Here is a 144,179-nt window from a genome sequence, read left to right as displayed (position 1 = left end):
GTCGGCATTGTGCCTTTTGTATTAAATTCGGATGCGATTTCTGTGTAACATCTTCAATAAGAATGTCCAAGGGATACAGTAAACCTGATGTGAAGCATCGGTATCTAAAACTGGACTCACAGGGGAGGTTCAAATCATAGAGAGTTAGAGTGTCAGTCGTCTTTTACTTAAGTCGGCATTGTGCCCTTTGTATTAAATTCTGATGCAATTACTGTGTTTCATCCAATAAGAAGGTCCAAGGGATACAGTAAACCTGAAGTGAAGCATCGGAACCTAAAACTGGACCCACAGGTGAGGTTCAAATCATAGAAAGTGAGAGTGACAGTCCTCTTGTACCTAAGTCGGCATTGTGAATCTTTTATTAAATTCGTATCCGATTTCTGTGTTTCATCGTCAATAAGATGGTCCAAGGGATACAGTAAACCTGTAGTGAAGCATCGGAATATAAATCTGGACTTACAGGAGCGGTTCAAATCGTAGAGAGTTAGAATGTCAGTCCTCTTTTACTTAAGTCGGCATTATGCCTTTTGTATTAAATTCGGAAGCAATTTCTGTGTTTCATCGTCAAGAAGAAGGTCCAAGGGATACAGTAAACCTGGAGTGAAGCATCGGAATCTAAAACTGGACTCACAAGAGAGGTTCAAATCATAGAAAGTTAGAATGGCAGTCCTCTTGTACTTAAGTCGGCATTGTGCCTTTTGTATTAAATTCGGATGCAATATCTGTGTTTCATCGTCAATAAGAAGGTCCAAGGGGTACAGTAAACCTGAAGTGAAGCATCGGAATCTAAAACTGGACTAACAGGAGAGGTTCAAATCATAGAGAGTTAGAGTGTCAGTCCTCATTTACTTAAGTCGGCATTGTGCATTTTGTATTAAATTCGGATGCAATTTCTGTGTTTCATCGTCAATAAGAAGGTCCAAGGGATACAGTAAAACTGAAGTGAAGCAACGGAATCTTGAACTGGACTCACAGGAGAGGTTCAAATTATAGAGAGTTAGAGTGTCAGTCCTCTTTTACTTAAGTCGGCATTGTGCCTTTTGTATTAAATTCGGATGCAATTTCTGTGCTTCATCGTCAATAAGAAGGTCCAAGGGATACAGTAAACCGGTAGTGTAGCATCGGAATATAAATCTGGACTTACAGGAGAGGTTCAAATCATAGAGAGTTAGAGTGTCAGTCCTGTTTTACTTAAGTCGGCATTGTGCCTTTTGTATTAAATTCGGATGCAATTTCTGTGTTTCATCGTCAATAAGAAGGTCCAAGGGATACAGTAAACCTGAAGTGAAGCATCGGAATCTAAAACTGGACTCACTGGAGAGGTTCAAATCATAGAAAGTTAGAGTGTCAGTCCTCTTGTACCTAAGTCGGCATTGTGAATTTTTTATTAAATTCGTATCCGATTTCTGTGTTTCATCGTCAATAAGATGGGCCAAGGGATACCGTAAACCTGTAGTGAAGCATCGGAAATTAAATCCTGACTTACAGGAGAGGTTCAAATCATAGAGAGTTAGAATGTCAGTCCTCTTTTACTTAAGTCGGCATTATGCCTTTTGTATTAAATTCGGATGCGATTTCTGTGTAACATCGTCAATAAGAATGTCCAAGGGATACAGTAAACCTGAAGTGAAGCATCGGAATCTAAAACTGGACTCACAGGGAAGGTTCAAATCATAGAGAGTTAGAGTGTCAGTCGTCTTTTACTTAAGTCGGCATTGTGCCCTTTGTATTAAATTCAGATGCAATTACTGTGTTTCATCCAATAAGAAGGTCCAAGGGACACAGTAAACCTGAAGTGAAGCATAGGAATCTAAAGCTGGACTCACTGGAGCCGTTCAAATAATAGAACGTTAGAGTGTCAGTACTCTAGCACTTATGTCGGCATTGTGCCTTTTGTATTAAATTCGGATGCAATTTCTGTGTTTCATCATCAATAAGAAGGTCCAAGGGCTACAGTACACATGAAGTGAAGCATCAGAATCTAAAACTGGACTCACAGGAGAGGTTCTACTCATAGAGAGATAGAGTGTCAGTCCTCTTTTACTTAAGTCGGCATTGTGCCCTTTGTATTAAATTCAGATGCAATTTCTGTGTTTCATCGTCAATAAGAAGGTCCAAGGGATACATTAAACCTGAAGTGAAGCATCGGAATCCAAAACTGGACTCACGGGAGAGGTTCAAATCATAGAGAGATAGAGTGTCAGTCCTCTTTTACTTAAGTCGGCATTGTGCCTTTTGTATTAAATTCGGATGCAATATCTGTGTTTCATCGTCAATAAGAAGGTCCAAGGGGTACAGTAAACCTGAAGTGAAGCATCGGAATCTAAAACTGGACTCACAGGAGAGGTTCAAATCATAGAGAGTTAGAGTGTCAGTCCTCATTTACTTAAGTCGGCATTGTGCATTTTGTATTAAATTCGGATGCAATTTCTGTGTTTCATCGTCAATAAGAAGGTCCAAGGGATACAGTAAAACTGAAGTGAAGCATCGGAATCTTGAACTGGACTCACAGGAGAGGTTCAAATCATAGAGAGTTAGAGTGTCAGTCCTCTTTTACTTAAGTCGGCATTGTGCCTTTTGTATTAAATTCGGATGTAATTTCTGTGTTTCATCGTCAATAAGAAGGTACAAGGGATACAGTAAACCGGTAGTGTAGCATCGGAATATAAATCTGGACTTACAGGAGAGGTTCAAATCATAGAGAGTTAGAATGTCAGTCCTCTTTTACTTAAGTCGGCTTTATGCCTTTTGTATTAAATTCGGATGCAATTTCTGTGTTTCATCGTCAATAAGAAGGTCCAAGGGATACAGTAAACCTGGAGTGAAGCATCGGAATCTAAAACTGGACTCACAGGAGAGGTTCAAATTACAGAAAGTTAGAATGGCAGTCCTCTTGTACTTAAGTCGGCATTGTGCCTTTAGTATTAAATTCGGATGCAATTTCTGTGTTTCATCGTCAATAAGAACGTCCAAGGGATACAGTAAACCTAAAATGAAGCATCGGAATCTAAAACTGGACTCACAGGAGAGTTTCAAATCATAGGGAGTTAGAGTGTCAGTCCTTTTTTACTTAAGTCGGCATTGTGCCTTTTGTATTAAATTCAGATGTAATTTCTGTGCTTCATCGTCAATACGAATGTCCAAGGGATACAGAAAACCTGAAGTGAAGCATCGGAATCTAAAACTGGACTCACAGGAGAGGTTCAAATCATAGCGAGTTAGAGTGTCAGTCCTCTTTTACTTAAGTCGGCATTGTGCCTTTTGTATTAAATTCGGATGCAATTTCTGTGTTTCATCGTCAATAAGAATGTCCAAGGGATACAGTAAACCTGAAGTGAAGCATCGGAATCCAAAACTGGACTCACAGGAGAGGTTCAAATCATAGAGAGATAGAGTGTCAGTCCTCCTTTACTTAAGTCGGCATTGTGCCTTTTGTATTAAATTAGGATGCAATATCTGTCTTTCATCGTCAATAAGAAGGTCCAAGGGGTACAGTAAACCTGAAGTGAAGCATCGGAATATAAAACTGGACTCACAGGAGAGGTTCAAATCATAGAGAGTTAGAGTGTCAGTCCTCATTTACTTAAGTCGGCATTGTGCATTTTGTATTAAATTCGGATGCAATTTCTGTGTTTCATCACCAATAAGAAGGTCCAAGGGATACAGTAAAATTGAAGTGAAGCATCGGAATCTAGAACTGGACTCACAGGAGAGGTTCAAATCATAGAGAGTTAGAGTGTCACTCCTCTTTTACTTAAGTCGGCATTGTGCCTTTTGTATTAAATTCGGATGCAATTTCTGTGTTTCATCGTCAATAAGAAGGTCCAAGGGATACAGTAAACCTATAGTGAAGCATCGGAATCTAAAACTGGACTCACAGGAGAGGTTCAAATCATAGACTGTTAGAGTGTCAGTCCTCTTTTACTTAAGCCGGCATTGTGCCTTTTGTATTAAATTCAGATACAATTTCTGAGTTTCATCGTCAATAAGAAGGTCCAAGGGAGACAGTAAACCTGAAGTGAAGCATCGGAATCTAAAACTGGACTCACAGGAGAGGTTCAAATCACAGCGAGTTAGAGTGTCAGTCCTCTTTTATTTAAGTCGGCATTGTGCCTTTTGTATTAAATTCGGATGCGATTTCTGTGTATCATCGTCAATAAGAATGTCCAAGGGATACAGTAAACCTGAAGTGAAGTATCGGAATCTAAAACTGGACTCACAGGAGAGGTTCAAATCATGGAGAGTTGGAGTGTCAATCCTCTTTTACTTATTTCAACATTGTGCCTTTTGTATTAAATTCGGATGCAATTTCTGTGTTTCATCGTCAATAAGAAAGTCAAAGGGAAACAGTAAACCTGAAGTGAAGCAGCGGAATCTAAAACTGGACTCACAGGAGAGGTTCAAATCATGGAGAGTTAGAGTGTCAGTCCTCTTTTACTTAAGTTAACATTGTGCCTTTTGTATTTAATTCGGATGCAATTTCTGTGTTTCATCGTCAATAAGAAGGTCAAAGGGATACAGTAAACCTGAAGTGAAGCATAGGAATCTAAAGCTGGACTCACTGGAGAGGTTCAAATCATAGAACGTTAGAGTGTCAGTCATCTAGCACATAAGTCGGCATTGTGCCTTTTGTATTAAATTCGGATGCAATTTCTGTGTTTCATCATCAATAAGAAGGTCCAAGGGATACAGAAAACCTGAAGTGAAGCATCGGAATCTAAAACTGGACGCACAGGGGAGGCTCAAATCATAGAGAGTTAGAGTGTCAGTCCTCTTTTACTTAAGTCGGCATTGTGCCCTTTGTATTAAATTCAGATGCCATTTCTGTGTTTCATTGTCAATAAGAAGGTCCAAGGGATACAGTAAACCTGAAGTGAAGCATCGGAATCTAAAACTGGGCTCACAGGAGAGGTTCAAATCATAGGGAGATAGAGTGTCAGTCCTCTTTTACTAAAGTCGGCATTTTGCTTTTTGAATTAAATTCGGATGCAATTTCTGTGTTTCATCGTCAATAAGAAGGTCCAAGGGATGCAGTAAACCTATACTTAAGCATCGGAATCTAAAACTCGACTCACAGCAGAGGTTAAAATCACAGAGAGTTAGGGAGTCAGTCCTCTTTTACTTAAGTGGGCATTGTGCCTTTTGTATTAAATTCGGATGCAATTTCTGTGTTCCATCGTCAATAAGAAGGTCCAAGGGATACAGTAAACTTAAAGTAAAGCTTCGGAATCTAAAACTGGACTCACAGGAGAGCTTCAAATAATTGAGAGTTAGAGTGTCAGTCCTCTTGTACTTAAGTCGGCATTGTGCCTTTTGTATTAAATTCGGATGCAATTTCTGTGTTCCATCGTCAATAAGAAGGTCCAAGGGATACAGTAAACTTAAAGTAAAGCTTCGGAATCTAAAACTGGACTCACAGGAGAGCTTCAAATAATTGAGAGTTAGAGTGTCAGTCCTCTTTTACTTAAGTAGGCATTGTGCCTTTTGTATTAAATTCAGATGCAATTTCTGTGTTTCATCGTCAATTAGAATGTCCAAGGGATACAGTAAACCTGAAGTGAAGCATCGGAATCTAAAACTGGACTCACAGGAGAGGTTCAAATCATAGAGAGATAGAATGTCAGTCTTCTTTTACTTAAGTCGGCATTGTGCCTTTTGAATTAAATTCGGATGCAATTTCTGTGTTTCATCGTCAATAAGAATCTCCAAGGGATACAGTAAACCTGAAGTGAAGCATCGGAATCTAAAACTGGACTCGCAGGAGAGGTTCAAATCACAGAAAGTTAGAGTGTCAGTCCTCTTGTACTTAAGTCGTCATTGTGCCTTTTGTATTAAATTCGGATGCAATTTCTGTGCTTCACCGTCAATAAGAAGGTCCAAGGGATACAGTAAACCTATAGGGAAGCATCGGAATCTAAAACTGTTCTCACAGGTGAGTTTCAAATCATAGAGAGTTAGAGTGTCAGTCCTTTTTTACTTAAGTCGGCATTGTGCCTTTTGTATTAAATTCAGTTACAATTTCTGTGTTTCATCGTCAATAAGAATGTCCAAGGGAGACAGTAAACCTGAAGTGAAGCATCGGAATCTAAAACTGGAATCACAGGAGAGGTTCAAATCATAGCGAGTTAGAGTGTCAGTCCTCTTGTACTTAAGTCGGCATTGTGCCAATTGTATTAAATCCGAATGCTATTTCTGTGTATCATCGTCAATAACAATGTCCAAGGGATACAGTAAACCTGAAGTGAAGCATCGGAATCTAAAACTGGACTCACAGGAGAGGTTCAAATCATAAAGAGATAGAATGTCAGTCTTCTTTTACTTAAGTCGGCATTGTTCCTTTTGTATTAAATTCGGATGCAATTTCTGTGTTTCATCGTCAATAAGAATCTCCAAGGGATACAGTAAACCTGAAATGAAGCATCGGAATCTAAAAATGGACTCACAGGAGAGGTTCAAATCACAGAAAGTTAGAGTGTCAGTCCTCTTGTACTTAGGTCGGCATTGTGCCTTTTGTATTAAATTCGGATGCAATTTCTGTGTTTCATCGTCAATAAGAAGGTCCAAGGGATACAGTAAACCTAAAGGGAAGCATCGGAATCTAAAACTGGATTCACAGGTGAGTTTCAAATCATAGAGAGTTAGAGTGTCAGTCGTTTTTTACTTAAGTCGGCATTGTGCCTTTTGTATTAAATTCAGATGCAATTTCCGTGCTTCATCGTCAATAAGAATGTCCAAGGGATACAGTAAACCTAAAGTGAAGCATTGGAATCTAAAACTGGACTCACAGGAGAGGTTCAAATCATACCGAGTTAGAGTGTCAGTCCTCTCTCACTTATGTCGGCATTGTGCCTTTTGTATTAAATTCGGATGCAATTTCTGTGTTTCATCGTCAATAAGAAGGTCCAAGGGATACAGGAAACCTGAAGCATCGGAATCTATAACTGGACTCACAGTAGAAGTATAAATCATAGAAAGTTGAGTGTCAGTCCTCTTGTACTTAAGTCGGCATTGTGCCTTTTGTATTAAATTCGGATGCAATTTCTGTGTTTCATCGTCAATAAGAAGGTCCAGCGGATACAGTAAACCTATAGTGAGGCATCGGCATCTAAAACTGGACTCACAGGAAAGGTTCAAATCATAGACTGTTAGAGTGTCAGTCCTCTTTTACTTAAGCCGGCATTGTGCCTTTTGTATTAAATTCAGATACAATTTCTGTGTTTCATCGTCAATAAGAAGGTCCAAGGGAGACAGTAAGCCTGAAGTGAAGCATCGGAATCTAAAACTGGACTCACAGGAGAGGTTCAAGTCATAGCGAGTTAGAGTGGCAGTCCTCTTTTACTTAAGTCGGCATTGTGCCTTTTGTATTAAATTCGGATGCGATTTCTGTGTATCATCGTCAATAAGAATGTCCAAGGGATACAGTAAACCTGAAGTGAAGCATCGGAATCTATAACTGGACTCACAGGAGAGGTTCAAATCATGGAGAGTTAGAGTGTCAGTCCTCTTTTACTTAAGTCAACATTGTGCCTTTCGTATTAAATTCGGATGCAATTTCTGTGTTTCATCGTCAATAAGAAGGTCAAAGGGGACCAGTAAACCTGAAGTGAAGCATAGGAATCTAAAGCTGGACTCACTGGAGAGGTTCAAATCATAGAACGTTAGAGTGTCAGTCCTCTAGCACTTAAGTCGGCATTGTGCCTTTTGTATTAAATTCGGATGCATTTTTTTGTGTTTCATCATCAATAAGAAGGTCCAAGGGATACAGCAAACTGAAGTGAAGCATCGGAATCTAAAACTTGACTCACAGGAGTGGTTCAAATCATAGAGAGTTAGAGTGTCAGTCCTCTTTTACATAAGTCGGCATTGTGCCCTTTCTATTAAATTCAGATGCAATATCTGTGTTTCATTGTCAATAAGAAGGTCCAAGGGATACAGTAAACATGAAGTGAAGCATCGGAATCTAAAACTGGGCTCACAGGAGAGGTTCAAATCATGGGGAGATAGAGTGTCAGTCCTCTTTTACTTAAGTCGGCATTTTGCTTTTAGAACTAAATTCGGATGCAATTTCTGTGTTTCATCGTCAATAAGAAGGTCCAAGGGATACAGTAAACCTATAGTTAAGCATCGGAATCTAAAACTCGACTCACAGCAGAGGTTCAAATCATAGAGAGTTAGGGTGTCAGTCCTCTTTTACTTACGTGGGCATTGTGCCTTTTGTATTAAATTCGGATGCAATTTCTGTTTTTCATAATCAATAAGTAGGTCCAAGGGATACAAATAACCTAAAGTAAAGCTTCGGAATCCAAGACTGGACTCACAGGAGAGGTTCAAATCATAGAGAGTTAGAGTGTCAGTCCTCTTGTACTTAAGTCGGCATTGTGCCTTTTGAATTAAATTCGAATGCAATTTCTGTGTTTCATCGCCAATAAGACGGTCCAAGGGATACAATAAACCTATAGTTAAGCATCGGAATCTAAAACTGGACTCACAGGAGAGGTTCAAATCATAGAGAGTTAGAGTTTCAGTCCTCTTGTACTTAAGTCGGCATTGTGCCTTTTGCATTAAATGCGGATGCAATTACTGTGTTTGATCGTCTATAAGAAGGTCCACGGGATACAGTAAACCTAAAGGGAAGCATCGGAATCTAAAACTGGACTCACAGGTGAGTTTCAAATCATAGAGAGTTAGAGTGTCAGTCCTTTTCTACTTAAGTCGGCATTGTGCCTTTTGTATTAAATTCAGATGCAATTTCTGTGCTTCATCGTCAATAAGAATGTCCAAGGGATACAGTAAACCTGAAGTGAAGCATTGGAATCTACAACTGGACTCACAGGGGAGGTTCAAATCATAGCGAGTTAGAGTGTCAGTCCTCTTTTACTTAAGTCGGCATTGTGCCTTTTGTATTACATTCGGATGCAATTTCTGTGTTTCATCGTCAATAAGAAGGTCCATGGGATACAGTAAACCTGAAGTGAAGCATTAGAATCTAAAACTTTACTCACTGGAGAGGTTCAAATCATAGAGAGTTAGAGTGTCAGACCTCTTTTACTTAAGTCAACATTGTGCCTTTTGTATTAAATTCGGATGCAATTTCTGTGATTCATCGTCAATAAGAATCTCCAAGGGATACAGTAAACCTGAAGTGAAGCATCGGAATCTAAAACTGGACTCACAGGAGAGGTTCAAATCACAGAAAGTTAGAGTGTCAGTCCTCTTGTACTTCAGTCGGCATTGTGCCTTTTGTATTAAATTCGGATGCAATTTCTGTGTTTCATCTGCAATAAGAAGGTCAAAGGGATACAGTAAACCTGAAGTGAAGCATAGGAATCTAGAGCTGGACTCACTGGAGAGGTTCAAATTATAGAGGGTTAGAGTGTCAGTCCTCTTTTACTTAAGTCGGCATTGAGCCTTTTGTATTAAATTCTAATGCAATTTCTGTGTTTCATCGTCAATAAGAAGGTCCAAGGGATACCGGAAACCTGAAGCATCGGAATCTATAACTGGACTCACAGTAGAAGTTTAAATCATAGAAAGTTGAGTGTCAGTCCTCTTGTACTTAAGTCGGCATTGTGCCTTTTGTATTTAATTCGGATGCAATTTCTGTGTTTCATCGTCAATAAGAAGGTCCAAGGGATACAGTAAACCTATAGTGAAGCATCGGAATCTAAAACTGGACTCACTGGAGAGGTTCAAATCATAGAACGTTAGAGTGTCAGTCTTCTTCTATTTAAGTCGGCACTGTGCCTTTTTTGTATTAAATTCGGATGCAATTTCTGTGTTTCATCGTCAATAAGAAGGTCAAAGGGATACAGTAAACCTGAAGTGAAGCATAGGAATCTAAAGCTGGACTCACTGTAGAGATTCAAATCATAGAGGGTTAGAGTGTCAGTCCTCTTTTACTTAAGTCAGCATTGTGCCTTTTGTATTAAATTCGGATGCAATTTCTGTGCTTCATCGTCAATAAGAAGGTCCAAGGGATACAGTAAAACTATAGTGAAGCATCGGAATCTAAAACTCGTCTCACAGGAGAGGTTCAAATCATAGACAGTTAGAGTGTCAGTCCTCTTTTACTTAAGCCGGCATTGTGCCTTTTGTATTAAATTCAGATACAATTTCTGTGTTTCATCGTCAATCAGAAGGTCCAAGGGAGACAGTAAACCTGAAGTGAACCATCGGAATCTTAAACTGGACTCGCAGGAGAGGTTCAAATCATAGCGAGTTAGAGTGTCAGTCCTCTTTTACGTAAGTCGGCATTGTGCCTTTTGTATTAAATTCGGATGCGATTTCTGTGTTTCATCGTCAATAAGAATGTCCAAGGGATACTGTAAACCTGAAGTGAAGCATCGGAATCTAAAACTGGACTCACAGGAGAGGTTCAAATCATGGAGAGTTAGAGTGTCAGTCCTCTTTTACTTAAGTCAACATTGTGCCTCATGTATTAAATTCGGATGCAATTTCTGTGTTTCATCGTCAATAAGAAGGTCAAAGGGATACAGTAAACCTGAAGCATTGGAATCTAAAACTGGACTGACAGGAGAGGTTTAAATCATAGAAAGTTAGAGTGTCAGTCCTCTTGTACTTAAGTCGGCATTGTGCCTTTTGTATTATATTCGGATGCAATTTCTGTGTTTCATCGTCAATAAGAAGCTCCAAGGGATATAGTAATCCTATAGTGAAGCATTGGAATCTACAACTGGATTCACAGGGGAGGTTCAAATCATAGCGAGTTAGAGTGTCAGTCCTCTTTTACTTAAGTCGGCATTGTGCCTTTTGTATTAAATTCGGATGCAATTTCTGTGTTTCATCGTCAATAAGAAGGTCCAAGGGATACAGTAAACCTGAAGTGAAGCATTAGAATCTAAAACTGGACTCACTGGAGAGGTTCAAATCATAGAGAGTTAGAGTGTCAGACCTCTTTTACTTAAGTCAACATTGTGCCTTTTGTATTAAATTCGGATGCAATTTCTGTGTTTCATCGTCAATAAGAATCTCCAAGGGATACAGTAAACCTGAAGTGAAGCATCGGAATCTAAAACTGGACTCACAGGAGAGGTTCAAATCACAGAAAGTTAGAGTGTCAGTCCTCTTGTACTTCAGTCGGCATTGTGCCTTTTGTATTAAATTCGGATGCAATTTCTGTGTTTCATCGGCAATAAGAAGGTCAAAGGGATACAGTAAACCTGAAGTGAAGCATAGGAATCTAGAGCTGGACTCACTGGAGAGGTTCAAATTATAGAGGGTTAGAGTGTCAGTCCTCTTTTACTTAAGTCGGCATTGAGCCTTTTGTATTAAATTCTAATGCAATTTCTGTGTTTCATCGTCAATAAGAAGGTCCAAGGGATACAGGAAACCTGAAGCATCGGAATCTATAACTGGACTCACGGTAGAAGTTTAAATCATAGAAAGTTGAGTGTCAGTCCTCTTGTACTTAAGTCGGCATTGTGCCTTTTGTATTTAATTCGGATGCAATTTCTGTGTTTCATCGTCAATAAGAAGGTCCAAGGGATACAGTAAACCTATAGTGAAGCATCGGAATCTAAAACTGGACTCACAGGAGAGGTTCAAATCATAGACAGTTAGAGTGTCAGTCCTCTTTTACTTAAGCCGGCATTGTGCCTTTTGTATTAAATTCAGATACCACTTCTGTGTTTCATCGTCAATAAGAAGGTCCAAGGGTGACAGTAAACCTGAAGTGAAGCATCGGAATCTGAAACTGGACTCACAGGAGAAGTTCAAACCATAGCGAGTTAGAGTGTCAGTCCTCTTTTACTGAAGTCGGCATAGTGCCTTTTGTATTAAATTCGGATGTGATTTCTGTGTATCATCGTCAATAAGAATGACCAAGGGATACAGTGAACCTGAAGTGAAGCACCGGAATCTAAAACTGGACTCACAGGAGAGGTTCAAATCATGGAGAGTTAGAGTGTCAGTCCTCTTTTACTTAATTCAACATTGTGCCTTTTGTATTAAATTCGGATGCAATTTCTGTGTTTCATCGTCAATAAGAAAGTCAAAAGGATACAGTAAACCTGAAGTGAAGCATAGGACTCTAAAGCTGGACTCACTGGAGAGGTTCAAATCATAGAACGTTAGAGTGTCAGTCCTCTAGCACTTAAGTCGGCATTGTGCCTATTGTATTAAATTCGGATGCAATTTCTGTGTTTCATCATCAATAAATAGGTCCAAGGGATACAGAGAACCTCAAGTGAAGCATCGGAATCTAAAAGTGGACTCACAGGAGAGGTTCAAATCATAGAGAGTTAGAGTGTCAGACCTCTTTTACTTAAGTCGGCATTGTGCCCTTTGTATTAAATTCAGATGCCATATCTGTGTTTCATTGTCAATAAGAAGGTCCAAGGGATACAGTAAACCTGAAGTGAAGCATCGGAATCTAAAACTGGGCTCACAGGAGAGGTTCAAATCATAGGGAGATAGAGTGTCAGTCCTTTTTACTTAAGTCGGCATTGTGCCTTTTGTATTAAATTCGGATGCAATTTCTGTGTTCCATCGTCAATACGAAGGTCCAAGCTATACAGTAAACCTAAGGTAAAGCTTCGGTATCTAATACTGGACACACAGGAGAGGTTCAAATCATAGAGGGTTAGAGTGTCAGTCCTCTTTTACTTAAGTAGCCATTGTGCCTTCTATATTAAAATCAGATGCAATTTCTGTATTTCATCGTCGATAAGAAGGTCCATGGGATACAGTAAACCTGAAGTGAAGCATCAGAATCTAAAACTGGACTCACAGGAGAGGTTCAAATCATAGAGAGATAGAATGTCAGTCTTCTTCTATTTAAGTCGGCACTGTGCCTTTTTTGTATTAAATTCGGATGCAATTTCTGTGTTTCATCGTCAATAAGAAGGTCAAAGGGATACAGTAAACCTGAAGTGAAGCATAGGAATCTAAAGCTGGACTCACTGTAGAGGTTCAAATCATAGAGGGTTAGAGTGTCAGTCCTCTTTTACTTAAGTCGGCATTGTGCCTTTTGTATTAAATTCGGATGCAATTTCTGTGTTTCATCGTGAATAAGAAGGTCCAAGTGATACAGTAAACCTGAAGCATCGGAATCTATAACTGGACTAACAGGAGAGGTTTAAATCATAGAAAGTTAGAGTGTCAGTCCTCTTGTACTTAAGTCGGCATTGTGCCTTTTGTATTAAACTCGCATGCAATTTCTGTGCTTCATCGTCAATAAGAAGGTCCAAGGGATACAGTAAAACTATAGTGAAGCATCGGAATCTAAAACTCGTCTCACAGGACAGGTTCAAATCATAGACAGTTAGAGTGTCAGTCCTCTTTTACTTAAGCCGGCATTGTGCCTTTTGTATTAAATTCAGATACAATTTCTGTGTTTCATCGTCAATCAGAAGGTCCAAGGGAGACAGTGAACCTGAAGTGAACCATCGGAATCTTAAACTGGACTCGCAGGAGAGGTTCAAATCATAGCGAGTTAGAGTGTCAGTCCTCTTTTACTTAAGTCGGCATTGTGCCTTTTGTATTAAATTCGGATGCGATTTCTGTGTTTCATCGTCAATAAGAATGTCCAAGGGATACAGTAAACCTGAAGTGAAGCATCGGAATCTAAAACTGGACTCACAGGAGAGGTTCAAATCATGGAGAGTTAGAGTGTCAGTCCTTTTTTACTTAAGTCGGCATTGTGCCTCATGTATTAAATTCGGATGCACTTTCTGTGTTTCATCGTCAATAAGAAGGTCCAAGGGATATAGTAAACCTATAGTGAAGCATTGGAATCTAAAACTGGACTCACAGGAGAGGTTCAAATCATAGACAGTTAGAGTATCAGTCCACTTTTACTTAAGTCGGCATTGTGCTTTTTGTATTAAATTCAGATACAATTTCTGTGTTTCATCGTCAATAACAAGGTCCAAGTGAGACAGTAATCCTGACGTGAAGCATCGGAATCTAGAACTGGACTCACAGGAGAGGTTCAAAACATAGAGAGTTAGAGTGTCAGTCCTCTTGTTCTTAAGTCGGCATTGTGCTTTTTGAATTAAATTCGGATGCAATTTCAGTGTTTCATCGTCAATAAGAAGGTCCAAGGGATACAGTAAACCTATAGGTTTGCATCGGAATCTAAAACTCGACTCACAGGAGAGGTTCAAATCATAGAGAGTTAGAGTGTCAGTCCTCTTTTACTTAAGTAGGCATTGTGCCTTTTGTATTACATTCGGATGCAATTTCTGTGTTTCATCGTCAATAAGAAGGTCCAAAGGATACAGAAAACCTAAATTAAAGCTTCGGAATCTAAGACTGGACTCACAGGAGAAGTTCAAATCATGGAGAGTTAGAGTGTCAGTACTCTTGTACCTAAGTCGGCATTGTGCCTTTTGAATTAAATTTGGATGCAATTTCTGTGTTTCATCGTCAATAAGAATGTCCAAGGGATACAGTAAACCTATAGTTAAGCATCGGAATCTAAAACTGGACTCACAGAAGGGGTTCAAATCATAGAGAGTTATAGTGTCAGTCCTCTTGTACTTAAGTCGGCATTGTGCCTTTTGTATTAAATTCGGATGCAATTTCTGTGTTTCATCGTCAATAAGAAGGTCCAAGGGATACAGTAAACCTATAGTTAAGCATCGGAATCTAAAACTGGACTCACAGAAGGGGTTCAAATCATAGAGAGTTATAGTGTCAATCCTCTTGTACTTAAGTCGGCATTGTGCCTTTTGTATTAAATTCGGATGCAATTTCTGTGTTCCTTCGTCAATAAGAAGGTCCAAGCTATACAGTAAACCTAAGATAAAGCTTCGGAATCTAAAACTGGACACACAGGAGAGGTTCAAATCATAGAGAGTTAGAGTGTCAGTCCTCTTTTACTTAAGTAGGCATTGTGCCATTTGTATTAAATTCAGAGCAATTTCTGTATTTCATCGTCGATAAGAAGGTCCAATGGATACAGTAAACCTGAAGGGAAGCATCGGAATGTAAAACTGGACTCACAGGAGAGGTTTAAATCATAGAGAGATAGAATGTCAGTCTTCTTTTACTTAAGTCGGCATTGTGCCTTTTGTATTAATTTCGGATGCAATTTCTGTGTTTCATCGTCAATAAGAATGTCCAAGGGATACTGTAAACCTGAAGTGAAGCATCGGAATCTAAAACTGGACTCACAGTAGAGGTTCAAGTCACAGAAAGTTAGAGTGTCAGTCCTCTTGTATTTAAGTCGGCATTGTGCCTTTTGAATTAAATTCAGATGCAATTTCTGTGCTTCATCGTCAATAAGAATGTCCAAGGGATACAGTAAACCTGAAGTGAAGCATCGGAATCTAAAACTGGACTCACAGGAGAGGTTCAAATCATAGCGAGTTAGAGTGTCAGTCCTCTTTTACTTAAGTCGGCATTGTGCCTTTTGTATTAAATTCGGATGCAATTTCTGTGTTTCGTCGTCAATAAGAAGGTTCAAGGGATACAGTAAACCTATAGTGAAGCATCGGAATCTAAAACTAGACTCACAGGAGAGATTCAAATCATAGACAGTTAGAGTGTCAGTCCTCTTTTACTTAAGTCGGCATTGTGCTTTTTGTATTAAATTCAGATACAATTTCTGTGTTTCATCGTCAATAACAAGGTCCAAGTGAGATAGTAAACCTGACGTGAAGCATCGGAATCTAAAACTGGACTCACAGGAGAGGTTCAAATCACAGAAAGTTAGAGTGTCAGTCCTCTTGTACTTAATTAGGCATTGTGCCTTTTGTATTAAATTCGGATGCAATTTCTGTGTTTCATCGTCAATAAGAGGGTCCAAGGGATACAGTAAACCCAAAGAGAAGCATCGGAATCTAAAACTGGACTCACAGGTGAGTTTCAAAACATAGAGAGTTAGAGTGTCAGTCATTTTTTACTTAAGTCAGCATTGTGCCTTTTGTATTAAATTCAGATGCAAGTTCTGTGCTTCATCGTCAATAAGAATGTCCAAGGGATACAGTAAACCTGAAGTGAAGCATCGGAATCTAAAACTGGACTCACAGGAGAGGTTCAAATCATTGACAGTTAGAGTGTCAGTCCTCTTTTACTTAAGCCGGCATTGTGCCTTTTGTATTAAATTCAGATACAATTTCTGTGTTACATCGTCAATAAGAAGGTCCAAGGGAGACAGTAAACCTGAAGTGAAGAATCGGAATCTAAAACTGGACTCACAGGAGAGGTTCAAATCATAGCGAGTTAGAGTGTCAATCCTCTTTTACTTAAGTCGGCATTGTGCCTTTTGTATTAAATTCGGATGCGATTTCTGTGTTTCTTCGTCAATAAGAATGTCCAAGGGATACAGTAAAACTGTAGTGTAGCATCGGAATCAAAAACTGGACTCACAGGAGAGGTTCAAATCATGGAGAGTTAGAGTGTCAGTCCTCTTTTACTTGAGTCAACATTGTGCCTTTTGTATTAAATTCGAATGCAATTCCTGTGTTTCATCATTAATAAGAAGGTCCAGGAGATACAGAAAACCTGAAGTGAAGCATCGGAATCTAAAACTAAACTCACAGGAGAGGTTCAAATCATAGAGAGTTAGAGTGTCAGTCCTCTTGTACTTAAGTCGGCATTGTGCCTTTTGAATTAAATTCGGATGCAATTTCTGTGTTTCATCGTCAATAAGAAGGTCCACGGGATACAGTAAACCTATAGTTAAGCATCGGAATCTAAAACTGGACTCACAGGAGGGGTTCAAATCATAGAGAGTTGTAGAGTCAGTCCTCTTGTACTTAAGTCGGCATTGTGCCTTTTGTACTACATTCGGATGCAATTTCTGTGTTCCATCGTCAATAAGAAGGACCAAGCTATACAGTAAACCTAAGATAAAGCTTCGGAATCTAAAACTTGACACACAGGAAAGGTTCAAATCATAGAGAGTTAGAGTGTCAGTCCTCTTTTACTTAAGTAGGCATTGTGCCATATGTATTAAATTCAGATGCAATTTCTGTATTTCATCGTCGATAAGAAGGTCCTAGGGATACAGTAAACCTGAAGTGAAGCATCGGAATCTAAAACTGGACTCACAGGAGAGGTTCAAATCATAGAGAGTTAGAGTGTCAGTCCTCCTTTACTTAAGTCAACATTGTGTCTTTTGCATTAAATTCGGATGCAATTTCTGTGTTTCATCATCAATAAGAAGGTCCAAGGGCTACAGTAAACCTGAAGTGAAGCATCGGAATCTAAAACTGGACTTACAGGAGAGGTTCAAATCATAGAGAGTTAGAGTGTCAGTCCTCTTGTACTTAAGTCGGCATTGTGCCTTTTGTATTAAATTCGGATGCAATTTCTGTGTTTCATCGTCAATAAGAAGGTCCAAGGGATACAGTAAACCTATAGTGAAGCATCGGAATCTAAAACTGGACTCACACGAGAGATTCAAATCATAGACAGTTAGAGTATCAGTCCTCTTTTACTTAAGTCGGCGTTGTGCTTTTTGTATCAAATTCAGATACAATATCTGTGTTTCATCGTCAAAAACAAGGTCCAAGGGATACAGTAAACCTAAAGAGAAGCATCGGAATCTAAAACTGGACTCACAGGTGAGTTTCAAAACATAGAGAGTTAGAGTGTCAGTCCTGTTTTACTTAAGTCGGCATTGTGCCTTTTGTATTAAATTCAGATGCAATTTCTGTGCTTAATCGTCAATAAGAATGTCCAAGAGATACAGTAAACCTGAAGGGAAGCATCGGAATCTAAAACTGTACTCACAGGAGAGGTTCAATTCATAGACAGTTAGAGTGTCAGTCCTCTTTTACTTAAGTCAACATTGTGTCTTTTGTATTAAATTCGGATGCAATTTCTGTGTTTCATCGTCAATAAGAAGGTCCAAGGGATACAGTAAACCTAAAGAGAAGCATCGGAATCTAAAACTGGACTCACAGGTGAGTTTCAAAACATAGAGAGTTAGAGTGTCAGTCCTGTTTTACTTAAGTCGGCATTGTGCCTTTTGTATTAAATTCAGATACAATTTCTGTGTTTCATCGTCAATAAGAAGGTCCAAGGGAGGCAATAAACCTGAAGTGAAGCATCGGAATCTAAAACTGGACTCACACGAGAGGTTCAAATCATAGCGAGTTAGAGTGTCAGTCCTCTTTTACTTAAGTCAGCATTGTGGCTTTTGTATTAAATTCGGATGCAATTTCTGTGTTTCATCGTCAATAAGAATGTCCAAGGGATACAGTAAACCTGAAGTGAAGCATCGGAATCCAAAACTGGACTCACAGGAGAGGTTCAAATCACAGAAAGTTAGAGTGTCAGTCCTCTTGTACTTAATTAGGCATTGTGCCTTTTGTATTAAATTCGGATGCAATTTCTGTGTTTCATCGTCAATAAGAATGTCCAAGGTATACAGTAAACCTCAGGAGAAGCCTCGGAACCTAAAACTGGACTCACAGGTGAGTTTCAAAACATAGAGAGTTAGAGTGTCAGTCCTCTTTTACTTAAGTCGGCATTGTGCCCTTTGTATTAAATTCAGATGCAATTTCTGTGTTTCATCGTCAATAAGAAGGTCCAACGGATACAGTAAACCTGAAGTGAAGCATCGGAATCCAAAACTGTACTCACAGGAGAGGTTCAAATCATAGAGATTTAAAGTGTCAGTCCTCATTTACTTAAGTCGAAATTGTGCATTTCGTATTAAATTCGGATGCAATTTCTGTGTTTCATCGTCAATAAAAAGGTCCAAGGGATACAGTAAACCTGAAGTGAAGCATCGGAATCTAGAACTGGACTCACAGGAGAGGTTCAAATCATAGGGAGTTAGAGTGTCAGTCCTCTTGTACTTAAGTCGGCATTGTGCCTTTTGTATTAAATTCGGATGCAATTTCTGTGTTTCATCGTCAATAAGAAGGACCAAGGGATACAGTAAACCTATAGTTAAGCATCGGAATCTAAAACTGGACTCACAGGAGAGATTCAAATCATAGAGAGTTAGAGTGTCAGTCCTCTTTTACTTAACTCGGCATTGTGCCTTTTGTATAAAATTCGGATGCGATTTCTGTGTTCCATCGTCAATAAGAAGGTACAAGGGATACAGTAAACTTAAAGTAAAGCTTCGGAATCTAAAACTGGACCCACAGGAGAGGTTCAAATAATTGAGAGTTAGAGTGTCAGTCCTTTTTACTTAAGTAGGCATTGTGCCTTTTGTATTAAATTCAGATGCAATTTCTGTGTTTCATCGTCAATAAGAATGTCCAAGGGATACAATAAGCCTGAAGTGAAGCATCGGAATCTACAACTGGACTCACAGGAGAGGTTCAAATCATAGAGAGAGAGAATGTCAGTCTTATTTTACTTAAGTCGGCATTGTGCCTCTTGTATTAAATTCGGATGCAATTTCTGTGTTTCATCGTCAATAAGAATGTCCAAGGGATACAGTAAACCTGAAGTGAAGCATCGGAATATAAACTGGACTCACAGGAGAGGTTCAAATCACAGAAAGTTAGAGTGTCAGTCCTCTTGTACTTAATTCGGCATTGTGCCTTTTGTATTAAATTCGGATGCAATTTCTGTGTTTCATCGTCAATAAGAAGGTCCAAGGGATACAGTAAACCTAAAGAGAGGCATCGGAATCTAAAACTGGACTCACAGATGAGTTTCAAAGCATAGAGAGTTAGAGTGTTAGTCCTTTTTTACTTAAGTCGGCATTGTGCCTTTTGTATTAAATTCAGTTGCAATTCCTGTGCTTCATCGTCAATAAGAATGTCCGAGGGATACAGTAAACCTGAAGTGAAGCATCGGAATCTAAAACTGGACTCACAGGAGAGGTTCATTACATAGCGCGTTAGAGTGTCAGTCCTCTTTTACTTAAGTCGGTATTGTGCCTTTTGTATTAAATTCGGATGCAATTTCTGTGTTTTATCGTCAATAAGAACGTCCAAGGGATACAGTAAACCTGAAGTGAAGCAAAGGAATCTAAAGCTGGACTCACTGGAGAGGTTCAAATCATAGAGGGTTAGAGTGTCAGTCCTCTAGCACTTAAGTCGGCATTGTGCCTTTTGTATTAAATTCGGATGCAATTTCTGTGTTTCATCATCAATAAGAAGGTCCAAGGGATACAGTAAACCTGAAGCATCGGAATCTAAAACTGGACTCACAGGAGAGGTTTAAATCATAGAAAGTTAGAGTGTCAGTCCTCTTGTACTTAAGTCGGCATTGTGACTTTTGTATTAAATTCGGATGCAATTCTGTGTTTCATCGTCAATAAGATGGTCCAGGGGATTTAGTAAACCTATAGTGTAGCATCGGAATCTAAAACTGGACTCACAGGAGAGGTTCAAATCATTGACAGTTAGAGTGTCAGTCCTCATTTACTTACGTCGGCATTGTGCCTTTTGTATTAAATTCAGATACAATTTCTGTGTTTCATCGTCAATAAGAAGGTCCAAGGGAGACAGAAAACCTGAAGTGAAGCATCGGAATCTAAAACTGGACTCACAGGAGGGGTTCAAATCATAGCGAGTTCGAGTGTCAGTCCTCTTTTACTTAAGTCGGCATTGTGCCTTTTGTATTAAATTCGGATGCGATTTCTGTGTTTCATTGTCAATAAGAATGTCCAAGGGATACAGTAAACCTGAAGTGAAGCATCGGAATCTAAAACTGGACTCACAGGAGAGGTTCAAATCATAGAGAGTTAGAGTGTCAGTCCCCTTTTACTTAAGTCAACATTGTGCCTTTTGTATTAAATTCGGATGCAATTTCTGTGTTTCATCGTCAATAAGAAGGTCAAAGGGATACAGTAAACCTGAAGTGAGGCATAGGATTGTAAAGCTGGACTCAATGGAGAGGTTCAAATCATAGAACGTTAGAGTGTCAGTCCTCTAGCACTGAAGTCGGCATTGTGCCTTTTGTATTAAATTCGGATGCAATTTCTGTGTTTCATCATCAATCAGAAGGTCCAAGGGATTCAAAAAACCTGAAGTGAAGCATCGGAATCAAAAACTGGATTCACAGGAGAGGTTCAAATCATAGAGAGTTAGAGTGTCAGTCCTCTTTTACTTAAGTCGGCATTGTGCCCTTTGTATTAAATTCAGATGCAATTTCTGTGTTTCATTGTCAATAAGAAGGTCCAAGGGATACAGTAAACCTGAAGTGAAGCATCGGAATCTAAAACTGGACCCACAGGAGAGGTTCTAATCATAGAGTGTGAGTCCTCTTTTACTTAAGTCGTCATTGTGCCTTTTGTATTAAATTCGGATGCAATTTCTGTGTTTCATCGTCAATAAGAAGGTCCAAGGAATACAGTAAACCTAAAGTGAAGCATCGGAATCTAGAACTTGACTCACAGGAGAGGTTCAAATCATAGAGTTAGAGTGTCAGTCCTATTTTACTTAAGTCGGCGTTGTGCCTTTTGTATTAAATACGGATGCAATTTCTGTGTTTCATCGTCAATAAGAAGGTCCAAGGGATACAGTAATCCTGAAGTGAAGCATCGGAATCTAGAACTGGACTCACAGGAGAGGTTCAAATCATAGAGTTAGAGTGTCAGTCCTCTTTTACTTAAGTCGGCATTGTGCCTTTTGTATTAAATTCGGATGCAATTTCTGTGTTCCATCGTGAATAAGAAGGTCCAAGGGATACAGTAAACTTAAAGTAAAGCTTCGGAATCTAAAACTGGACTCACAGGAGAGGTTCAAATAATTGAGTGTTAGAGTGTCAGTCCTCTTTTACTTAAGTAGGCATTGTGACTTTTGTATTAAATTCAGATGCAATTCCTGTGCTTCATCGTCAATAAGAATGTCCAAGGGATACAGTAAACCTGAAGTGAAGCATCGGAATCTCAAACTGGACTCACAGGAGAGGTTCATTTCATAGCGCGTTAGAGTGTCAGTCCTCTTTTACTTAAGTCGGTATTGTGCCTTTTGTATTAAATTCGGATGCAATTTCTGTGTTTTATCGTCAATAAGAACGTCCAAGGGATACAGTAAACCTGAAGTGAAGCATAGGAATCTAAAGCTGGACTCACTGGAGAGGTTCAAATCATAGAGGGTTAGAGTGTAGGTCCTCTAGCACTTAAGTCGGCATTGTGCCTTTTGTATTAAATTCGGATGCAATTTCTGTGTTTCATCATCAATAAGAAGGTCCAAGAGATACAGTAAACCTGAAGTGAAGCATCGGAATCTAATACTGGACTCACAGGAGAAGTTCAAATCATAGAGAGTTAGAGTGTCAGTCCTCTTTTACTTAAGTCGACATTGTGCCCTTTGTATTAAATTCAGAGGCAATTTCTGTGTTTCATCATCAATAAGAAGGTCCAAGAGATACAGTAAACCTGAAGTGAAGCATCGGAATCTAATACTGGACTCACAGGAGAAGTTCAAATCATAGAGAGTTAGAGTGTCAGTCCTCTTTTACTTAAGTCGGCATTGTGCCCTTTGTATTAAATTCAGATGCAATTACTGTGTTTCATCGTCAATAAGAAGGTCCAAGGGATACAGTAAACCTGGAGTGAAGCATCGGAATCTAAAACTGAACTCACAGGAGAGGGTCAATTCATAGCGAGTTAGAGTGTCAGTCCACTTTTACTTAAGTCGGTATTGTGCCTTTTGTATTAAATTCGGATGCAATTTCTGTGTTTTATCGTCAATAAGAACGTCCAAGGGATACAGTAAACCTGAAGTGAAGCATAGGAATCTAAAGCTGGACTCACTGGAGAGGTTCAAATCATAGAGGGTTGGAGTGTAGGTCCTCTAGCACTTAAGTCCGCATTGTGCCTTTTGTATTAATTTCGGATGCAATTTCTATGTTTCATCATCAATAAGAAGGTCCAAGAGATACAGTAAACCTGAAGTGAAGCATCGGAATCTAATACTGGACTCACATTAGAAGTTCAAATCATAGAGAGTTAGATGGTCAGTCCTCTTTTACTTAAGTCGGCATTGTGCCCTTTGTATTAAATTCAGATGCAATTTCTGTGTTTCATCGTCAATAAGAAGGTCCAAGGGATACAGTAAACCTGAAGTGAAGCATCGGAATCTAGAACTGGACTCTCAGGAGAGGTTCAAATCATAGAGAGTTAGACTGTCAGTCCTCTTTTACTTAAGTCGGCATTGTGCCTTTTGTATTAAATTCGGATGCAATTTCTGTGTTTCATTGTCAATAAGAAAGTCCAAGGGATACAGTAAACCTGAAGCATCGGAATCTAAAACTGGACTCACAGGAGAGGTTTAAATCATAGAAAGTTAGAGTGTCAGTCCTCTTGTACTTAAGTCGGCATTGTGACTTTTGTATTAAATTCGGATGCAATTCTGTGTTTCATCGTCAATAAGATGGTCCAGGGGATTTAGTAAACCTATAGTGTAGCATCGGAATCTAAAACTGGACTCACAGGAGAGGTTCAAATCATAGACAGTTAGAGTGTCAGTCCTCAATTACTTATGTCGGCATTGTGCCTTTTGTATTAAATTCAGATACAATTTCTGTGTTTCATCGTCAATAAGAAGGTCCAAGGGAGACAGAAAACCTGAAGTGAAGCATCGGAATCTAAAACTGGACTCACAGGAGGGGTTCAAATCATAGCGAGTTAGAGTGTCAGTCCTCTTTTACTTAAGACGGCATTGTGCCTTTTGTATTAAATTCGGATGCGATTTCTGTGTTTCATTGTCAATAAGAATGTCCAAGGGATACAGTAAACCTGAAGTGAAGCATCGGAATCTAAAACTGGACTCACAGGAGAGGTTCAAATCATAGAGAGTTAGAGTGTCAGTCCTCTTTTACTTAAGTCAACATTGTGCCTTTTGTATTAAATTCGGATGCAGTTTCTGTGTTTCATCGTCAATAAGAAGGTCAAAGGGATACAGTAAACCTGAAGTGAGGCATAGGATTGTAAAGCTGGACTCAATGGAGAGGTTCAAATCATAGAACGTTAGAGTGTCAGTCCTCTAGCACTGAAGTCGGCATTGTGCCTTTTGTATTAAATTCGGATGCAATTTCTGTGTTTCATCATCAATAAGAAGGTCCAAGGGATACATAAAACCTGAAGTGAAGCATCGGAATCAAAAACTGGATTCACAGGAGAGGTTCAAATCATAGAGAGTTAGAGTGTCAGTCCTCTTTTACTTAAGTCGGCATTGTGCCCTTTGTATTAAATTCTGATGCAATTTCTGTGTTTCATTGTCAATAAGAAGGTCCAAGGGATACAGTAAACCTGAAGTGAAGCATCGGAATCTAAAATTGGACTCACAGGAGAGGTTCTAATCATAGAGTGTGAGTCCTCTTTTACTTAAGTCGTCATTGTGCCTTTTGTATTAAATTCGGATGCAATTTCTGTGTTTCATCGTCAATAAGAAGGTCCAAGGAAAACAGTAAACCTAAAGTGAAGCATCGGAATCTAGAACTGGACTCACAGGAGAGGTTCAAAACATAGAGTTAGAGTGTCAGTCCTACTTTTCTTAAGTCGGCGTTGTGCCTTTTGTATTAAATACGGATGCAATTTCTGTGTTTCATCGTCAATAAGAAGGTCCAAGGGATACAGTAATCCTGAAGTGAAGCATCGGAATCTAGAACTGGACTCACAGGAGAGGTTCAAATCATAGAGTGTTAGAGTGTCAGTCCTCTTTTACTTAAGTCGGCATTGTGGCTTTTGTATTAAATTCGGATGCAATTCTGTGTTTCATTGTCAATAAGAAGGTCCAAGGGATAGAGTAAACCTGAAGCATCGGAATCTGAAACTGGACTCACAGGAGAGGTTTAAATCATAGACAGTTAGAGTAACAGTCTTCTTTTACTTAAGTCGCCATTGTGACTTTTGTATTAAATTCGGATGCAATTTCTGTGTTTCATCGTCAATAAGAAGGTCCAAGGGATACAGTAAACGTATAGTGAAGCATCGGAATCTAAAACTGGACTCACAGGAGAGGTTCAAATCATAGTCAGTTAGAGTGTCAGTCCTCTTTTACTGAAGTCGGCATTGTGCCTTTTGTATTAAATTGAGATAAAATTTCTGTGTTTCATCGTCAACAAGAAGGTCCAAGGGAGACAGAAAACCTGAAGTGAAGCATCGGAATCTAAAACTGTTTTCACAGGAGAGGTTCAAATCATAGAGAGATAGAGTGTCAGTCCTCTTTTACATAAGTCGGCATTGTGCCTTTTGTATTAAATTCGGATGCAATTTCTGTGTTTCATCGTCAATAAGAAGGGCCAAGGGATACAGTAAACCTATTGTTAAGCATCGGAATCTAAAACTGGACTCACAGGAGAAATTCAAATCATAGAGAGTTAGTGTGTCAGTCCTCTTTTACTTAAGTCGGCATTGTGCCTTTTGTATTAAATTCGGATGCAATTTCTGTGTTCCATCGTGAATAAGAAGGTCCAAGGGATACAGTAAACTTAAAGTAAAGCTTCGGAATCTAAAACTGGACTCACAGGAGAGGTTCAAATAATTGAGAGTTAGAGTGTCAGTCCTTTTTACTTAAGTAGGCATTGTGCCTTTTGTATTAAATTCAGATGCAATTTCTGTGTTTCATCGTCAATAAGAATGTCCAAGGGATACAATAAGCCTGAAGTGAAGCATCGGAATCTAATACTGGACTCACAGGAGAGGTTCAAATCATAGAGAGTTAGAGTGTCAGTCCTCTTTTACTTAAGACGGCATTGTGCCCTTTGTATTAAATTCAGATGCAATTTCTGTGTTTCATCGTCAATAAGGAGGTCCAAGGGATGGAGTAAACCTGAAGTGAAGCATCGGAATCTAGAACTGGACTCACAGGAGAGGTTCAAATCATAGAGAGTTAGAGTGTCAGTCCTCTTTTACATAAGTCGGCATTGTGCCTTTTGTATTAATTCGGATGCAATTTCTGTGTTTCATTGTCAATAAGAAGGTCCAAGGGATACAGTAAACCTGAAGCATCGGAATCTAAAACTGGACTCACAGGAGAGGTTTAAATCATAGAAAGTTACAGTGTCAGTCCTCTTGTACTTAAGTCGGCATTGTGACTTTTGCATTAAATTCGGATTCAATTTCTGTGTTTCATCGTCAATAAGATGGTCCAGGGGATACAGTAAACCTATAGTGAAGCATCGGAATCTAAAACTGGACTCACAGGAGAGGTTCAAATCATAGACAGTTAGAGTGTCAGTCCTCATTTACTTAAGACGGCATTGTGCCTTTTGTATTAAATTCAGATACAATTTCTGTGTTTCATCGTCAATAAGAAGGTCCAAGGGAGACAGAAAACCTGAAGTGAAGCATCGAAATCTAAAACTGGACTCACAGGAGAGGTTCAAATCATAGCGAGTTAGAAAGTCAGTCCTCTTTTACTTATGACGGCATTGTGCCTTTTGTATTAAATTCGGATGCGATTTCTGTGTTTCATTGTCAATAAGAATGTCCAAGGGATACAGTAAACCTGAAGTGAAGCATCGGAATCTAAAACTGGACTCACAGGAGAGGTTCAAATCATAGAGAGTTAGAGCGTCAGTCCTCTTTTACTTAAGTCAACATTGTGCCTTTTGTATTAAATTCGGATGCAATTTCTGTGTTTCATCGTCAATAAGAAGGTCCAAGGGATACATAAAACCTGAAGTGAAGCATCGGAATCTAAAACTGGATTCACAGGAGAGGTTCAAATCATAGAGAGTTAGAGTGTCAGTCCTCTTTTACTTAAGTCGGCATTGTGCCCTTTATATTAAATTCAGATGCAATTTCTGTGTTTCATTGTCAATAACAAGGTCCAAGGGATACAGTAAACCTGAAGTGAAGCATCGGAATCTAGAACTGGACTCACAGGAGAGGTTCTAATCATAGAGTGTGAGTCCTCTTTTACTTAAGTCGTCATTGTGCCTTTTGTATTAAATTCGGACGCAATTTCTGTGTTTCTTCGTCAATAAGAAGGTCTAAGGGATACAGTAAACCTGAAGTGAAGCATCGGAATCTAAAACTGGACTCACAGGAGAGGTTCGAATCATAGAGAGTTAGAGTGTCAGTCCTCATTTACTTAAGTCGGCATTGTGCATTTTGTATCAAATTCGGATGCATTTCTGTGTTTCATCGTCAATAAGAAGGTCCAAGGAATACAGTAAACCTGAAGGGAAGCATTGGAATCTAGAACTGGACTCACAGGAGAGGTTCAAATAATTGAGAGTTAGAGTGTCAGTCCTTTTTACTTAAGTAGGCATTGTGCCTTTTGTATTAAATTCAGATGCAATTTCTGTGTTTCATCGTCAATAAGAATGTCCAAGGGATACAATAAACCTGAAGTGAAGCATCGGATTCTACAACTGGACTCACAGGAGAGGTTCAAATCATAGAGAGATAGAATTCAGTCTTATTTTACTTAAGTTGGCATTGTGCCTCTTGTATTAAATTCGGATGCAATTTCTGTGTTTCATCGTCAATAAGAATGTCCAAGGGATACAGTAAACCTAAAGAGAAGCATCGGAATCTAAAACTGGACTCACAGATGAGTTTCAAAACATAGAGAGTTAGAGTGTTAGTCCTTTTTTATTTAAGTCGGCATTGTGCTTTTGTATTAAATTCAGATGCAATTTCTGTGCTTCATCGTCAATAAGAATGTCCAAGGGATACAGTAAACCTGAAGTGAAGCATAGGAATCTAAAGCTGGACTCACTGGAGAGGTTCAAACCATAGAGGGTTAGAGTGTAGGTCCTCTAGCACTTAAGTCGGCATTGTGCCTTTTGTATTAAATTCGGATGCAATTTCTGTGTTTCATCATCAATAAGAAGGTCCAAGAGATACAGTAAGCCTGAAGTGAAGCATCGGAATCTAATACTGGACTCACAGGAGAAGTTCAAATCATAGAGAGTTAGAGTGTCAGTCCTCTTTTACTTAAGTCGGCATTGTGCCCTTTGTATTAAATTGAGATGCAATTTCTGTGTTTCATCGTCAATAAGAAGGTCCAAGGGATACAGTAAACCTGAAGTGAAGCATCGGAATCTAGAACTGGACTCACAGGAGAGGTTCAAATCATAGAGAGTTAGAGTGTCAGTCCTCTTTTACTTAAGTCGGCATTGTGCCTTTTGTATTAAATTCGGATGCAATTTCTGTGTTTCATTGTCAATAAGAAGTTCCAAGGGATACAGTAAACCTGAAGCATCGGAATCTAAAACTGGACTCACAGGAGAGGTTTAAATCATAGAAAGTTAGAGTGTCAGTCCTCTTGTACTTAAGTCGGCATTGTGACTTTTGTATTAAATTCGGATGCAATTCTGTGTTTCATCGTCAATAAGATGGTCCAGGGGATTTAGTAAACCTATAGTGTAGCATCGGAATCTAAAATTGGACTCACAGGAGAGGTTCAAATCATAGACAGTTAGAGTGTCAGTCCTCATTTACTTACGTCGGCATTGTGCCTTTTGTATTAAATTCAGATACAATTTCTGTGTTTCATCGTCAATAAGAAGGTCCAAGGGATACAGTAAACCTGAAGTGAAGCATCGGAATCTAAAACTGGACTCACAGGAGAGGTTCAAATCATAGAGAGTTAGAGTGTCAGTCCTCTTTTACTTAAGTCAACATTGTGCCTTTTGTATTAAATTCGGATGCAATTTCTGTGTTTCATCGTCAATAAGAAGGTCAAAGGGATACAGTAAACCTGAAGTGAGGCATAGGATTGTAAAGCTGGACTCAATGGAGAGGTTCAAATCATAGAACGTTAGAGTGTCAGTCCTCTAGCACTGAAGTCGGCATTGTGCCTTTTGTATTAAATTCGGATGCAATTTCTGTGTTTCATCATCAATAAGAAGGTCCAAGGGATACATAAAACCTGAAGTGAAGCTTCGGAATCAAAAACTGGATTCACAGGAGAGGTTCAAATCATAGAGAGTTAGAGTGTCAGTCCTCTTTTACTTAAGTCGGCATTGTGCCCTTTGTATTAAATTCAGATGCAATTTCTGTGTTTCATTGTCAATAAGAAGGTCCAAGGGATACAGTAAACCTGAAGTGAAGCATCAGAATCAAAACTGGACTCACAGGAGAGGTTCTAATCATAGAGTGTGAGTCCTCTTTTACTTAAGTCGTCATTGTGCCTTTTGTATTAAATTCGGATGCAATTTCTGTGTTTCATCGTCAATAAGAAGGTCCAAGGACTACGGTAAACCTAAAGTGAAGCATCGGAATCTAGAACTGGACTCACAGGAGAGGTTCAAATCATAGACAGTTAGAGTGTCAGTCCTCTTTTACTTAAGTCGGCATTGTGCCTTTTGTATTAAATTGAGATACAATTTCTGTGTTCCATCGAGAATAAGAAGGTCCAAGGGATACAGTAAACTTAAAGTAAAGCTTCGGAATCTAAAACTGGACTCACAGGAGAGGTTCAAATAATTGAGTGTTAGAGTGTCAGTCCTCTCTTACTTAAGTAGGCATTGTGACTTTTGTATTAAATTCAGATGCAATTCCTGTGTTTCATCGTAAATAAGAATGTCCAAGGGATACAGTAAACCTGAAGTGAAGCATCGGAATCTACAACTGGACTCTCAGGAGAGGTTCTAATCATAGAGAGATAGAGTGTCAGTCCTCTTGTACGTAAGTAGGCATTGTGACTTTTGTATTAATTTCGGATGCAATTTCTGTGTTTCATCGTCAATAAGAAGGTCCAAGGGATACAGTAAACCTATAGCGAAGCATCGGAATCTACAATTGGACTCACAGAAGAGGTTCAAATCATAGAGAGTTAGGGTGTCACTCCTCTTTTACTTAAGTCGGCATTGTGCCTTTTGTATTAAATTCGGATGCAATTTCTGTGTTTCATTGTCAATAAGAAGGTCCAAGGGATACAGTAAACCTGAAGCATCGGAATCTAAAACTGGACTCACAGGAGAGGTTTAAATCATAGAAAGTTAGAGTGTCAGTCCTCTTGTACTTAAGTAGGCATTGTGACTTTTGTATTAAATTCGGATGCAATTTCTGTGTTTCATCGTCAATAAGAAGGTCCAAGGGATACAGTAAACCTATAGTGAAGCATAGGAACCTAAAACTGGACTCACAGGAGAGGTTCAAATCATAGAACGTTAGAGTGTCAGTCCTCTAGCACTTAAGTCGGCTTTGTGCCTTTTGTATTTAATTCGGATGCAATTTCTGTGTTTCATCATCAATAAGAAGGTCCAAGGGATACACAAAACCTGAAGTGAAGCATCGGAATCTAAAACTGGACTCATAGGAGAGGTTCAAATCATGGAGAGTTAGAGTGTCAGTCGTCTTTCACTTAAGTCGTCATTATGCCTTTTGTATTAAATTCGGATGCTATTTCTGTGTTTCATCTTTAATAAGAAGGTCCAAGGGATACAGTAAACCTGAAGTGAAGCATCGGAATTTAAACTGGACTCACAGGAGAGGTTCAAATCATAGAGAGTTAGAGTGTCAGTCCTCATTTACTTAAGTCGGCATTGTGCATTTTGTATTAAATTCGGATGCAATTTCATTGTTTCATCGTCAATGAGAAGGTCCAAGTGATACAGTAAACCTGAAGTGAAGCTTCGGAATCTAGAACTGGACTCACAGGAGGGTTCAAATCTTAGAGAGTTGGAGTGTCAGTCCTCTTTTACTTAAGACGGCATTGTGCCTTTTGTATTAAATTCGGATGCAATTTCTGTGTTTCATCGTCAATAAGAATGTCAAAGGGATACAGTAAACATGACGTGAAGCATAGGAATCTAAAGCTGGACTCACTGGAGAGGTTCAAATCATAGAACGTTAGAGTGTCAGTCCTCTAGCACTTAAGTCGGCATTGTGCCTTTTGTATTAAATTCGGATGCAATATCTGTGTTTCATCATCAATAAGAAGGTCCAAGGGATACAGAAAACCTGAAGTGAAGCATCGGAATCTAAAACTGGACTCACGTTAGAGGTTCAAATCACAGAGAGTTAGAGTGTCAGTCCTTTTTTACTTAAGTCGGCATTGTGCCCTTTGTATTAAATTTAGATGCAATTTCTGTGTTTCATTGTCAATAAGATGGTCCATGGGATACAGTAAACCTGAAGTGAAGCATCGGAATCTAAAACTGGACTCACAGGAGAGGTTCAAATCATAGAGAGATAGAGTGTCAGTCCTCTTTTACTTAAGTCGTCATTGTGCCTTTTGTATTAAATTCGGATGCAATTTCTGTTTTTCATCGTCAATAAGAAGGTCCAAGGGATACAGTAAACCTGAAGTGAAGCATCGGAATCTAAAACTGGACTCACAGGTGAGGTTCAAATCATAGAGAGTTAGAGTATCAGTCCGCTTTTACTTAAGTCGGCATTGTGCATTTTGTATTAAATTCGGATGCAATTCCTGTGTTTCATCGTCAATAAGGAGGTCCAAGGGATATAGTAAACCGGAAATGAAGCATCGGAATCTAGAACTGGACTCACAGGAGAGGTTCAAATCATAGAGAGTTAGAGTGTCAGTCCTCTTTTACTTAAGTCGGTGTTGTGCCGTTTGTATTAAATACGGATGCAATTTCTGTGTTTCATCGTCAATAAGAAGAACCAAGGGATACAGTAAACCTGAAGTGAAGCATCGGAATCTAGAACTGGCCTCACAGGAGAGGTCCAAATCATAGAGAGTTAGAGTGTCAGTCCCCTTTTACTTAAGTCGGCATTGTGCGTTTTGTATTAAATTCGGATGCAATTTCTGTGTTTCATTGTCAATAAGAAGTTCCAAGGGATACAGTAAACCTGAAGCATCCGTAGCTAAAACTGGACTCACTGGAGAGGTTTAAATCATAGAAAGTTAGAGTGTCATTCCTCTTGTACTTCAGTAGCCATTATGACTTTTGTATTAAATTCGGATACAATTTCTGTGTTTCATCAACAATAAGAAGGTCCAAGGTATACAGAAATCCTGAAGTGAAGCACCGGAATCTAAAACTGGACTCACAGGAGAGGTTCAAATCATAAGGAGTTAGAGTGTCAGTCCTCTTTTACTTATGACGGCATTGTGCCTCCTGTATTAAATTCGGATGCGATTTCTGTGTTTCATCGTCAATAAGAGACGCCAAGGGATACAGTAAACCTGAAGTGCAGCATCGGAATCTAAAACTGGACTCACAGGAGAGGTTCAAATCATAGAGAGTTAGAGTGTCAGTCATCTTTTACTTAAGTCAACATTGCGCCTTTTGTATTAAATTCGGATGCAATTTATGTGTTTAATCGTCAATAAGAAGGTCAAAGGGATACAGAAAACCTGAAGTGAAGCATCGGAATCTAAAACTGGACTCACAGGAGAGGTTCAAATCATAGACAGTTAGAGTGTCAGTCCTCTTTTACTTAAGTCGCCATTGTGCCCTTTGTATTTAATTCAGATGCAATTTCTGTGTTTCAGTGTCAATAAGAAGGTCCAAGGGATCCAGTAAACCTGAAGTGAAGCATCGGAATCTAAAACTGGACTCACAGGAGAGGTTCAAATCATAGAGAGATAGAGTGTCAGTCCTCTTTTACTTAAGTCGTCATTGGGCTTTTTGTATTAAATTCGAATGCAATTTCTGTGTTTCATCGTCAATAAGAAGGTCCAAGGGATACAGTAAACCTGAAGTGAAGCATCGGAATCTAAAACTGGACTCACAGGAGAGGTTCCAATCATAGAGAGTTAGAGTGTCAGTCCTCATTTACTTAAGTCGGCATTGTGCATTTTGTATTAAATTCGGAAGCAATTTCTGTGTTTCATCGTCAATAAGAAGGTCCAAGGGATACAGTAAACCTGAAGTGAAGCATCGGAATCTAGAACTGGACTCACAGGAGAGGTTCAAATCATAGAGAGATAGAGTGTCAGTCCTCTTTTACTTAAGTCGTCATTGGGCCTTTTGTATTAAATTCGGATGCAATTTCTGTGTTTCATCGTCAATAAGAAGGTCCAAGGGATACAGTAAACCTGAAGTGAAGCAACGGAATCTAAAACTGGACTCACAGGAGAGGTTCCAATCATAGAGAGTTAGAGTGTCAGTCCTCATTTACTTAAGTCGGCATTGTGCATTTTGTATTAAATTCGGATGCAATTTCTGTGTTTCATCGTCAATAAGAAGGTCCAAGGGATACAGTAAACCTGAAGTGAAGCATCGGAATCTAGAACTGGACTCACAGGAGAGGTTCAAATCATAGAGAGTTAGAGTGTCAGTCCTCTTTTACTTAAGTCAGCGTTGTGCCTTTTGTATTAAATACGGATGCAATTTCTGTGTTTCATCGTCAATACGAAGGTCCAAGGGATACAGTAAACCTGAAGAATCGGAATCTAAAACTGGACTCACAGGAGAGGTTTAAATCATAGAAAGTTAGGGTGTCAGTCCTCTTGTACTTAAGTCGGCATTGTGCCTTTTGTATTAAATTCGGATGCAATTTCTATGTTTCATCGTCAATAAGAAGGTCCAAGAGATACAGTAAACCTATAGTGAAGCATCGGAATCTAAAACTGGACTCACAGGAGAGGTTCAAATCATAGACAGTTAGAGTGTCAGTCCTCTCTTACATAAGTCGGCATTGTGCCTTTTGTATTAAATTCAGATACAATTTCTGTGTTTCATCGTCAACAAGAAGGTCCAAGTGAGACAGTAAACCTGAAGTGAAGCATCGGAATCTAAAACTGGACTCACAGGAGAGGTTCAAATCATAGAGAGTTAGAGTGTCAGTCCTCTTGTACTTAGTCGGCATTGTACTTTTTGAATTAAATTCAGATGCAATTTCTGTGTTTCATCGTCAATAAGAAGGTCCAAGGGATGCAGTAAACCTATAGTTAAGCATCGGAATCTAAAACTCGACTCACAGGAGAATTTCAAATCATAGACAGTTAGAGTGTCAGTCCTCTTTTACTTAAGTAGGCATTGTGCCTTTAGTATTAAATTCGGATGCAATTTCTGTGTTCCATCGTCAATAAGAAGGTCCAAGGGATACAGTAAACCAGAAGTGAAGCATCGGAATCTAAAAGTGGACTCACTGGAGAATTTCAAATAATAGAACGTTAGAGTGTCAGTCCTCTAGCACTTAAGTCGGCATTGTGCCTTTTGTGTTAAATTTGGATGCAATTTCTGAGTTTCATCATCAATAAGAAGGTCCAAGGGATACAGAAAACCTGAAGTGGAGCATCGGAATCTAAAACTGGACTCACAGGAAAGGTTCAAATCATAGAGAGTTAGAGTGTCAGTCCTCTTTTACTTATATCGGCATTGTGCCCTTTGTTAATAATTCAGATGCAATTTCTGTGTTTCATTGTCAATAAGAAGGTCCAAGGGATACAGTAAACCTGAAGTGAAGCATCGGAATCTAAAACTGGACTCACAGGAGAGGTTCAAATCATAGAGAGATAAAGTGTCAGTCCTCTTTTACTTAAGTCGTCATTGTGCCTTTTGTATTAAATTCGGATGCAATTTCTGTGTCTCATCGTCAATAAGAAGGTCCAAGGGATACAGTAAACCTGAAGTGAAGCATCGGAATCTAAAACTTGACTCACAGGAGAGGTTCATATCATAGAGAGATAGAGTGTCAGTCCTCTTTTACTTAAGTCGTCATTGTGCATTTTGTATTAAATTCGGATGCATTTTCTGTATTTCATCGTCAATAAGAAGGTCCAAGGGATGCAGTAAACCTGAAGGGAAGCATCGGAATCTAAATTGGACTCACAGGAGAGGTTCAAATCATAGAGAGTTAGAGTGTCAGTCCTCATTTACTTAAGGCGGCATTGTGCATTTTGTAATGAATACGGATGCAATTACTGTGTTTCATCGTCAATAAGAAGGTCCAAGGGATACAGTAAACCTGAAGTGAAGCATCGGAATCTAGAACTTGACTCACAGGAGAGGTTCAAATCATAGTGATTTAGAGTGTCAGTCCTCTTTTACTTATGTCTGCATTGTGCCTTTTGTATTAAATACGGATGCAATTTCTGTGTTTCATCGTCAATAAGAAGGTCCAAGGGATACAGTAAACCTGAAGAATCGGAATCTAAAACTGGACTCACAGGGAGGTTTAAATTATAGAAAGTTAGTGTGTCAGTCCTCTTGTACTTAAGTCGGCATTGTGCCTTTTGTTATTAAATTCGGATGCAATTTCTGTGTTTCATCGTCACTAAGAAGGTCCAAGGGATACAGTAAACCTGAAGTGAAGCATAGGAATCTAAAGCTGGACTCACTGGAGAGGTTCAAATCATAGAACGTTAGAGTGTCAGTCCTCTTTTACTTAAGTCGTCATTGGGCCTTTTGTATTAAATTCGGATGCAATTTCTGTGTTTCATCGTCAATAAGAAGGTCCAAGGGATACAGTAAACCTAAAGTGAAGCATCGGAATCTAAAACTGGACTCACAGGAGAGGTTCCAATCATAGAGAGTTAGAGTGTCAGTCCTCATTTACTTAAGTCGGCATTGTGCATTTTGTATTAAATTCGGATGCAATTTCTGTGTTTCATCGTCAATAAGAAGGTCCAAGGGATACAGTAAACCTGAAGTGAAGCATCGGAATCTAGAACTGGACTCACAGGAGAGGTTCAAATCATAGAGAGTTAGAGTGTCAGTCCTCTTTCACTTAAGTCAGCGTTGTGCCTTTTGTATTAAATACGGATGCAATTACTGTGTTTCATCGTCAATAAGAAGGTCCAAGGGATACAGTAAACCTGAAGAATCGGAATCTAAAACTGGACTCACAGGAGAGGTTTAAATCATAGAAAGTTAGAGTGTCAGTCCTCTTGTACTTAAGTCGGCATTGTGCCTTTTGTATTAAATTCGGATGCAATTTCTGTGTTTCATCATCAATAAGAAGGTCCAAGGGATACAGAAAACCTGAAGTGAAGCATCGGAATCTAAAACTGGACTCACAGGAGAGGTTCAAATCATAGACAGTTAGAGTGTCAGTCCTCTTTTACTTAAGTCGGCATTGTGCCCTTTGTATTTCATTCAGATGCAATTTCTGTGTTTCAGTGTCAATAAGAAGGTCCAAGGGATACAGTAAACCTGAAGTGAAGCATCGGAATCTAAAACTGGACTCACGTTAGAGGTTCAAATCACTGAGAGTTAGAGTGTCAGTCCTCTTTTACTTAAGTCGTCATTGTGCCTTTTGTATTAAATTCGGATGCAATTTCTGTTTTTCATCGTCAATAAGAAGGTCCAAGGGATACAGTAAACCTGAAGTGAAGCATCGGAATCTAAAACTGGACTCACAGGTGAGGTTCAAATCATAGAGAGTTAGAGTATCAGTCCGCTTTTACTTAAGTCGGCATTGTGCATTTTGTATTAAATTCGGATGCAATTCCTGTGTTTCATCGTCAATAAGGAGGTCCAAGGGATATAGTAAACCTGAAATGAAGCATCGGAATCTAGAACTGGACTCACAGGAGAGGTTCAAATCATAGAGAGTTAGAGTGTCAGTCCTCTTTTACTTAAGTCGGTGTTGTGCCTTTTGTATTAAATACGGATGCAATTTCTGTGTTTCATCGTCAATAAGAAGAACCAAGGGATACAGTAAACCTGAAGTGAAGCATCGGAATCTAGAACTGGACTCACAGGAGAGGTCCAAATCATAGAGAGTTAGAGTGTCAGTCCCCTTTTACTTAAGTCGGCATTGTGCCTTTTGTATTAAATTCGGATGCAATTTCTGTGTTTCATTGTCAATAAGAAGTTCCAAGGGATACAGTAAACCTGAAGCATCCGTAGCTAAAACTGGACTCACAGGAGAGGTTTAAATCATAGAAAGTTAGAGTGTCATTCCTCTTGTACTTCAGTAGCCATTGTGACTTTTGTATTAAATTCGGATACAATTTCTGTGTTTCATCAACAATAAGAAGGTCCAAGGTATACAGAAATCCTGAAGTGAAGCACCGGAATCTAAAACTGGACTCACAGGAGAGGTTCAAATCATAAGGAGTTAGAGTGTCAGTCCTCTTTTACTTATGACGGCATTGTGCCTCCTGTATTAAATTCGGATGCGATTTCTGTGTTTCATCGTCAATAAGAGACGCCAAGGGATACAGTAAACCTGAAGTGCAGCATCGGAATCTAAAACTGGACTCACAGGAGAGGTTCAAATCATAGAGAGTTAGAGTGTCAGTCATCTTTTACTTAAGTCAACATTGCGCCTTTTGTATTAAATTCGGATGCAATTTATGTGTTTCATCGTCAATAAGAAGGTCAAAGGGATACAGAAAACCTGAAGTGAAGCATCGGAATCTAAAACTGGACTCACAGGAGAGGTTCAAATCATAGACAGTTAGAGTGTCAGTCCTCTTTTACTTAAGTCGCCATTGTGTCCTTTGTATTTAATTCAGATGCAATTTCTGTGTTTCAGTGTCAATAAGAAGGTCCAAGGGATACAGTAAACCTGAAGTGAAGCATCGGAATCTAAAACTGGACTCACAGGAGAGGTTCAAATCATAGAGAGATAGAGTGTCAGTCCTCTTTTACTTAAGTCGTCATTGGGCCTTTTGTATTAAATTCGAATGCAATTTCTGTGTTTCATCGTCAATAAGAAGGTCCAAGGGATACAGTAAACCTGAAGTGAAGCATCGGAATCTAAAACTGGACTCACAGGAGAGGTTCCAATCATAGAGAGTTAGAGTGTCAGTCCTCATTTACTTAAGTCGGCATTGTGCATTTTGTATTAAATTCGGATGCAATTCTGTGTTTCATCGTCAATAAGAAGGTCCAAGGGATACAGTAAACCTGAAGTGAAGCATCGGAATCTAGAACTGGACTCACAGGAGAGGTTCATATCATAGAGAGTTAGAGTGTCAGTCCTCTTTTACTTAAGTCAGCGTTGTGCCTTTTGTATTAAATACGGATGCAATTTCTGTGTTTCATCGTCAATAAGAAGGTCCAAGGGATACAGTAAACCTGAAGAATCGGAATCTAAAACTGGACTCACAGGAGAGGTTCAAATCATAGACAGTTAGAGTGTCAGTCCTCTTTTACTTAAGTAGGCATTGTGCTTTTTGTATTAAATTCGGATGCAATTTCTGTGTTCCATCGTCAATAAGAAGGTCCAAGGGATACAGTAAACCAGAAGTGAAGCATCGGAATCTAAAAGTGGACTCACTGGAGAGGTTCAAATAATAGAACGTTAGAGTGTCAGTCCTCTAGCACTTAAGTCGGCATTGTGCCTTTTGTATTAAATTTGGATGCAATTTCTGAGTTTCATCATCAATAAGAAGGTCCAAGGGATACAGGAAACCTGAAGTGGAGCATCGGAATCTAAAACTGGACTCACAGGAAAGGTTCAAATCATAGAGAGTTAGAGTGTCAGTCCTCTTTTACTTATATCGGCATTGTGCCCTTTGTTAATAATTCAGATGCAATTTCTGTGTTTCATTGTCAATAAGAAGGTCCAAGGGATACAGTAAACCTGAAGTGAAGCATCGGAATCTAAATCTGGACTCACAGGAGAGGTTCAAATCATAGAGAGATAAAGTGTCAGTCCTCTTTTACTTAAGTCGTCATTGTGCCTTTTGTATTAAATTCGGATGCAATTTCTGTGTCTCATCGTCAATAAGAAGGTCCAAGGGATACAGTAAACCTGAAGTGAAGCATCGGAATCTAAAACTTTACTCACAGGAGAGGTTCAAATCATAGAGAGATAGAGTGTCAGTCCTCTTTTACTTAAGTCGTCATTGTGCATTTTGTATTAAATTCGGATGCATTTTCTGTATTTCATCGTCAATAAGAAGGTCCAAGGGTTGCAGTAAACCTGAAGGGAAGCATCGGAATCTAAATTGGACTCACAGGAGAGGTTCAAATCATAGAGAGTTAGAGTGTCAGTCCTCATTTACTTAAGGCAGCATTGTGCATTTTGTAATGAATACGGATGCAATTACTGTGTTTCATCGTCAATAAGAAGGTCCAAGGGATACAGTAAACCTGAAGTGAAGCATCGGAATCTAGAACTGGACTCACAGGAGAGGTTCAAATCATAGAGATTTAGAGTGTCAGTCCTCTTTTACTTATGTCTGCATTGTGCCTTTTGTATTAAATACGGATGCAATTTCTGTGTTTCATCGTCAATAAGAAGGTCCAAGGGATACAGTAAACCTGAAGAATCGGAATCTAAAACTGGACTCACAGGGAGGTTTAATTTATAGAAAGTTAGTGTGTCAGTCCTCTTGTACTTAAGTCGGCATTGTGCCTTTTGTTATTAAATTCGGATGCAATTTCTGTGTTTCATCGTCACTAAGAAGGTCCAAGGGATACAGTAAACCTGAAGTGAAGCATAGGAATCTAAAGCTGGACTCACTGGAGAGGTTCAAATCATAGAACGTTAGAGTGTCAGTCCTATAGCACTTAAACCGGCATTGTGCCTTTTGTATTAAATTCGGATGCAATTTCTGTGTTTCATCATCAATAAGAAGGTCCAAGGGATACAGAAAACCTGAAGTGAAGCATCGGAATCTAAAACTGGACTCACAGGAGAGGTTCAAATCATAGAGAGATAGAGTGTCAGTCCTCTTTTACTTAAGTCGTCATTGGGCCTTTTGTATTAAATTCGGATGCAATTTCTGTGTTTCATCGTCAATAAGAAGGTCCAAGGAATACAGTAAACCTGAAGTGAAGCATCGGAATCTAAAACTGGACTCACAGGAGAGGTTCCAATCATAGAGAGTTAGAGTGTCAGTCCTCATTTACTTAAGTCGGCATTGTGCATTTTGTATTAAATTCGGATGCAATTTCTGTGTTTCATCGTCAATAAGAAGGTCCAAGGGATACAGTAAACCTGAAGTGAAGCATCGGAATCTAGAACTGGACTCACAGGAGAGGTTCAAATCATAGAGAGTTAGAGTGTCAGTCCTCTTTTACTTAAGTCAGCGTTGTGCCTTTTGTATTAAATACGGATGCAATTTCTGTGTTTCATCGTCAATAAGAAGGTCCAAGGGATACAGAAAACCTGAAGTGAAGCATCGGAATCTAAAACTGGACTCACAGGAGAGGTTCAAATCATAGACAGTTAGAGTGTCAGTCCTCTTTTACTTAAGTCGGCATTGTGCCCTTTGTATTTAATTCAGATGCAATTTCTGTGTTTCAGTGTCAATAAGAAGGTCCAAGGGATACAGTAAACCTGAAGTGAAGCATCGGAATCTAAAACTGGACTCACAGGAGAGGTTCAAATCATAGAGAGATAGAGTGTCAGTCCTCTTTTACTTAAGTCGTCATTGGGCCTTTTGTATTAAATTCGGATGCAATTTCTGTGTTTCATCGTCAATAAGAAGGTCCAAGGGATACAGTAAACCTGAAGTGAAGCATCGGAATCTAAAACTGGACTCACAGGAGAGGTTCCAATCATAGAGAGTTAGAGTGTCAGTCCTCATTTACTTAAGTCGTCATTGTGCATTTTGTATTAAATTCGGATGCAATTTCTGTGTTTCATCGTCAATAAGAAGGTCCAAGGGATACAGTAAACCTGAAGTGAAGCATCGGAATCTAGAACTGGACTCACAGGAGAGGTTCAAATCATAGAGAGTTAGAGTGTCAGTCCTCGTTTACTTAAGTCAGCGTTGTGCCTTTTGTATTAAATACGGATGCAATTTCTGTGTTTCATCGTCAATAAGAAGGTCCAAGGGATACAGTAAACCTGAAGAATCGGAATCTAAAACTGGACTCACAGGAGAGGTTTAAATCATAGAAAGTTAGAGTGTCAGTCCTCTTGTACTTAAGTCGGCATTGTGCATTTTGTATTAAATTCGGATGCAATTTCTATGTTTCATCGTCAATAAGAAGGTCCAAGAGATACAGTAAACCTATAGTGAAGCATCGGAATCTAAAACTGGACTCACAGGAGAGGTTCAAATCATAGACAGTTAGAGTGTCAGTACTCTCTTACATAAGTCGGCATTGTGCCTTTTGTATTAAATTCAGATACAATTTCTGTGTTTCATCGTCAACAAGAAGGACCAAGTGAGACAGTAAACCTCAAGTGAAGCATCGGAATCTAAAACTGGACTCACAGGAGAGGTTCAAATCATAGAGAGTTAGAGTGTCAGTCCTCTTGTACTTAGTCGGCATTGTACTTTTTGAATTAAATTCAGATGCAATTTCTGTGTTTCATCGTCAATAAGAACTTCCAAGGGATGCAGTAAACCTATAGTTAAGCATCGGAATCTAAAACTCGACTCACAGGAGAATTTCAAATCATAGACAGTTAGAGTGTCAGTCCTCTTTTACTTAAGTAGGCATTGTGCTTTTTGTATTAAATTCGGATGCAATTTCTGTGTTCCATCGTTAATAAGAAGGTCCAAGGGATACAGTAAACCAGAAGTGAAGCATCGGAATCTAAAAGTGGACTCACTGGAGAGGTTCAAATAATAGAACGTTAGAGTGTCAGTCCTCTAGCACTTAAGTCGGCATTGTGCCTTTTGTATTAAATTTGGATGCAATTTCTGAGTTTCATCATCAATAAGAAGGTCCAAGGGATACAGGAAACCTGAAGTGGAGCATCGGAATCTAAAACTGGACTCACAGGAAACGTTCAAATCATAGAGAGTTAGAGTGTCAGTCCTCTTTTACTTATATCGGCATTGTGCCCTTTGTTAATAATTCAGATGCAATTTCTGTGTTTCATTGTCAATAAGAAGGTCCAAGGGATACAGTAAACCTGAAGTGAAGCATCGGAATCTAAAACTGGACTCACAGGAGAGGTTCAAATCATAGAGAGATAAAGTGTCAGTCCTCTTTTACTTAAGTCGTCATTGTGCCTTTTGTATTAAATTCGGATGCAATTTCTGTGTCTCATCGTCAATAAGAAGGTCCAAGGGATACAGTAAACCTGAAGTGAAGCATCGGAATCTAAAACTTTACTCACAGGAGAGGTTCAAATCATAGAGAGATAGAGTGTCAGTCCTCTTTTACTTAAGTCGGCATTGTGCATTTTGTATTAAATTCGGATGCATTTTCTGTATTTCGTCGTCAATAAGAAGGTCCAAGGGATGCAGTAAACCTGAAGGGAAGCATCGGAATCTAAATTGGACTCACAGGAGAGGTTCAAATCATAGAGAGTTAGAGTGTCAGTCCTCATTTACTTAAGGCGGCATTGTGCATTTTGTAATGAATACGGATGCAATTACTGTGTTTCATCGTCAATAAGAAGGTCCAAGGGATACAGTAACCCTGAAGTGAAGCATCGGAATCTAGAACTTGACTCACAGGAGAGGTTCAAATCATAGAGATTTAGAGTGTCAGTCCTCTTTTACTTATGTCTGCATTGTGCCTTTTGTATTAAATACGGATGCAATTTCTGTGTTTCATCGTCAATAAGAAGGTCCAAGGGATACAGTAAACCTGAAGAATCGGAATCTAAAACTGGACTCACAGGGAGGTTTAATTTATAGAAAGTTAGTGTGTCAGTGCTCTTGTACTTAAGTCGGCATTGTGCCTTTTGTTATTAAATTCGGATGCAATTTCTGTGTTTCATCGTCACTAAGAAGGTCCAAGGGATACAGTAAACCTGAAGTGAAGCATAGGAATCTAAAGCTGGACTCACTGGAGAGGTTCAAATCATAGAACGTTAGAGTGTCAGTCCTATAGCACTTAAACCGGCATTGTGCCTTTTGTATTAAATTCGGATGCAATTTCTGTGTTTCATCATCAATAAGAAGGTCCAAGGGATACAGAAAACCTGAAGTGAAGCATCGGAATCTAAAACTGGACTCACAGGAGAGGTTCAAATCATAGAGAGATAGAGTGTCAGTCCTCTTTTACTTAAGTCGTCATTGGGCCTTTTGTATTAAATTCGGATGCAATTTCTGTGTTTCATCGTCAATAAGAAGGTCCAAGGGATACAGTAAACCTGAAGTGAAGCATCGGAATCTAAAACTGGACTCACAGGAGAGGTTCCAATCATAGAGAGTTAGAGTGTCAGTCCTCATTTACTTAAGTCGGCATTGTGCATTTTGTATTAAATTCGGATGCAATTTCTGTGTTTCATCGTCAATAAGAAGGTCCAAGGGATACAGTAAACCTGAAGTGAAGCATCGGAATCTAGAACTGGACTCACAGGAGAGGTTCAAATCTTAGAGAGTTAGAGTGTCAGTCCTCTTTTACTTAAGTCAGCGTTGTGCCTTTTGTATTAAATACGGATGCAATTTCTGTGTTTCATCGTCAATAAGAAGGTCCAAGGGATACAGAAAACCTGAAGTGAAGCATCGGAATCTAAAACTGGACTCATAGGAGAGGTTCAAATCATAGACAGTTAGAGTGTCAGTCCTCTTTTACTTAAGTCGGCATTGTGCCCTTTGTATTTAATTCAGATGCAATTTCTGTGTTTCAGTGTCAATAAGAAGGTCCAAGGGATACAGTAAACCTGAAGTGAAGCATCGGAATCTAAAACTGGACTCACAGGAGAGGTTCAAATCATAGAGAGATAGAGTGTCAGTCCTCTTTTACTTAAGTCGTCATTGGGCCTTTTGTATTAAATTCGGATGCAATTTCTGTGTTTCATCGTCAATAAGAAGGTCCAAGGGATACAGTAAACCTGAAGTGAAGCATCGGAATCTAAAACTGGACTCACAGGAGAGGTTCCAATCATAGAGAGTTAGAGTGTCAGTCCTCATTTACTTAAGTCGGCATTGTGCATTTTGTATTAAATTCGGATGCAATTTCTGTGTTTCATCGTCAATAGGAAGGTCCAAGGGATACAGTAAACCTGAAGTGAAGCATCGGAATCTAGAACTGGACTCACAGGAGAGGTTCAAATCATAGAGAGTTAGAGTGTCAGTCCTCTTTTACTTAAGTCAGCGTTGTGCCTTTTGTATTAAATACGGATGCAATTTCTGTGTTTCATCGTCAATAAGAAGGTCCAAGGGATACAGTAAACCTGAAGAATCGGAATCTAAAACTGGACTCACAGGAGAGGTTTAAATCATAGAAAGTTAGAGTGTCAGTCCTCTTGTACTTAAGTCGGCATTGTGCCCTTTGTATTAAATTCGGATGCAATTTCTATGTTTCATCGTCAATAAGAAGGTCCAAGAGATACAGTAAACCTATAGTGAAGCATCGGAATCTAAACCTGGACTCACAGGAGAGGTTCAAATCATAGACAGTTAGAGTGTCAGTACTCTCTTACATAAGTCGGCATTGTGCCTTTTGTATTAAATTCAGATACAATTTCTGTGTTTCATCGTCAACAAGAAGGACCAAGTGAGACAGTAAACCTGAAGTGAAGCATCGGAATCTAAAACTGGACTCACAGGAGAGGTTCAAATCATAGAGAGTTAGAGTGTCAGTCCTCTTGTACTTAGTCGGCATTGTACTTTTTGAATTAAATTCAGATGCAATTTCTGTGTTTCATCGTCAATAAGAAGGTCCAAGGGATGCAGTAAACCTATAGTTAAGCATCGGAATCTAAAACTCGACTCACAGGAGAATTTCAAATCATAGACAGTTAGAGTGTCAGTCCTCTTTTACTTAAGTAGGCATTGTGGCTTTTGTATTAAATTCGGATGCAATTTCTGTGTTCCATCGTCAATAAGAAGGTCCAAGGGATACAGTAAACCAGAAGTGAAGCATCGGAATCTAAAAGTGGACTCACTGGAGAGGTTCAAATAATAGAACGTTAGAGTGTCAGTCCTCTTTTACTTATATCGGCATTGTGCCCTTTGTTAATAATTCAGATGCAATTTCTGTGTTTCATTGTCAATAAGAAGGTCCAAGGGATACAGTAAACCTGAAGTGAAGCATCGGAATCTAAAACTGGACTCACAGGAGAGGTTCAAATCATAGAGAGATAAAGTGTCAGTCCTCTTTTACTTAAGTCGTCATTGTGCCTTTTGTATTAAATTCGGATGCAATTTCTGTGTCTCATCGTCAATAAGAAGGTCCAAGGGATACAGTAAACCTGAAGTGAAGCATCGGAACTTAAAACTTGACTCACAGGAGAGGTTCAAATCATAGAGGGATAGAGTGTCAGTCCTCTTTTACTTAAGTCGTCATTGTGCATTTTGTATTAAATTCGGATGCATTTTCTGTATTTCATCGTCAATAAGAAGGTCCAAGGGATGCAGTAAACCTGAAGGGAAGCATCGGAATCTAAATTGGACTCACAGGAGAGGTTCAAATCATAGAGAGTTAGAGTGTCAGTCCTCATTTACTTAAGGCGGCATTGTGCATTTTGTAATGAATACGGATGCAATTACTGTGTTTCATCGTCAATAAGAAGGTCCAAGGGATACAGTAAACCTGAAGTGAAGCATCGGAATCTAGAACTTGACTCACAGGAGAGGTTCAAATCATAGAACTTTAGAGTGTCAGTCCTATAGCACTTAAACCGGCATTGTGCCTTTTGTATTAAATTCGGATGCAATTTCTGTGTTTCATCATCAATAAGAAGGTCCAAGGGATACAGAAAACCTGAAGTGAGCATCGGAATCTAAAACTGGACTCACGGGAGAGGTTCAAATCATAGAGAGATAGAGTGTCAGTCCTCTTTTACTTAAGTCGTCATTGGGCCTTTTGTATTAAATTCGGATGCAATTTCTGTGTTTCATCGTCAATAAGAAGGTCCAAGGGATACAGTAAACCTGAAGTGAAGCATCGGAATCTAAAACTGGACTCACAGGAGAGGTTCCAATCATAGTGAGTTAGAGTGTCAGTCCTCATTTACTTAAGTCGGCATTGTGCATTTTGTATTAAATTCGGATGCAATTTCTGTGTTTCATCGTCAATAAGAAGGTCCAAGGGATACAGTAAACCTGAAGTGAAGCATCGGAATCTAGAACTGGACTCACAGGAGAGGTTCAAATCATAGAGAGTTAGAGTGTCAGTCCTCTTTTACTTAAGTCAGCGTTGTGCCTTTTGTATTAAATACGGATGATATTTCTGTGTTCCATCGTCAATAAGAAGGTCCAAGGGATACAGTAAACCTGAAGAATCGGAATCTAAAACTGGACTCACAGGAGAGGTTTAAATCATAGAAAGTTAGAGTGTCAGTCCTCTTGTACGTAAGTCGGCATTGTGCCTTTTGTATTAAATTCGGATGCAATTTCTGTGTTTCATCATCAATAAGAAGGTCCAAGGGATACAGAAAACCTGAAGTGAAGCATCGGAATCTAAAACTGGACTCACAGGAGAGGTTCAAATCATAGACAGTTAGAGTGTCAGTCCTCTTTTACTTAAGTCGGCATTGTGCCCTTTGTATTTAATTCAGATGCAATTTCTGTGTTTCAGTGTCAATAAGAAGGTCCAAGGGATACAGTAAACCTGAAGTGAAGCATCGGAATCTAAAACTGGACTCACAGGAGAGGTTCAAATCATAGAGAGATAGAGTGTCAGTCCTCTTTTACTTAAGTCGTCATTGGGCCTTTTGTATTAAATTCGGATGCAATTTCTGTGTTTCATCGTCAATAAGAAGGTCCAAGGGATACAGTAAACCTGAAGTGAAGCATCGGAATCTAGAACTGGACTCACAGGAGAGGTTCAAATCATTGAGAGTTAGAGTGTCAGTCCTCTTTTACTTAAGTCAGCGTTGTGCCTTTTGTATTAAATACGGATGCAATTTCTGTGTTTCATCGTCAATAAGAAGGTCCAAGGGATACAGTAAACCTGAAGAATCGGAATCTAAAACTGGACTCACAGGAGAGGTTTAAATCATAGAAAGTTAGAGTGTCAGTCCTCTTGTACTTAAGTCGGCATTCTGCCTTTTGTATTAAATTCTGATGCAATTTCTATGTTTCATCGTCAATAAGAAGGTCCAAGAAATACAGTAAACCTATAGTGAAGCATCGGAATCTAAAACTGGACTCACAGGAGAGGTTCAAATCATAGACAGTTAGAGTGTCAGTCCTCTCTTACATAAGTCGGCATTGTGCCTTTTGTATTAATTTCAGATACAATTTCTGTGTTTCATCGTCAACAAGAAGGTCCAAGTGAGACAGTAAACCTGAAGTGAAGCATCGGAATCTAGAACTGGACTCACAGGAGAGGTTCAAATCATAGAGAGTTAGAGTGTCAGTCCTCTTTTACTTAAGTCAGCGTTGTGCCTTTTGTATTAAATACGGTTGCAATTTCTGTGTTTCATCGTCAGTAAGAAGGTCCAAGGGATACAGTAAACCTGAAGAATCGGAATCTAAAACTGGACTCACAGGAGAGGTTTAAATCATAGAAAGTTAGAGTGTCAGTCCTCTTGTACGTAAGTCGGCATTGTGCGTTTTGTATTAAATTCGGATGCAATTTCTGTGTTTCATCATCAATAAGAAGGTCCAAGGGATACAGAAAACCTGAAGTGAAGCATCGGAATCTAAAACTGGACTCACAGGAGAGGTTCAAATCATAGACAGTTAGAGTGTCAGTCCTCTTTTACTTAAGTCGGCATTGTGCCCTTTGTATTTAATTCAGATGCAATTTCTGTGTTTCAGTGTCAATAAGAAGGTCCAAGGGATACAGTAAACCTGAAGTGAAGCATCGGAATCTAAAACTGGACTCACAGGAGAGGTTCAAATCATAGAGAGATAGAGTGTCAGTCCTCTTTTACTTAAGTCGTCATTGGGCCTTTTGTATTAAATTCGGATGCAATTTCTGTGTTTCATCGTCAATAAGAAGGTCCAAGGGATACAGTAAACCTGAAGTGAAGCATCGGAATCTAGAACTGGACTCACAGGAGAGGTTCAAATCATTGAGAGTTAGAGTGTCAGTCCTCTTTTACTTAAGTCAGCGTTGTGCCTTTTGTATTAAATACGGATGCAATTTCTGTGTTTCATCGTCAATAAGAAGGTCCAAGGGATACAGTAAACCTGAAGAATCGGAATCTAAAACTGGACTCACAGGAGAGGTTTAAATCATAGAAAGTTAGAGTGTCAGTCCTCTTGTACTTAAGTCGGCATTGTGCCTTTTGTATTAAATTCTGATGCAATTTCTATGTTTCATCGTCAATAAGAAGGTCCAAGAAATACAGTAAACCTATAGTGAAGCATCGGAATCTAAAACTGGACTCACAGGAGAGGTTCAAATCATAGACAGTTAGAGTGTCAGTCCTCTCTTACATAAGTCGGCATTGTGCCTTTTGTATTAATTTCAGATACAATTTCTGTGTTTCATCGTCAACAAGAAGGTCCAAGTGAGACAGTAAACCTGAAGTGAAGCATCGGAATCTAAAACTGGACTCACAGGAGAGGTTCAAATCATAGAGAGTTAGAGTGTCAGTCCTCTTGTACTTAGTCAGCATTGTACTTTTTGAATTAAATTCAGATGCAATTTCTGTGTTTCATCGTCAATAAGAAGGTCCAAGGGATGCAGTAAACCTATAGTTAAGCATCGGAATCTAAAACTCGACTCACAGGAAAATTTCAAATCATAGACAGTTAGAGTGTCAGTCCTCTTTTACTTAAGTAGGCATTGTGCCTTTTGTATTAAATTCGGATGCAATTTCTGTGTTCCATCGTCAATAAGAAGGTCCAAGGGATACAGTAAACCAGAAGTGAAGCATTGGAATCTAAAAGTGGACTCACTGGAGAGGTTCAAATAATAGAACGTTAGAGTGTCAGTCCTCTAGCACTTAAGTCGGCATTGTGCCTTTTGTATTAAATTTGGATGCAATTTCTGAGTTTCATCATCAATAAGAAGGTCCAAGGGATACAGAAAACCTGAAGTGGAGCATCGGAATCTAAAACTGGACTCACAGGAGAGGTTCAGATCATAGAGATATAGAGTGTCAGTCCTCTTTTACTTATGTTTGCATTGTGCCTTTTGTATTAAATACGGATGCAATTTCTGTGTTTCATCGTCAATAAGAAGGTCCAAGGGATACAGTAAACCTGAAGAATCGGAATCTAAAACTGGACTCACAGGAAGGTTTAAATTATAGAAAGTTAGTGTGTCAGTCCTCTTGTACTTAAGTCGGCATTGTGCCTTTTGTTATTAAATTCGGATGCAATTTCTGTGTTTCATCGTCACTAAGAAGGTCCAAGGGATAGAGTAAACCTATAGTGAAGCATCGGAATCGAAAACTGGACTCACAGGAGAGGTTCAAATCATAGACAGTTAGAGTGTCAGTCCTCTTTTACTTAAGTCGGCATTGTGCCTTTTGTATAAAATTCGGATGCAATTTCTGTGTTCCATCGTCAATAAGAAGGTCCAAGGGATACAGTAAACTTAAAGCAAAGCTTCGGAATCTAAAGCTGGACTCACAGGAGAGGTTCAAATAATTGAGAGTGTGTAAGTCCTCTTTTACTGAAGTGGGCATTGTGCCTTTTGTATTAAATTCGGATGCAATTTCTGTGTTTCATCGTCAATAAGAAGGTCCAAGGGATACAGTAAACCTGAAGTGAAGCATCGGAATCTAGAACTGGACTCACAGGAGAGGTTCAAATCATAGAGAGTTAGAGTGTCAGTCCTCTTTTACTTAAGTCAGCGTTGTGCCTTTTGTATTAAATACGGATGCAATTTCTGTGTTTCATCGTCAATAAGAAGGTCCAAGGGATACAGTAAACCTGAAGAATCGGAATCTAAAACTGGACTCACAGGAGAGGTTTAAATCATAGAAAGTTAGAGTGTCAGTTCTCTTGTACTTAAGTCGGCATTGTGCCTTTTGTATTAAATTCGGATGCAATTTCTGTGTTTCATCATCAATAAGAAGGTCCAAGGGATACAGAAAACCTGAAGTGAAGCATCGGAATCTAAAACTGGACTCACAGGAGAGGTTCAAATCATAGACAGTTAGAGTGTCAGTCCTCTTTTACTTAAGTCGGCATTGTGCCCTTTGTATTTAATTCAGATGCAATTTCTGTGTTTCAGTGTCAATAAGAACGTCCAAGGGATACAGTAAACCTGAAGTGAAGCATCGGAATCTAAAACTGGACTCACAGGAGAGGTTCAAATCATAGAGAGATAGAGTGTCAGTCCTCTTTTACTTAAGTCGTCATTGGGCATTTTGTATTAAATTCGGATGCAATTTCTGTGTTTCATCGTCAATAAGAAGGTCCAAGGGATACAGTAAACCTGAAGTGAAGCATCGGAATCTAAAACTGGACTCACAGGAAAGGTTCCAATCATAGAGAGTTAGAGTGTCAGTCCTCATTTACATAAGTCGGCATTGTGCATTTTGTATTCAATTCGGATGCAATTTCTGTGTTTCATCGTCAATAAGAAGGTCCAAGGGATACAGTAAACCTGAAGTGAAGCATCGGAATCTAGAACTGGACTCACAGGAGAGGTTCAAATCATAGAGAGTTAGAGTGTCAGTCCTCTTTTACTTAAGTCAGCGTTGTGCCTTTTGTATTAAATACGAATGCAATTTCTGTGTTTCATCGTCAATAAGAAGGTCCAAGGGATACAGTAAACCTGAAGAATCGGAATCTAAAACTGGACTCACAGGAGAGGTTTAAATCATAGAAAGTTAGAGTGTCAGTCCTCTTGTACTTAAGTCGGCATTGTGCCTTTTGTATTAAATTCGGATGCAATTTCTATGTTTCATCGTCAATAAGAAGGTCCAAGAGATACAGTAAACCCATAGTGCAGCATCGGAATCTAAAACTGGACTCACAGGAGAGGTTCAAATCATAGACAGTTAGAGTGTCAGTCCTCTTTTACTTAAGTCGGCATTGTGCCCTTTGTATTTAATTCAGATACAATTTCTGTGTTTCATCGTCATCAAGAAGGTCCAAGTGAGACAGTAAACCTGAAGTGAAGCATCGGAATCTAAAACTGGACTCACAGGAGAGGTTCAAATCATAGAGAGTTAGAGTGTCAGTCCTCTTGTACTTAGTCGGCATTGTACTTTTTGAATTAAATTCAGATGCAATTTCTGTGTTTCATCGTCAATAAGAAGGTCCAAGGGATGCAGTAAACCCATAGTTAAGCATCGGAATCTAAAACTCGACTCACAGGAGAATTTCAAATCATAGACAGTTAGAGTGTCAGTCCTCTTTTACTTAAGTAGGCATTGTGCCTTTTGTATTAAATTCGGATGCAATTTCTGTGTTCCATCGTCAATAAGAAGGTCCAAGGGATACAGTAAACCAGAAGTGAAGCATCGGAATCTAAAAGTGGACTCACTGGAAAGGTTCAAATAATAGAACGTTAGAGTGTCAGTCCTCTAGCACTTAAGTCGGCATTGTGCCTTTTGTATTAAATTTGGATGCAATTTCTGAGTTTCATCACCAATAAGAAGGTCCAAGGGATACAGAAAACCTGAAGTGGAGCATCGGAATCTAAAACTGGACTCACAGGAAAGGTTCAAATCATAGAGAGTTAAAGTGTCAGTCCTCTTTTACTTATAGCGGCATTGTGCCCTTTGTTAATAATTCAGATGCAATTTCTGTGTTTCATTGTCAATAAGAAGGTCCAAGGGATACAGTAAACCTGAAGTGAAGCATCGGAATCTAAAACTGGACTCACAGGAGAGGTTCAAATCATAGAGAGATAAAGTGTCAGTCCTCTTTTACTTAAGTCGTCATTGTGCCTTTTGTATTAAATTCGGATGCAATTTCTGTGTCTCATCGTCAATAAGAAGGTCCAAGGGATACAGTAAACCTGAAGGGAAGCATCGGAATCTAAATTGGACTCACAGGAGAGGTTCAAATCATAGAGAGTTAGAGTGTCAGTCCTCATTTACTTAAGGCGGCATTGTGCATTTTGTAAAGAATACGGATGCAATTACTGTGTTTCATCGTCAATAAGAAGGTCCAAGGGATACAGTAAACCTGAAGTGAAGCATCGGAATCTAGAACTTGACTCACAGGAGAGGTTCAAATCATAGAGATTTAGAATGTCAGTCCTCTTTTACTTATGTTTGCATTGTGCCTTTTGTATTAAATACGGATGCAATTTCTGTGTTTCATCGTCAATAAGAAGGTCCAAGGGATACAGTAAACCTGAAGAATCGGAATCTAAAACTGGACTCACAGGGAGGTTTAAATTATAGAAAGTTAGTGTGTCAGTCCTCTTGTACTTAAGTCGGCATTGTGCCTTTTGTTATTAAATTCGGATGCAATTTCTGTGTTTTATCGTCACTAAGAAGGTCCAAGGGATAGAGTAAACCTATAGTGAAGCATCGGAATCGAAGACTGGACTCACAGGAGAGGTTCAAATCATAGACAGTTAGAGTGTCAGTCCTCTTTTACTTATGTCGGCATTGTGCCTTTTGTATAAAATTCGGATGCAATTTCTGTGTTCCATCGTCAATAAGAAGGTCCAAGGGATACAGTAAACTTAAAGCAATGCTTCGGAATCTAAAGCTGGACTCACAGGAGAGGTTCAATAATTGAGAGAGTGTAAGTCCTCTTTTACTGAAGTGGGCATTGTGCCTTTTGTATTAAATTCAGATGCAATTTCTGTGTTTCATCGTCAATAAGAATGTCCAAGGGATACAGTAAACCTGAAGTGAAGCATCGGAATCTACAACTGGACTCACAGGAGAGGTTCAAATCATAGAGAGATAGAATGTCAGTCTTATTTTACTTAAGTCGGCATTGTGCCTTTTGTATTAAATTCGGATGCAATTTCTGTGTTTCATCGTCAATAAGAAGGTCCAAGGGATACAGTAAACCTGAAGTGAAGCATCGGAATCTAGAACTGGACTCACAGGAGAGGTTCAAATCATAGAGAGTTAGAGTGTCAGTCCGCTTTTACTTAAGTCAGCGTTGTGCCTTTTGTATTAAATACGGATGCAATTTCTGTGTTTCATCGTCAATAAGAAGGTCCAAGGGATACAGTAAACCTGAAGAATCGGAATCTAAGACTGGACTCACAGGAGAGGTTCAAATCATAGAGAGTTAGAGTGTCAGTCCTCATTTACTTAAGGCGGCATTGTGCATTTTGTATTAAATACGGATGCAATCTCTGTGTTTCATCGTCAATAAGAAAGTCCAAGGGATACAGTAAACCTGAAGTGAAGCATCGGAATCTAGAACTGGACTCACAGGAGAGGTTCAAATCATAGAGAGTTAGAGTGTCAGTCCTCTTTTACTTAAGCCGGCATTGTGCCATTTGTATTAAATACGGATGCAATTTCTGTGTTTCATCGTCAATAAGAAGGTCCAAGGGATACAGTAAACCTGAAGAATCGGAATCTAAAATTGCACTCACAGGAGAGGTTTAAATTATAGAAAGTTAGAGTGTCAGTCCTCTTGTACTTAAGTCGGCATTGTGCCTTTTGTTATTAATATCGGATGCAATTTCTGTGTTTCATCGTCAATAACAAGGTCCAAGGGATACAGTAAACCTATAGTGAAGCATCGGAATCTAAAACTGGACTCACAGGAGAGGTTCAAATCATAGACAGTTAGAGTGTCAGTCCTCTTTTACTTAAGTCGGCATTGTGCTTTTTGTATAAAATTCGGATGCAATTTCTGTGTTCCATCGTCAATAAGAAGGTCCAAGGGATACAGTAAACTTAAAGTAAAGCTTCGGAATCTAAAACTGGACTCACAGGAGAGGTTCAAATAATTGAGAGTTAGAGTGTCAGTCCTCTTTTACTTAAGTAGGCATTGTGCCTTTTGTATTAAATTCAGATGCAATTTCTGTGTTTCATCGTCAATAAGAATGTCCAAGGGATACAGTAAACCTGAAGTGAAGCATCGGAATCATTAACTGGACTCACAGGAGAGGTTCATATCATAGAGAGATAGAATGTCAGTCTTATTTTACTTAAGTCGGCATTGTGCCTTTTGTATTAAATTCGGATGCAATTTCTGTGTTTCATCATCAATAAGAATGTCCAAGGGATACAGTAAACCTGAAGTGAAGCATCGGAATATAAACTGGACTCACAGGAGAGGTTCAAATAACAGAAAGTTAGAGTGTCAGTCCTCTTGTACTTAATTCGGCATTGTGCCTTTTGTATTAAATTCGAATGCAATTTCTGTGCTTCATCGTCAATAAAAAGGTCCAAGGGATACAGTAAAGCTAAAGAGAAGCATCGGAAACTAAAACTGGACTCACAGGTGAATTTCAAAACATAGAGAGTTAGAGTGTCAGTCCTTTTTTACTTAAGTCGGCATTGTGCCTTTTGTATTAAATTCAGATGCAATTTCTGTGCTTCATCGTCAATAAGAATGTCCAAGGGATACAGTAAACCTGAAGTGAAGCATCGAAATCTAAAACTGGACGCACAGGAGAGGTTCAAATCATAGCGAGTTAGAGTGTCAGTCCTCTTTTACTTAAGTCGGCATTGTGCCTTTTGTATTAAATTCGGATGCAATTTCTGTGTTTTATCGTCAATAAGATGGTCCAAGGGATACAGTAAACCTGAAGTGAAGCATAGGAATCTAAAGCTGGACTCACTGGAGAGGTTCAAATCATAGAGGGTTAGAGCGTCAGTCCTCTAGCACTTAAGTCGGCATTGTGCCTTTTGTATTAAATTCGGATGCAATTTCTGTGTTTCATCATCAATAAGAAGGTCCAAGGGATACAGTAAACCTGAAGTGAAGCATCGGAATCTAATACTGGTCTCACAGGAGAGGTTCAAATCATAGAGAGTTAGAGTGTCAGTCCTCTTTTACTTAAGACGGCATTGTGCCCTTTGTATTAAATTCAGATACAATTTCTGTGTTTCATCGTCAGTAAGAAGGTCTAAGGGATACAGTAAACCTGAAGTGAAGCATCGGAATCTAGAACTGGACTCACAGGAGAGGTTCAAATCATAGAGAGTTAGAGTGTCAGTACTCTTTTACTAAAGTCGGCATTGTGCCTTTTGTATTAAAGTCGGATGCAATTTCTGTGTTTCAATGTCAATAAGGTCCAAGGGATACAGTAAACCTGAAGCATCGGAATCTAAAACTGGACTCACAGGAGAGGTTTAAATCAAAGAAAGTTAGTGTGTCAGTCCTCTTGTACTTAAGTCGGCATTGTGCCTTTTGTATTAAATTCGGATGCAATTTCTGTGTTTCATCATGAATAAGAAGGTCCAAGGGATACAGAAAACCTGAAGTGAAGCATCGGAATCTAAAACTGGACTCACAGGAGAGGTTCAAATCATAGAGAGTTAGAGTGTCAGTCCTCTTTTACTTAAGTCGGCATTGTGCACTTTGTATTAAATTCAGATGCAATTTCTATGTTTCATTGTCAATAAGAAGGTCCAAGGGATACAGTAAACCTGAACTGAAGCATCGGAATCCAAAACTGGACTCACAGGAAAGGTTCAAATCATAGAGAGTTAGAGTGTCAGTCCTTTTGTACTTTGCCGACATTGTGCATTTTGAATTAATTTCGGATGCAATTTCTGTGTTTCATTGTCAATTAGAAGGTCCAGGGGATACAGTAAACCTATAGTTAAGCATCGGAATCTAAAACTCGACTCACAGGAGAGGTTCAAATCATAGAGAGTTAGAGTGTCAGTCCTCTTTTACTTAAGTAGGCATTGTGCCTTTTGTATTAAATTCGGGTGCAATTTCTTTGTTCCATCGTCAATGAGAAGGTCCAAGGGGTACAGTAAATCTAAGGTAAAGCTTCGGAATCTAAAACTGGACACACAGGAGAGGTTCAAATCATAGAGAGTTAGAGTGTCAGTCCTCTTTTTCTTAAGTAGGCATTGTGCCTTTTGTATTAAATTCAGATGCAATTTCTGTATTTCATCGTCGATAAGAAGGTCCAAGGAATACAGTAAACCAGAAGTGAAGCATCGGAATCTAAAACTGGACTCACTGGAGAGGTTCAAATCATAGAACGTTAGAGTGTCAGTCCTCGAGCACTTAAGTCGGCATTGTGCCTTTTGTATTAAATTCGGATGCAATTTCTGTGTTTCATCGTCAATAAGAAGGTCCAAGGGATACAGTAAACCTGAAGTGAAGCATCGGAATCTAAAACTGGACTCACAGGAGAGGTTCAAATCATAGAGAGATAGAGTGTCAGTCCTCTTTTACTTAAGTCGTCATTGTGCATTTTGTATTAAATTCGGATGAAATTTCTGTGTTTCATCGTCAATAAGAAGGTCCAAGGGATACAGTAAATCTAAAATGAAGCATCGGAATCTAAAACTGGACTCACAGGAGAGGTTCAAATCATAGATAGTTAGAGTGTCAGTCCTCATTTACTTAAGGCGGCATTGTGCATTTTGTATTAAATACGGATGCAATTTCTGTGTTTCATCGTCAATAAGAAGGTCCAAGGGATACAGTAAACCTGAAGTGAAGCATCGGAATCCAGAACTGGACTCACAGGAGAGGTTCAAATCATAGAGAGTTAGAGTGTCAGTCCTCTTTTACTTAAGTCGACATTGTGCCTTTTGGATTAAATACGGATGCAATTTCTTGTTTCATCGTCAATAACAAGGTCCTAGGGATACAGTAAACCTGAAGAATCGGAATCTAAAACTGGACTCACAGGCGAGGTTTAAATCATAGTAAGTTAAAGTGTCAGTCCTCTTGTACTTAAGTCGGCATTGTGCCTTTTGTTATTAAATTCGGATGCAATTTCTGTGTTTCATCGTCAATAAGAAGGTCCAAGGGATACAGTAATCCTATAGTGAAGCATCGGAATCCAAAACAGGACTCACAGGAGAGATTCAAATCATAGACAGTTAGAGTGTCAGTCCTCTTTTACTTAAGTCGGCATTATGCTTTTGTATAAAATTCGGATGCAATTTCTGTGTTCCATCGTCAATAAGAAGGTCCAAGGGATACAGTAAGCTTAAAGTAAAGCTTCGGAATCTAAAACTGGACTCACAGGAGAGGTTCAAATAATTGAGAGTTAGAGTGTCAGTCCTCTTTTACTTAGTTAGGCATTGTGCCTTTTGTATTAAATTCAGATGCAATTTCTGTGTTTCATAATCAATAAGAATGTCCAAGGGATATAGTAAACCTGAAGTGAAGCATCGGAATCTACAACTGGACTCACAGGAGAGGTTCAAATCATAGAGAGATAGAATGTCAGTCTTATTTTACTTGAGTCGGCATTGTGCCTTTTGTATTAAATTCGGATGCAATTTCTGTGTTTCATCGTCAATAAGAATGTCCAAGGGGTACAGTAAACCTGAAGTGAAGCATCGGAATATAAACTGGACTCACAGGAGAGGTTCAAATCACAGAAAGTTAGAGTGTCAGTCCTCTTGTACTTAATTCGGCATTGTGCCTTTTGTATTAAATTCGGATGCAATTTCTGTGTTTCATCGTCAATAAGAAGGTCCAAGGGATACAGTAAACCTAAAGAGAAGCATCGGAATCTAAAACTGGACTCACAGGTGAGTTTCAAAACATAGAGAGTTAGAGTGTCAGTCCTTTTTTACTTAAGTCGGCATTGTGCCTTTTGTATTAAATTCAGATGCAATTTCTGTGCTTCATCGTCAATAAGAATGTCCAAGGGATACAGTAAACCTGAAGTGAAGCATCGGAAACTAAAACTGGACTCACAGGAGAGGTTCAAATCATAGCGAGTTAGAGTGTCAGTCCTCTTTTACTTAAGACGGCATTGTGCCTTTTGTATTAAATTCGGATGCAATTTCTGTGTTTTATCGTCAATAAGAAGGTCCAAGGGATACAGTAAACCTATAGTGAAGCATCGGAATCTAAAACTGGACTCACAGGAGAGGTTCAAATCATAGACAGTTAGAGTGTCAGTCCTCTTTTACTTGTGCCGTTTGTATAAAATTCGGATGCAATATCTGTGTTCCATCGTCAATAAGAAGGTCCAAGGGATACAGTAAACTTAAAGTAAAGCTTCGGAATCTAAAACTGGACTCACAGGAGAGGTTCAAATAATTGAGAGTTAGAGTGTCAGTCCTCTTTTACTTAAATAGGCCTTGTGCCTTTTGTATTAAATTCAGATGCAATTTCTGTGTTTCATCGTCAATAAGAATGTCCAAGGGATACAGTAAACCTGAAGTGAAGCATCGGAATCATTAACTGGACTCACTGGAGAGGTTCAAATCATAGAGAGATAGAATGTCAGTCTTATTTTACTTAAGTCGGCATTGTGCCTTTTGTATTAAATTCGGATGCAATTTCTGTGTTTCATCGTCAATAAGAATGTCCAAGGGATACAGTAAACCTGAAGCATCGGAATCTAATACTGGACTCAGAGGAGAGGCTCAAATCATAGAGAGTTAGAGTGTCAGTCCTCTTTTACTTAAGTCGGCATTGTGCCCTTTGTATTAAATTCAGATACAATTTCTGTGTTTCATCGTCAATAAGAAGGTCTAAGGGATACAGTAAACCTGAAGTGAAGCATCGGAATCTAGAACTGGACTCACAGGAGAGGTTCAAATCATAGAGAGTTAGAGTGTCAGTCCTCTTTTACTAAAGTCGGCATTGTGCCTTTTGTATTAAATTCGGATGCAATTTCTGTGTTTCAATGTCAATAAGGTCCAAGGAATACAGTAAACCTGAAGCATCGGAATCTAAAACTAGACTCACAGGAGAGGTTTAAATCAAAGAAAGTTAGTGTGTCAGTCCTCTTGCACTTAAGTCGGCATTGTGCCTTTTGTATTAAATTCGGATGCAATTTCTGTGTTTCATCATCAATAAGAAGGTCCAAGGGATACAGAAAACCTGAAGTGAAGCATCGGAATCGAAAACTGGACTCACAGGAGAGGTTCAAATCATTGACAGTTTGAGTGTCAGTCCTCTTTTACTTAAGTCGGCATTGTGCATTTTGTATCAAATTCAGATACAATTTCTGTCTTTCATCGTCAATAAGAAGGTCCAAGTGAGACAGTAAACCTGAAGTGAAGCATCGGAATCTAATACTGGACTCACAGGAGCGGTTCAAATCATAGAGAGTTAGAGTGTCAGTCCTTTTGTACTTTAGTCGACATTGTGCTTTTTGAATTAAATTCGGATGCAATTTCTGTGTTTCATTGTCAATTAGAAGGTCCAGGGGATACAGTAAACCTATAGTTAAGCATCGGAGTCTAAAACTCGACTCACAGGAGAGGTTCAAATCATAGAGAGTTAGTTTGTCAGTCCTCTTTTACTTAGGTAGGCATTGTGACTATTGTATTACATTCGGATGCAACTTCTGTGTTCCATCGTCAATGAGAAGGTCCAAGGGGTACAGTAAACCTAAGGTAAAGCTTCGGAATCTAAAACTGGACATACAGGAGAGGTTCAAATCACAGAGAGTTAGAGTGTCAGTCCTCTTTTACTTAAGTAGGCATTGCGCCTTTTGTATTAAATTCAGATGCAACTTCTGTATTTCATCGTCGATAAGAAGGTCCAAGGGATACAGTAAACCAGAAGTGAAGCATCAGAATCTAAAACTGGACATACAGGAGAGGTTTAAATCATAGAAAGTTAAAGTGTCAGTCCTCTTTTACTTAAGTCGGCATTATGCTTTTGTATAAAATTTGGATGCAATTTCTGTGTTCCAACGTCAATAAGAAGGTCCAAAGGATACAATAAACTTAAAGTAAAGCATCGGAATCTAAAACTGGACTCACAGGAGATGCTCAAATAATCGAGAGTTAGAGTGTCAGTCCTCTTTTACTTAGTTAGGCATTGTGCCTTTTGTATTAAATTCAGATGCAATTTCTGTGTTTCATAATCAATAAGAATGTCCAAGGGATACAGTAAACCTGAAGTGAAGCATCGGAATCTACAACTGGACTCACAGGAGAGGTTCAAATTATAGAGAGATAGAATGTCAGTCTTATTTTACTTAAGTCGGCATTGTGCCTTTTGTATTAAATTCGGATGCAATTTCTGTGTTTCATCGTCAATAAGAATGTCCAAGGGATACAGTAAACCTGAAGTGAAGCATCGAAATATTAACTGGACTCACAGGAGGGGTTCAAATCACAGAAAGTTAGAGTGTCAGTCCTCTTGTACTTAATTCGGCATTGTGCCTTTTGTATTAAATTCGGATGCAATTTCTGTGTTTCATCGTCAATAAGAAGGTCCAAGGGATACAGTAAACCTGAAGTGAAGCATCGGAATCATTAACTGGACTCACTGGAGAGGTTCAAATCATAGAGAGATAGAATGTCAGTCTTATTTTACTTAAGTCGGCATTGTGCCTTTTGTATTAAATTCGGATGCAATTTCTGTGTTTCATCGTCAATAAGAATGTCCAAGGGATACAGTAAACCTGAAGTGAAGCATCGGAATATAAACTGGACTCACAGGAGAGGTTCAAATAACAGAAAGTTAGAGTGTCAGTCCTCTTGTACTTAATTCGGCATTGTGCCTTTTGTATTAAATTCGGATGCAATTTCTGTGTTTCATCGTCAATAAGAAGGTCCAAGGGATACAGTAAAGCTAAAGAGAAGCATCGGAATCTAAAACTGGACTCACAGGTGAGTTTCAAAACATAGAGAGTTAGAGTGTCAGTCCTTTTTTACTTAAGTCGGCATTGTGCCTTTTGTATTAAATTCAGATGCAATTTCTGTGCTTCATCGTCAATAAGAATGTCCAAGGGATACAGTAAACCTGAAGTGAAGCATCGGAATCTAAAACTGGACTCACAGGAGAGGTTCAAATCATAGCAAGTTAGAGTGTCAGTCCTCTTTTACTTAAGTCGGCATTGTGCCTTTTGTATTAAATTCGGATGCAATTTCTGTGTTTTATCGTCAATAAGAAGGTCCAAGGGATACAGTAAACCTGAAGTGAAGCATAGGAATCTAAAGCTGGACTCACTGTAGAGGTTCAAATCACAGAGGGTTAGAGTGTCAGTCCTCTAGCACTTAAGTCGGCATTGTGCCTTTTGTATTAAATTCGGATGCAATTTCTGTGTTTCATCATCAATAAGAAGGTCCAAGGGATACAGTAAACCTGAAGCATCGGAATCTAATACTGGACTCAGAGGAGAGGTTCAAATCATAGAGAGTTAGAGTGTCAGTCCTCTTTTACTTAAGTCGGCATTGTGCCCTTTGTATTAAATTCAGATACAATTTCTGTGTTTCATCGTCAATAAGAAGGTCTAAGGGATACAGTAAACCTGAAGTGATGCATCGGAATCTAGAACTGGACTCACAGGAGAGGTTCAAATCATAGAGAGTTAGAGTGTCAGTCCTCTTTTACTAAAGTCGGCATTGTGCCTTTTGTATTAAATTCGGATGCAATTTCTGTGTTTCAATGTCAATAAGGTCCAAGGAATACAGTAAACCTGAAGCATCGGAATCTAAAACTAGACTCACAGGAGAGGTTTAAATCAAAGAAAGTTAGTGTGTCAGTCCTCTTGCACTTAAGTCGGCATTGTGCCTTTTGTATTAAATTCGGATGCAATTTCTGTGTTTCATCATCAATAAGAAGGTCCAAGGGATACAGAAAACCTGAAGTGAAGCATCGGAATCGAAAACTGGACTCACAGGAGAGGTTCAAATCATTGACAGTTTGAGTGTCAGTCCTCTTTTACTTAAGTCGGCATTGTGCCTTTTGTATCAAATTCAGATACAATTTCTGTCTTTCATCGTCAATAAGAAGGTCCAAGTGAGACAGTAAACCTGAAGTGAAGCATCGGAATCTAATACTGGACTCACAGGAGCGGTTCAAATCATAGAGAGTTAGAGTGTCAGTCCTTTTGTACTTTAGTCGACATTGTGCTTTTTGAATTAAATTCGGATGCAATTTCTGTGTTTCATTGTCAATTAGAAGGTCCAGGGGATACAGTAAACCTATAGTTAAGCATCGGAATCAAAAACTCGACTCACAGGAGAGGTTCAAATCATAGAGAGTTAGTTTGTCAGTCCTCTTTTACTTAGGTAGGCATTGTGACTATTGTATTAAATTCGGATGCAACTTCTGTGTTCCATCGTCAATGAGAAGGTCCAAGGGGTACAGTAAACCTAAGGTAAAGCTTCGGAATCTAAAACTGGACATACAGGAGAGGTTCAAATCATAGAGAGTTAGAGTGTCAGTCCTCTTTTACTTAAGTAGGCATTGCGCCTTTTGTATTAAATTCAGATGCAACTTCTGTATTTCATCGTCGATAAGAAGGTCCAAGGGATACAGTAAACCAGAAGTGAAGCATCAGAATCTAAAACTGGACATACAGGAGAGGTTTAAATCATAGAAAGTTAAAGTGTCAGTCCTCTTTTACTTAAGTCGGCATTATGCTTTTGTATAAAATTTGGATGCAATTTCTGTGTTCCAACGTCAATAAGAAGGTCCAAAGGATACAATAAACTTAAAGTAAAGCTTCGGAATCTAAAACTGGACTCACAGGAGATGCTCAAATAATCGAGAGTTAGAGTGTCAGTAGTCTTTTACTTAGTTAGGCATTGTGCCTTTTGTATTAAATTCAGATGCAATTTCTGTGTTTCATAATCAATAAGAATGTCCAAGGGATACAGTAAACCTGAAGTGAAGCATCGGAATCTACAACTGGACTCACAGGAGAGGTTCAAATTATAGAGAGATAGAATGTCAGTCTTATTTTACTTAAGTCGGCATTGTGCCTTTTGTATTAAATTCGGATGCAATTTCTGTGTTTCATCGTCAATAAGAATGTCCAAGGGATACAGTAAACCTGAAGTGAAGCATCGAAATATTAACTGGACTCACAGGAGGGGTTCAAATCACAGAAAGTTAGAGTGTCAGTCCTCTTGTACTTAATTCGGCATTGTGCCTTTTGTATTAAATTCGGATGCAATTTCTGTGTTTCATCGTCAATAAGAAGGTCCAAGGGATACAGTAAACCTAAAGAGAAGCATCGGAATCTAAAACTGGACTCACAGGTGAGTTTCAAATCATAGCGAGTTAGAGTGTCAGTCCTCTTTTACTTAAGACGGCATTGTGCCTTTTGTATTAAATTCGGATGCAATTTATGTGTTTTATCGTCAATAAGAAGGTCCAAGGGATACAGTAAACCTGAAGTGAAGCATAGGAATCTAAAGCTGGACTCACTGGGGAGGTTCAAATCATAGAGGGTTAGAGTGTCAGTCCTCTAGCACTTAAGTCGGCATTGTGCCTTTTGTATTAAATTCGGATGCAATTTCTGTGTTTCATCATCAATAAGAAGGTCCAAGGGGTACAGTAAACCTGAAGTGAAACATCGGAATCTAATACTGGACTCACAGGAGAGGTTCAAATCATAGAGAGTTAGAGTGTCAGTCCTCTTTTACTTAAGTCGGCATTGTGCCCTTTGTATTAAATTCAGATGCAATTTCTGTGTTTCATCGTCAATAAGAAGGTCTAAGGCATACAGTAAAATTGAAGTGAAGCATCGGAATCTAGAACAGGACTCGCAGGAGAGGTTCAAATCATAGAGAGATAGAGTGTCAGTCCTCTTTTACTTACGTCGGCATTGTGCCTTTTGTATTAAATTCGGATGCAATTTCTGTATTCCATTGTCAATAAGAAGGTCCAAGGGATACAGTAAATATGAAGTAAAGCATCGGAGTCTAAAACTGGACTCACAGGACAGGTTTAAATCATAGAAAGTTAGAGTGTCAGTCCTCTTGTACTTAAGTCGGCATTGTGCCTTTTGTATTAAATTCGGATGCAATTTCTGTGTTTCATCTTCAATAAGAAGGTCCAATGGATACAGAAAACCTGAAGTGAAGCAGCGTAATCTAAAACTGGACTCACAGGAGAGGTTCAACTCATAGAGAGATAGAGTGTCAGTCCTCTTTTACTTAAGTCGGCATTGTGCCTTTTGTATTAAATTCGGATGCAATTTCTGTGTTTTATCGTCAATAAGATGGTCCAAGGGATACAGTAAACCTGAAGTGAAGCATAGGAATCTAAAGCTGGACTCACTGGAGAGGTTCAAATCACAGAGGGTTAGAGTGTCAGTCCTCTAGCACTTAAGTCGGCATTGTGCCTTTTGTATTAAATTCTGATGCAATTTCTGTGTTTCATCATCAATAAGAAGGTCCATGGGATACAGTAAACCTGAAGTGAAGCATCGGAATCTAATACTGGACTTCGAGGAGAGGTTCAAATCATAGAGAGTTAGAGTGTCAGTCCTCTTTTACTTAAGTCGGCATTGTGCCCTTTGTATTAAATTCAGATTCAATTTCTGTGTTTCATCGTCAATAAGAAGGTCTAAGGGATACAGTAAACCTGAAGGGAAGCATCGGAATCTAGAACTGGACTCACAGGAGAGGTTCAAATCATAGAGAGTTAGAGTGTCAGTCCTCTTTTACTAAAGTCGGCATTGTGCCTTTTGTATTAAATTCGGATGCAATTTCTGTGTTTCGATGTCAATAAGGTCCAAGGAATACAGTAAACCTGAAGCATCGGAATCTAAAACTAGACTCACAGGAGAGGTTTAAATCAAAGAAAGTTAGTGTGTCAGTCCTCTTGCACTTAAGTCGGCATTGTGCCTTTTGTATTAAATTCGGGTGCAATTCCTGTGTTTCATCATCAATAAGAAGGTCCAAGGGATACAGAAAACCTGAAGTGAAGCATCGGAATCTAAAACTGGACTCACAGGAGAGGTTCAAATCATAGAGAGTTAGAGTGTCAGTCCTCTTTTACTTAAGTCGGCATTGTGCACTTTGTATTATATTCAGATGCAATTTCTGTGTTTCATTGTCAATAAGAAGGTCCAAGGGATACAGTAAACCTGAAGTGAAGCATCGGAATCTAAAACTGGACTCACAGGAGAGGTTCAAATCATAGAGAGTTAGAGTGTCAGTCCTCTTTTACTTAAGTCGGCAATGTGCACTTTGTATTAAATTCGGATGCAATTTCTGTGTTTCATCGTCAATTAGAAGGTCCAAGGGATACAGTAAACCTGAAGTGAAGCATCGGAATCTAAAACTGGACTCGCAGGAGAGGTTCAAATCATAGAGAGTTAGAGTGTCAGTCCTCATTTACTTAAGTCGGCATTGTGCCTTTTGTATTAAATTCGGATGCAATTTCTGTGTTTCATCGTCAATAAGAAGGTCCAAGGGATACAGTAAACCTATAGTAAAGCATCGGAATCTAGAACTGGACTCACTGGAGAGGTTCCAATCATTGACAGTTAGAGTGTCAGTCCTCTTTTACTTAAGTCGGCATTGTGCCTTTTGTATCAAATTCAGATACAATTTCTGTCTTTCATCGTCAATAAGAAGGTCCAAGTGAGACAGCAAACCTGAAGTGAAGCATCGGAATCTAATACTGGACTCACAGGAGAGGTTCAAATCATAGAGAGTTAGAGTGTCAGTCCTTTTGTACTTTAGTCGACATTGTGCTTTTTGAATTAAATTCGGATGCAATTTCTGTGTTTCATTGTCAATTAGAAGGTCCAGGGGATACAGTAAACCAATAGTTAAGCATCGGAATCTAAAACTCGACTCACAGGAGAGGTTCAAATCATAGAGAGTTAGTTTGTCAGTCCTCTTTTACTTAAGTAGGCATTGTGACTATTGTATTAAATTCGGATGCAACTTCTGTGTTCCATCGTCAATGAGAAGGTCCAAGGGGTACAGTAAACCTAAGGTAAAGCTTCGGAATCTAAAACTGGACATACAGGAGAGGTTCAAATCATAGAGAGTTAGAGTGTCAGTCCTCTTTTACTTACGTAGGCATTGCACCTTTTGTATTAAATTCAGATGCAACTTCTGTATTTCATCGTCGATAAGAAGGTCCAAGGGATACAGTAAACCAGAAGTGAAGCATCAGAATCTAAAACTGGACATACAGGAGAGGTTTAAATCATAGAAAGTTAAAGTGTCAGTCCTCTTGTACTTAAGTCGGCATTGTGCCTTTTGTTATTAAATTCGGATGCAATTTCTGTTCAAATAAGAAGGTCCAAGGGATACAGTAAACCTATAGTAAAGCATCGGAATCTAGAACTCGACTCACAGGAGAGGTTCAAATCATAGAGAGTTAGAGTGTCAGTCCTCTTTTACTTAGTTAGGCATTGTGACTTTTGTATTAAATTCAGATGCAATTTCTGTGTTTCACAATCAATAAGAATGTCCAAGGGATACAGTAAACCTGAAGTGAAGCATCGGAATCTACAACTGGACTCATAGGAGAGGTTCAAATCATAGAGAGATAGAATGTCAGTCTTATTTTACTTAAGTCGGCATTGTGCCTTTTGTATTAAATTCGGATGCAATTTCTGTGTTTCATCGTCAATAAGAATGTCCAAGGGATACAGTAAACCTGAAGTGAAGCATCGGAATATTAACTGGACTCACAGGAGGGGTTCAAATCACAGAAAGTTAGAGTGTCAGTCCTCTTGTACTTAATTCGGCATTGTGCCTTTTATATTAAATTCGGATGCAATTTCTGTGTTTCATCGTCAATAAGAAGGTCCAAGGGATACAGTAAACCTAAAGAGAAGCATCGGAATCTAAAACTGGACTCACAGGTGAGTTTCAAATCATAGCGAGTTAGAGTGTCAGTCCTCTTTTACTTAAGACGGCATTGTGCCTTTTGTATTAAATTCGTATGCAATTTATGTGTTTTATCGTCAATAAGAAGGTCCAAGTGATACAGTAAACCTGAAGTGAAGCATAGGAATCTAAAGCTGGACTCACTGGGGAGGATCAAATCATAGAGGGTTAGAGTGTCAGTCCTCTAGCACTTAAGTCGGCATTGTGCCTTTTGTATTAAATTCGGATGCAATTTCTGTGTTTCATCATCAATAAGAAGGTCCAAGGGGTACAGTAAACCTGAAGTGAAGCATCGGAATCTAATACTGGACTCACAGGAGAGGTTCAAATCATAGAGAGTTAGAGTGTCAGTCCTCTTTTACTTAAGTCGGCATTGTGCCCTTTGTATTAAATTCAGATGCAATTTCTGTGTTTCATCGTCAATAAGAAGGTCTAAGGCATACAGTAAACCTGAAGTGAAGCATCGGAATCTATAACAGGACTCGCAGGAGAGGTTCAAATCATAGAGAGATAGAGTGTCAGTCCTCTTTTACTTACGTCGGCATTGTGCTTTTTGTATTAAATTCGGATGCAATTTCTGTGTTCCATTGTCAATAAGAAGGTCCAAGGGATACAGTAAATATGAAGTGAAGCATCGGAGTCTAAAACTGGACTCACAGGAGAGGTTTAAATCATAGAAAGTTAGAGTGTCAGTCCTCTTGTACTTAAGTCGGCATTGTGCCTTTTGTATTAAATTCGGATGCAATTTCTGTGTTTCATCTTCAATAAGAAGGTCCAATGGATACAGAAAACCTGAAGTGAAGCAGCGTAATCTAAACCTGGACTCACAGGAGAGGTTCAACTCATAGAGAGATAGAGTGTCAGTCCTCTTTTACTTACGTCGTCATTGTGCCCTTTGTATTAAATTCAGATCCAATTTCTGTGTTTCATTGTCAATAAGAAGGTCCAAGGGATACAGTAAACCTGAAGTGAAGCATCGGAATCTAAAACTGGACTCACAGGAGAGGTGCAAATCATAGAGAGATAGAGTTCAGTCCTCTTTTACTTAAGTCGTCATTGTGCCTTTTGTATTAAATTCGGATGCAATTTCTGTGATTCATCGTCAATAAGAAGGTCCAAGGGATACAGTAAACTTATCGTGAAGCATCGGAATCTAAAACTGGACTCACAGGAGAGGTTCAAATCATAGACAGTTAGAGTGTCAGTCCTCTTTTACTTAAGTCAACATTGTGCCTTTTGTATTAAATTCGGATGCAATTTCTGTGTTTCATCGTCAATAAGAAGGTCAAAGGGATACAGTAAACCTGAAGTGAAGCATAGGAATCTAAAGCTGGACTCACTGGAGAGGTTCAAATCATAGAACGATAGAGTGTCAGTCCTCTAGCACTTAAGTGGGCATTGTGCCTTTTGTATTAAATTCGATGCAATTTCTGTGTTTCATCATCAATAAGAAGGTCCAAGAGATACATAAAACCTGAAGTGAAGCATCGGAATCTAAAACTGGACTCACAGGAGAGGTTCAAATCATAGAGAGTTAGAGTGTCAGTCTTCTTTTACTTAAGTCGGCATTGTGCCCTTTGTATTAAATTCAGATGCAATTTCTGTGTTTCATTGTCAATAAGAAGGTCCAAGGGATACAGTAAACCTGAAGTGAAGCATCGGAATCTAAAACTGGACTCACAGGAGAGGTTCAAATCATAGAGAGGTAGAGTGCCTGTCCTCTTTTACTTAAGACGTCATTGAGCCTTTTGTATTAAATTCGGATGCAATTTCTGTGTTTCATCGTCAATAAGAAGGTCCAAGGGAGACAGTAAACCTGAAGTGAAGCGTCGGAATCTAAAACTGGACTCACAGGAGAGGTTCAAATAATAGAGAGTTAGAGTGTCAGTCCTCATTTACTTAAGTCGGCATTGTGCATTTTGTATTAAATTCGGATGCAATTTCTGTGTTTCATCGTCAATAAGAAGGTCCAAGGGATACAGTAAACCTGAAGTGAAGCATCGGAATCTAGAACTGGACTCACAGGAGAGGTTCAAATCATAGAGAGTTAGAGTGTCAGTCCTCTTTTACTTATGTCAGCGTTGTGCCTTTTGTATTAAGTACGGATGCAATTTCTGTGTTTCATCGTCAATAAGAAGGTCCAAGGGATACAGTAAACCTGAAGAATCGGAATCAAAAACTCTACTCACAGGAGAGGTTCAAATCATAGAACGTTTGAGTGTCAGTCCTCTAGCACTTAAGTCGGCATTGTGCCTTTTGTATTAAATTCGGATGCAATTTCTGTGTTTCATCACCAATAAGAAGGTCCAAGGGATACAGAAAACCTGAAGTGAAGCATCGGAATCTGAAACTGGATTCACAGGAGAGGTTCAAATCATAGAGAGTTAAAGTGTCAGTCTTCTTTTACTTAAGTCAGCATTGTGACCTTTGTATTAAATTCAGATGCAATTTCTGTGTTTCATTGTCAATAAGAAGGTCCAAGGGATACAGTAAACCTGAAGTGAAGCATCGGAATCTAAAACTGGACTCACAGGAGAGGTTCAAATCATAGAGAGATAGAGTTTTAGTCCTCTTTTCCTAAAGTCGTCATTGTGCCTTTTGTTTTAAATTCGGATGCAATTTTTGTGTTTCATCGTCAATAAGAAGGTCCAAGTGAGACAGTAAACCTGAAGTGAAGCATCGGAATCTAAAACTGGACTCACAGGAGAGGTTCAAATCATAGAGAGTTAGAGTGTCAGTCCTCTTGTACTTAAGTCGGCATTGTGCTTTTTGAATTAAATTCGGATGCAATTTCTGTGTTTCATCGTCAATAAGAAGGTCAAAGGGATACAGTAAACCTGAAGTGAAGCATAGGAATCTAAAGCTGGACTCACTGGAGAGGTTCAAATCATAGAACGATAGAGTGTCAGTCCTCTAGCACTTAAGTGGGCATTGTGCCTTTTGTATTAAATTCGATGCAATTTCTGTGTTTCATCATCAATAAGAAGGTCCAAGTGATACAGAAAACCTGAAGTGAAGCATCGGAATCTAAAACTGGACTCACAGGAGAGGTTCAAATCATAGAGAGTTAGAGTGTCAGTCTTCTTTTACTTAAGTCGGAATTGTGCCCTTTGTATTAAATTCAGATGCAATTTCTGTGTTTCATTGTCAATAAGAAGGTCCAAGGGATACAGTAAACCTGAAGTGAACCATCGGAATCTAAAACTGGACTCACAGGAGAGGTGCAAATCATAGAGAGATAGAGTGTCAGTCCTCTTTTACTTAAGTCGTCATTGTGCCTTTTGTATTAAATTCGGATGCAATTTCTGTGATTCATCGTCAATAAGAAGGTCCAAGCGATACAGTAAACCTATAGTGAAGCATCGGAATCTATAACTGGACTCACTGGAGAGGTTCAAATCATAGAACGGTAGAGTGTCAGTCCTCTAGCACTTAAGCCGGCATTGTGCCTTTTGTATTAAATTCGGATGCAATTTCTGAGTTTCATCATCAATAAGAAGGTCCAAAGGATACAGAAAACCTGAAGTGAAGGATCAGAATCTAAAACTGGACTCACAGGAGAGGTTCAAATCATAGAGAGTTAGAGCGTCAGTCCTCTTTTACTTAAGTCGGCATTGTGCCTTTTGTATAAAATTCAGATGCAATTTCTGTGTTTCATTGTCAATAAGAAGTTCCAAGGGATACAGTAAACCTGAAGTGAAGCATCGGAATCTGAAACTGGACTCACAGGAGAGGTTCAAATCATAGAGAGATAGAGTGTCAGTCCTCTTTTACTTAGACGTCATTGTGCCTTTTGTATTAAATTCGGATGCAATTTCTGTGATTCATCGTCAATAAGAAGGTCCAAGGGATACAGTAAACTTATAGTGAAGCATCGGAATCTATAACTGGACTCACAGGAGAGGTTCAAATCATAGACAGTTAAAGTGTCAGTCCTCTTTTACTTAAGTCGGCATTGTGCCTTTTGTATTAAATTCAGATACAATTTCTGTTTTTCATCGTCAACAAGAAGGTCCAAGGGAGACAGAAAACCTGAAGTGAAGCATCGGAATCTAAAACTTGACTCACAGGAGAGGTTCAAATCATAGCGAGTTAGAGTGTCAGTCCTCTTTTACTTAAGACGGCATTGTGCCTTTTGTATTAAATTCGGATGCGATATCGGTGTTTCATCGTCAATAAGAATGTCCAAGGGATACAGTAAATATGAAGTGAAGCATCGGAATCTAAAACTGGACTCACAGGAGAGGTTCAAATCATAGAGAGTTAGAGTGTCAGTCCCCTTTTACTTAAGTGAACATTGTGCCTTTTGTATAAAATTCGGATGTAATTTCTGTGTTTCATCGTCAATAAGAAATTCAGAGGGATACAGTAAACCTGAAGTGAAGCATAGGAATCTAAAGCTGGACTCACTGGAGAGGTTCAAATCATAGAACGTTAGAGTGTCAGTCCTCTAGCACTTAAGTCGGCATTGTGCCTTTTGTATTAAATTCGGATACAATTTCTGTGTTTCATCATCAATAAGAAGGTCCAAGGGATTTAGAAAACCTGAAGTGAAGCATCGGAATCTAAAACTGGACTCACAGGAGAGGTTCAAATCTTAGAGAGTTAGAGTGTCAGTCTTCTTTTACTTAAGTCGGCATTGTGCCCTTTGTATTAAATTCAGATGCAATTTCTGTGTTTCATTGTCAATACGAAGGTCCAAGGGATACAGTAAACCTGAAGTGAAGCATCGGAATCTAAAACTGGACTCACAGGAGAGGTTCAAATCATAGAGAGATAGAGTGTCAGTCCTCTTTTACTTAAGTCGTCATTGTGCCTTTTGTATTAAATTCGGATGCAATTTCTGTGTTTCATCGTCAATAAGAAGGTCCAAGGGATACAGTAAACCTGAAGTGAAGCATCGGAATCTAAAACTGTACTCACAGGAGAGGTTCAAATCATAGAGTGTTAGAGTGTCAGTCCTCATTTACTTGAGTCAGCATTGTGCGTTTTGTATTAAATTCGGTTGCAATTTCTGTGTTTCATCGTCAATAAGAAGGTCCAAGGGATACAGTAAACCTGAAGTGAAGCATCGGAATCTAGAACTGGATTCACATTAGAGGTACAAATCATAGAGAGTTAGTGTGTCAGTCCTCTTTTACTTATGTCAGCGTTGTGCCTTTTGTTTTAAATATGGATGCAATTTCTGTGTTTCATCGTCAATAAGAAGGTGCAAGGGATACTGTAAACCTGAAGAATCGGAATCTAAAACTGGACTCACAAGAGAGGTTTAAATCATAGAAAGTTAGAGTGTCAGTCCTCTTGTACGTAAGTCGGCATTGTGCCTTTTGTATTAAATTCGGATGCAATTTCTGTGTTTCATCGTCAATAAGAAGGTCCAAGGGATACAGTAAACCTATAGTGAAGCATCGGAATCTGAAACTGGACTCACAGGAGAGGTTCATATCATAGACAGTTAGAGTGTCAGTTTTCTTTTACTTAAGTAGGCATTGTGCCTTTTGTATTAAATTCGGATGCAATTTCTGTGTTCCATCGTCAATAAGAAGGTCCAAGGGGTACAGTAAACCTAAGGTAAAGCTTCGGAATCTAAAACTGGACACACAGGAGAGGTTCAAATCATAGAGAGTTAGAGTGTCAGTCCTCTTTTACTTATGTAGGCATTGTGCATTTTGTATTAAATTCAGATGCAATTTCTGTATTTCATCGTCAATAAGAAGTTCCAAGGGATACAGTAAACCAGAAGTGAAGCATCGGAATCTAAAACTGGACTCACTGGAGAGGTTCAAATAATAGAACGTTAGAGTGTCAGTCCTCTAGCACTTAAGTCGGCATTGTGCCTTTTGTATTTAATTCGGATGCAATTTCTGAGTTTCATCATCAATAAGAAGGTCCAAGGGATACAGAAAACCTGAAGTGAAGCATCGGAATCTAAAACTTTACTCACAGGAGAGGTTCAAATCATAGAGAGTTAGAGTGTCAGTCCTCTTTTACTTAAGTCGGCATTGTGCTCTTTGTATTAAATTCAGATGCGATTTCTGTGTTTCATTGTCAATAAGAAGGTCAAAGGGATACAGTAAACCTGAAGTGAAGCATCGGAATCTAAAACTGGACTCACAGGAGAGGTTCAAATCATAGAGAGATAGAGTGTCACTCCTCTTTTACTTAAGTCGTCATTGTGCCTTTTGTATTATATTCGGATGCAATTTCTGTGTTTCATCATCAATAAGAAGGTCCAAGGGAAACAGTAAACCTGAAGTGAAGCATCGGAATCTAAAACTGGACTCACAGGAGAGGTTCAAATCATAGAGAGTTAGAGTGTCAGTCCTCTTTTACTTAAGTCGGCTTTGTGCCTTTTGTATTAAATTCGGATGCAATTTCTGTGTTTCATTGTCAATAAGAAGGTCCAAGGGATACAGTAAACCTGAAGCATCGGAATCTAAGACTGGACTCACAGGAGAGGTTTAAATCATAGAAAGTTAGAGTGTCAGTCCTCTTTTACTTAAGTCGTCATTGTGCCTTTTGTATTAAATTCTGATGCAATTTCTGTGATTCATCGTCAATAAGAAGGTCAAAGGGATACAGTAAACCTGAAGTGAAGCATAGGAATCTAAAGCTGGACTCACTGGAGAGGTTAAAATTATAGAACGTTAGAGTGTCAGTCCTCTAGCACTTAAGTCGGCATTGTGCCTTTTGTATTAAATTCGGATGCAATTTCTGTGTTTCATCATCAATAAGAAGGTCCAAGGGATACAGAAAACCTGAAGTGAAGCATCGGAATCTAAAACTGGACTCACAGGAGAGGTTCAAATCATAGAGAGTTAGAGTGTCAGTCTTCTTTTACTTAAGTCGGCATTGTGCCCTTTGTATTAAATTCAGCTGCAATTTATGTGTTTCATTGTCAATAAGAAGGTCCAAGGGATACAGTAACCCTGAAGTGAAGCATCGGAATCTAAAACTGGACTCACAGGAGAGGTTCACATCATAGAGAGATAGAGTGTCAGTCCTCTTTTACTTAAGTCGTCATTGTGCCTTTTGTATTTAATTCGGATGCAATTTCTGTGTTTCATCGTCAATAAGAAGGTCCAAGGGATACAGTAAACCTGAAGTGAAGCATCGGAATCTAAAACTGTACTCACAGGAGAGGTACAAATCATAGAGAGTTAGAGTGTCAGTCCTCATTTACTTAAGTCGGCATTGTGCGTTTTGTATTAAATTCGGATTTAATTTCTGTGTTTCATCGTCAATAAGAAGGTCCAAGGGATACAGTAAACCTGAAGTGAAGCATCGGAATCTAGAACTAGATTCACAGGAGAGGTACAAATCATAGAGAGTTAGAGTGTCAGTCCTCTTTTACTTATGTCAGCGTTGTGCCTTTTGTTTTAAATACGGATGCAATTTCTGTGTTTCATCGTCAATAAGAAGGTGCAAGGGATACTGTAAACCTGAAGAATTGGAATCTAAAACTGGACTCACAGGAGAGGTTTAAATCATAGAAAGTTAGAGTGTCAGTCCTCTTGTACTTAAGTTGGCATTGTGCCTTTTGTATTAAATTCGGATGCAATTTCTGTTTTTCATCGTGAATAAGAAGGTCCAAGGGATACAGTAAACCTATAGTGAAGCTTCGGAATCTAAAACTGGACTCACAGGAGAGGTTAATATCATAGACAGTTAGAGTGTCAGTCCTCTTTTACTTAAGTAGGCATTGTGCCTTTTGTATTAAATTCGGAAACAATTTCTGTGTTCCATCGTCAATAAGAAGGTCCAAGGGGTACAGTAAACCTAAGGTAAAGCTTCGGAATCTAAAACTGGACACACAGGAGAGGTTCAAATCATAGAGAGTTAGAGTGTCAGTCCTCTTTTACTTAATTCGGCATTGTGCCTTTTGTATTAAATTCGGATGCAATTTCTGTGTTTCATTGTCAATAAGAAGGTCCAAGGGATACAGTAAACCTGAAGCATCGGGATCTAAGACTGGACTCACAGGAGAGGTTTTTAATCATAGAAAGTTAGAGTGTCAGTCCTCTTTTACTTAAGTCGTCATTGTTCCTTTTGTATTACATTCGAATGCAATTTCTGTGATTCATCGTCAATAAGAAGGTGAAAGGGATACAGTAAACCTGAAGTGAAGCATAGGAATCTAAAGCTGGACTCACTGGAGAGGTTCAAATCATAGAACGTTAGAGTGTCAGTCCTCTAGCACTTAAGTCGGCATTGTGCCTTTTGTATTTAATTCGGATGCAATTTCTGTGTTTCATCATCAATAAGAAGGTCCAAGGGATACAGAAAACCTGAAGTGAAGCATCGGAATCTAAAACTGGACTCACAGGAGAGGTTACAAACATAGAGAGTTAGAGTGTCAGTCTTCTTTTACTTAAGTCGGCATTGTGCACTTTGTATTAAATTCAGATTCAATTTATGTGTTTCTTTGTCATAAGAAGGTCCAAGGGATACAGTAAACCTGAAGTGAAGCATCGGAATCTAAAACTGGACTCACAGGAGAGGTTCAAATCATAGAGAGATAGAGTGTCAGTCCTTTTTTACTTAAGTCGTCATTGTGCCTTTTGTATTAAATTCGGATGCAATTTCTGTGTTTCATCGTCAATAAGAAGGTCCAAGGGATACAGTAAACCTGAAGTGAAGCATCGGAATCTAAAACTGGACTCACAGGAGAGGTTCAAATCGTAGAGAGTTAGAGTGTCAGCCCTCATCTACTTAAGTCGGCATTGTGCGTTTTGAATTAAATTCGGATGCAATTTCTGTGTTTCATCGTCAATAAGAAGGTCCAAGGGATACAGTGAACCTGAAGTGAAGCATCGGAATCTAAAACAGGACTCACAGGAGAGGTTCAAATCATACAGAGTTAGTGTGTCAGTCCTCTTTTACTTAAGTCGGCATTGTGCCTTTTGTTTTAAATTCGGATGCAATTTCTGTGTTTCATCGTCAATAAGAAGGTCCAAGGGATACAGTAAACCTGAAGTGAAGCATCGGAATCTAAAACTGGGCTCACACGAGAGGTTCAAATCATAGAGAGATAGAGTGTCAGTCCTCTTTTACTTAAGTCGTCATTGTGCCTTTTGTATTAAATTCGGATGCAATTTCTGTGTTTCATCGTCAATAAGAAGGTCCAAGGGATACAGTAAACCTGAAGTGAAGCATCGGAATCCAAAACTGGACTCACAGGAGAGGTTCAAATCATAGAGAGTTAGAGTGTCTGTCCTCATTTACTTAAGGCGGCATTGTGCATTTTGTATTAAATACGGATGCAAATTCTGTGTTTCATCGTCAATAAGAAGGTCCAAGGGATACAGTAAACCTGAAGTGAAGCATCGGAATCTAGAACTGGACTCACAGGAGAGGTTCAGATCATAGAGAGTTAGAGTGTCAGTTCTCTTTTACTTAAGTCGGCATTGTGCCTTTTGTATTAAATACGGATGCAATTTCTGAGTTTCATCGTCAATAAGAAGGTCCAAGGGATACAGTAAACCTGAAGAATCGGAATCTAAAACTGACTCACAGGAGAGGTTTAAATCATAGAAAGTTAGAGTGTCAGTCCTCTTGTACTTAAGTCGGCATTGTGCCCTTTGTGTTAAATTCGGATGCAATTTCTGTGTTTCATCGTCAATAAGAAGGTCCAAGGGATACAGTAAACCTATAAAGAAGCATCGGAATCTAAAACTGGACTCACAGGAGAGGTTCATATCATGGACTTTTAGAGTGTCAGTCCTCTTTTACTTAAGTCGGCATTGTTCCTTTTGTATTAAATTCAGATACAATTTCTGTGTTTCATCGTCAATAAGAAGGTCCAAGTGAGACAGTAAACCTGAAGTGAAGCATCGGAATCTAAAACTGGACTCACAGGAGAGGTTCAAATCATAGAGAGTTAGAGTGTCAGCCCTCATTTACTTAAGTCGGCATTGTGCGTTTTGAATTAAATTCGGATGCAATTTCTGTGTTTCATCGTCAATAAGAAGGTCCAAGGGATACAGTGAACCTGAAGTGAAGCATCGGAATCTAGAACAGGACTCACAGGAGAGGTTCAAATCATACAGAGTTAGTGTGTCAGTCCTCTTTTACTTAAGTCGGCATTGTGCCTTTTGTTTTAAATTCGGATGCAATTTCTGTGTTTCATCGTCAATAAGAAGGTCCAAGGGATACAGTAAACCTGAAGTGAAGCATCGGAATCTAAAACTGGGCTCACACGAGAGGTTCAAATCATAGAGAGATAGAGTGTCAGTCCTCTTTTACTTAAGTCGTCATTGTGCCTTTTGTATAAAATTCGGATGCAATTTCTGTGTTTCATCGTCAATAAGAAGGTCCAAGGGATACAGTAAACCTGAAGTGAAGCATCGGAATCCAAAACTGGACTCACAGGAGAGGTTCAAATCATAGAGAGTTAGAGTGTCTGTCCTCATTTACTTAAGGCGGCATTGTGCATTTTGTATTAAATACGGATGCAAATTCTGTGTTTCATCGTCAATAAGAAGGTCCAAGGGATACAGTAAACCTGAAGTGATGCATCGGAATCTAGAACTGGACTCACAGGAGAGGTTCAGATCATAGAGAGTTAGAGTGTCAGTTCTCTTTTACTTAGGTCGGCATTGTGCCTTTTGTATTAAATACGGATGCAATTTCTGTGTTTCATCGTCAATAAGAAGGTCCAAGGGATACAGTAAACCTGAAGAATCGGAATCTAAAACTGACTCACAGGAGAGGTTTAAATCATAGAAAGTTAGAGTGTCAGTCCTCTTGTACTTAAGTCGGCATTGTGCCCTTTGTGTTAAATTCGGATGCAATTTCTGTGTTTCATCGTCAATAAGAAGGTCCAAGGGATACAGTAAACCTTTAAAGAAGCATCGGAATCTAAAACTGGACTCACAGGAGAGGTTCATATCATGGACTTTTAGAGTGTCAGTCCTCTTTTACTTAAGTCGGCATTGTTCCTTTTGTATTAAATTCAGATACAATTTCTGTGTTTCATCGTTAATAAGAAGGTCCAAGTGAGACAGTAAACCTGAAGTGAAGCATCGGAATCTAAAACTGGACTCACAGGAGAGGTGCAAATCATAGAGAGGTAGAGTGTTTGTCCTCTTTTACTTAAGTCGTCATTGTGCCTTTTGTATTAAATTCGGATGCAATTTCTGTGATTCATCGTCAATAAGAAGGTCCAAGGGATACAGTAAACCTATAGTGAAGCATCGGAATCTATAACTGGACTCTCAGGAAAGGTACAAATCATAGACAGTTACAGTGTCAGTCCTCTTTTACTTAAGTCGGCATTGTGCCTTTTGTATCAAATACAGATACAATTTCTGTGTTTCATCGTCAATAAGAAGGTCCAAGGTAGACAGGAAACCTGAAGTGAAGCATCGGAATCTAAAACTGGACTCACAGGAGAGGTTCAAATCATAGCGAGTTAGAGTGTCAGTCCTCTTTTACTTAAGGCGGCATTGTGCCTTTTGTATTAAATTCGGATGCGATTTCTGTGTTTCATCGTAAATAAGAATGTCCAAGGGATACAGTAAATATGAAGTGAAGCATCGGAATCTAAAACTGGACTCACAGGAGAGGTTCAAATCATAGAGAGTTAGAGTGTCAGTCCTCTTTTACTTAAGTCAACATTGTGAATTTTTTATTAAATTCGGATGCAATTTCTGTGTTTCATCGTCAATAAGAAGGTCAAAGGGATACAGTAAACCAGAAGTGAAGCATAGGAATCTAAAGCTGGACTCACTGGAGAGGTTCAAATCATAGAACGTTTGAGTGTCAGTTCTCTAGCACTTAAGTCGGCATTGTGCCTTTTGTATTAAATTCGGATGCAATTTCTGTGTTTCATCACCAATAAGAAGGTCCAAGGGATACAGAAAACCTGAAGTGAAGCATCGGAATCTAGAACTGGACTCACAGGAGAGGATCAATTCATAGAGAGTTAGAGTGTCAGTCTTCTTTTACTTAAGTCGGCATTGTGACCTTTGTATTAAATTCAGATGCAATTTCTGTGTTTTATTGTCAATAAGACGGTCCAAGGGATACAGTAAACCTGAAGTGAAGCATCGGAATCTAAAACTGGACTCACAGGAGAGGTTCAAATCATAGAGAAATAGAGTTGTAGTCCTCTTTTACTTAAGTCTTCATTGTGCCTTTTGTTTTAAATTCGGATGCAAATTCTGTGTTTCATCGTCAATAAGAAGCTCCAAGGGATACAGAAAACCTGAAGTGAAGCATCAGAATCTAAAACTGGACTCACAGGAGAGGTTCAAATCATAGAGAGTTAGAGCGTCAGTCCTCTTTTACTTAAGTCGCCATTGTGCCTTTTGTATTAAATTCGGATGCAATTTCTGTGTTTCATCGTCAATAAGAAGGTCCAAGGGATACAGTAAACCTGAAGTGAAGCATCGGAATCCAAAACTGGACTCACAGGAGAGGTTCAAATCATAGAGAGTTAGAGTGTCTGTCCTCATTTACTTAAGGCGGCATTGTGCATTTTGTATTAAATACGGATGCAAATTCTGTGTTTCATCGTCAATAAGAAGGTCCAAGGGATACAGTAAACCTGAAGTGAAGCATCGGAATCTAGAACTGGACTCACAGGAGAGGTTCAGATCATAGAGAGTTAGAGTGTCAGTTCTCTTTTACTTAAGTCGGCATTGTGCCTTTTGTATTAAATACGTATGCTATTTCTGTGTTTCATCGTCAATAAGAAGGTCCAAGGGATACAGTAAACCTGAAGAATCGGAATCTAAAACTGACTCACAGGAGAGGTTTAAATCATAGAAAGTTAGAGTGTCAGTCCTCTTGTACTTAAGTCGGCATTGTGCCCTTTGTGTTAAATTCGGATGCAATTTCTGTGTTTCATCGTCAATAAGAAGGTCCAAGGGATACTGTAAACCTATAAAGAAGCATCGGAATCTAAAACTGGACTCACAGGAGAGGTTCATATCATGGACTTTTAGAGTGTCAGTCCTCTTTTACTTAAGTCGGCATTGTTCCTTTTGTATTAAATTCAGATACAATTTCTGTGTTTCATCGTCAATAAGAAGATCCAAGTGAGACAGTAAACCTGAAGTGAAGCATCGGAATCTAAAACTGGACTCACAGGAGAGGTTCAAATCATAGAGAGTTAGAGTGTCAGCCCTCATTTACTTAAGTCGGCATTGTGCGTTTTGAATTAAATTCGGATGCAATTTCTGTGTTTCATCGTCAATAAGAAGGTCCAAGGGATACAGTGAACCTGAAGTGAAGCATCGGAATCTAGAACAGGACTCACAGGAGAGGTTCAAATCATACAGAGTTAGTGTGTCAGTCCTCTTTTACTTAAGTCGGCATTGTGCCTTTTGTTTTAAATTCGGATGCAATTTCTGTGTTTCATTGTCAATAGGAAGGTCCAAGGGATACAGTAAACCTGAAGTGAAGCATTGGAATCTAAAACTGGGCTCACACGAGAGGTTCAAATCATAGAGAGATAGAGTGTCAGTCCTCTTTTACTTAAGTCGTCATTGTGCCTTTTGTATTAAATTCGGATGCAATTTCTGTGTTTCATCGTCAATAAGAAGGTCCAAGGGATACAGTAAACCTGAAGTGAAGCATCGGAATCCAAAACTGGACTCACAGGAGAGGTTCAAATCATAGAGAGTTAGAGTGTCTGTCCTCATTTACTTAAGGCGGCATTGTGCATTTTGTATTAAATACGGATGCAAATTCTGTGTTTCATCGTCAATAAGAAGGTCCAAGGGATACAGTAAACCTGAAGTGATGCATCGGAATCTAGAACTGGACTCACAGGAGAGGTTCAGATCATAGAGAGTTAGAGTGTCAGTTCTCTTTTACTTAAGTCGGCATTGTGCCTTTTGTATTAAATACGGATGCAATTTCTGTGTTTCATCGTCAATAAGAAGGTCCAAGGGATACAGTAAACCTGAAGAATCGGAATCTAAAACTGACTCACAGGAGAGGTTTAAATCATAGAAAGTTAGAGTGTCAGTCCTCTTGTACTTAAGTTGGCATTGTGCCCTTTGTGTTAAATTCGGATGCAATTTCTGTGTTTCATCGTCAATAAGAAGGTCCAAGGGATACAGTAAACCTATAAAGAAGCATCGGAATCTAAAACTGGACTCACAGGAGAGGTTCATATCATGGACTTTTAGAGTGTCAGTCCTCTTTTACTTAAGTCGGCATTGTTCCTTTTGTATTAATTTCAGATACAATTTCTGTGTTTCATCGTCAATAAGAAGGTCCAAATGAGACAGTAAACCTGAAGTGAAGCATCGGAATCTAAAACTGGACTCACAGGAGAGGTTCAAATCATAGAGAAATAGAGTTTTAGTCCTCTTTTACTTAAGTCGTCATTGTGCCTTTTGTTTTAAATTCGGATGCAATTTCTGTGTTTCATCGTCAATAAGAAGGTCCAAGTGAGACAGTAAACCTGAAGTGAAGCATCGGAATCTAAAACTGGACTCACAGGAGAGGTTCAAATCATAGAGAGTTAGAGTGTCAGTCCTCTTGTACTTAAGTCGGCATTGTGCTTTTTGACTTAATTTCGGATGCAAATTCTGTGTTTCATCGTCAATAGGAAGGTCCAAGGGATACAGAAAACCTGAAGTGAAGCATCAGAATCTAAAACTGGACTCACAGGAGAGGTTCAAATCATAGAGAGTTAGAGCGTCAGTCCTCTTTTACTTAAGTCGGCATTGTGCCTTTTGTATTAACTTCAGATGCAATTTCTGTGTTTCATTGTCAAAAAGAAGTTCCAAGGGATACAGTAAACCTGAAGTGAAGCATCGGAATCTGAAACTGGACTCACAGGAGAGGTTCAAATCATAGAGAGTTAGAGCGTCAGTCCTCTTTTACTTAAGTAGGCATTGTGCCTTTTGTATTAAATTCAGATGCAATTTCTGTATTTCATCGTCGATAAGAAGGCCCAAGGGATACAGTAAACCAGAAGTGAAGCATCGGAATCTAAAACTGGACTCACTGGAGAGGTTCAAATCATAGAACGGTAGAGTGTCAGTCCTCTAGCACTTAAGTCGGCATTGTGCCTTTTGTATTAAATTCGGATGCAATTTCTGAGTTTCATCATCAATAAGAAGGTCCAAAGGATACAGAAAACCTGAAGTGAAGCATCAGAATCTAAAACTGGACTCACAGGAGGGGTTCAAATCATAGAGAGTTAGAGCGTCAGTCCTCTTTTACTTAAGTCGGCATTGTGCCTTTTGTATTAACTTCAGATGCAATTTCTGTGTTTCATTGTCAAAATGAAGTTCCAAGGGATACAGTAAACCTGAAGTGAAGCATCGGAATCTGAAACTGGACTCACAGGAGAGGTTCAAATCATAGAGAGTTAGAGTGTCAGTCCTCTTTTACTTAAGTCGGCATTGTGCCCTTTGTATTAAATTCAGATGCGATTTCTGTGTTTCATTGTCAATAAGAAGGTCCAAGGGATACAGTAAACCTGAAGTGAAGCATCGGAATCTAAAACTGGACTTACAGGAGAGGTGCAAATCATAGAGAGGTAGAGTGTCAGTCCTCTTTTACTTAAGTCGTCATTGTGCTTTTGTATTAAATTCGGATGCAATTTCTGTGATTCATCGTCAATAAGAAGGTCCAAGGGATACAGTAAACCAATAGTGAAGCATCGGAATCTATAACTGGACTCACAGGAGAGGTTCAAATCATAGACAGTTAGAGTGTCAGTCCTCTTTTACTTAAGTCGGCATTGTGCCTTTTGTATTAAATTCAGATACAATTTCTGTGTTTCGTCGTCAATAAGAAGGTCCAAGGGAGACAGAAAACCTGAAGTGAAGCATCGGAATCTAAAACTTGACTCACAGGAGAGGTTCAAATCATAGCGAGTTAGAGTGTCAGTCCTCTTTTACTTAAGACGGCATTGTGCCTTTTGTATTAAATTCGGATGCGATATCTGTGTTTCATCGTCAATAAGAATGTCCAAGGGATACAGTAAATATGAAGTGAAGCATCGGAATCTAAAACTGGACTCACAGGAGAGGTTCAAATCATAGCGAGTTAGAGTGTCAGTCCTCTAGCACTTAAGTCGGCATTGTGCCTTTTGTATTAAATTCGGATACAATTTCTGTGTTTCATCATCAATAAGAAGGTCCAAGGGATTTAGAAAACCTGAAGTGAAGCATCGCAATCTAAAACTGGACTCACAGGAGAGGTTCAAATCTTAGAGAGTTAGAGTGTCAGTCTTCTATTACTTAAGTCGGCATTGTGCCCTTTGTATTAAATTCAGATGCAATTTCTGTGTTTCATTGTCATTACGAAGGTCCAAGGGATACAGTAAACCTGAAGTGAAGCATCGGAATCTAAAACTAGACTCACAGGAGAGGTTCAAATCATAGAGAGATAGAGTGTCAGTCCTCTTTTACTTAAGTCGTCATTGTGCCTTTTGTATTAAATTCGGATGCAATTTCAGTGTTTCGTCGTCAATAAGAAGGTCCAAGGGATACAATAAACCTGAAGTGAAGCATCGGAATCTAAAACTGTACTCACAGGAGAGGTTCAAATCATAGAGAGTTAGAGTGTCAGTCCTCATTTACTTAAGTCGGCATTGTGCGTTTTGTATTAAATTCGGTTGCAATTTCTGTGTTTCATCGTCAATAAGAAGGTCCAAGGGATACAGTAAACCAGAAGTGAAGCATCGGTATCTAGAACTGGATTCAAAGGAGAGGTACAAATCATAGAGAGTTAGAGTGTCAGTCCTCTTTTACTTATGTCAGCGTTGTGCCTTTTGTTTTAAATACGGATGCAATTTCTGTGTTTCATCGTCAATAAGAAGGTGCAAGGGATACTGTAAACCTGAAGAATCGGAATCTAAAACTGGACTCACAGGAGAGGTTTAAATCATAGAAAGTTAGAGTGTCAGTCCTCTTTTACTTAAGTCGTCATTGTGCCTTTTGTATTAAATTCGGATGCAATTTCTGTGTTTCATCATCAATTAGAAGGTCCAAGGGATACAGTAAACCTGAAGTGAAGCATCGGAATCTAAAACTGGACTCACAGGAGAGGTTCAAATCATAGAGAGATAGAGTGTCACTCCTCTTTTACTTAAGTCTGCATTGTGCCCTTTGTATTAAATTCAGATGCAATTTCTGTGTTTCATTGTCAATAAGAAGGTCCAAGGGATACAGTAAACCTGAAGTGAAGCATCGGAATCTAAAACTGGACTCACAGGAGAGGTTCAAATCATAGAGAGATAGAGTGTCACTCCTCTTTTACTTAAGTCGTCATTGTGCCTTTTGTATTAAATTCGGATGCAATTTCTGTGTTTCATCATCAATTAGAAGGTCCAAGGGATACAGTAAACCTGAAGTGAAGCATCGGAATCTAATACTGGACTCACAGGAGAGGTTCAAATCATAGAGAGTTAGAGTGTCTGTCCTCTTTTACTTAAGTCGGCATTGTGCCCTTTGTGTTAAATTCAGATGCAATTTCTGTGTTTCATCGTCAATAAGAAGGTCTAAGGGATACAGTAAACCTGAAGTGAAGCATCAGAATCTAGAACTGGACTCACAGGAGAGGTTCAAATCATAGAGAGTTAGAGTGTCAGTCCTCTTTTACTTAATTCGGCATTGTGCCTTTTGCATTAAATTCGGATGCAATTTCTGTGTTTCATTGTCAATAAGAAGGTCCACGGGATACAGTAAACCTGAAGCATCGGAATCTAAGACTGGACTCACAGGAGAGGTTTAAATCATAGAAAGTTAGAGTGTCAGTCCTCTTTTACTTAAGTCGTCATTGTGCCTTTTGTATTAAATTCGGATGCAATTTCTGTGATTCATCGTCAATAAGAAGGTCAAAGGGATACAGTAAACCTGAAGTGAAGCATAGGAATCTAAAGCTGGACTCACTGGAGAGGTTCAAATCATAGAACGTTAGAGTGTCAGTCCTCTATCACTTAAGTCGGCATTGTGCCTTTTGTATTAAATTCGGATGCAATTTCTGTGTTTCATCATCAATAAGAAGGTCCAAGGGATACAGAAAACCTGAAGTGAAGCATCGGAATCTAAAACTGGACTCACAGGAGAGGTTCAAATCATAGAGAGTTAGAGTGTCAGTCTTCTTTTACTTAAGTCGGCATTGTGCACTTTGTATTAAATTCAGATTCAAATTATGCGTTTCATTGTCAATAAGAAGGTCCAAGGGATACAGTAAACCTGAAGTGAAGCATCGGAATCTAAAACTGGTCTCACAGGAGAGGTTCAAATCATAGAGAGATAGAGTGTCAGTCCTCTTTTACTTAAGTCGTCATTGTGCCTTTTGTATTAAATTCGGATGCAATTTCTGTGTTTCATCGTCAATAAGAAGGTCCAAGGGATACAGTAAACCTGAAGTGAAGCATCGGAATCTAAAACTGGACTCACAGGAGAGGTTCAAATCATAGGGAGTTAGAGTGTCAGTCCTCATTTACTTAAGTCGGCATTGTGCGTTTTGTATTAAATTCGGTTGCAATTTCTGTGTTTCATCGTCAATAAGAAGGTCCGAGGGCTACAGTAAACCTGAAGTGAAGCATCGGAATCTAGAACTGGAATCAAAGGAGAGGTACAAATCATTGAGAGTTAGAGTGTCAGTCCTCTTTTACTTATGTCAGCGTTGTGCCTTTTGTTTTAAATACGGATGCAATTTCTGTGTTTCATCGTCAATAAGAAGGTGCAAGGGATACTGTAAACCTGAAGAATCGGAATCTAAAACTGGACTCACAGGTGAGGTTTAAATCATAGAAAGTTAGAGTGTCAGTCCTCTTGTACTTAAGTTGGCATTGTGCCTTTTGTATTAAATTCGGATGCAATTTCTGTGTTTCATCGTCAATAAGAAGGTCCAAGGGATACAGTAAACCTATAGTGAAGCATCGGAATCTAAAACTGGACTCACAGGAGAGGTTCATATCATAGACAGTTAGAGTGTCAGTCCTCTTTTACTTAAGTAGGCATTGAGCCTTTTGTATTAAATTCGGATGCAATTTCTGTGTTCCATCGTCAATAAGAAGATCCAAGGGGTACGGTAAACCTAAGGTAAAGCTTCGGAATCTAAAACTGGACACACAGGAGAGGTTCAAATAATAGAGAGTTAGAGTGTCAGTCCTCTTTTACTTATGTAGGCATTGTGCCTTTTGTATTATATTCAGATGCAATTTCTGTATTTCATCGTCGATAAGAAGGTCCAAGGGATACAGTAAACGAGAAGTGAAGCATCGGAATCTGAAACTGGACTCACTGGAGAGGTTCAAATCATAGAACGTTAGAGTGCCAGTCCTCTAGCACTTTAGTCGGCATTGTGCCTTTTGTATTAAATTCGGATGCAATTTCTGAGTTTCATCATCAATAAGAAGGTCCAAGGGATACAGAAAACCTGAAGTGAAGCATCGGAATCTAAAACTGGACTCACAGGAGAGGTTCAAATCATAGAGAGTTAGAGTGTCAGTCCTCTTTTACTTAAGTCGGCATTGTGCCCTTTGTATTAAATTCGGATGCAATTTCTGTGTTTCATTGTCAATAAGAAGGTCCAAGGGATACAGTAAACCTGAAGTGAAGCATCGGAATCTAAAACTGGACTCACAGGAGAGGTTCAAATCATAGAGAGATAGAGTGTCACTCCTCTTTTACTTAAGTCGTCATTGTGCCTTTTGTATTAAATTCGGATGCAATTTCTGTGTTTCATCATCAATTAGAAAGTCCAAGGGATACAGTAAACCTGAAGTGAAGCATCGGAATCTAATACTGGACTCACAGGAGAGGTTCAAATCATAGAGAGTTAGAGTGTCAGTCCTCTTTTACTTAAGTCGGCATTGTGCCCTTTGTGTTAAATTCAGATGCAATTTCTGTGTTTCATCGTCAATAAGAAGGTCTAAGGGATACAGTAAACCTGAAGTGAAGCATCAGAATCTAGAACTGGACTCACAGGGGAGGTTCAAATCATAGAGAGTTAGAGTGTCAGTCCTCTTTTACTTAATTCGGCATTGGGCCTTTTGTATTAAATTCGTATGCAATTTCTGTGTTTCATTGTCAATAAGAAGGTCCAAGGGATACAGTAAACCTGAAGCATCGGAATCTAAGACTGGACTCACAGGAGAGGTTTAAATCATAGAAAGTTAGAGTGCCAGTCCTCTTTTGCTTAAGTCGTCATTGTGCCTTTTGTATTAAATTCGGATGCAATTTCTGTGATTCATCGTCAATAAGAAGGTCAAAGGGATACAGTAAACCTGAAGTGAAGCATAGGAATCTAAAGCTGGACTCACTGGAGAGGTTCAAATCATAGAACGTTAGAGTGTCAGTCCTCTAGCACTTAAGTCGGCATTGTGCCTTTTGTATTAAATTCGGATGCAATTTCTGTGTTTCATCATCAATAAGAAGGTCCAAGGGATACAGAAAACCTGAAGTGAAGCATCGGAATCTAAAACTGGACTCACAGGAGAGGTTCAAATCATAGAGAGTTAGAGTGTCAGTCTTCTTTTACTTAAGTCGGCATTGTGCACTTTGTATTAAATTCAGATTCAAATTATGCGTTTCATTGTCAATAAGAAGGTCCAAGGGATACAGTAAACCTGAAGTGAAGCATCGGAATCTAAAACTGGACTCACAGGAGAGGTTCAAATCATAGAGAGTTAGAGTGTCAGTCCTCTTTTACTTAAGTCGTCATTGTGCCTTTTGTATTAATTTCGGATGCAATTTCTGGGTTTCATCGTCAATAAGAAGGTCCAAGGGATACAGTAAACCTGAAGTGAAGCATCGGAATCTAAACTGGACTCACAGGAGAGGTTCAAATCATAGAGAGTTAGAGTGTCAGTCCTCATTTACTTAAGTCGGCATTGTGCGTTTTGTATTAAATTCGGATGCAATTTCTGTGTTTCAACGTCAATAAGAAGGTCCAAGCGATACAGTAAACCTATAGTGAAGCATCGGAATCTAAAACTGGACTCACAGGAGAGGTTCATATCATAGACAGTTAGAGTGTCAGTCCTCTTTTACTTAAGTCGGCATTGTGCCTTTTGTATTAAATTCAGATACAATTTATGTGTTTCATCGTCAATAAGAAGGTCCAAGTGAGACAGTAAACCTGAAGTGAAGCATCGGAATCTAAAACTGGACTCACAGGAGAGGTTCAAATCATAGAGAGTTAGAGTGTCAGTCCTCTTGTACTTAAGTCGGCATTGTGCTTTTTGAATTAAATTCGGATGCAATTTCTGTGTTTCATCGTCAATAAGAAGGTCCAAGGGAAACAGTAAACCTGAAGTGAAGCATCGGAATCTAAAACTGGACTCACAGGAGAGGTTCAAATCATAGAGAGATAGAATGTCAGTCCTCATTTACTTAAGTCGTCATTGTGCCTTTTGTATTAAATTCGGATGCAATTTCTGTGTTTCATCGTCAATAAGAAGGTCCAAGGGATACAGTAAACTTGAAGTCAAGCATCGGAATCTAGAACAGGACTCACAGGAGAGGTTCAAATCATACAGTGTTAGTGTGTCAGTCCTTTTTTACTTAAGTCGGCATTGTGCCTTTTGTATAAAATTCGGATGCAATTTCTGTGTTTCATCGTCAATAAGAAGGTCCAAGGGATACAGTAAACCTGAAGTGAAGCATCGGAATCTAAAACTGGGCTCACACGAGAGGTTCAAATCATAGAGAGATAGAGTGGCAGTCCTCTTTTACTTAAGTCGTCATTGTGCCTTTTGTATTAAATTCGGATGCAATTTCTGTGTTTCATCGTCAATAAGAAGGTCCAAGGGATACAGTAAACCTGAAGTGAAGCATCGGAATCTAAAACTGGACTCACAGGAGAGGTTCAAATCATAGAGAGTTAGAGTGTCTGTCCTCATTTACTTAAGGCGGCATTGTGCATTTTGTATTAAATGCGGATGCAAATTCTGTGTTTCATCGTCAATAAGAAGGTCCAAGGGATACAGTAAACCTGAAGTGAAGCATCGGAATCTAGAACTGGACTCACAGGAGAGGTTCAAATCATAGAGATTTAGAGTGTCAGTCCTCTTTTACTTAAGTAGGCATTGTGCCTTTTGTATTAAATACGGATGCAATATCTGTGTTTCATCGTCAATAAGAAGGTCCAAGGGATACAGTAAACCTGAAAAATCGGAATCTAAAACTGACTCACAGGAGAGGTTTAAGTCATAGAAAGATAGAGTGTCAGTCCTCTTGTACTTAAGTCAGCATTGTGCCTTTTATATTAAATTCGGATGCAATTTCTGTGTTTTATCGTCAATAAGAAGGTCCAAAGGATACAGCAAAGCTATAGTGAAGCATCGGAATCTAAAACTGGACTCACAGGAGGGGTTCAAATCATAGACAGTTAGAGTGTCAGTCCTCTTTTACTTAAGTTGGCATTGTGCCTTTTGTACTAAATTCAGATACAATTTCTGTGTTTCATCGTCAATAAGAAGGTCCAAGTGAGACAGTAAACCTGAAGTGAAGCATCGGAATCTAAAACTAGACTCACAGGAGAGGTTCAAATCCTAGAGAGTTAGAGTGTCAGTCCTCTTGTACTTAAGTCGGCATTGTGCATTTTGAATTAAATTCGGATGCAATTTCTGTGTTTCATCGTCAATAAGAAGGTCCAAAGGATATAGTAAACCTATAGTTAAGCATCGGAATCTAAAACTCGACTCACAGGAGAGGTTCAAATCATAGAGAGTTAGAGTGTCAGTCCTCTTTTACTTAAGTAGGCATTGTGCCTTTTGTATTAAATTCGGATGCAATTTCTGTGTTTCATCGTCAATAAGAAGGTCCAAAGTATACAGAAAACCTAAAGTAAGGCTTCGGAATCTAAGACTGGACTCACAGGAGAGGTTCAAATCATGGAGAGTTGGAGTGTCAATCCTCTTGTACTTAAGTCGGCATTGTGCCTTTTGAATTAAATTCGGATGCAATTTCTGTGTTCCATCGTCATTAAGAAGGTCCAAGTGATACAGTAAACCTAAGGTAAAGCTTCGGAATCTAAAAGTGGACTCACAGGTGAGGTTCAAATCATAGAGAGTTAGTGTGTCAGTCCTCTTTTACTTAAGTCGGCATTGTGCCTTTAGTATTAAATTCGGATGCAATTTCTGTGTTTCATCGTCAATAAGAAGGTCCAAGGGATACAGTAAACCTGAAGTGAAGCATCTAAATCCAAATCTGGACTCACAGGAGAGGTTCAAATCATAGAGAGTTAGAGTGTCAGTCCTCATTTACTTAAGTCGGCATTGTGCCTTTTGTATTAAATTCGGATGCAATTTCTGTGTTTCATCGTCAATAAGAAGGTCCAAGGGATACAGTAAACCTGAAGTGAAGCATCGGAATCTAGAACTGGACTCACAGGAGAGGTTCAAATCATAGAGAGTTAGAGTGTCAGTCCTCTTTTACTTAAGTCGGCATTGTGCCTTTTGTATTAAATTCGGATGCAATTTCTGTGTTTCATCGTCAATAAGAAGGTCCAAGGGATACAGTAGACCTATAGTGAGGCATCGGAATCTAAAACTGGACTCACAGGAGAGGTTCAAATCGTAGACAGTTAGAGTGTCAGTACTCTTTTATTTAAGTCGGCATTGTGCCTTTTGTATTAAAATCAGATAGAATTTCTGTGTTTCATCGTCAATAAGAAGGTCCAAAGGATACAGTAAACCTATAGTGAAGCATCGGAATCTAAAACTGGACTAACAGGAGAGTTTCGAATAATAGACAGTTAGAGTGTCAGTCCCCTTTTACTTAAGTCGGCATTGTGTCTTTTGTATTAAATTCAGATACAATTTCTGTGTTTCATCGTCAATAAGAAGGTCCAAGTGAAACAGTAAACCTGAAGTGAAGCATCGGAATCTAAAACTGGACTCACAGGAGAGGTTCAAATCATAGAGAGTTAGAGTATCTGTCCTGTTGTACTTAAGTCGGCATTGTGCTTTTTGAATTAAATTCGGATGCATTTTCTGTGTTTCATCGTCAATAAGAAGGTCCAAGAGATACAGTAAACCTATAGTTAAGCATCGGAATCTAAAACTCGACTCACAGGAGAGGTTCAAATCATAGAGAGATAGAGTGTCAGTCCTCTTTTACTTAAGTCGTCATTGTGCCTTTTGTATTAAATTCGGATGCAATTTCTGTGTTTCATCGTCAATAAGAAGGTCCAAGGGATACAGAAAACCTTAAGTGAAGCATAGGAATCTAAAGCTAGACTCACTGGAGAGGTTCAAATCAAAGCACGATAGAGTGTCAGTCGTCTAGCACTTAAGCCGGCAATGTGCCTTATGTATTAAATTCGGATGCAATTTCTGTGTTCCATCGTCAATAAGAAGGTCCAAGGGATACAGTAAACCTAAGGTAAAGCTTCGGAATCTAAAACTGGACACACAGGAGAGGTTCAAATCATAGAGAGTTAGAGTGTCAGACTTCTTTTTGTTATGTCGGCATTGTGCCCTTTGTATTTAATTCAGATGCAATTTCTGTGTTTCATCGTCTATAAGAAGATCCAAGGGATACAGTAAACCTGAAGTGAAGCATCGGAATCTAAAACTGGAGTCACACGAGAGGTTCAAATCATAGAGAGATAGAATGTTAGTCCTCTTTTACTTACGTCGGCATTGTGTCTTTTTTTTATTAAATTCGGATGCAATTTCTGTGTTTCATCGTCAATAAGAAGGTCCAAGGGATACAGTAAACCTAAAGCATCGGAATCTAAAACTGGACTCACAGGAGAGGTTTAAATCATAGAAAGTTAGAGTGTCAGTCCTCTTGAACTTATGTCGGCATTGTGCCTTTTGTATTAAATTCGGATGCAATTTCTGTGTTTCATCGTCAATAACAAGGTCCAAGGGATACAGTAAACCTGAAGTGAAGCATCGGAATCTAAAACTGGACTCACAGGAGAGGTTCAAATCACAGAAAGTTAGAGTGTCAGTCTTACTGTACTTAAGTCGGCATTGTGCCTTTTGTATTAAATTCGGATGCAATTTCTGTGTTTCATCGTCAATAAGAAGGACCAAGGGATACAGTAAACCTATAGTGAAGCATCGGAATCTAAAACTGGACACACAGGACGGGTTCAAATCATAGACAGTTAGAGTGCAGTCCTCTTGTACTTAAGTCGGCATTGTGCCTTTTGTATTAAATTCAGATACAATTTCTGTGTCTCATCGTCAATAAGAAGGTCCAAGGGATACAATAAACCTGAAGTGAAGCATCGGAATCTAAAACTGGACTCACAGGAGGGATTCAAATCATAGAGAGTTAGAGTGTCAGTCCTCTTGTACTTAAGTCGGCATTGTGCCTTATTTATTAAATTCGGATGCAATTTCTGTGGTCCATCGTCAATAAGAAGGTCCAAGGGATACAGTAAACCTAAAGTAAAGCTTCGGGATCTAAAACTGGACACACAGGAGAGGTTCAAATCATAGAGAGTTAGAGTGTCAGTCCTCTTCTACTTAAGTAGGCATTGTGCCTTTTGTATTAAATTCAGATGCAATTTCTGTATTTCATCGTCGATAAGAAGGTCCAAGGGATGCAGTAAACCTGATGTGAAGCATCCGTATCTAAAACTGGTCTCACTGGAGAGGTTCAAATCATAGAACGTTAGAGTGTCAGTCCTCTAGCACTTAAGTCGGCATTGTGCCTTTTGTATTAAATTCGGATGCAATCTCTGTGTTTCATCGCCAATAAGAAGGTCCAAGTGATACAGTAAACCTGAAGTGATGCATGGAATCTAGAACTGGACTCACAGGAGAGGTTCAAATCATAGAGAGTTAGAGTATCAGTCCTGTTGTACTTAAGTCGGCATTGTGCTTTTTGAATTAAATTCGGATGCATTTTCTGTGTTTCATCGTCAATAAGAAGGTCCAAGGGATACAGTAAACCTATAGTTAAGCATCGGAATCTAAAACTCGACTCACAGGAGAGGTTCAAATCATAGAGAGATAGAGTGTCAGTCCTCTTTTACTTAAGTCGTCATTGTGCCTTTTGTATTAAATTCGGATGCAAATTCATGTGTTTTATCGTCAATAAGAAGGGCCAAGGGATACAGAAAACCTGAAGTGAAGCATAGGAATCTAAAGCTGGACTCACTGGAGAGGTTCAAATCATAGCACGATAGAGTGTCAGTCGTCTAGCACTTAAGCCGGCAATGTGCCTTATGTATTAAATTCGGATGCAATTTCTGTGTTCCATCGTCAATAAGAAGGTCCAAGGGATACAGTAAACCTAAGGTAAAGCTTCGGAATCTAAAACTGGACACACAGGAGAGGTTCAAATCATAGAGAGTTAGAGTGTCAGACCTCTTTTTCTTATGTCGGCATTGTGCCCTTTGTATTTAATTCAGATGCAATTTCTGTGTTTCAATGTCAATAAGAAGATCCAAGGGATACAGTAAACCTGAAGTGAAGCATCGGAATCTAAAACTGGAGTCACACGAGGGGTTCAAATTATAGAGAGATAGAATGTCAGTCCTCTTTTACTTACGTCGGCATTGTGTCTTTTTTTTATTGAATTCGGATGCAATTTCTGTGTTTCATCGTCAATAAGAAGGTCCAAGGGATACAGGGAACCAATAGTTAAGCATCGGAATCTAAAACTGGTCTCACAAGAGAGGATCAAGTCATAGAGAGATGGAGTGTCAGTCCTCTTTTACTTAAGTAGGCATTGTGCCTTTTGTATTAAATTCAGATGCATTTCTGAGTTTCACCGTCAATCAGAAAGTCCAAGGGATGCAGTAAACCTGAAGTGAAGCATCGGAAACTAAAACTGCACTCACAGGAGAGGTTCAAATCATTGAGAGATAGAATTTCAGTCTTCTTTTACTTGAGTCAGCATTGTGCCTTTTGTATTAAATTCGGATGCATATTCTGTGTTTCATCGTCAATAAGAAGGTCCAAGGGATACAATAAACCTGAAGTGAAGCATCGGAATCTAAAACTGGACTCACAGGAGAGGTTCAAATCATAGACAGTTAGAGTGTCAGTCCTCTTTTACTTAAGTCGGCATTGTGCCTTTTGTATTAAATTCAGATACAATTTCTGTGTTTCATCGTCAATAAGAAGGTCCAAGTGAGACAGTAAACCTGAAGTGAAGCATCGGAATCTAAAACTCTACTCACAGGAGAGGTTCAAATCATAGCGAGTTAGAGTGTCAGTCCTGTTGTACTTAAGTCTGCATTGTGCTTTTTGAATTAAATTCGGATGCAATTTCTGTGTTTCATCGTCAATAAGAAGGTCCAAGGGATACAGTAAGCCTATAGTTAAGCATCGGAATCTAAAACTCGACTTACAGGAGAGGTTCAAATCATAGGGATTTAGAGTGTCAGTCCTCTTTTACTTAAGTAGGCATTGTGCCTTTTGTATTAAATTCGGATGCAATTTCTGTGTTTCATCGTCAATAAGAAGGTCCAAGGGATACAGAAAACCTAAAGTAAAGCTTAGGAACCTAAGACCTGACTCACAGGAGAGGTTAAAATCATGGAGAGTTGGAGTGTCAGTCCTCTTGTACTTAAGTCGGCATTGTGCCATTTGAATTAAATTCGGATGCAATTTCTGTGTTTCATCGTCAATAAGAAGGTAAGGGATACAGTAAACCTATAGTTAAGCATCGGAATCTAAAACTGGACTCACAGGAGGGGTTCAAATCATAGAGAGTTAGAGTGTCAGTCCTCTTGTACATAAGTCGGCATTGTGCCTTTTGTATTAAATTCGGATGCAATTTCTGTGTTCCATCGTCAATACGAACGTCCAAGTGATACAGTAAACCTAAGGTAAAGCTTCGAAATCTAAAACTGGTTACACAGGAGAGGTTCAAATCATAGAGAGCTAGAGTGTCAGTCCTCTTTTACCTAAGTAGGCATTGTGCCTTTTGTATTAAATTCAGATGCAATTTCTGTATTTCATCGTCGATAAGTAGGTCAAAGGGATACAGTAAACCTGAAGTGAAGCATCGGAATCCAAAACTGTACTCACAGGAGAGGTTCAAATCATAGAGAGATAGAATGTCAGTCTTCTTTTACTTAAGTCGGCATTGTGCCTTTTGTATTAAATTCAGATGCAATTTCTGTGTTTCATCGTCAATAAGAAGGTCCAAGGGATACAGTAAACCTTAAGTGAAGCATCGGAATCTAAAACTGGACTCACAGGAGAGGTTCAAATCACAGAAAGTTAGAGTGTCAGTCCTCTTGTACTTAAATCGGCATTGTGCCTTTTGTATTAAATTCGGATGCAATTTCTTTGTTTCATCATCAATAAGAAGGTCCAAGGGATACAGTAAACCTGAAGGGAAGGATCGGAATTTAAAACTGGACTTACAGGAGAGGTTCAAATCATAGAGAATTAGAGTAACTGACCTCTTTTACTTATGTCGGCATTGTGCCCTTTGTATTTAATTCAGATGCAATTTCTGTGTTTCATCGTCAATAAGAAGGTCCAAGGGATCTGTAAACCTATAGTTAAGCATCGGAATTTAAAACTGGACTCACAGGAGAGGTTCAAGTTTTAGAGAGATGGAGTGTCAGTACTCTTGTACTTAAGTCGGCATTGTGCCTTTTGTATTAATTTCGGATGCAATTTCTGTGTTCCATCGTCAATAAGAAGGTCCAACGGATACAGTAAACCCAAAGTAAAGCTTCGGAATCTAAGACTGGACTCACAGGAGAAGTTCAAATCATAGAGAGTTAGAGTGTCAGTCCTCTTTTACTTAAGTAGGCATATTGCCTTTTGTATTAAATTCAGATGCAATTTCTGTGTTTTATCGTCAATAAGAAGGTCCAAGGGATACAGTAAACCTGAAGTGAAGCATCGGGATCTAAAACTGGACTCACAGGAGAGGTTCAAATCAGAGAGAGATAGAATGTCAGTCTTCTTTTACGTAAGTCGGCATTGTGCCTTTTGTATTAAATTCGGATGCAATTTCTGTGTTTCATCGTCAATAAGAAGGTCCAAGGTATACAGTAAACCTGACGTGAAGCATCGGAATCTAAAACTGGACTCACAGGAGAGGTTCAAATCACAGAAAGTTAGAGTGTCAGTCCTACTGTACTAAAGTCGGCATTGTGCCTTTTGTATTAAATTCGGATGCAATTTCTGTGTTTCATCGTCAATAAGAAGGTCCAAGGGATACAGTAAACCTATAGTTAAGAATCGGAATCTAAAACTGGACTCACAGGAGAGGTTCAAATCATAGAGAGTTAGAGTGTCAGTCTTCTTGTACTTAAATCGGCATTGTGCCTTTTGTATTAAATTCTGATTCAATTTCTGTCTTTCATCGTCAATAAGAAGGTCCAAGGGGTATAGTAAACCTGAAGTGAAGCACCGGAATCTAAAAACTGGACTCACAGGAGAGGGTTAAAATCATAGAGCGTTAGAGTGTCAGTCCTCTTTTACTTATGTCGGCATTGTGCATTTTGTATTAAATTCGGATGCAATTTCTTTGTTTCATCATCAATAAGAAGGCCCAACGGATACAGTAAACCTGAAGTGAAGGATCGGAATTTAAAACTGGACTTACAGGAGAGTTTCAAATCATAGAGAGTTAGTGTGTCAGACCTCTTTTACTTATGTCGGCATTGTGCCCTTTGCTTTTAATTCAGATGCAATTTCTGTGTTTCATCGTCAATAAGAAGGTCCAAGGGATACAGTAAACCTGAAGTGAAGCATCGGAATCTAAAACTGGACTCACACGAGAGGTTCAAATCATAGAGAGATAGAATGTCAGTCCTCTTTTACTTAAGTCGGCATTGTGTCTTTTGTATTAAATTCGGATGCAATTTCTGTGTTTCATCGTCAATAAGAAGGTCCAAGGGATACAGTAAACCTGAAGTGAAGCATCGGAATCTAAAACTGGACTCACAGGAGAGGTTTAAATCATAGAAAGAGAGTGTCAGTCCACTTGTACTTAAGTCGGCATTGTGCCATTTGTATTATATTCCGATGCAATTTCTGTGTTTCATCGTCAATAAGAAGGTCCAAGGGATACAGTAAACCTATAGTGAAGCATCGGAATATAAAACTGGACTCACAGGACGGGTTCACATCATAGAGATTTAGAGTGTCAGTCCTCTTGTACTTAAGTCGGCATTGTGCCTTTTGTATTACTTTCTGATTCAATTTCTGTCTTTTATCGTCAATAAGATGGTCCAACGGATACAGTAAACCTGAAGTGAAGCACCGGAATCTAAAACTGGACTCACAGGAGAGGGTTCAAATCATAGAGGGTTAAAGTGTCAGTCCACTTTTACTTATGTCGGCATTGTGCATTTTGTATTAAATTCGGATGCAATTTCTGTGTTTCATCGTCAATAAGAAGGAACAAGGGATACAGTAAACCTGAAGTGATGCATCGGAATCTAAAACTAGACTCACAGGAGAGGTTAAAATCATAGAATGTTAGAGTGTTAGTCCTCTTGTACTAAAGTCGGCATTGTGCCTTTTGAATTAAATTCGGATGCAATTTCTGTGTTTCATCGTCAATAAGAAGGTCCAAGTGATACAATAAACCTGAAGTGAAGCATCGGAATCTAAAACTGGACTCACAGGAGAGGTTCAAATCATAGAGAGATAGAGTGTCAGTCCTCTTTTACTTAAGTCGGCATTGTGGTTTTATATTAAATTCGGATGCAATTTCTGTGTTTCATCGTCAATAAAAATGTCCAAAGGATACAGTAAAAATGAAGTGAAGCATCGGAATCTAAAACTGGACTTACAGGAGCGGTTCAAATCATAGAAAGTTAGAGTGTCAGTCCTCTTGTGCATAAGTCGGCATTCTGCCTTTTGAATTAAATTCAGACGGAATTTCTGTGGTTCATCGTCAATAAGAAGGTCCAAGGGATACAGTAAACCTGAAGCGAAGCATCGGAATCTCAAACTGGACTCACAGGTGAGGTTCAAATCATAGAGAGTTAGAGTGTCAGTCCTCTTTTACTTAGGTCCTCATTGTGCCTTTTGTATTAAATTCGGATGCAATTTTTGTGTTTCATCGTCAATACGAAGGTCCACGGGATGCAGTAAACCTGAAGTGAAGCATCGGAATCTAAAACTGTACTCAGAGGAGAGGTTCAAATCATAGAAAGTTAGAGTGTCAGTCCTCATGTACTTAAGTCGGCATTGTGCCTTTTGTATTACATTCGGATGCAATATCTGTGTTTCATCGTCAATAACAAGGTCCAAGGGATACAGTAAACCTGAAGTGAAGCGTGGGAATCTAAAACTGGACTCACAGGAGAGGTTCAAATAATAGAAAGTGAGAGTGTCAGTGCTCTTGTACTTAAGTCGGCATTGTGCCTTTTGTATTAAATTCGGATGCAATTTCTGTGTTTCATCGTCAATAAGAAGGTCCAAGGGATACCGTAAACAAGAAGTGAAGCATCGGAATCTAAAACTGGACTCACAGGAGAGGTTCAAATCATAGAGAGTTAGAGTGTCAGTCCTCTTGTACTTAAGTTGGCATTGTGCCTTTTCTATTAAATTCGGATGCAATTTCTGTGTTTCATCGTCAATAAGAAGGTCCAAGGGATACAGTAAACCTGTAGTGAAGCATCGGAATCTAAAACTGGACTCACAGGAGAGGTTCATATCATAGAGTGTTAGAGTGTCAGTCCTCTTGTACTTAAGTCGGTATTGTTCCTTTTGTATTGAATTCGGATGTCATTTCTGTGTTTCATCATCAATAAGAAGGTCCAAGGGATACAGTAAACCTGAAGTGAAGCATCGGAATCTAAAACTGGACTTATAGGAGTGGTTTAAATCATACAAAGTTAGAGTGTCAGTCCTCTTGTACATAAGTCGGCATTGTGCCTTTTGTATTACATTCGGATGTAATTTCTGTGTTTCATCGTCAATAAGATGGTCCAAGGGATACAGTAAACCTGAATGGAAGCTTCGGAATCTAAAACTGGACTCACAGGAGAGGATCAAATCATACAGAGTTAGAGTGTCATCACTCTTGTACTAAAGTCGGCATTGTGTCTGTTTTATTAAATTCGGATGCAATTTCTGTGTTTCATCGTCAGTAAGAAGGTCCTAGGGATACAGTAAACCTGAAGTGAAGTATCGGAATCTAAAACTGGACTCACAGGAGAGGTTCAAATCATAGAAAGTTAGAGTGTCAGTCGTCTTGTACATAAGTCGGCATTGTGCCTTTTGTATTAAATTCGGATGCAATTTCTGTGTTTCATCGTTAATAAGAAGGTCCAAGGGATACAGTAAACCGGTAGTGAAGCATCGGAATCTAAAACTGGACTCACAGGAGAGGTTCAAATCATAGAGAGTTAGAGTGTCTGTCCACTTTTACTTAAGTCAGCATTGTGCCTTTTGTATTAAATTCGAATGCAATTTCTGTGTTTCATCGTCAATAAGAAGGTCCCAGGGATACAGTAAACCTGAAGTGAAGCATGGAGTCTAAAACAGGACTCACAGGAGAGGTTCAAAACATAGAAAGTTAGTCAGTCCTCTTGTACTTAAGTCGGCATTGAGCCTTTTGTATTAAATTCGGATGCAATTTCTGTGTTTCATCGTCAATAAGAAGGTCAAATGGATACAGTAAACCTAAAGTGAAGCATCGGAATCTAAAACTGGACTCACAGGAGAGGTTCAAATCATAGAGAGTTAGAGTGTCAGTCCTTTTTTACTTATGTCGGCATTGTGCCTTTGTATCAAATTCAGATGCAATTTCTGTGTTTCATGGTCAATAAGAAGGTCCAAGGGATACAGTAAACCTGAAGTGAAGCATCGGGATCTAAAACTGGACTCACACGAGAGGTTCAAATCATATAGAGTTAGAGTGTCAGTCCTCTTTTACTTAAGTCGGCACTGTGCCTTTTGTATTAAATTCGGATGCAATTTCTGTGTTTAATCGTCAATAAGAAGGTCCAAGGGATACAGTAAACCTGAAGTGAAGCATCGGAATGTAGAAGTAGACTCACAGGAGAGTTTCAAAACATAGAAAGTTAGAGTGACAGTCCTCTTGTACTTAAGTCGGCATTGTGCCTTTTGTATTACATTCGGATGCAAATTCTGTGTTTCATCGTCGATAAGGAGGTCCAAGAGATACAGTGAACCTGAAGTGAAGCATCTGAATCTAAAGCTGGACTTACAGGAGAGGTTCAAATCTTAGAAAGTTAGAGTGTCAGTCCTCTTGTACCTAAGTCGGCATTGTACTTTTGTATTAAATTCGGATGCAATTTCTGTGTCTCATCGTCAATAAGAAGGTCCAAGGGATACAGTAAACCTGAAGTGAAGCATCGGAATCTAAAACTGGACACACAGGAGAGGTTCAAATCATACAAAGTTAGAGTGTCAGTCCTCTTGTACTTAAGTCGGCATTGTGCCTTTTGTATTAAATTCGGATGCAATTTCTGTGTTTCATCGTCAATAAGAAGGTCCAAGGGATACAGTAAACCTGAAGTGAAGCTTCGGAATCTAAAAGTGGACTCACAGGAGAGTTTCAAATCATAGAAAGTTAGAGTGTCAGTCCTCTTGCACTTAAGTCGCATTGTAACTTTGGTATTAAACTCGGATGCAATTTCTGTGTTTCATCGTCAATAAGAAGGTCCAAGGGATACAGTAAACCTGAAGTGAAGTATCGGAATCTAAAACTGGACTCACAGGAGAGGTTCAAATCATAGAAAGTTAGAGTGTCAGTCCAATTGTACATAAGTCGGCATTGTGCATTTTGTATTAAATTCGGATGCAATCTCTGTGTTTCATCGCGAATAAGAAGGTCCAAGGGATACAGTAAACCTGTAGTGAAGCATCTGAATCTAAAACTGGACTCACAGGAGAGGTTCAAATCATAGAGAGTTAGAGTGTCAGTCCTCTTTTACTTAAGTCGGCATTGTGCCTTTTGTATTAATTCGGATGCAATTTCTGTGTTTCATCGTCAATAAGAATGTCAAAGGGATACAGTAATCCTGAAGTGAAGCATCGGAATCTAAAACTGGACTCACAGGAGAGGTTCAAATCACAGAAAGTTAGAGTGTCAGTCCTCTTGTACTTAAGTCGGCATTGTGCCTTTTGTATTAAATTCGGATGCAATTTCTTTGTTTCATCATCAATAAGAAGGTCCAAGGGATACAGTAAACCCGAAGGGAAGGATCGGAATTTAAAACTGGACTTACAGGAGAGTTTCAAATCATAGAGAATTAGAGTGTCTGACCTCTTTTACTTATGTCGGCATTGTGCCCTTTGTATTTAATTCAGATGCAATTTCTGTGTTTCATCGTCAATAAGAAGGTCCAAGGGATCTGTAAACCTATAGTTAAGCATCGGAATTTAAAACTGGACTCACAGGAGAGGTTCAAGTTTTAGAGAGATGGAGTGTCAGTACTCTTGTACTTAAGTCGGCATTGTGCCTTTTGTATTAAATTCGGATGCAATTTCTGTGTTCCATCGTCAATAAGAAGGTCCAACGGATACAGTAAACCTAAAGTAAAGCTTCGGAATCTAAGACTGGACTCACAGGAGAAGTTCAAATCATAGAGAGTTAGAGTGTCAGTCCTCTTTTACTTAAGTAGGCAAATTGCCTTTTGTATTAAATTCAGATGCAATTTCTGTGTTTTATCGTCAATAAGAAGGTCCAAGGGATACAGTAAACCTGAAGTGAAGCATCGGGATCTAAAACTGGACTCACAGGAGAGGTTCAAATCAGAGAGAGATAGAATGTCAGTCTTCTTTTACGTAAGTCGGCATTGTGCCTTTTGTATTAAATTCGGATGCAATTTCTGTGTTTCATCGTCAATAAGAATGTCCAAGGAATACAGTAAACCTGAAGTGAAGCATCGGAATCTAAAACTGGACTCACAGGAGAGGTTCAAATCACAGAAAGTTAGAGTGTCAGTCCTACTGTACTAAAGTCGGCATTGTGCCTTTTGTATTAAATTCGGATGCAATTTCTGTGTTTCATCGTCAATAAGAAGGTCCAAGGGATACAGTAAACCTATAGTGAAGCATCGGAATCTAAAACTGGACACACAGGACGGGTTCAAATAATAGACAGTTAGAGTGCAGTCCTCTTGTACTTAAGTCGGCATTGTGCCTTTTGTATTAAATTCAGATACAATTTCTGTGTCTCATCGTCAATAAGAAGGTCCAAGGGATACAATAAACCTGAAGTGAAGCATCGGAACCTAAGACTGGACTCACAGGAGAGGTTCATATCATAGAGAGTTAGAGTGTCAGTCCTCTTGTCCTTAAGTCGGCATTGTGCCTTTTGAATTAAATTCGGATGCAATTTCTGTGTTTCATCGACAATAAGAAGGTCCAAGGGATACAGTAAACCTATAGTTAAGAATCGGAATCTAAAACTGGACTCACAGGAGAGGTTCAAATCATAGAGAGTTAGAGTGTCAGTCTTCTTGTACTTAATTCGGCATTGTGCCTTTTGTATTAAATTCTGATTCAATTTCTGTCTTTCATCGTCAATAAGAAGGTCCAAGGGGTACAGTAAACCTGAAGTGAAGCACCGGAATCTAAAAACTGGACTCACAGGAGAGGGTTAAAATCATAGAGGGTTAGAGTGTCAGTCCTCTTTTACTTATGTCGGCATTGTGCATTTTGTATTAAATTCGGATGCAATTTCTTTGTTTCATCATCAATAAGAAGGCCCAACGGATACAGTAAACCTGAAGTGAAGGATCGGAATTTAAAACTGGACTTACAGGAGAGTTTCAAATCATAGAGAGTTAGGGTGTCAGACCTCTTTTACTTATGTCGGCATTGTGCCCTTTGCTTTTAATTCAGATGCAATTTCTGTGTTTCATCGTCAATAAGAAGGTCCAAGGGATACAGTAAACCTGAAGTGAAGCATCGGAATCTAAAACTGGACTCACACGAGAGGTTCAAATCATAGAGGGATAGAATGTCAGTCCTCTTTTACTTAAGTCGGCATTGTGTCTTTTGTATTAAATTCGGATGCAATTTCTGTGTTTCATCGTCAATAAGAAGGTCCAAGGGATACAGTAAACCTGAAGTGAAGCATCGGAATCTAAAACTGGACTCACAGGAGAGGTTTAAATCATAGAAAGAGAGTGTCAGTCCACTTGTACTTAAGTCGGCATTGTGCCATTTGTATTATATTCCGATGCAATTTCTGTGTTTCATCGTCAATAAGAAGGTCCAAGGGATACAGTAAACCTATAGTGAAGCATCGGAATATAAAACTGGACTCACAGGACGGGTTCACATCATAGAGAGTTAGAGTGTCAGTCCTCTTGCACTTAAGTCGGCATTGTGCCGTTTGTATTACTTTCTGATTCAATTTCTGTCTTTTATCGTCAATAAGATGGTCCAACGGAAACAGTAAACCTGAAGTGAAGCACCGGAATCTAAAACTGGACTCACAGGAGAGGGTTCAAATCATAGAGGGTTAAAGTGTCAGTCCACTTTTACTTATGTCGGCATTGTGCATTTTGTATTAAATTCGGATGCAATTTCTGTGTTTCATCGTCAATAAGAAGGAACAAGGGATACAGTAAACCTGAAGTGATGCATCGGAATCTAAAACTGGACTCACAGGAGAGGTTAAAATCATAGAATGTTAGAGTGTTAATCCTCTTGTACTAAAGTCGGCATTGTGCCTTTTGTATTAAATTCGGATGCAATTTCTGTGTTTCATCGTCAATAAGAAGGTCCAAGTGATACAGTAAACCTGAAGTGAAGCATCGGAATCTAAAACTGGACTCACAGGAGAGGTTCAAATCATAGAGAGATAGAGTGTCAGTCCTCTTTTACTGAAGTCGGCATTGTGGTTTTATATTAAATTCGGATGCAATTTCTGTGTTTCATCGTCAATAAAAATGTCCAAAGGATACAGTAAAAATGAAGTGAAGCATCGGAATCTAAAACTGGACTTACAGGAGCGGTTCAAATCATAGAAAGTTAGAGTGTCAGTCCTCTTGTGCATAAGTCGGCATTCTGCCTTTTGTATTAAATTCAGACGGAATTTCTGTGGTTCATCGTCAATAAGAAGGTCCAAGGGATACAGTAAACCTGAAGCGAAGCATCGGAATCTCAAACTGGACTCACAGGTGAGGTTCAAATCATAGAGAGTTAGAGTGTCAGTCCTCTTTACTTAGGTCCTCATTGTGCCTTTTGTATTAAATTCGGATGCAATTTTTGTGTTTCATCCCCAATACGAAGGTCCACGGGATACAGTAAACCTGATGTGAAGCATCGGAATCTAAAACTGTACTCAGAGGAGGGGTTCAAATCATAGAAAGTTAGAGTGTCAGTCCTCATGTACTTAAGTCGGCATTGTGCCTTTTGTATTACATTCGGATTCAATATCTGTGTTTCATCGTCAATAACAAGGTCCAAGGGATACAGTAAACCTGAAGTGAAGCGTGGGAATCTAAAACTGGACTCACAGGAGAGGTTCAAATAATAGAAAGTTAGAGTGTCAGTGCTCTTGTACTTAAGTCGGCATTGTGCCTTTTGTATTAAATTCGGATGCAATTTCTGTGTTCCATCGTCAATAAGAAGGTCCAACGGATACAGTAAACCCAAAGTAAAGCTTCGGAATCTAAGACTGGACACACAGGAGAAGTTCAAATCATAGAGAGTTAGAGTGTCAGTCCTCTTTTACTTAAGTAGGCATATTGCCTTTTGTATTAAATTCAGATGCAATTTCTGTGTTTTATCGTCAATAAGAAGGTCCAAGGGATACAGTAAACCTGAAGTGAAGCATCGGGATCTAAAACTGGACTCACAGGAGAGGTTCAAATCAGAGAGAGATAGAATGTCAGTCTTCTTTTACGTAAGTCGGCATTGTGCCTTTTGTATTAAATTCGGATGCAATTTCTGTGTTTCATCGTCAATAAGAAGGTCCAAGGTATACAGTAAACCTGACGTGAAGCATCGGAATCTAAAACTGGACTCACCGGAGAGGTTCAAATCACAGAAAGTTAGAGTGTCAGTCCTACTGTACTAAAGTCGGCATTGTGCCTTTTGTATTAAATTCGGATGCAATTTCTGTGTTTCATCGTCAATAAGAAGGTCCAAGGGATACAGTAAACCTATAGTTAAGAATCGGAATCTAAAACTGGACTCACAGGAGAGGTTCAAATCATAGAGAGTTAGAGTGTCAGTCTTCTTGTACTTAAATCGGCATTGTGCCTTTTGTATTAAATTCTGATTCAATTTCTGTCTTTCATCGTCAATAAGAAGGTCCAAGGGGTATAGTAAACCTGAAGTGAAGCACCGGAATCTAAAAACTGGACTCACAGGAGAGGGTTAAAATCATAGAGCGTTAGAGTGTCAGTCCTCTTTTACTTATGTCGGCATTGTGCATTTTGTATTAAATTCGGATGCAATTTCTTTGTTTCATCATCAATAAGAAGGCCCAACGGATACAGTAAACCTGAAGTGAAGGATCGGAATTTAAAACTGGACTTACAGGAGAGTTTCAAATCATAGAGAGTTAGTGTGTCAGACCTCTTTTACTTATGTCGGCATTGTGCCCTTTGCTTTTAATTCAGATGCAATTTCTGTGTTTCATCGTCAATAAGAAGGTCCAAGGGATACAGTGAACCTGAAGTGAAGCATCGGAATCTAAAACTGGACTCACACGAGAGGTTCAAATCATAGAGAGATAGAATGTCAGTCCTCTTTTACTTAAGTCGGCATTGTGTCTTTTGTATTAAATTCGGATGCAATTTCTGTGTTTCATCGTCAATAAGAAGGTCCAAGGGATACAGTAAACCTGAAGTGAAGCATCGGAATCTAAAACTGGACTCACACGAGAGGTTCAAATCATAGAGGGATAGAATGTCAGTCCTCTTTTACTTAAGTCGGCATTGTGTCTTTTGTATTAAATTCGGATGCAATTTCTGTGTTTCATCGTCAATAAGAAGGTCCAAGGGATACAGTAAACCTGAAGTGAAGCATCGGAATCTAAAACTGGACTCACAGGAGAGGTTTAAATCATAGAAAGAGAGTGTCAGTCCACTTGTACTTAAGTCGGCATTGTGCCATTTGTATTATATTCCGATGCAATTTCTGTGTTTCATCGTCAATAAGAAGGTCCAAGGGATACAGTAAACCTATAGTGAAGCATCGGAATATAAAACTGGACTCACAGGACGGGTTCACATCATAGAGAGTTAGAGTGTCAGTCCTCTTGCACTTAAGTCGGCATTGTGCCGTTTGTATTACTTTCTGATTCAATTTCTGTCTTTTATCGTCAATAAGATGGTCCAACGGAAACAGTAAACCTAAAGTGAAGCACCGGAATCTAAAACTGGACTCACAGGAGAGGGTTCAAATCATAGAGGGTTAAAGTGTCAGTCCACTTTTACTTATGTCGGCATTGTGCATTTTGTATTAAATTCGGATGCAATTTCTGTGTTTCATCGTCAATAAGAAGGAACAAGGGATACAGTAAACCTGAAGTGATGCATCGGAATCTAAAACTGGACTCACAGGAGAGGTTAAAATCATAGAATGTTAGAGTGTTAATCCTCTTGTACTAAAGTCGGCATTGTGCCTTTTGTATTAAATTCGGATGCAATTTCTGTGTTTCATCGTCAATAAGAAGGTCCAAGTGATACAGTAAACCTGAAGTGAAGCATCGGAATCTAAAACTGGACTCACAGGAGAGGTTCAAATCATAGAGAGATAGAGTGTCAGTCCTCTTTTACTGAAGTCGGCATTGTGGTTTTATATTAAATTCGGATGCAATTTCTGTGTTTCATCGTCAATAAAAATGTCCAAAGGATACAGTAAAAATGAAGTGAAGCATCGGAATCTAAAACTGGACTTACAGGAGCGGTTCAAATCATAGAAAGTTAGAGTGTCAGTCCTCTTGTGCATAAGTCGGCATTCTGCCTTTTGTATTAAATTCAGACGGAATTTCTGTGGTTCATCGTCAATAAGAAGGTCCAAGGGATACAGTAAACCTGAAGCGAAGCATCGGAATCTCAAACTGGACTCACAGGTGAGGTTCAAATCATAGAGAGTTAGAGTGTCAGTCCTCTTTACTTAGGTCCTCATTGTGCCTTTTGTATTAAATTCGGATGCAATTTTTGTGTTTCATCCCCAATACGAAGGTCCACGGGATACAGTAAACCTGAAGTGAAGCATCGGAATCTAAAACTGTACTCAGAGGAGGGGTTCAAATCATAGAAAGTTAGAGTGTCAGTCCTCATGTACTTAAGTCGGCATTGTGCCTTTTGTATTACATTCGGATTCAATATCTGTGTTTCATCGTCAATAACAAGGTCCAAGGGATACAGTAAACCTGAAGTGAAGCGTGGGAATCTAAAACTGGACTCACAGGAGAGGTTCAAATAATAGAAAGTTAGAGTGTCAGTGCTCTTGTACTTAAGTCGGCATTGTGCCTTTTGTATTAAATTCGGATGCAATTTCTGTGTTCCATCGTCAATAAGAAGGTCCAACGGATACAGTAAACCCAAAGTAAAGCTTCGGAATCTAAGACTGGACACACAGGAGAAGTTCAAATCATAGAGAGTTAGAGTGTCAGTCCTCTTTTACTTAAGTAGGCATATTGCCTTTTGTATTAAATTCAGATGCAATTTCTGTGTTTTATCGTCAATAAGAAGGTCCAAGGGATACAGTAAACCTGAAGTGAAGCATCGGGATCTAAAACTGGACTCACAGGAGAGGTTCAAATCAGAGAGAGATAGAATGTCAGTCTTCTTTTACGTAAGTCGGCATTGTGCCTTTTGTATTAAATTCGGATGCAATTTCTGTGTTTCATCGTCAATAAGAAGGTCCAAGGTATACAGTAAACCTGACGTGAAGCATCGGAATCTAAAACTGGACTCACAGGAGAGGTTCAAATCACAGAAAGTTAGAGTGTCAGTCCTACTGTACTAAAGTCGGCATTGTGCCTTTTGTATTAAATTCGGATGCAATTTCTGTGTTTCATCGTCAATAAGAAGGTCCAAGGGATACAGTAAACCTATAGTTAAGAATCGGAATCTAAAACTGGACTCACAGGAGAGGTTCAAATCATAGAGAGTTAGAGTGTCAGTCTTCTTGTACTTAAATCGGCATTGTGCCTTTTGTATTAAATTCTGATTCAATTTCTGTCTTTCATCGTCAATAAGAAGGTCCAAGGGGTATAGTAAACCTGAAGTGAAGCACCGGAATCTAAAAACTGGACTCACAGGAGAGGGTTAAAATCATAGAGCGTTAGAGTGTCAGTCCTCTTTTACTTATGTCGGCATTGTGCATTTTGTATTAAATTCGGATGCAATTTCTTTGTTTCATCATCAATAAGAAGGCCCAACGGATACAGTAAACCTGAAGTGAAGGATCGGAATTTAAAACTGGACTTACAGGAGAGTTTCAAATCATAGAGAGTTAGTGTGTCAGACCTCTTTTACTTATGTCGGCATTGTGCCCTTTGCTTTTAATTCAGATGCAATTTCTGTGTTTCATCGTCAATAAGAAGGTCCAAGGGATACAGTAAACCTGAAGTGAAGCATCGGAATCTATAACTGGACTCACACGAGAGGTTCAAATCATAGAGAGATAGAATGTCAGTCCTCTTTTACTTAAGTCGGCATTGTGTCTTTTGTATTAAATTCGGATGCAATTTCTGTGTTTCATCGTCAATAAGAAGGTCCAAGGGATACAGTAAACCTGAAGTGAAGCATCGGAATCTAAAACTGGACTCACAGGAGAGGTTTAAATCATAGAAAGAGAGTGTCAGTCCACTTGTACTTAAGTCGGCATTGTGCCATTTGAATTATATTCCGATGCAATTTCTGTGTTTCATCGTCAATAAGAAGGTCCAAGGGATACAGTAAACCTATAGTGAAGCATCGGAATATAAAACTGGACTCACAGGACGGGTTCACATCATAGAGATTTAGAGTGTCAGTCCTCTTGTACTTAAGTCGGCATTGTGCCTTTTGTATTACTTTCTGATTCAATTTCTGTCTTTTATCGTCAATAAGATGGTCCAACGGATACAGTAAACCTGAAGTGAAGCACCGGAATCTAAAACTGGACTCACAGGAGAGGGTTCAAATCATAGAGGGTTAAAGTGTCAGTCCACTTTTACTTATGTCGGCATTGTGCATTTTGTATTAAATTCGGATGCAATTTCTGTGTTTCATCGTCAATAAGAAGGAACAAGGGATACAGTAAACCTGAAGTGATGCATCGGAATCTAAAACTAGACTCACAGGAGAGGTTAAAATCATAGAATGTTAGAGTGTTAGTCCTCTTGTACTAAAGTCGGCATTGTGCCTTTTGAATTAAATTCGGATGCAATTTCTGTGTTTCATCGTCAATAAGAAGGTCCAAGTGATACAATAAACCTGAAGTGAAGCATCGGAATCTAAAACTGGACTCACAGGAGAGGTTCAAATCATAGAGAGATAGAGTGTCAGTCCTCTTTTACTTAAGTTGGCATTGTGGTTTTATATTAAATTCGGATGCAATTTCTGTGTTTCATCGTCAATAAAAATGTCCAAAGGATACAGTAAAAATGAAGTGAAGCATCGGAATCTAAAACTGGACTTACAGGAGCGGTTCAAATCATAGAAAGTTAGAGTGTCAGTCCTCTTGTGCATAAGTCGGCATTCTGCCTTTTGAATTAAATTCAGACGGAATTTCTGTGGTTCATCGTCAATAAGAAGGTCCAAGGGATACAGTAAACCTGAAGCGAAGCATCGGAATCTCAAACTGGACTCACAGGTGAGGTTCAAATCATAGAGAGTTAGAGTGTCAGTCCTCTTTTACTTAGGTCCTCATTGTGCCTTTTGTATTAAATTCGGATGCAATTTTTGTGTTTCATCGTCAATACGAAGGTCCACGGGATGCAGTAAACCTGAAGTGAAGCATCGGAATCTAAAACTGTACTCAGAGGAGAGGTTCAAATCATAGAAAGTTAGAGTGTCAGTCCTCATGTACTTAAGTCGGCATTGTGCCTTTTGTATTACATTCGGATGCAATATCTGTGTTTCATCGTCAATAACAAGGTCCAAGGGATACAGTAAACCTGAAGTGAAGCGTGGGAATCTAAAACTGGACTCACAGGAGAGGTTCAAATAATAGAAAGTGAGAGTGTCAGTGCTCTTGTACTTAAGTCGGCATTGTGCCTTTTGTATTAAATTCGGATGCAATTTCTGTGTTTCATCGTCAGTAAGAAGGTCCAAGGGATACCGTAAACAAGAAGTGAAGCATCGGAATCTAAAACTGGACTCACAGGAGAGGTTCAAATCATAGAGAGTTAGAGTGTCAGTCCTCTTGTACTTAAGTTGGCATTGTTCCTTTTGTATTGAATTCGGATGTCATTTCTGTGTTTCATCATCAATAAGAAGGTCCAAGGGTTACAGTAAACCTGAAGTGAAGCATCGGAATCTAAAACTGGACTCACAGGAGAGGTTAATATCATAGAGAGATAGAGTGTCAGTCCTCTTGTACTTAAGTCGGCATTGTGCCTTTTGTATTACATTCTAATGCTATTTCTGTGTTTCATCGTCAATAAGAAGGTCCAAGGGATACAGTAAACCTGAAGTGAAGCATCGGAATCTAAAACTGGACTCACAGGAGAGGTTCAAGTCATAGAGAATTAGAGTGTCAGTCCTCTTGTACTTAAGGCCGCCTTGTGCCTTTTGTATTAAATTTGGATGCAATTTCTGTGTGTCATCGTCAATAAGAAGGTCCAAGGGATACAGTAAACCAGAAGTGAAGCATCGGAATCTAAAACTGGACTCTCAGGAGAGGTTCATATCATAGAGTGTTAGAGTGTCAGTCCTCTTGTACTTAAGTTGGCATTGTGCCTTTTCTATTAAATTCGGATGCAATTTCTGTGTTTCATCGTCAATAAGAAGGTCCAAGGGATACAGTAAACCTGTAGTGAAGCATCGGAATCTAAAACTGGACTCACTGGAGAGGTTCATATCATAGAGTGTTAGAGTGTCAGTCCTCTTGTACTTAAGTCGGCATTGTTCCTTTTGTATTGAATTCGGATGTCATTTCTGTGTTTCATCATCAATAAGAAGGTCCAAGGGATACAGTAAACCTGAAGTGAAGCATCGGAATCTAAAACTGGACTTATAGGAGTGGTTTAAATCATACAAAGTTAGAGTGTCAGTCCTCTTGTACATAAGTCGGCATTGTGCCTTTTGTATTACATTCGGATGTAATTTCTGTGTTTCATCGTCAATAAGATGGTCCAAGGGATACAGTAAACCTGAATGGAAGCTTCGGAATCTAAAACTGGACTCACAGGAGAGGATCAAATCATACAGAGTTAGAGTGTCATCACTCTTGTACTAAAGTCGGCATTGTGTCTGTTTTATTAAATTCGGATGCAATTTCTGTGTGTCATCGTCAGTAAGAAGGTCCTAGGGATACAGTAAACCTGAAGTGAAGTATCGGAATCTAAAACTGGACTCACAGGAGAGGTTCAAATCATAGAAAGTTAGAGTGTCAGTCGTCTTGTACATAAGTCGGCATTGTGCCTTTTGTACTAAATTCGGATGCAATTTCTGTGTTTCATCGCTAATAAGAAGGTCCAAGGGATACAGTAAACCGGTAGTGAAGCATCGGAATCTAAAACTGGACTCACAGGAGAGGTTCAAATCATAGAGAGTTAGAGTGTCAGTCCTCTTTTACTTAAGTCAGCATTGTGCCTTTTGTATTAAATTCGAATGCAATTTCTGTGTTTCATCGTCAATAAGAAGGTCCCAGGGATACAGTAAACCTGAAGTGAAGCATGGAGTCTAAAACAGGACTCACAGGAGAGGTTCAAAACATAGAAAGTTAGTCAGTCCTCTTGTACTTAAGTCGGCATTGAGCCTTTTGTATTAAATTCGGATGCAATTTCTGTGTTTCATCGTCAATAAGAAGGACAAATGGATACAGTAAACCTAAAGTGAAGCATCGGAATCTAAAACTGGACTCACAGGAGAGGTTCAAATCATAGAGAGTTAGAGTGTCAGTCCTTTTTTACTTATGTCGGCATTGTGCCTTTGTATCAAATTCAGATGCAATTTCTGTGTTTCATGGTCAATAAGAAGGTCCAAGGGATACAGTAAACCTGAAGTGAAGCATCGGGATCTAAAACTGGACTCACACGAGAGGTTCAAATCATATAGAGTTAGAGTGTCAGTCCTCTTTTACTTAAGTCGGCACTGTGCCTTTTGTATTAAATTCGGATGCAATTTCTGTGTTTAATCGTCAATAAGAAGGTCCAAGGGATACAGTAAACCTGAAGTGAAGCATCGGAATGTAGAAGTAGACTCACAGGAGAGTTTCAAAACATAGAAAGTTAGAGTGACAGTCCTCTTGTACTTAAGTCGGCATTGTGCCTTTTGTATTACATTCGGATGCAAATTCTGTGTTTCATCGTCGATAAGGAGGTCCAAGAGATACAGTGAACCTGAAGTGAAGCATCTGAATCTAAAGCTGGACTTACAGGAGAGGTTCAAATCTTAGAAAGTTAGAGTGTCAGTCCTCTTGTACCTAAGTCGGCATTGTACTTTTGTATTAAATTCGGATGCAATTTCTGTGTCTCATCGTCAATAAGAAGGTCCAAGGGATACAGTAAACCTGAAGTGAAGCATCGGAATCTAAAACTGGACACACAGGAGAGGTTCAAATCATACAAAGTTAGAGTGTCAGTCCTCTTGTACTTAAGTCGGCATTGTGCCTTTTGTATTAAATTCGGATGCAATTTCTGTGTTTCATCGTCAATAAGAAGGTCCAAGGGATACAGTAAACCTGAAGTGAAGCTTCGGAATCTAAAAGTGGACTCACAGGAGAGTTTCAAATCATAGAAAGTTAGAGTGTCAGTCCTCTTGCACTTAAGTCGCATTGTAACTTTGGTATTAAACTCGGATGCAATTTCTGTGTTTCATCGTCAATAAGAAGGTCCAAGGGATACAGTAAACCTGAAGTGAAGTATCGGAATCTAAAACTGGACTCACAGGAGAGGTTCAAATCATAGAAAGTTAGAGTGTCAGTCCAATTGTACATAAGTCGGCATTGTGCATTTTGTATTAAATTCGGATGCAATCTCTGTGTTTCATCGCGAATAAGAAGGTCCAAGGGATACAGTAAACCTGTAGTGAAGCATCTGAATCTAAAACTGGACTCACAGGAGAGGTTCAAATCATAGAGAGTTAGAGTGTCAGTCCTCTTTTACTTAAGTCGGCATTGTGCCTTTTGTATTAATTCGGATGCAATTTCTGTGTTTCATCGTCAATAAGAATGTCAAAGGGATACAGTAATCATGAAGTGAAGCATCGGAATCTAAAACTGGACTCACAGGAGAGGTTCAAATCACAGAAAGTTAGAGTGTCAGTCCTCTTGTACTTAAGTCGGCATTGTGCCTTTTGTATTAAATTCGGATGCAATTTCTTTGTTTCATCATCAATAAGAAGGTCCAAGGGATACAGTAAACCCGAAGGGAAGGATCGGAATTTAAAACTGGACTTACAGGAGAGTTTCAAATCATAGAGAATTAGAGTGTCTGACCTCTTTTACTTATGTCGGCATTGTGCCCTTTGTATTTAATTCAGATGCAATTTCTGTGTTTCATCGGCAATAAGAAGGTCCAAGGGATCTTTAAACCTATAGTTAAGCATCGGAATTTAAAACTGGACTCACAGGAGAGGTTCAAGTTTTAGAGAGATGGAGTGTCAGTACTCTTGTACTTAAGTCGGCATTGTGCCTTTTGTATTAAATTCGGATGCAATTTCTGTGTTCCATCGTCAATAAGAAGGTCCAACGGATACAGTAAACCTAAAGTAAAGCTTCGGAATCTAAGACTGGACTCACAGGAGAAGTTCAAATCATAGAGAGTTAGAGTGTCAGTCCTCTTTTACTTAAGTAGGCAAATTGCCTTTTGTATTAAATTCAGATGCAATTTCTGTGTTTTATCGTCAATAAGAAGGTCCAAGGGATACAGTAAACCTGAAGTGAAGCATCGGGATCTAAAACTGGACTCACAGGAGAGGTTCAAATCAGAGAGAGATAGAATGTCAGTCTTCTTTTACGTAAGTCGGCATTGTGCCTTTTGTATTAAATTCGGATGCAATTTCTGTGTTTCATCGTCAATAAGAAGGTCCAAGGAATACAGTAAACCTGAAGTGAAGCATCGGAATCTAAAACTGGACTCACAGGAGAGGTTCAAATCACAGAAAGTTAGAGTGTCAGTCCTACTGTACTAAAGTCGGCATTGTGCCTTTTGTATTAAATTCGGATGCAATTTCTGTGTTTCATCGTCAATAAGAAGGTCCAAGGGATACAGTAAACCTATAGTGAAGCATCGGAATCTAAAACTGGACACACAGGACGGGTTCAAATAATAGACAGTTAGAGTGCAGTCCTCTTGTACTTAAGTCGGCATTGTGCCTTTTGTATTAAATTCAGATACAATTTCTGTGTCTCATCGTCAATAAGAAGGTCCAAGGGATACAATAAACCTGAAGTGAAGCATCGGAACCTAAGACTGGACTCACAGGAGAGGTTCATATCATAGAGAGTTAGAGTGTCAGTCCTCTTGTCCTTAAGTCGGCATTGTGCCTTTTGAATTAAATTCGGATGCAATTTCTGTGTTTCATCGACAATAAGAAGGTCCAAGGGATACAGTAAACCTATAGTTAAGAATCGGAATCTAAAACTGGACTCACAGGAGAGGTTCAAATCATAGAGAGTTAGAGTGTCAGTCTTCTTGTACTTAATTCGGCATTGTGCCTTTTGTATTAAATTCTGATTCAATTTCTGTCTTTCATCGTCAATAAGAAGGTCCAAGGGGTACAGTAAACCTGAAGTGAAGCACCGGAATCTAAAAACTGGACTCACAGGAGAGGGTTAAAATCATAGAGGGTTAGAGTGTCAGTCCTCTTTTACTTATGTCGGCATTGTGCATTTTGTATTAAATTCGGATGCAATTTCTTTGTTTCATCATCAATAAGAAGGCCCAACGGATACAGTAAACCTGAAGTGAAGGATCGGAATTTAAAACTGGACTTACAGGAGAGTTTCAAATCATAGAGAGTTAGGGTGTCAGACCTCTATTACTTATGTCGGCATTGTGCCCTTTGCTTTTAATTCAGATGCAATTTCTGTGTTTCATCGTCAATAAGAAGGTCCAAGGGATACAGTAAACCTGAAGTGAAGCATCGGAATCTAAAACTGGACTCACACGAGAGGTTCAAATCATAGAGAGATAGAATGTCAGTCCTCCTTTACTTAAGTCGGCATTGTGTCTTTTGTATTAAATTCGGATGCAATTTCTGTGTTTCATCGTCAATAAGAAGGTCCAAGGGATACAGTAAACCTGAAGTGAAGCATCGGAATCTAAAACTGGACTCACAGGAGAGGTTTAAATCATAGAAAGAGAGTGTCAGTCCACTTGTACTTAAGTCGGCATTGTGCCATTTGTATTATATTCCGATGCAATTTCTGTGTTTCATCGTCAATAAGAAGGTCTAAGGGATACAGTAAACCTATAGTGAAGCATCGGAATATAAAACTGGACTCACAGGACGGGTTCACATCATAGAGAGTTAGAGTGTCAGTCCTCTTGCACTTAAGTCGGCATTGTGCCGTTTGTATTACTTTCTGATTCAATTTCTGTCTTTTATCGTCAATAAGATGGTCCAACGGATACAGTAAACCTGAAGTGAAGCACCGGAATCTAAAACTGGACTCACAGGAGAGGGTTCGTATCATAGAGGGTTAAAGTGTCAGTCCACTTTTACTTATGTCGGCATTGTGCATTTTGTATTAAATTCGGATGCAATTTCTGTGTTTCATCGTCAATAAGAAGGAACAAGGGATACAGTAAACCTGAAGTGATGCATCGGAATCTAAAACTGGACTCACAGGAGAGGTTAAAATCATAGAATGTTAGAGTGTTAATCCTCTTGTACTAAAGTCGGCATTGTGCCTTTTGTATTAAATTCGGATGCAATTTCTGTGTTTCATCGTCAATAAGAAGGTCCAAGTGATACAGTAAACCTGAAGTGAAGCATCGGAATCTAAAACTGGACTCACAGGAGAGGTTCAAATCATAGAGAGATAGAGTGTCAGTCCTCTTTTACTGAAGTCGGCATTGTGGTTTTATATTAAATTCGGATGCAATTTCTGTGTTTCATCGTCAATAAAAATGTCCAAAGGATACAGTAAAAATGAAGTGAAGCATCGGAATCTAAAACTGGACTTACAGGAGCGGTTCAAATCATAGAAAGTTAGAGTGTCAGTCCTCTTGTGCATAAGTCGGCATTCTGCCTTTTGTATTAAATTCAGACGGAATTTCTGTGGTTCATCGTCAATAAGAAGGTCCAAGGGATACAGTAAACCTGAAGCGAAGCATCGGAATCTCAAACTGGACTCACAGGTGAGGTTCAAATCATAGAGAGTTAGAGTGTCAGTCCTCTTTACTTAGGTCCTCATTGTGCCTTTTGTATTAAATTCGGATGCAATTTTTGTGTTTCATCCCCAATACGAAGGTCCACGGGATACAGTAAACCTGAAGTGAAGCATCGGAATCTAAAACTGTACTCAGAGGAGGGGTTCAAATCATAGAAAGTTAGAGTGTCAGTCCTCATGTACTTAAGTCGGCATTGTGCCTTTTGTATTACATTCGGATTCAATATCTGTGTTTCATCGTCAATAACAAGGTCCAAGGGATACAGTAAACCTGAAGTGAAGCGTGGGAATCTAAAACTGGACTCACAGGAGAGGTTCAAATCATAGAGAGATAGAGTGTCAGTCCTCTTGTACTTAAGTCGGCATTGTGCCTTTTGTATTACATTCTAATGCTATTTCTGTGTTTCATCGTCAATAAGAAGGTCCAAGGGATACAGTAAACCTGAAGTGAAGCATCGGAATCTAAAACTGGACTCACAGGAGAGGTTCAAGTCATAGAGAATTAGAGTGTCAGTCCTCTTGTACTTAAGGCCGCCTTGTGCCTTTTGTATTAAATTTGGATGCAATTTCTATGTGTCATCGTCAATAAGAAGGTCCAAGGGATACAGTAAACCAGAAGTGAAGCATCGGAATCTAAAACTGGACTCTCAGGAGAGGGTCATATCATAGAGTGTTAGAGTGTCAGTCCTCTTGTACTTAAGTTGGCATTGTGCCTTTTGTATTAAATTCGGATGCAATTTCTGTGTTTCATCGTCAATAAGAAAGTCCAAGGGATACAGTAAACCTGTAGTGAAGCATCGGAATCTAAAACTGGACTCACAGGAGAGGTTCATATCATAGAGTGTTAGAGTGTCAGTCCTCTTGTACTTAAGTCGGCATTGTTCCTTTTGTATTGAATTCGGATGTCATTTCTGTGTTTCATCATCAATAAGAAGGTCCAAGGGATACAGTAAACCTGAAGTGAAGCATCGGAATCTAAAACTGGACTCACAGGAGTGGTTTAAATCATACAAAGTTAGAGTGTCAGTCCTCTTGTACATAAGTCGGCATTGTGCCTTTTGTATTACATTCGGATGCAATTTCTGTGTTTCATCGTCAATAAGATGGTCCAAGGGATACAGTAAACCTGAATGGAAGCTTCGGAATCTAAAACTGGACTCACAGGAGAGGATCAAATCATACAGAGTTAGAGTGTCATCACTCTTGTACTAAAGTCGGCATTGTGTCTGTTTTATTAAATTCGGATGCAATTTCTGTGTTTCATCGTCAGTAAGAAGGTCCTAGGGATACAGTAAACCTGAAGTGTAGTATCGGAATCTAAAACTGGACTCACAGGAGAGGTTCAAATCATAGAAAGTTAGAGTGTCAGTCGTCTTGTACATAAGTCGGCATTGTGCCTTTTGTATTAAATTCGGATGCAATTTCTGTGTTTCATCGTTAATAAGAAGGTCCAAGGGATACAGTAAACCGGCAGTGAAGCATCGGAATCTAAAACTGGACTCACAGGAGAGGTTCAAATCATAGAGAGTTAGAGTGTCAGTCCTCTTTTACTTAAGTCAGCATTGTGCCTTTTGTATTAAATTCGAATGCAATTTCTGTGTTTCATCGTCAATAAGAAGGTCCCAGGGATACAGTAAACCTGAAGTGAAGCATCGGAGTCTAAAACAGGACTCACAGGAGAGGTTCAAAACATAGAAAGTTAGTCAGTCCTCTTGTACTTAAGTCGGCATTGAGCCTTTTGTATTAAATTCGGATGCAATTTCTGTGTTTCATCGTCAATAAGAAGGTCAAATGGATACAGTAAACCTAAAGTGAAGCATCGGAATCTAAAACTGGACTCACAGGAGAGGTTCAAATCATAGAGAGTTAGAGTGTCAGTCCTTTTTTACTTATGTCGGCATTGTGCCTTTGTATCAAATTCAGATGCAATTTCTGTGTTTCATGGTCAATAAGAAGGTCCAAGGGATACAGTAAACCTGAAGTGAAGCATCGGGATCTAAAACTGGACTCACACGAGAGGTTCAAATCATATAGAGTTAGAGTGTCAGTCCTCTTTTACTTAAGTCGGCACTGTGCCTTTTGTATTAAATTCGGATGCAATTTCTGTGTTTAATCGTCAACAAGAAGGTCCAAGGGATACAGTAAACCTGAAGTGAAGCATCGGAATGTAAAAGTGGACTCACAGGAGAGTTTCAAATCATAGAAAGTTAGAGTGACAGTCCTCTTGTACTTAAGTCGGCATTGTGCCTTTTGTATTACATTCGGATGCAAATTCTGTGTTTCATCGTCGATAAGGAGGTCCAAGAGATACAGTGAACCTGAAGTGAAGCATCTGAATCTAAAGCTGGACTTACAGGAGAGGTTCAAATCTTAGAAAGTTAGAGTGTCAGTCCTCTTGTACCTAAGTCGGCATTGTACTTTTGTATTAAATTCGGATGCAATTTCTGTTCTCATCGTCAATAAGAAGGTCCAAGGGATACAGTAAACCTGAAGTGAAGCATCGGAATCTAAAACTGGACACAAAGGAGAGGTTCAAATCATACAAAGTTAGAGTGTCAGTCCTCTTGTACTTAAGTCGGCATTGTGCCTTTTGTATTACATTCGGATGCAAATTCTGTGTTTCATCGTCGATAAGAAGGTCCAAGGGATACAGTAAACCTGAAGTGAAGCTTCGGAATCTAAAAGTGGACTCACAGGAGAGTTTCAAATCATAGAAAGTTAGAGTGTCAGTCCTCTTGCACATAAGTCGCATTGTAACTTTGGTATTAAACTCGGATGCAATTTCTGTGTTTCATCGTCAATAAGAATGTCCAAGGGATACAGTAATCCTGAAGTGAAGCATCGGAATCTAAAACTGGACTCACAGGAGAGGTTCAAATCACAGAAAGTTAGTCAGTCCACTTGTACTTAAGTCGGCGTTGTGCCATTTGTATTAAATTCGGATGCAATTTCTGTGTTTCATCGTCTATAAGAAGGTCCAAGGCATACAGTATACCTAAAGTGAAGCATCGGAATCTAAAACTGGACTCACAGGAGACTTTCAAATCATAGAGAGTTAGAGTGTCAGTCCTTTTTTACTTAAGTCGGCATCGTGCCTTTTGTATTAAATACAGATGCAATTTCTTTGTTTCATCGTCAATAAGAAGGTCCAAGGGATGCAGTAAACCTGAAGTGAAGCATCGGAATCTAAAACTGGACTCACTGGAGAGGTTCAAATCATTGAGAGTTTGAGTGTCAGTCCTCTTTTACTTAAGTCGGCACTGTGCCTTTTGTATTAAATTCGGATGCAATTACTGTGTTTCATCGTCAATAAGAAGGTCCAAGGGATACAGTAAACCTGAAGTGAAGCATCGGAATCTAAAACTGGACTCACAGGAGATTTTCAAAACTTAGAAAGTTAGTCAGTCCTCTTGTACTTAAGTCAGCATTGTGCCTTTTTTAGTAAATTCGGATGCAATTTCTGTGTTTCATCGTCAATAAGAAGGTCCAAGGGATACAGTAAACCTAAAGTGAAGCATCGGAATCTAAAACTGGACTCACAGGAGAGGTTCAAATCGTAGAGAGTTAGAGTGTCAGTATTTTTTTACTTAAGTCGGGATTGTGCCTTTTGTGTTAAATTCAAATGCAATTTGTGTGTTTCATTGTCAATAAGAAGGTCCAAGGGATACAGTAATCCTGAAGTGAAGCATCGGAATCTAAAACTGGACTCACAGGAGAGGTTCAAATCGTAGAGAGTTAGAGTGTCAGTCCTCTTTTACTCAAGTCGGCATTGTGCCTTTTGTATTAAATTCAGATGCAATTTCTGTGTTTCATCGTCAATAAGAAGGTCCAAGGGATACAGTAAACCTGAAGTGAAGCATTGGGATCTAAAACTGGACTCACAGGAGAGGTTCAAATTATAGAGAGTTAGAGTGTTAGTCCTCTTTTACTTAAGTCGGCATTGTGCTTTTTGTATTAAATTCGGATGCAATTTCTGTGTTTCTTCGTCAATAAGAAGGTCCAAGGGATACAGTTATCCTGAAGTGAAGCATCGGAATCTAAAACTGGACTCACAGGAGAGGTTCAAATCATAGAAAGTTAGAGTGTTAATCCTCTTGAATTAAGTCGGCATTGTGCCTTTTGTATTAAATACAGATGCAATTTCTTTGTTTCATCGTCAATAAGAAGGTCCAAGGGATACAGTAAACCTGAAGTGAAGCATTGGAATCTAAAACTGGACTCACAGGAGAGGTTCAAATCATAGAGAGATAGAGTGTCAGTCCTCTTGTACTTAAGTCGGCATTGTGCCTTTTGTATTACATTCTAATGCTATTTCTGTGTTTCATCGTCTATAAGAAGGTCCAAGGGATACAGTAAACCTCAAGTGAAGCATCGGAATCTAAAACTGGACTCACAGGAGAGGTTCAAGTCATAGAGAATTAGAGTGTCAGTCCTCTTGTACTTAAGGCCGCCTTGTGCCTTTTGTATTAAATTTGGATGCAATTTCTATGTGTCATCGTCAATAAGAAGGTCCAAGGGATACAGTAAACCAGAAGTGAAGCATCGGAATCTAAAACTGGACTCTCAGGAGAGGTTCATATCATAGAGTGTTAGAGTGTCAGTCCTCTTGTACTTAAGTTGGCATTGTGCCTTTTGTATTTAATTCGGATGCAATTTCTGTGTTTCATCGTCAATAAGAAGGTCCAAGGCATACAGTAAACCTGTAGTGAAGCATCGGAATCTAAAACTGGACTCACAGGAGAGGTTCATATCATAGAGTGTTAGAGTGTCAGTCCTCTTGTACTTAAGTCGGCATTGTTCCTTTTGTATTGAATTCGGATGTCATTTCTGTGTTTCATCATCAATAAGAAGGTCCAAAGGATACAGTAAACCTGAAGTGAAGCATCGGAATCTAAAACTGGACTCACAGGAGTGGTTTAAATCATACAAAGTTAGAGTGTCAGTCCTCTTGTACATAAAGCGGCATTGTGCCTTTTGTATTACATTCGGATGCAATTTCTGTGTTTCATCGTCAATAAGATGGTCAAAGGGATACAGTAAACCTGAAGGGAAGCTTCGGAATCTAAAACTGGACTCACAGGAGAGGATCAAATCATACAGAGTTAGAGTGTCATCACTCTTGTACTAAAGTCGGCATTGTGTCTGTTTTATTAAATTCGGATGCAATTTCTGTGTTTCATCGTCAGTAAGAAGGTCCTAGGGATACAGTAAACCTGAAGTGAAGTATCGGAATCTAAAACTGGACTCACAGGAGAGGTTCAAATCATAGAAAGTTAGAGTGTCAGTCGTCTTGTACATAAGTCGGCATTGTGCCTTTTGTATTAAATTCGGATGCAATTTCTGTGTTTCATCGTTAATAAGAAGGTCCAAGGGATACAGTAAACTAGTAGTGAAGCATCGGAATCTAAAACTGGACTCACAGGAGAGGTTCAAATCATAGAGAGTTAGAGTGTCAGTCCTCTTTTACTTAAGTCAGCATTGTGCCTTTTGTATTAAATTCGAATGCAATTTCTGTGTTTCATCGTCAATAAGAAGGTCTCAGGGATACAGTAAACCTGAAGTGAAGCATCGGAATCTAAAACAGGACTCACAGGAGAGGTTCAAAACATAGAAAGTTAGTCAGTCCTCTTGTACTTAAGTCGGCATTGAGCCTTTTGTATTAAATTCGGATGCAATTTCTGTGTTTCATCGTCAATAAGAAGGTCCAAGGGATACAGTAAACCTGTAGTGAAGCATCTGAATCTAAAACTGGACTCACAGGAGAGGTTCAAATCATAGAGAGTTAGAGTGTCAGTCCTCTTTTACTTAAGTCGGCATTGTGCCTTTTGTATTAATTCGGATGCAATTTCTGTGTTTCATCGTCAATAAGAATGTCCAAGGGATACAGTAATCCTGAAGTGAAGCATCGGAATCTAAAACTGGACTCACAGGAGAGGTTCAAATCACAGAAAGTTAGTCAGTCCACTTGTACTTAAGTCGGCATTGTGCCATTTGTATTAAATTCGGATGCAATTTCTGTGTTTCATCGTCTATAAGAAGGTCCAAGGCATACAGGATACCTAAAGTGAAGCATCGGAATCTAAAACTGGACTCACAGGAGACTTTCAAATCATAGAAAGTTAGAGTGTCAGTCCTCTTGCACTTAAGTCGCATTGTAACTTTGGTATTAAACTCGTATGCAATTTCTGTGTTTCATCGTCAATAAGAAGGTCCAAGGGATACAGTAAACCTGAAGTGAAGCATCGGAATGTAAAAGTGGACTCACAGGAGAGTTTCAAATCATAGAAAGTTAGAGTGACAGTCCTCTTATACTTAAGTCGGCATTGTGCCTTTTGTATTACATTCGGATGCAAATTCTGTGTTTCATCGTCGATAAGGAGGTCCAAGAGATACAGTGAACCTGAAGTGAAGCATCTGAATCTAAAGCTGGACTCACAGGAGAGGTTCAAATCTTAGAAAGTTAGAGTGTCAGTCCTCTTGTACCTAAGTCGGCATTGTACTTTTGTATTAAATTCGGATGCAATTTCTGTGTCTCATCGTCAATAAGAAGGTCCAAGGGATACAGTAAACCTGAAGTGAAGCATCGGAATCTAAAACTGGACACACAGGAGAGGTTTAAATCATACAAAGTTAGAGTGTCAGTCCTCTTGTACTTAAGTCGGCATTGTGCCTTTTGTATTAGATTCGGATGCAATTTCTGTGTTTCATCGTCAATAAGAAGGTCCAAGGGATACAGTAAACCTGAAGTGAAGCTTCGGAATCTAAAACTGGACTCACAGGAGAGTTTCAAATCATAGAAAGTTAGAGTGTCAGTCCTCTTGCACTTAAGTCGCATTGTAACTTTGGTATTAAACTCGGATGCAATTTCTGTGTTTCATCGTCAATAAGAAGGTCCAAGGGATACAGTAAACCTGAAGTGAAGTATCGGAATCTAAAACTGGACTCACAGGAGAGGTTCAAATCATAGAAAGTTAGAGTGTCAGTCCAATTGTACATAAGTCGGCATTGTGCATTTTGTATTAAATTCGGATGCAATCTCTGAGTTTCATCGCCAATAAGAAGGTCCAAGGGATACAGTAAACCTGTAGTGAAGCATCTGAATCTAAAACTGGACTCACAGGAGAGGTTCAAATCATAGAGAGTTAGAGTGTCAGTCCTCTTTTACTTAAGTCGGCATTGTGCCTTTTGTATTAATTCGGATGCAATTTCTGTGTTTCATCGTCAATAAGAATGTCCAAGGGATACAGTAATCCTGAAGTGAAGCATCGGAATCTAAAACTGGACTCACAGGAGAGGTTCAAATCACAGAAAGTTAGTCAGTCCACTTGTACTTAAGTCGGCATTGTGCCATTTGTATTAAATTCGGATGCAATTTCTGTGTTTCATCGTCTATAAGAAGGTCCAAGGCATACAGGATACCTAAAGTGAAGCATCGGAATCTAAAACTGGACTCACAGGAGACTTTCAAATCATAGAGAGTTAGAGTGTCAGTCCTTTTTTACTTAAGTCGGCATCGTGCCTTTTGTATTAAATACAGATGCAATTTCTTTGTTTCATCGTCAATAAGAAGGTCCAAGGGATACAGTAAACCTGAAGTGAAGCATCGGAATCTAAATCTGGACTCACTGGAGAGGTTCAAATCATTGAGAGTTTGAGTGTCAGTCCTCTTTTACTTAAGTCGGCACTGTGCCTTTTGTATTAAATATGGATGCAATTACTGTGTTTCATCGTCAATAAGAAGGTCCAAGGGATACAGTAAACCTGAAGTGAAGCATCGGAATCTAAAACTGGACTCGCAGGAGATTTTCAAAACTTAAAAAGTTAGTCAGTCCTCTTGTACTTAAGTCGGCATTGTGCCTTTTCTAGTGAATTCGGATGCAATTTCTGTGTTTCATCGTCAATAAGAAGGTCCAAGGGATACAGTAAACCTAAAGTGAAGCATCGGAATCTAAAACTGGACTCACAGGAGAGGTTCAAATCGTAGAGAGTTAGAGTGTCAGTATTTTTTTACTTAAGTCGGGATTGTGCCTTTTGTATTAAATTCAAATGCAATTTGTGTGTTTCATTGTCAATAAGAAGGTCCAAGGGATACAGTATTCCTGAAGTGAAGCATCGGAATCTAAAACTGGACTCACAAGAGAGGTTCAAATCATAGAGAGTTAGAGTGTCAGTCCTCTTTTACTCAAGTCGGCATTGTTCCTTTTGTATTAAATTCAGATGCAATTTCTGTGTTTCATCGTCAATAAGAAGGTCCAAGTAATACAGTAAACCTGAAGTGAAGCATTGGAATCTAAAACTGGACTCACAGGAGAGGTTCAAATCATTGAGAGATAGAATGTCAGTCCTCTTGTACTTAAGTTGGCATTGTTCCTTTTGTATTGAATTCGGATGTCATTTCTGTGTTTCATCATCAATAAGAAGGTCCAAGGGATACAGTAAACCTGAAGTGAAGCATCGGAATCTAAAACTGGACTTACAGGAGGGGTTCAAATCATAGAGAGATAGAGTGTCAGTCCTCTTGTACTTAAGTCGGCATTGTGCCTTTTGTATTACATTCTAATGCTATTTCTGTGTTTCATCGTCTATAAGAAGGTCCAAGGGATACAGTAAACCTGAAGTGAAGCATCGGAATCTAAAACTGGACTCACAGGAGAGGTTCAAGTCATAGAGAATTAGAGTGTCAGTCCTCTTGTACTTAAGGCCGCCATGTGCCTTTTGTATTAAATTTGGATGCAATTTCTATGTGTCATCGTCAATAAGAAGGTCCAAGGGATACAGTAAACCAGAAGCGAAGCATCGGAATCTAAAACTGGACTCTCAGGAGAGGTTCATATCATAGAGTGTTAGAGTGTCAGTCCTCTTGTACTTAAGTTGGCATTGTGCCTTTTGTATTAAATTTGGATGCAATTTCTGTGTTTCATCGTCAATAAGAAGGTCCAAGGCATACAGTAAACCTGTAGTGAAGCATCGGAATCTAAAACTGGACTCACAGGAGAGGTTCATATCATAGAGTGTTAGAGTGTCAGTCCTCTTGTACTTAAGTCGGCATTGTTCCTTTTGTATTGAATTCGGATGTCATTTCTGTGTTTCATCATCAATAAGAAGGTCCAAAGGATACAGTAAAGTTGAAGTGAAGCATCGGAATCTAAAACTGGATTCACAGGAGTGGTTTAAATCATACAAAGTTAGAGTGTCAGTCCTCTTGTACATAAAGCGGCATTGTGCCTTTTGTATTACATTCGGATGCAATTTCTGTGTTTCATCGTCAATAAGATGGTCCAAGGGATACAGTAAACCTGAAGGGAAGCTTCGGAATCTAAAACTGGACTCACAGGAGAGGATCAAATCATACAGAGTTAGAGTGTCATCACTCTTGTACTAAAGTCGGCATTGTGTCTGTTTTATTAAATTCGGATGCAATTTCTGTGTTTCATCGTCAGTAAGAAGGTCCTAGGGATACAGTAAACCTGAAGTGAAGTATCGGAATCTAAAACTGGACTCACAGGAGAGGTTCAAATCATAGAAAGTTAGAGTGTCAGTCGTCTTGTACATAAGTCGGCATTGTGCCTTTTGTATTAAATTCGGATGCAATTTCTGTGTTTCATCGTTAATAAGAAGGTCCAAGGGATACAGTAAACTAGTAGTGAAGCATCGGAATCCAAAACTGGACTCACAGGAGAGGTTCAAATCATAGAGAGTTAGAGTGTCAGTCCTCTTTTACTTAAGTCAGCATTGTGCCTTTTGTATTAAATTCGAATGCAATTTCTGTGTTTCATCGTCAATAAGAAGGTCCCAGGGATACAGTAAACCTGAAGTGAAGCATCGGAATCTAAAACAGGACTCACAGGAGAGGTTCAAAACATAGAAAGTTAGTCAGTCCTCTTGTACTTAAGTCGGCATTGAGCCTTTTGTATTAAATTCGGATGCAATTTCTGTGTTTCATCGTCAATAAGAAGGTCAAATGGATACAGTAAACCTAAAGTGAAGCATCGGAATCTAAAACTGGACTCACAGGAGAGGTTCAAATCATAGAGAGTTAGAGTGTCAGTCCTTTTTTACTTATGTCGGCATTGTGCCTTTGTATTAAATTCAGATGCAATTTCTGTGTTTCATGGTCAATAAGAAGGTCCAAGGGATACAGTAAACCTGAAGTGAAGCATCGGGATCTAAAACTGGACTCACACGAGAGGTTCAAATCATATAGAGTTAGAGTGTCAGTCCTCTTTTACTTAAGTCGGCACTGTGCCTTTTGTATTAAATTCGGATGCAATTTCTGTGTTTAATCGTCAATAAGAAGGTCCAAGGGATACAGTACACCTGAAGTGAAGCATCGGTATGTAAAAGTGGACTCACAGGAGAGTTTCAAATCATAGAAAGTTAGAGTGACAGTCCTATTGTACTTAAGTCGGCATTGTGCCTTTTGTATTACATTCGGATGCAAATTCTGTGTTTCATCGTCGATAAGGAGGTCCAAGAGATACAGTGAACCTGAAGTGAAGCATCTGAATCTAAAGCTGGACTCACAGGAGAGGTTCAAATCTTAGAAAGTTAGAGTGTCAGTCCTCTTGTACCTAAGTCGGCATTGTACTTTTGTATTAAATTCGGATGCAATTTCTGTGTCTCATCGTCAATAAGAAGGTCCAAGGAATACAGTAAACCTGAAGTGAAGCATCGGAATCTAAAACTGGACACACAGGAGAGGTTTAAATCATACAAAGTTAGAGTGTCAGTCCTCTTGTACTTAAGTCGGCATTGTGCCTTTTGTATTAGATTCGGATGCAATTTCTGTGTTTCATCGTCAATAAGAAGGTCCAAGGGATACAGTAAACCTGAAGTGAAGCTTCGGAATCTAAAACTGGACTCACAGGAGAGTTTCAAATCATAGAAAGTTAGAGTGTCAGTCCTCTTGCACTTAAGTCGCATTGTAACTTTGGTATTAAACTCGGATGCAATTTCTGTGTTTCATCGTCAATAATAAGGTCCAAGGGATACAGTAAACCTGAAGTGAAGTATCGGAATCTAAAACTGGACTCACAGGAGAGGTTCAAATCTTAGAAAGTTATAGTGTCAGTCCTCTTGTACCTAAGTCGGCATTGTACTTTTGTATTAAATTCGGATGCAATTTCTGTGTCTCATCGTCAATAAGAAGGTCCAAGGGATACAGTAAACCTGAAGTGAAGCATCGGAATCTAAAACTGGACACACAGGAGAGGTTCAAATCATAAAAAGTTAGTGTGTTAGTCCTCTTGTACTTATGTCGGCATTGTGCCTTTTGTATTAACTTCGGATGCAATTTCTGTGTTTCATCGTCAATAAGAAGGTCCAAGGGATACAGTAAACCTGAAGTGAAGCATCGGGATCTAAAACTGGACTCACAGGAGAGGTTCATATCATATAGAGTAGGAGTGTCAGTCCTCTTTTACTTAAGTCGGCACTGTGCCTTTTGTATTAAATTCGGATGCAATTTCTGTGTTTAATCGTCAATAAGAAGGTCCAAGGGATACAGTAAACCTGAAGTGAAGCATCGGAATCTAAAACTGGACTCACAGGAGAGTTTCAAATCATAGAAAGTTAGAGTGACAGTCCTCTTGTACTTAAGTCGGCATTGTGCCTTTTGTATTACATTCGGATGCAATTTCTGTGTTTCATCGTCGATAAGGAGGTCCGAGAGATACAGTGAACCTGAAGTGAAGCATCTGAATCTAAAGCTGGACTCACAGGAGAGGTTCAAATCTTAGAAAGTTATAGTGTCAGTCCTCTTGTACCTAAGTCGGCATTGTACTTTTGTATTAAATTCGGATGCAATTTCTGTGTCTCATCGTCAATAATAAGGTCCAAGGGATACAGTAAACCTGAAGTGAAGCAACGGAATCTAAAACTGGACACACAGGAGAGGTTCAAATCATACAAAGTTAGAGTGTCAGTCCTCTTGTACTTATGTCGGCATTGTGCCTTTTGTATTAACTTCGGATGCAATTTCTGTGTTTCATCGTCAATAAGAAGGTCCAAGGGATACAGTAAACCTGAAGTGAAGCTTTGGAATCTAAAACTGGACTCACAGGAGAGTTTCAAATCATAGGAAGTTAGAGTGTCAGTCCTCTTGCACTTAAGTCGCATTGTAACTTCGGTATTAAATTCGGATGCAATTTCTGTGTTTCATCGTCAATAAGAAGGTCCAAGGGATACAGTAAACCTGTAGTGAAGCATCTGAATCTAAAACTGGGCTCACAGGAGAGGTTCAAATCATAGAGAGTTAGAGTGTCAGTCCTCTTTTACTTAAGTCGGCATTGTGCCTTTTGTATTAATTCGGATGCAATTTCTGTGTTTCATCGTCAATAAGAATGTCCAAGGGATACAGTAATCCTGAAGTGAAGCATCGGAATCTAAAATTGGACTCACAGGAGAGGTTCAGATCACAGAAAGTTAGTCAGTCCACTTGTACTTAAGTTGGCATTGTGCCTTTTGTATTAAATTCGGATGCAATTTCTGTGTTTCATCGTCAATAAGAAAGTCCAAGGGCTACAGTATACCTAAAGTGAAGCATCGGAATCTAAAACTGGACTCACAGGAGAGTTTCAAATCATAGAGAGTTAGAATGTCAGTCCTTTTTTACTTAAGTCGGCATCGTGCCTTTTGTATTAAATACAGATGCAATTTCTTTGTTTCATCGTCAATAAGAAGGTCCAAGGGATACAGTAAACCTGAAGTGAAGAATCGGAATCTAAAACTGGACTCACTGGAGAGGTTCAAATCATTAAGAGTTTGAGGGTCAGTCCTCTTTTACTTAAGTCGGCATTGTGCCTTTTGTATTAAATTCGGATGCAATTTCTGTGTTTCATCGTCAATAAGAAGGTTCTAGGGATACAGTAAACCTGAAGTGAAGCTTCGGTATCTAAAACTGGACTCACAGGAGAGTTTCAAATTATAGAAAGTTAGAATGACAGTCCTCTTGTACTTAAGTCGGCGTTGTGCCTTTTGTATTAAATTCGGATGCAAATTCTGAGTTTCATCGGCGATAAGAAGGTCCAAGGGATACAGTAAACCAGAAGTGAAGCATCGGAATCAAAAACTGGACTCACAGTAGAGGTTCAAATCATGGAGAGTTAGAGTGTCAGTCATCTTTTACTTAAGTCTGCATTTTGCCTTTTGTATTAAATTCGGATGCAATTTCTGTGATTCATCGTCAATAAGAAGGTCCATGGGATACAGTAAACCTGAAGTGAAGCATCGGAATCTAAAACTGGACTCACAGGAGATTTTCAAAACTTAGAAAGTTAGTCAGTCCTCTTGTACTTAAGTCGGCATTGTGCCTTTTCTAGTAAATTCGGATGCAATTTCTGTGTTTCATCGTCAAAAAGAAGGTCTAAGGGATACAGTAGACCTAAAGTGAAGCATCGGAGTCTAAAACTGGACTCACAGGAGAGGTTCAAATCATAGAGAGTTAGAGTGTCAGTATTTTTTTACTTAAGTCGGGATTGTGCCTTTTGTATTAAATTCAAATGCAATTTGTGTGTTTCATTGTCAATAAGAAGGTCCAAGGGATACAGTAATCCTGAAGTGAAGCATCGGAATCTAAAACTGGACTCACAGGAGAGGTTCAAATCATAGAGAGTTAGAGTGTCAGTCCTCTTTTACTCAAGTAGGCATTGTGCCTTTTGTATTAAATTCAGATGCAATTTCTGTGTTTCATCGTCAATAAGAAGGTCCAAGGGATACAGTAAACCTGAAGTGAAGCATTGGAATCTAAAACTGGACTCACAGGAGAGGTTCAAATCATAGAGAGATAGAATGTCAGTCCTCGTTTACTTAAGTCGGCATTGTGCATTTTGTATTAAATTATGATGCAATTTCTGTGTTTCATCGTCAATAAGAAGGTCCAAGGGATACAGTAAACTTGAAGTGGAGCATCGAAATCTCAAATTGGACTCACAAGAGAGGTTCAAATCATAGAAAGTTAGAGTGTCAGTCCTCTTTTACTTAAGTCGGCATTGTGCCTTTTGTATTAAATTCAGATGCAATTTCTGTGTTTCATCGTCAATAAGACGGTCCAAGGGATACAGTAAACGTGAAGTGAAGCATCGGAATCTAAAACTGGCCTCACAGGAGAGGTTCAAATCAAAGAGAGAGTGTCAGTCCTCTTTTACTTAAGACGGCATTGTGCCGTTTGTATTAAATTCAGATGCTATTTCTGTGTTTCATCTTCAATAAGAAGGTCCAATGGATACAGTAAACCTGAAGTGAAGCATCGGAATCTAAAACTGGACTCACAGGAGAGGTTCAAATTATAGAGAGTTAGAGTGTTAGTCCTCTTTTACTTATGTCGGCATTGTGCTTTTTGTATTAAATTCAGATGCAATTTCTGTGTTTCATCGTCAATAAGAATGTCCAAGGGATACAGTAAACCAGAAGTGAAGCATCGGAATCTAAAACTGGACTCACAGGAGAGGTTCAAATTATAGAGAGTTAGAGTGTTAGTCCTCTTTTACTTAAGTCGGCATTGTGCTTTTTGTATTAAATTCGGATGCAATTTCTGTGTTTCTTCGTCAATAAGAAGGTCCAAGGGATACAGTTATCCTGAAGTGAAGCATCGCAATCTAAAACTAGACTCACAGGAGAGGTTCAAATCATAGAAAATTAGAGTGTCAGTCCTCTTGTACTTAAGTCGTCATTGTAGCTTTTGTATTAAATTCAGATGCAATTTCCGTGTTTTATCGTCAATTAGAAGGTGCAAGGGATACAGTAAACCTGAAGCGAAGCATCGGAATCTAAAACTGGACTCACAGGAGAGGTGCAAATCATAGAGAGTTAGAGTGTCAGTCCTCTTTTACTTAAGTCGGCATTGGGCCTTTTGTATTAAATTCAGATGCAATTTCTGTGTTTCATCGTCAATAAGACGGTCCAAGGAAAACAGTAAACCTGAAGTAAAGCATCGGAATCTAAAACTGGCCTCACAAGAGAGGTTCAAATCATAGATAGAGTGTCAGACCTCTTTTACTTAAGTCGGCATTGTGCCTTTTGTATTAAATTCAGATGCTATTTCTGTGTTTCATCTTCAATAAGAAGGTCCAATGGATACAGTAAACCTGAAGTGAAGCATCGGAATCAAAAACTGGAATGACAGGAGAGGCTGAAATCATAGAAAGATAGAGTGTCAGTCCTCTTGTACTTAAGACGGCATTGTGCCTTTTGTATTAAATTGGGATGCAATTACTATGTTTCATCGTAAATAAGAAGGTCCAAGGGATACAGTAAACCTGAAGTGAAGCATCAGAATCTAAAACTGGACTCACAGGAGAGGTTCAAATCATAGAAAGTTAGAGTGTTAATCCTCTTCAATTAAGTCGGCATTGTGCCTTTTGTATTAAATTCGGATGCAATTTCCGTGTTTCATGGTCACTAAGAAGGTCCAAGGGATACAGTAAACCTATAGTGAAGCCTCGGAATCTCAAACTGGACTCACAGGAGAGGTTCAAATCATAGAGAGTTAGAGTGTCAGTACTCTTTTACTTAAGTCGGCATTGTGCCTTTTGTATTAAATTCGGATGCAATTTCTGTGTTTCATCGTCAATAAGAAGGTCCAAGGGATACAGTAAACCTAAAGTGAAGCATCGGAATCTAAAACTGGACTCATAGGAGAGGTTCAAATCATAGAGACTTAGAGTGTCAGTCCTCTATTAATTAAGTCGGCATTGTGCCTTTTGTATTAAATACAGATGCAATTTGTGTGTTTCATCATCAATAAGACGGTCCAAGGGATACAGTAAACCTGAAGTGAAACATCGGAATCTAAAACTGGACTCACAGGACAGGTTCAAAACATAGAGAGTTAGAGTGTCAGTTCTCTTGTATTTAAGTCGGCATTGTGCCTTTTGTATTAAATTCGGATGCAATTTCTGTGTTTCATCGTCAATAAGAAGGTCCAAGGGATACAGTAAACCTGAAGTGAAGCATGGTAATCTAAAACTGGACTCACAGGAGAGGTTCAAATCATAGAGATTTAGTGTGTCAGTCCTCTTTTACTTAAGTCGGCATCGTGCATTTTGTATTAAATTCAGATACAATTTCTGTGTTTCATCGTCAATAAGAAGGTCCATGGGATACAGTAAACCTGAAGTGCGGCATCGGAAAATAAGACTGGACTCACAGGAGAGGTTCAAATCATAGAGAGTTAGAGTGTAAGTCCGCTTGTACTTAAGTCGGCATTGTGCCTTTTGTATTAAATTCGGATGCAATTTCTGTGTTTCATCGTCAATAAGAAGGTCCAAGGGATACAGTAAACCTGAAGTGAAGCATCGGAATCTAAAACTGGAATCACAGGAGAGGTTCAAATCATAGAGAGTTAGAGTGTCAGTACTCTTGTATTTAAGTCGGCATTGTGACTTTTGTATTAAATTCGGATGCAATTTCTGTGTTTCATCGTCAATAAGAAGGTCCAAGGGATATAGTAAACCTGAAGTGAAGCATCGTAATCTGAAACTGGACTCACAGGAGAGGTTCAAATCATAGAGAGTTAGATGTCAGTCCTTTTGTACGTAAGACGGCATTGTGCCTTTTGTATTAATTTCGGATGCAATTTCTGTGTATCATCGTCAATAAGAAGGTCCAAGGGATACAGTAAACCTGTAGTGAAGCATCGGAATCTACAACTGGACTCACAGGAGAGGTTCAAATCATAGAAAGTTAGAGTGTTAATCCTCTTCATTTAAGTCGGCATTGTGCCTTTTGTTTTAAATTCGGATGCAATTTCCGTGTTTTTGATGGTCACTAAGAAGGTCCAAGGGATACAGTAAACCTGAAGTGAAGCATGGTAATCTAAAACTGGACTCACAGGAGAGGTTCAAATCATAGAGATTTAGAGTGTCAGTCCTCTTTTACTTAAGTCGGCATCGTGCATTTTGTATTAAATTCAGATACAATTTCTGTGTTTCAACGTCAATAAGAAGGTCCATGGGATACAGTAAACCTGAAGTGCAGCATCGGAAAATAAGACTGGACTCACAAGAGAGGTTCAAATCATAGAGAGTTAGAGTGTAAGTCCGCTTGTACTTAAGTCGGCATTCTGCCTTTTGTATTAAATTCGGATGCAATTTCGGTGTTTCATCGTCAATAAGAAGGTCCAAGGGATACAGAAAACCTGAAGTGAAGCATCGGAATCTAAAACTGGAATCACAGGAGAGGTTAAAATCATAGAGATTTAGAGTGTCAGTCCACTTTTACTTAAGTCGGCATTGTGCTTTTTGTATTAAATTCGGATGCAATTTCTGTGTTTCATCGTCAATAAGAAGGTCCAAGGCATACAGTAAACCTGAAGTGAAACATCGGAATCTAAAACTGGACTCACAGGAGAGGTTCAAATCATAGAAAGTTAGTGTGTTAATCCTCTTGAATTAAGTCAGCATTGTGCCTTTTGTATTAAATTCGGATTCAATTTCCGTGCTTCAGCGTCAGTAAGAAGGTCCAAGGGATACAGTAAACCTATAGTGAAGCATCGGAATCGCAGACTGGACTCACAGGAGAGGTTCAAATCATAGAGTGTTAGAGTGTCAGTCCTCTTGTACTTAAGTCGGCATTGTGCCTTTTGTATTAAATTCGGATGCAATTTCTGTGTTTCATCGTCAATAAGAAGGTCCAATGGATACAGTAAACCTATAGTGAAGCATCGGAATCTAAAACTGGACTCACAGTGCAGGTTCAAATCATAGAGAGTTAGAGTGTCAGTACTCTCTTACTTAAGTCGGCATTGTGCCTTTTGTATTAAATTCAGATGCAATGTCTGGGTATCATCGTCAATAAGACGGTCCAAGGGATACAGTAAATCTGATGTGAAGCATCGTAATCTAAAACTGGACTCACAGGAGAGGTTCAAATCATAGAGAGTTAGAGTGTCAGTCTTTTTGTACGTAAGACGGCATTGTGCCTTTTGTATTAAATTCGGATGCAATTTCTGTGTATCATCGTCAATAAGAAGGTCCAAGGGATACAGTAAACCTGTAGTGAAGCATCGGAATCTACAACTGGAATTACAGGATAGGTTCAAATCATAGTGAGTTAGGGTGTCGGTACTCTTGTATTTAAGTCGGCATTGTGCCTTTTGTATTAAATTCGGATGCAATTTCTGTGTTTCATCGTCAATAAGAAGGTCCAAGGGATACAGTAAACCTGAAGTGAAACATCGGAATCTAAAACTGGACTCACAGGAGAGGTTCAAATCATAGAAAGTTAGTGTGTTAATCCTCTTGAATTAAGTCAGCATTGTGCCTTTTGTATTAAATTCGGATTCAATTTCCGTGCTTCAGCGTCAGTAAGAAGGTCCAAGGGATACAGTAAACCTATAGTGAAGCATCGGAATCGCAGACTGGACTCACAGGAGAGGTTCAAATCATAGAGTGTTAGAGTGTCAGTCCTCTTGTACTTAAGTCGGCATTGTGCCTTTTGTATTAAATTCGGATGCAATTTCTGTGTTTCATCGTCAATAAGAAGGTCCAATGGATACAGTAAACCTATAGTGAAGCATCGGAATCTAAAACTGGACTCACAGTGCAGGTTCAAATCATAGAGAGTTAGAGTGTCAGTACTCTCTTACTTAAGTCGGCATTGTGCCTTTTGTATTAAATTCAGATGCAATGTCTGGGTATCATCGTCAATAAGACGGTCCAAGGGATACAGTAAATCTGATGTGAAGCATCGGAATCTAAAACTGGACTCACAGGAGAGGTTCAAATCATAGAGAGTTAGAGTGTCAGTACATTTGTATTTAAGTCGGCATTGTGCCTTTTGTATTAAATTCGGATGCAATTTCTGCGTTTCATCGTCAATAAGAAGGTCCAAGGGATACACTAAACCTGAAGTGAAGCATCGTAATCTAAAACTGGACTCACAGGAGAGGTTCAAATCATAGAGAGTTAGAGTGTCAGTCCTTTTGTACGTAAGACGGCATTGTGCCTTTTGTATTAGATTCGGATGCAATTTCTGTGTTTAAGCGTCAGTAAGAAGGTCCAAGGGATACAGTAAACCTATAGTGAAGCATCGGAATCGCAGACTGGACTCACAGGAGAGGTTCACATCATAGAGAGTTAGAGTGTCAGTCCTCTTTAACTTAAGTCGGCATCGTGCATTTCGTATTAAATTCAGATACTATTTCTGTGTTTCATCGTCAATAAAAAGGTCCAAGGGATACAGTAAACCTGTAGTGAAGCATCTGAATCTACAACTGGACTCACAGGAGAGGGTCAAATCATAGAGGGTTAGAGTGTCAGTAGTCTTTTAGTTAAGTCGGCATTGTGCCTTTTGTACTTAATTCAGATGCAATTTCTGGGTTTCATCGTCAATAAGACGGTCCAAGGGATACAGTAAACCTGAAGTGAAGCATCGGAATCTAAAACTGGCCTCACAGGAGCGGTTCATATCATAGAGAGTTAGAGTGTCAGTCCTATTGTACTTAAGTCGGCATTGTGCCTTTTGTATTAAATTCGGATGCTATTTCTGTGTTTCAACGTCAATAAGAAGGTCCAAGGGATACAGTAAACCTATAGTGAAGCATCGGAATCTAAAACTGGACTTACAGTGCAGGTTCAAACCATAGAGAGTTAGAGTGTCAGTACTCTTTTACTTAAGTCGGCATTGTGCCTTTTGTATTAAATTCAGATGCAAATTCTGGGTTTTATCGTCAATAAGACGGTCCAAGGGATACAGTAAACCTGATGAGAAGCATCGGAATCTAAAACTGGACTCACAGGAGAGGTTCAAATCATAGAGAGTTAGAGTGTCAGTACTCTTGTATTTAAGTCGGCATTGTGCCTTTTGTATTAAATTCGGATGCAATTTCTGCGTTTCATCGTCAATAAGAAGGTCCAAGGGATATAGTAAACCTGACGTGAAGCATCGTAATCTAAAACTGGACTCACAGGAGAGGTTCAAATCATAGAGAGTTAGAGTGTCAGTCTTTTTGTACGTAAGACGGCATTGTGCCTTTTGTATTAAATTCGGATGCAATTTCTGTGTATCATCGTCAATAAGAAGGTCCAAGGGATACAGTAAACCTGTAGTGAAGCATCGGAATCTACAACTGGAATCACAGGATAGGTTCAAATCATAGTGAGTTAGGGTGTCGGTACTCTTGTATTTAAGTCGGCATTGTGCCTTTTGTATTAAATTCGGATGCAATTTCTGTGTTTCATCGTCAATAAGAAGGTCGAAGGGATACAATAAACCTGAAGTGAAGCATCGGAATCTAAAACTGGACTCACACTAGAGGTTCAAATCATAGAGAGTTAGAGTGTCAGTCCTTTTGTACTTAAGACGGCATTGTGCCTTTTGTATTAAATTCGGATGCAATTTCTGTGTTTCATCGTCAATAAGAAGGTCCAAGGGATACAGTAAACCTGAAGTGAACCATCTGGATCTAAAACTGGACTCACAGGAGAGGTTCAAATCATAGAGAGTTAGAGTGTCAGCCCTCTTTTACTTAAGTCGGCATTGTGCTTTTTGTTTTAAATTCGGATGCAATTACTGTGTTTCATCGTCAATAAGAAGGTCCAAGGGATACAGTAAACCTGAAGTGAAGCATCGGAATCTAAAACTGGACTCACAGGAGAGGTTCAAATCATACAAAGTTAGAGTGTTAATCCTCTTGAATTAAGTCGGCATTGTGCCTTTTGTATTAAATTCGGATGCAATTTCTGTCTTTCAGCGTCAGTAAGAAGGTCCAAGGGATACAGTAAACCTATAGTGAAGCATCGGAATCGCAGACTGGACTCACAGGAGAGGTTCAAATCATAGAGAGTTAGAGTGTCAGTCCTCTTTTACTTAAGTCGGCATCGTGCATTTTGTATTAAATTCAGATACTATTTCTGTGTTTCATCGTCAATAAGAAGGTCCAAGGGATACAGTAAACCTGAAGTGAAGCATCGTAATCTAAAACTGTACTCACAGGAGAGGTTCAAATCATAGAGAGTTAGAGTGTCAGTCTTTTTGTACGTAAGACGGCATTGTGCTTTTTATATTAAATTCGGATGCAATTTCTGTGTATCATCGTCAATAAGATGGTCCAAGGGATACAGTAAACCTGTAGTGAAGCATCGGAATCTACAACTGGAATCACAGTATAGGTTCAAATCATAGTGAGTTAGGGTGTCGGTACTCTTGTATTTAAGTCGGCATTGTGCCTTTTGTATTAAATTCGGATGCAATTTCTGTGTTTCATCGTCAATAAGAAGGTCGAAGGGATACAATAAACCTGAAGTGAAGCATCGGAATCTAAAACTGGACTCAGACTAGAGGTTCAAATCATAGAGAGTTAGAGTGTCAGTCCTTTTGTACTTAAGACGGCATTGTGCTTTTTGTTTTAAATTCGGATGCAATTACTGTGTTTCAGCGTCAGTAAGAAGGTCCAAGGGATACAGTAAACCTATAGTGAAGCATCGGAATCGCAGACTGGACTCACAGGAGAGGTTCAAATCATAGAGAGTTAGAGTGTCAGTCCTCTTTTACTTAAGTCGGCATCGTGCATTTTGCATTAAATTCAGATACTATTTCTGTGTTTCATCGTCAATAAGAAGGTCGAAGGGATACAATAAACCTGAAGTGAAGCATCGGAATCTAAAACTGGACTCACACTAGAGGTTCAAATCATACAAAGTTAGAGTGTTAATCCTCTTGAATTAAGTCGGCATTGTGCCTTTTGTATTAAATTCGGATGCAATATCTGTGTTACAGCGTCAGTAAGAAGGTCCAAGGGATACAGTAAACCTATAGTGAAGCATCGGAATCGCAGACTGGACTCACAGGAGAGGTTCAAATCATAGAGTGTTAGAGTGTCAGTACTCTTTTACTTAAGTCGGCATTGTGCCATTTGTACTTAATACAGATGCAATTTCTGGGTTTCATCGTCAATAAGACGGTCCAAGGGATACAGTAAACCTGAAGTGAAGCATCAGAATCTAAAACTGGCCTCACAGGAGCATTTCATATCATAGAGAGTTAGAGTGTCAGTCCTCTTGTACTTAAGTCGGCATTGTCCCTTTTGTATTAAATTTGGATGCAATTTCTGTATTTCATCGACAATAAGAAGGTCCAAGGGATAGAGTAAACCAGAAGCGAGGCATCGGAATCTAAAACTGGACTCACAGGAGAGGTTCAAATCATAGAAGGTTAGAGTGTCAGTCCTCTTGTAGTTAGGTCGGCATTGTGCCTTTTGTATCAACTTCATATGCAATTTCCGTGTTTCATCGTCAATAAGAAGGTCCAAGGGATACAGTAAACCTAAAGTGAAGCATCGGAATCTAAAACTGGACTCACAGAAGAGGTTCAAATCATAGAGACTTAGAGTGTCAGTCCTCTTTTAATTAAGTCGGCATTGTGCCTTTTGTATTAAATTCAGATGCAATTTGTGTGTTTCATCGTCAATAAGACGGTCCAAGGGATACAGTAAACCTGAAGTGAAGCATCGGAATCTAAAACTGGACTCAGAGGAGAGGTTCAAAACATAGAGAGTTAGAATGTCAGTCCTCTTTTACTTAAGTCGGCATCGTGCATTTTGTATTAAATTCAGATACTATTTCTGTGTTTGATCGTCAATAAAGAGGTCCAAGGGATACAGTAAACCTGAAGTGGAGCATCGGAAAATAAAACTGGACTCACAGGAGAGGTCCAAATCATAGAGAGTATGAGTGTATGTCCTCTTGTCCTTAAGTCGGCATTGTGCCTTTTGTATTAAATTCGGATGCAATTTCTGTGTTTCATCGTCAATAAGAAGGTCCAATGGATACAGTACACCTATAGTGAATCATCGGAATCTAAAACTGGACTCACAGTGCAGGTTCAAATCATAGAGAGTTAGAGTGTCAGTACTCTTTTACTTAAGTCGGCATTGTGCCTTTTGTATTAAATTCAGATGCAATTTCTGGGTTTCATCGTCAATAAGACGGTCCAAGGGATACAGTAAACCTGATGTGAAGCATCGGAATCTAAAACTGGACTCACAGGAGAGGTTCAAATCATAGAGAGTTAGAGTGTCAGTACTCTTGTATTTAAGTCGGCATTGTGCCTTTTGTATTAAATTCGGATGCAATTTCTGCGTTTCATCGTCAATAAGAAGGTCCAAGGGATACAGTAAACCTGAAGTGAAGCATCGTAATCTAAAACTGGACTCACAGGAGAGGTTCAAATCATAGAGAGTTAGAGGGTCAGTCCTTTTGTATGTAAGACGGCATTGTGCCTTTTGTATTAAATTCGGATGCAATTTCTGTGTATCATAGTCAATAAGAAGGTCCAAGGGATACAGTAAACCTGTAGTGAAGCATCGGAATCTACAACTGGAATCACAGGAGAGGTTTAAATCATAGTGAGTTAGGGTGTCGGTACTCTTGTATTTAAGTCGGCATTGTGCCTTTAGTATTAAATTCGGATGCAATTTCTGTGTTTCATCGTCAATAAGAAGGTCCAAGGGATATAATAAACCTGAAGTGAAGCATCGGAATCTAAAACTGGACTCACACTAGAGGTTCAAATCATAGAGAGTTAGAGTGTCTGTCCTTTTGTACTTAAGACGGCATTGTGCCTTTTGTATTAAATTCGGATGCAATTTCTGTGTTCCATCGTCAATAAGAAGGTATAAGGGATACAGTAAACCTGAAGTGAAGCATCGGAATCTAAAACTGGACTCACAGGAGAGGTTCAAATCATAGAGAGTTAGAGTGTCAGCCCTCTTTTACTTAAGTCGGCATTGTGCAATTTGGATTAAATTCGAATGCAATTTCCGTGTTTCATCGTCAGTAAGAAGGTCCAAGGGATACAGTAAACCTATAGTGAAGCCTCGGAATCTCAAACTGGACTCACAGGAGGGGTTCAAATCATAGAGAGTTAGAGTGTCAGTCCTCTTTTACTTAAGTCGGCATCATGCCCTTTGTATTAAATTAGGATGCAATTTCCGTGTTTCAAGGTCAGTAAGAAGGTCCAAGGGATACAGTAAACCTATAGTGAAGCATCGGAATCTAAAACTGGACTCACAGTGCAGGTTCAAATCATAGAGAGTTAGAGTGTCAGTACTCTTTTACTTAAGTTGGCATTGTGCCTTTTGTATTAAATTCAGATGCAATTTCTGGGTTTCATCGTCAATAAGACGGTCCAAGGGATACAGAAAACCTGAAGTGAAGCATCGGAATCTAAAACTGGAATCACAGGAGAGGTTAAAATCATAGAGATTTAGAGTGTCAGTCCTCTTTTACTTAAGTCGGCATTGTGCTTTTTGTATTAAATTCGGATGCAATTTCTGTGTTTCATCGTCAATAAGAAGGTCCAAGGGATACAGTAAACCTGTAGTGAAGCATCGGAATCTACAACTGGACTCACAGGAGAGGTTCAAATCATAGAAAGTTAGAGTGTTAATCCTCTTGAATTAAGTCAGCATTGTGCCTTTTGTATTAAATTCGGATGCAATTTCCGTGCTTCAGCGTCAGTAAGAAGGTCCAAGGGATACAGTAAACCTATAGTGAAGCATCGGAATCGCAGACTGGACTCACAGGAGAGGTTCAAATCATAGAGAGTTAGAGTGTCAGTCCTCTTGTACTTAAGTCGGCATTGTGCCTTTTGTATTAAATTCGGATGCAATTTCTGTGTTTCATCGTCAATAAGAAGGTCCAATGGATACAGTAAACCTATAGTGAAGCATCGGAATCTAAAACTGGACTCACAGTGCAGGTTCAAATCATAGAGAGTTAGAGTGTCAGTACTCTTTTACTTAAGTCGGCATTGTGCCTTTTGTATTAAATTCAGATGCAATGTCTGGGTATCATCGTCAATAAGACGGTCCAAGGGATACAGTAAACCTGATGTGAAGCATCGGAAACTAAAACTGGACTCACAGGAGAGGTTCAAATCATAGAGAGTTAGAGTGTCAGTACAGTTGTATTTAAGTCGGCATTGTGCCTTTTGTATTAAATTCGGATGCAATTTCTGCGTTTCATCGTCAATAAGAAGGTCCAAGGGATACAGTAAACCTGAAGCGAAGCATCGTAATCTAAAACTGGACTCACAGGAGAGGTTCAAATCATAGAGAGTTAGAGTGTCAGTCCTTTTGTACGTAAGACGGCATTGTGCCTTTTGTATTAAATTCGGATGCAATTTCTGTGTATCATCGTCAATAAGAAGGTCCAAGGGATACAGTAAACCTGTAGTAAAGCATCGGAATCTACAACTGAAACCACGGGAGAGGTTCAAATCATAGTGAGTTAGGGTGTCGGTACATTTGTATTTCAGTCGGCATTGTGCCTTTTGTATTAAATTCGGATGCAATTTCTGCGTTTCATCGTCAATGAGAAGGTCCAAGGGATACAGTAAACCTGAAGTGAAGCATCGGAATCTAAAACTGGACTCACAGGAGAGGTTCAAATCATAGAGAGTTAAAGTGTCAGCCCTCTTTTACTTAAGTCAGCATTGTGCTTTTTGTTTTAATTTCGGATGCAATTACTGTGTTTCATCGTCAATAAGAAGGTCCAAGGTATACAGTAAACCTGAAATGAAGCATCGGAATCTAAAACTGGACTCACAGGAGAGGTTCAAATCATACAAAGTTAGAGTGTTAATCCTCTTGAATTAAATCGGCATTGTGCCTTTTGTATTAAATTCGGATGCAATTTCTGTGTTTCAGCGTCAGTAAGAAGGTCCAAGGGATACAGTAAACCTATAGTGAAGCATCGGAATCGCAGACTGGACTCACAGGAGAGGTTCACATCATAGAGAGTTAGAGTGTCAGTCCTCTTTAACTTAAGTCAGCATCGTGCATTTCGTATTAAATTCAGATACTATTTCTGTGTTTCATCGTCAATAAAAAGGTCCAAGAGATACAGTAAACCTGTAGTGAAGCATCTGAATCTACAACTGGACTCACAGGAGAGGGTCAAATCATAGAGAGTTAGAGTGTCAGTACTCTTTTAGTTAAGTCGGCATTGTGCCTTTTGTACTTAATTCAGATGCAATTTCGGGTTTCATCGTCAATAAGACGGTCCAAGGGATACGGTAAACCTGAAGTGAAGCATCGGAATCTAAAACTGGCCTCACAGGAGCGGTTCATATCATAGAGAGTTAGAGTGTCAGTCCTATTGTACTTAAGTCGGCATTGTGCCTTTTGTATTACATTCGGATGCTATTTCTGTGTTTCATCGTCAATAAGAAGGTCCAAGGGATACAGTAAACCTATAGTGAAGCATCGGAATCTAAAACTGGACTTACAGTGCAGGTTCAAATCATAGAGTGTTAGAGTGTCAGTACTCGTTTACTTAAGTCGGCATTGTGCCTTTTGTATTAAATTCAGATGCAATTTCTGGGTTTCATCGTCAATAAGACGGTCCAAGGGATACAGTAAACCTGATGAGAAGCATCGGAATCTAAAACTGGACTCACAGGAGAGGTTCAAATCATAGAGAGTTAGAGTGTCAGTACTCTTGTATTTAAGTCGGCATTGTGCCTTTTGTATTAAATTCGGATGCAATTTCTGCGTTTCATCGTCAATAAGAAGGTCCAAGGGATATAGTAAACCTGACGTGAAGCATCGTAATCTAAAACTGGACTCACAGGAGAGGTTCAAATCATAGAGAGTTAGAGTGTCAGTCTTTTTGTACGTAAGACGGCATTGTGCCTTTTGTATTAAATTCGGATGCAATTTCTGTGTATCATCGTCAATAAGAAGGTCCAAGGGATACAGTAAACCTGTAGTGAAGCATCGGAATCTACAACTGGAATCACAGGATAGGTTCAAATCATAGTGAGTTAGGGTGTCGGTACTCTTGTATTTAAGTCGGCATTGTGCCTTTTGTATTACATTCGGATGCAATTTCTGTGTTTCATCGTCAATAAGAAGGTCGAAGGGATACAATAAACCTGAAGTGAAGCATCGGAATCTAAAACTGGACTCACACTAGAGGTTCAAATCATAGAGAGTTAGAGTGTCAGTCCTTTTGTACTTAAGACGGCATTGTGCCTTTTGTATTAATTTCGGATGCAATTTCTGTGTTTCATCGTCAATAAGAAGGTCCAAGGGATACAGTAAACCTGAAGTGAAGCATCTGAATCTAAAACTGGACTCACAGGAGAGGTTCAAATCATAGAGAGTTAGAGTGTCAGCCCTCTTTTACTTAAGTCGGCATTGTGCTTCTTGTTTTAAATTCGGATGCAATTACTGTGTTTCATCGTCAATAAGAAGGTCCAAGGGATACAGTAAACCTGAAGTGAAGCATCGGAATCTAAAACTGGACTCACAGGAGAGGTTCAAATCAAACAAAGTTAGAGTGTTAATCCTCTTGAATTAAGTCGGCATTGTGCCTTTTGTATTAAATTCGGATGCAATTTCTGTCTTTCAGCGTCAGTAAGAAGGTCCAAGGGATACAGTAAACCTATAGTGAAGCATCGGAATCGCAGACTGGACTCACAGGAGAGGTTCAAATCATAGAGAGTTAGAGTGTCAGTCCTCTTTTACTTAAGTCGGCATCGTGCATTTTGTATTCAATTCAGATACTATTTCTGTGTTTCATCGTCAATAAGAAGGTCCAAGGGATACAGTAAACCTGAAGTGAAGCATCGTAATCTAAAACTGTACTCACAGGAGAGGTTCAAATCATAGAGAGTTAGAGTGTCAGTCTTTTTGTACGTAAGACGGCATTGTGGCTTTTATATTAAATTCGGATGCAATTTCTGTGTATCATCGTCAATAAGATGGTCCAAGCGATACAGTAAACCTGTAGTGAAGCATCGGAATCTACAACTGGAATCACAGGATAGGTTCAAATCATAGTGAGTTAGGGTGTCGGTACTCTTGTATTTAAGTCGGCATTGTGCCTTTTGTATTAAATTCGGATGCAATTTCTGTGTTTCATCGTCAATAAGAAGGTCCAAGGGATACAGTAAACCTGAAGTGAAGCATCGTAATCTGAAACTGGACTCACAGGAGAGGTTCAAATCATAGAGAGTTAGAGTGTCAGTCCTTTTGTACGTAAGACGGCATTGTGCCTTTTGTATTAATTTCGGATGCAATTTCTGTGTATCATCGTCAATAAGAAGGTCCAAGGGATACAGTAAACCGGTAGTGAAGCATCGGAATCTACTACTGGACTCACAGGAGAGGTTCAAATCATAGAAAGTTAGAGTGTTAATCCTCTTCATTTAAGACGGCATTGTGCCTTTTGTATTAAATTCGGATGCAATTTCCGTGTTTTTGATGGTCACTAAGAAGGTCCAAGGGATACAGTAAACCTGAAGTGAAGCATGGTAATCTAAAACTGGACTCGCAGGAGAGGTTCAAATCATAGAGATTTAGAGTGTCAGTCCTCTTTTACTTAAGTCGGCATCGTACATTTTGTATTAAATTCAGATACAATTTCTGTGTTTCATCGTCAATAAGAAGGTCCATGGGATACAGTAAACCTGAAGTGCAGCAAAGGAAAATAAGACTGGACTCAAAGGAGAGGTTAAAATCATAGAGAGTTAGAGTGTAAGTCCGCTTGTACTTAAGTCGGCATTCTGCCTTTTGTATTAAATTCGGATGCAATTTCGGTGTTTCATCGTCAATAAGAAGGTCCAAGGGATACAGAAAACCTGAAGTGAAGCATCGGAATCTAAAACTGGAATCACAGGAGAGGTTAAAATCATAGAGATTTAGAGTGTCAGTCCTCTTTTACTTAAGTCGGCATTGTGCTTTTTGTATTAAATTCGGATGCAATTTCTGTGTTTCATCGTAAATAAGAAGGTCCAAGGGATACAGTAAACCTGAAGTGAAACATCGGAATCTAAAACTGGACTCACAGGAGAGGTTCAAATCATAGAAAGTTAGAGTGTTAATCCTCTTGAATTAAGTCAGCA

The sequence above is a fragment of the Schistocerca americana genome, chromosome 6 (assembly GCF_021461395.2).
Source record: "Schistocerca americana isolate TAMUIC-IGC-003095 chromosome 6, iqSchAmer2.1, whole genome shotgun sequence".
Taxonomy (NCBI): domain Eukaryota; kingdom Metazoa; phylum Arthropoda; class Insecta; order Orthoptera; family Acrididae; genus Schistocerca; species Schistocerca americana.
The sequence above is the reverse complement of the archived record's forward strand: the minus strand, read 5'-3'. Positions refer to the sequence as shown.